The following is a 144179-nucleotide window of genomic DNA, read 5'->3' as shown; positions in this document are numbered from 1 at the left end:
GTGTAGTCCATAATTTTCATTAGTTGTATTTTCTCCATATACCACCCTATTACTAACATATTGTAATAGTGATGTACATTTGTTCTAGTTCATGTAATAATATTCTTATATTTGTACAATTATTGGTTCAGTTTTTAAGGTTGTTGGCAGATAGATTAGCACCAACATATATGCTCATGCAGGTTACCTGCTCTCTCCAGAATAGGGACAGGGATCCACAATGAGATTGCAGCCAGCTCCTCACCAGGCTGGGAATGAGGGAAAGTGGGGAAGGGGCCACCATCAGCACCAACCATGAGCTTCTCCTACCAGTTTTAAGTTGCATTGTCTTGATTCAGCACTCGCCCAGTTACTGAAAACTTTTAACTGTTTACCAGTGTTTTAAGAATGATAGCAGAACCTAAGATGGTGGCTAGGTGAAACAGGGCAAAAAAAAGACCTCCATGAAAAATACTAGATAAAAACCAGAAAGTGATCCAGAACACCACTTCCAGAGTAGCACCAGCCAGACAAGGTCTGCTAAATCCACAGGGAATGTGCATTTGGCGAAACCAGGAGTCTGCAGTCTGAAATGAGTGAGTGAGTTGGCTGAGAGTCCCTCAGCCACGCTGCGGTATGGGGAAACAGTGGGTTGGCATTTGGAGACAGACTAGTTCTTTAAAAAAAAAAGAAGTCCGGGAGCAGCTGCAGATACGAAGGGAGTGGACTGGGCTAATGCCTTGGTGTCTGGCATGGAGGATATCCCTTCCCAGACCCACTGCTGATTGTCTTGGGCCCAGGGGAGCAAAGGGAAGCCAAAAGGAGAAAAAAAATGCACAACTTGCAGCCATCTCCCTGGTGGGTGGGGCACTCATGCCCGGGGCTGAACCCACAGCACAGAGCCACACCAAGAAACCCAGTGTGACAGGGAATCTTTCCTGCAGCACCGCTCACACACCACAATATCTGCCATGGACAGTGGCCTTTAATACACCCACGGCTGATTGTCCTGGAGCTGGGAGGGTACAGCTGGGCAGAAAGGGGGAAGTTAATGCATACCATTCAACCATCTTTGAAGTGGGCTGGGAATGCCCCGGCACAGCCCAGCATCCCAGGGCTTCCCTGGAGGCCGGTGCACACTTGTGACGTGGCACAGCCTTCCCTCCCTCCCTCAGCAGAGGTCCTGGAAGAGCACAGCAGGATAGGGGGAACCACTTGGAAATCCCAGGGTACCTATGCCAATACTAAGGACTTTTGGGTCACTGGCAGAGAACAGCCTTAAATTTCCGGGAACACCTGGGAGGTTTGATTATTAAAGCTGCCCTTCCTCCCTAACTGCTCAGACACACACCCCTCATTCAGGGCAGACAGCACCAAAAACACACCCAAATTAAGTGCACCAACTGGACCCCACAAGAGTCAGATCCCCACACAACACAAAGTTGGGGAGAACTGACTTGAGGGGAATAGGTGACTCATATACACCATCTGCTACAATTCTGACAAATTAAAGATCAAGTAAAGCAAAAGCCAAGAGGCCAAAAACAACAGAAAATCTTAAAGCATATGATAAAACCAGGAAATATGGAGAACCCAAACCCAAACACCCAAATCAAAAGATCAGAAGACACACAGTACTTGGCACAATTAATCAAAGAACTACAGACAGGCAATGAGAGCATGGCATGGGATATAAAGGACATGAAGAAGAGCATGGCACAGGATATAAAACACATAAAGAAGACCCTAGAAGAGCATAAAGAAGAAATTGCAAGAGTAAATGAAAAAAGAAGATCTTATGGAAATTAAAGAAACTGTAGGCCAAATTAAAAAGAGTCTGGATACTCATAATACAAGATTAGAGGAAGTTGAACAACAACTCAGCCTCCTCGAGGACCACAGAACAGAAAATGAAAGAACAAAAGAAAGAATGGGGAAAAAAATTGAAATGGATCTCAGGGATACGATAGATAAAATAAAACATCCAAATTTAAGACTCACTGGTGTCCCAGAAGGGGTAGAGAAGGGTAAAGGTCTAGAAAGTGTATTCAGAGAAATTGTTGGGGAAAACTTCCCAAACCTTCTACACAATATAAATACACAAAGCATCAATGCCCAGTGAACTCCAAATAGAATAAATCCAAATAAACCCAATCCAAGATATATTCTGATCAGACTGTCAAATACTGAAGAGAAGGAGCAAGTTCTGAAAGCAGCAAGGGAAAAGCAATCCACCACATACAAAGGAAACAACATAAGACTAAGTAGGGACTACTCAGCGGCCACCATGGAGGCAAGAAGGCAGTGGCATGACATATTTAAAATTCTGAGAGAGAAAAATTTCCAACCAAGAATACTTTATCCAGCAAAACTTTCCTTCAAATTTGAGGGAGAGCTTAAATTTTTCACAGACAAACAAATGCTGAGAGATTTTGTTAATGAAAGACCTGCCCTACTGCAGATACTAAAGGAAGCCCTACTGACAAAAAAAAAAACAAAGAAAGGAGAGAGAGATATAGAAAATTTTAACAGACATTTATAGAATATTACATTCCAGGTCACTGGGACACACATTCTTCTCTAGTGATCACGGATTTTTCTCCAGAATGGACCATATGCTGGGACATAAAAACAAGCCTCAATAAAATAAAATTTAAAAAAAATGAATTTGTTCAAAGCACATTCTCTGACCACAATGGAATACAAATAGAAGTCAATAACCATCAGAGACTTGGAGAATTCACAAACACCTGGAGGATAAAAATGAGGGGGAGATGAAAACATTCCTGGATAATCAAAAGCTGAGGGACTTCATCACCAGTAATCAGTCCTATGAGAAATGCTAAAGGGAGTTGAGCAGGGTGAAAGGAAGGGACACTAAATAATTGACTGAAACTACATGAAGAAATAAAGATTTCCAGTAAAGATCACATGGTAAATATAAATACCAATACTACTGTATTGTTGATTTATAACTCCACTATTTACTTCCTACAGGATCTAAAATACATAAACTGCAATGATAAATCAGTGGCTTTGGACTCAGTGTAAAATATGTAATTTTTGACAAGAACTACATAAAGGTGGGGGAATGATGGAGTATAGGAACTTAGTTTATGTGTCATATTGAATTTAAGTTGGTATCAAAGAAAAACAAGACTGTTATAGATTTAAGATGTTAAATTTAAGCCCCACGATAAACACAAAGAAAGTATCAGAGAATATGACCATAGAGATGAAAAGTAGAGTAGGGGTTCCAAGAAGTGGGGGAAAGGGGCAATGGGGAGTTAAGAAATGAGAGTAGGGTTTCTGTTTGGGGTGAAGGGAAACTTCTAGAAATGGATGGTGGGAAGGTGATAGCATTACAACATTCTAAATGTGATTAATCCCACTAATGGAATGCTAGGGAGGGTGTGGAATGGGAAGATTTAGACTATACATTTGTTTCCACAATTGAAAAAAAAAAAAAAGACAGTCTAAATAGATGACAATTAAATGCCAAAGATGATCCTGGATGGGATCTGAGGATGGAGGAGAGGAGGCTCAAAGGGACACAGATGGGACACAAGAAATAAAAAAGGAAATAAAGAATGTAAGCTTTATATCAATGTTGAATTTCTTGAACTTCTTAGCTGTGCTTAATGAGATTGCATAAAAGAATGTTCCTGTCCATGGGAAAGGTATATGTGAATTATATTGTTTTTTCAAAGATACGTGCAGCTTGCTCTCATATGTTCAAAGGACAGAGTAATAGATGATGGATGATTGATAGGGAGGGAGGGAGGGAAAGAAAGAGACGGTGGTGTGACAGGATCTTAAAGGTGATGGATCGGGGTATCGGAGGAGGGGGGTCAGGGTATGATGGAGTACTATGTATGGGGCTAGTACTGTTTTTGCAACTGTTCCTGAAAAATTGAATTTATTTCAAAATAACATTTATTAAATTAAAAAAAAAAGAAGTACAAGAAAAAAAGAATGATAGCTCTGCTAGCTTTTGCTAGTTGTTCAGAGGTTCTGAGGGAGCTAACAGAACCCTGGAGTATCTTATGCATCAATCTTGATTGACCAAAATAAAGAATTCCTAGATAATACTTTTTGAGTATCTTTAAATAACATGGAAGATAGGATGGGAAAGCCTACTTGCACGTCTGCCTGGTTCAAATCTAATAACTTACTTTAAAAGGGATATTTTCTGGATATCAATTGCTACAAATAGCATTATTTATCAGAAAATAAAGGAAAAAATTTACTATTAAATATCAGAAGTAAAAAAAGATAGAAGAAAGTAGACAACATTTTGAAGTAAAAACAGCCAACAAGCTTCAAAATTAATGTTGGATATCACATCTTATAACAGGAAGCTCAGAACACATTATACAAGATAAACACACATACACACACAAATATACACATAGGCATACCATATTCTAACTACAGAAAACAAAAGACAAAGCAAAAATCTTGAAGAAAGCCAAAAGAAAAAACACCTTACATATCAAGAAACAAGGACAAAAATCATATCAAACTTCCCGTTAGAAACCATGCAATCAAAAACAGAGTAGAAGAGAATATTTAAAACCTAGGGGAAAAAACAAAGCACCAATCTAGAATTTTAGAGTGCTATACTCTGGTAAATTATCCCTCAAAAGTGAAGGAGAGATACAGATTTTCTCAGAGAATCTAAAACTAGGGGAATGCATCACCAGAAGTTCTGCCAGAAAGAAGTTCTTCAAGAAGAAGAAAAATTTACATGGTTCTGAAACTTGGATCTTTATCAACAAAGAAGAAATGTTGCAGAAGGAATAAATACAGATAAAATAAAACTTTGATTTTATTCTCATTTTTTATTTAATACATACCATATACACACATACATATATATATACATATATACGTATGTGTGTGTATAAATGTACATGTAGATGAATTTATGTGCTAAACTCCATTTTTGCCTCAATAACTCAGTGCATATTATCAATTCCATTATTAGTGGACTACCATTACTTTAGCAATGTTACTTCTCAGGCCATATGTATTTTAGCCTAGGACAACAGGTATCATAGCATGGGACATTGCTTTAAATTACATAAAAATAGAGAAATTAAATGAAATTAAAATTACATATACTAGCAATTAATTTGGTTTTTGACTCATAAATAATTATATTAGCAGTCTTGCAATTTGGAATTCATATCAAGTGATTGCAGTTATCATCATTAAGAGAATGGTATTTTCTGGGTCCTGCTATCTTCCACATCATTTGACCTAACACCTAGAATTCTTAAGAAAGAGAAAGAGAATCCATAGAAATCCGTGAAAGAAATGGAAGAGATTATTAAACAGCAACCAATTTTTGAGGGAGAGAATTTACCCAAGCCTGATTCAATTTGGATCAAATTGCCCTTTTTCTCTTGAAACTCTTACTCCTGTAGTAAATCAAGTATATAGCTAATATTAAGCCTAAAATACATTGCAAACACAGATCTATATGACATAAATATATTACCTCCTTTAATAGAACAAACTTATGAAGCAAATAATTATAATGCCCTCTTTATATAGATTAAGAAATCGAAGCAAAAGAGATAAAGTGATTTACCCAGAGGTACATAACTAAGAAGAAAATCATAGAGAAAGTTTACATTTAAAACTTTGCATTTAACCCTATTTTCGGGAAGTTAATACAACTTGTTATCTGTATCTTCTCAACAACTATTCAATATTTTTCCTACACACTGTCCCCAACACACAATATCAACTACCATAGCCTGAGTTTAGGGCTCATTACTTTTCATTCAGAGTTTGCAGTAGTCTGTCACCACCCTTCTGAACTCATTTCAACCCCCTTAAAATAAATTATTTGAGTTTATAAGGATGATAAAAAATAATCATGTGAATATTTTTATTCTTGATATATCAAAGGTAATGGTCCTCATAATTTATTTCATTTCAACAATAATTCTTTAAAGAATAAACTATAACTCAGTTTTAATAGTTTAATATTCAGTTAGCTTGGTTATTGGCTCACATTAAAATTCTAATGAGTTCGTGTAGTGCAAAAGGAACACAAAGCTAATTGACTAATGACCACACTTATTCATGTGAACATAACTATTTGTTCTACAAAATGTCCAAATTTTGGTTTTCTGCTTTATAAATTATAGCTTTACATGAGGATCCTTCCTTTTGAAAGAAGTGCAGTAGAAGAGAATATCACTATCATATTTCATTAGCCAATTTGGCAATATTTATCCTGTGGTGATTTTTTTTTTTTTTTGGTTTATTATAGGTATTGTCATAGTTTATCACATCTCTCCAAAAAATGCTGGCTAGTCATTGAATAACACCTCACTGAAGTCACCTAGCTACCAAGGTATCAATTTTCTGATAAAGTAAATTGAAAATGCACAGAGTATAAGAAACGCTGTTTTTTGAACAGTGTATTTTAAAAAGAATACCCATATGAGAATAGACACATTAAATGATATGTAAGTTTTCCTTTTGTGTGAATTAAGAGCATTAAAATAGATTGCTTTTCTTAAATAAGGAAGAGCAAAAACAAAATACAACATTTCTATCATTCTTTATAGTTTATAGTTAAATGACTAATGATATCCTACCTACTCTTTACAATAAACTGTCATTGTGCAATTTTTTTTAGATAAGCTGAAGTTTATAGTACATAAATTGCTCAGATCACACTGCTAGTAATGACAAGCATCTAGAACACCAGACTTACTAAACAGAAATTGCATCTAAGTGGTTAAGTTATGTTGTGAAAAACATCAGTTATTTCTAGTTCAACATTTAAAAAGAATACTTAAAAATAGTCCTCAGAGTAATGGTTGTGGAGTCTACCTAGGGAGCATAAAAATTAATTATTACTGGAATTAAAGTATTTGTAGATAGTGGAATAACAACAAACAAAAAACATCTGCCTAATATACATACTTAGCCTCTTTCACCTTTAAAGTAAAATACTTCGCAAGGTATAGAAAAAGACAAAATCACAAAATTTTACCAGAAAGTAAGACTGATAGGTAATTTTCAGAATGTTGGAGATTCCTCACTGATAAGTCAATGGATTTGAAATTTAAAAAAGAAAGGAAAGTGCATAAGTTTTCCATGCTTAACTTCATAAAGGAGATGAAATATGGGAAAGAATTTGGTGCCTTGCCTCAGGACTCAGAAATCCAAGTAATTCTCAAATGGAAAACTGAACAGTCATCCTTTTAATTTTTCTAAGGATGGTTAGCTATGCTCCCATTCGCACACCAACTCCAGTCTTTCCCTTCTACAACTGCATACAAAGCGAAGGACCCTGAAAATTCTTGGGCTGGCTGTAATATGGGGATGGATTCAGAGACAGTCCTGACAGTGGCACAAAGCAACTGGTGGTTTCTAGTCATGACACAGGCAGTGAAGGGAACAGGAACAGGCTTAGTAATAGTGAGCATCAAGGGCTTCACTATCTCATAGATTGTATCCTCTTGGTTCACAGAGTCAGGAAATCTGGCAATGAGAAGAGGAGAACAATTCTGCATCTAGAAGAAAAGGCCTTCCAAGGAGAACAACTGCTAAACCTACAAGATGAGTTTAAAAGTAAATCCATCAACCTTCCTTCCAGGACAGGTATCATGAAAGGGAGTCAACAGCAAACATGGAAGTACTAGGAGAGAAAAAAAATTCAATTCTTGCCAAAGCACTTTATAAATTAAACACAAATACAATCCAACAGAAATTGATTGCTTTATTCTAAAATGGATCTGAAAAAATAGCATTGTGAGTATAGCTACGGATATTTTGTAAGGAAGGAAAAATTAGAAGAAAATATGCTAGGAGATATTTATAAGCACAATAATTTAGACAGTGTGGTATTTATATAGGCAGATATTTATATAGACAGATAAATGGAAGAAAGTTAATAACTCTGAAACACATATAAGATCACATAAGGCTTGAATATATAATGAGAGACTAATCAGTGTTTGTAAAAAATATATAATACACTAACAGAAGAAAAGTATAATATAATGGATAGTAAAACATGTTTAAATTTAGATTTAGATAAAGATCAAACCAATTACAAAATGTCTCCATATGAAAATGAATTCAATGTAAAAACTGAAATCACAAAATATCTAGAGAAAAATATGTGTTAATATGTACTTAAACTCTGAGTATAAAACAAAATTTCTACACTTTAAATGGGTGGGAAAAATTCCCAAAGTGAAGATCAGTAAATTGGACTATATTTGAATTCAGAAAAGCAAATGATTAACTGGGAAATACTTTAAATAACCACCATGGCAGAAAAAGGATTCATATTCGTCATATGTAAAGTAGTTGTAAAGCACAAATGTCTCTGAGGATTTGAATTTCTTTCTATATTCTTAGGTTCTTGAGAATTAAAATAAACCCTTAAAAAATTGAAAATAGAGAAGGCTGTCCCATTAAAACATGGGGAGTTTTTTACAAGAGAAGGATGAGGATGAGGACAAGGAGGAGGAGAAGTTGACAATGACAAGGGATATAGATTATAATCACCAGGCAGCACTTAGGGCCAACTTAAGGGGAAAAAAAAATTGATGAAACTTGACAGTGTGATTGTGTATTTTTCTCCAGCATTATTCAGAAAGCATGGAGTAAACATGAAGGCTGAGAGTTAGATTTAAACAATATTGAGATTTTTCATGTAAATTTAACAAAGTGAGAAGTGACTAGAAAGTCACTATATTAGGAATGTGGAAATTTAGGTGTTTAGTTTTTTAAAAAACAAGAAATTTACTTATAGTGAAATGCACACATCTTACATGATAGGTCAATGGGTTTTGACAAACATGTGTACCTGAGAAACAGACTATCCAATCAAAATACAGGACATGTTCATGACACCAGAAAATGTCCTCATGCTGCCTCCCTTTTAGTGCCCCCATCCTGGAGGCCATAGCTCTTCTTATTTCTGCCATGATGTATTAGTTTTGCCTGCTTTTGAACTTTTTATGTGGTATCATGGATACACACCCTTCTGCATCTGGCTCCTTACAATCATTATGTTTCTGAAATTCATCCACGCTGGTGTGTGTATCACTACTTTTTTTTTTTTTTTTTTTTTTTTTTGCCGAGTAGTATTCTATCACGTGAATATACCACAATTAGTTCATTCTTCCATTAAAGAGCATTTGGTAGTTTCCAGTTTGAGGCTGTTATGAATAAAGCTTACATAAATTATTTGACAGGTCTTTTTGTGGACATATTTTGGGTAAATATCTAAGAGTAGAATCCATGGGTCTTAGGGTAAGTTTGTATTTACAAGAAACTGCCAGCCTTTCCCACAGCAATTTTACCATTTTCCACTCTCACCAGCAATATACAAGAATACCAGTATACAAGAGTACATCCTCACCAACACTAGCATTGTCATATTTTAAAAATTGTTTCCATTCTGATGTGTGAAGGGGCATATCACTGTGATTTTTAATTCCCATTTCCCTGACGATTGACAATATTGAGCACCTTTTGATGTCAGTATTGGGAATTCAAACATCTTATTTTGTGAAGAGTCTATTTAAGTCCTTTGTCTTTTAAAAAATTTTTCTTCTTTTTATTGAGTTAAAAAAGTCCTCTATATGTTTTTGAAAAGAGTCATGTGTCAGATGTATGTTTTGTGACTATTTCCTCCAAGTCTGGTTTGTCTTTTCAATTTCTTAAAGTGAACTTGAAGAGAAGTTTTTAATAGTAATTCAATCTTTATACACACACACACTATACAGTATACAGTGTATGTATACATACATATACATATATATCTGCATATACACATATGTACATGTTCTAGTTTGCTAATGCTGCCAGAATGCAAAACACCAGAGATGGATTGGCTTTTATAAAAGGGGGTTTATTTGGTAACACAGTTACAGTCTTAAGGCCATAAAATGTCCAAGGTAACACATCAGCAATTGGGTACCTTCATTGGAGGATGGCCAATGGTGTCCAGAAAACCTACTCCAAAGTTCTGGTTTCAAAATGGCTTTCTCCCAGGATGTTCTTCTCTAGGCTGCAGTTCCTCAAAAATGTCACTCTTAGTTGCACTTGGGATATTTGTCCTCTCTCAGCTTCTCTGGGACAAGAGTCTGCTTTCGACGGCCGTCTTCAAACTGTCTCTCATCTGCAGCTCCTGTGCTTTCTTCAAAGTGTCCTTCTTGGTTGTAGCTCCTCTTCAAAACATCACTCACAGCTGCACTGAGTTCCTCTGCCCGGCAGCTCATTCGTATGGCGACACGGATCAAGGCCCACCCTGAATGGGTGGGGCCACACCTCCATGGGATTTATCCAATTAGAGTCATCACCCACAGTTGGGTGGGGCACATCTCCATGGAAACACTCAAAGAGTCACAATCTAATCAAAACTGATACATCTGCCCACACCAGATTACATCAAAGATAATGGCGTCTGGGGGGACATAATACATTGAAACCAGCACAGTACATTTAAAGATATCTGTGTGTTTGTATATTTTTTTCCACAGAGCCATTTAAAGTAAGTCATAGCCTATCATATTTCACTCCCAATACTTCAGTATGTGTCTCCTAAGAAACAGGGTATTTGCCTAAAAATCTACAAAACTGCTATGTCACCTAAGGAATTTAATGTTAACATTATTTAATGTTAATAATATTGATAGTATCTAATACATAATCCATATTCAAATTTCCACAACTGTCCCAATGATATCCATTATGTTTTTCTTTTATCCTGGATGCAAGTTAGCCTTATTTTCCAGGTCTCTAGTTCTCTATAATCTTAAACAATCACTTCATCATAATTTTTACTACCTAAAGTTGAATCTTTTTGGAGAGTCAGGCCACTTATCTTGTAGAATGCCTCATAATCTGAAATTGTCTGATTATTTCCTTTTGATTAGATACAATTTAAATAGTTTTTGGCAAGAACACTATTAATGTGATACTGTGTGATTCCTATTGCATTTAAATGGGAAACAAAAAAAAATGTCAATTTGAACTGTCATTGGTAATGCTGTGATTCATATTTGGTTAACATGGTGCCTGCCACATTTCTTCATAATAAAGGTATGTTTTTTCTCTTTGTAACTAGTAAAAAGTAACACATGGGGATATTACTTTGAAACTATGTGAATATCCTATTCCCCAACAACCTTCCGTCCATTGGTTTCAGCATCAATTGATTATCAAACACTACATTGGAGCTACGAAATGGTGATATTATAATCACACCATTCCTTATATACATATTAGTTGGCATTTTTTTCTTGTAGAGAAAAGTCTTCTATCCCTCACCATGTTTTTTAATATTAAAATGGACTCATGATTTCATTGTATTCCCTACATTATTCATCACTATCATTATGTGTTATGCTAAATTGTCCCAATTTGACCAGTGGGTTCCCCTTTAAGCTGACTTGCTGTCCTTTTGCTGTGACCCCATCAATTTTTGACTACTTCCTTGCTTTCACCATAATAAGATATAACAGTTTCACCTTGTGCTTTCTCTGCCTTGGGTTTGAAAGCTGGTAATTCTCTATTAATTTCTGGATTCTTTTAGTGGAGAACGGTATTTAGAAACCAAGATTTGGCCTTTAGGTGTGTGCTTATTGATAATGAGTTGTTAATTGCTCCTAGGCCCTTTCATTGAGCAGAGCTAAAAAATTAAACCATAGGTTCGTATTGATACCAACTCAAATCCAAATTCTGAGTCCTTCCTAATTTTCCAGCATTCAGTATTTGTACCTCCCATCTCCCACAGAGAGAACTTACTTCCAAATATATTCAATATACTTATGCATTTTCTCCATCTTAGAATTCTATTAAAATAGTTTTACAATTACACATCTGTCCTAGTTTGCTAATGCTGCAGAATGCAAAACACCAGAGAGGGATTGGCTTTTATAAAAAGGGGGTTTATTTGGCTACACAGTTACAGTCTTAAGGCCATAAAGTGTCCAAGGTAACACATCAGTAATCGGGTATCTTCACTGGAGGATGGCCAATGGCATCTGGAAAACCTCTGTTAGCTGGGAAGGCACGTGGCTGGTGTCTGCTCCAAAGTTCTGGTTTCAAAATGGCTTTCTCCCAGGACTTTCCTCTCTAGCAAGCTTGCTCCTCTTCCAAATGTCACTCACAGCTGCACTGAGTTCCCACTCTTTAAGTCATCTCGTTTATATGGCTCCACTGATCAAGGCCCACCCTGAATGGGTGGGGCCATGTCTCCATGGGAATATCTCATCAGAGTCATCACCCACAGCTGGGTGGGGCAAATTCCAAGCAAATCTAATCAGCACCAAAACGTCTGCCCCACAAGACTACATCAAAGAATATGGCTTTTTCTGGGGGACATAATACATTCAAACAGGCACATTCCACCCCCTGGACCCCAAAAAAACATATTCTTTCCAAATACAAAATACATTTATTCCATCACAATATCACAAAAACTTAAATCATTTCAGTAACAAAAGTTAAGTACAAGATCCCATCAAAATCAATTATAGGTGTGGCCAGTCCTAAGTCATAATTTTCCTTTAGCTGTTGATCTGTGGACTTAAACAAGTTATGTGCTCTCAATATACAAAGGAGAGACATTCATAGGATAAACATTTCCATTGTCATAAGGAGAAACAGTAAGGAAAACAGGGTTAACAGGACCAAAACAGTTCCTAAAACCTGCAGGACAAACTCCATTAGATTTCAAAGTCCGAGAGTCATTTATAGAACAACATTGCATCCTTGGGGCTTGAGAGAGCGGGAGTCTAACCCTTCCTAAGGGCTTTTATGGCAGCCCTTTTCTCTCCAAATGCTTAGGTGAGTGCTCCAACATATCCACACATTGGGGAGACCACCTTCTCGGCCCCACCCTCCTCAAACATTGGGGCAGCTCCCCGATTCCCTTCCATCTCTGGGGCACATGCTCAACCCCTTCAGAACAGTGTGGTGGCAGCCAGGCTCTCCCAATTCCCTGGAAATGTGCTCCACCTTCTTTGGGACCTGAGGTGGCAAAACTCTTCCAGAGCATCAAGGTGGAAAGCCCACCCTCAACCTCCAGGGCAAACTCACCCTTTCCATGCATGTGGGCTGCTCCGCTCTCCCAGCCCAAGACCTCTTGACTCCAGACCTCAACCTCCATGGCTCTGTCTTTGAAGAAATTTTTCCTTCAGTTTGTTCCTTGTCTGTTTCCTCCAGTCTAGACTGGCAACAGCTCTGTCTGTAAAGATCTCACAAAAATTCTGTTGGCTTCACGTGAAGGATGCAGGGGTCAAAGCCATCAGACAATAGGACTTTCCACAAATTCTTTCCGGATAATTCCATCTCCAATCTTGGCTTGTAGTGAAATGGTGGCTGGGTTCCATGTTTGGTTACATCCTCACGTTGGGCTGTAGCTTCTGGGATTCCACCCCCTGGAAGCCTGTAATTTTCCAAGCCATCAGCTTCTGGTTTCTTTGAATCCAAGAGTTCAGTTTTAAGTTTATCTCTCTCCACTCACATTTTACTATAAGCTGCAAGGAGAAGCCAGGGTACGTCCTCCACACGTAGTCTGGAGATCTCCTCAGCTAAGTATTCCAGGTTGTCACTTTCAAATTCTTCCTTCCATCTGACACCAGGACTCAATTTTGCCAAATTCTCTGCCACTTTAAAACAAGGATCGCCTTTCTTCCAATTTGCATAACTTGTTCCAAGTTCACAGATCCACAACTAAAGGAAAATTATGCCTTAGGACTGACCACACCTATAATTGATTTTGATGGGATCTTGTACTTAACTATTGTTACTGAAATGATTTAAGTTTTTGTGATATTGTTGTGGGATGAATGTATTTTCTAAATGGAAAGATAATGTCATTTTGGGGTCCAGGGGGTGGAATGTGCCGGTTTGAATGTATTATGTCCCCCAAACGCCATTATCTTTGATGTAATCTTTTGTGGGCAGACGTTATCAGTTTTGATTAGATTTCTTTCAGTGTTTCTTTGGAGATGTGCCCCACCCAGCTGTGGGTGATGACTCTGATTGGATATTTCCATGGAGGTGTGGCCCCGCCCATTTAGGGTGGGCCTTGATCATTGGAGCCATATAAATGAGTTGACATAACAGAAGGAACTCAGTGCAGCTGTGAGTGATGTTTTGAAGAGGAGCTACAGCCAAGAGGGACACTTTGAAGAAAGCACAGGAGCTGGGACAAGAGACAGTTTGAAGACAGCTGTTGAAAGCAGACTCTTGCTCCGGAGAAGCTGAGAGAAGACAAATATCCCAGTGCAACTAAGAGTGACATTTTTGAGGAACTGCAGCCTAGAGAGGAACGTCCTGGGAGAAAGCCATTTTGAAACCAGAACTTTGGAGCAGACACCAGCCACATGCCTTCCCAGCTAACAGAGGTTTTCCAAACACCATTGGCCATCCTCCAATGAAACATTAGCAAACTAGAACAGTGTGACCCATGAAGAGGTACACTATACTCCAAAGGAACTGTATGAGTTTTCAACTTATACAGACAAAAACCAGGGGAATATGTGTGGGAATGGATATTAAGAGTGTGGGATAATGGTGGAAGGAATATAAGGTTGGATCAGGCTGAATTTACTGATATGGGCCCACTAAGCAGAGATTCTGCATTCAATGTTGTAGCTCGAGGGGTTAGAAAGGGTGTTAACAGTTTGTTTGGGTGGCTGGCTGAAACATGGATCAAAAGGTGGCCAGCATTACCAGAAGTTGAAATGCCAGAACTGCCGTGGTACAATGTGGAGAAGGGGATTCAAAGGCTTAGAGAGACTGGAATGTTAGATTGGATTTATCATGGAAGACCTGCTCACACAGCCCTGGAATGTCCAGGGACACACCTTTTACCATGACTGTAAGGAATAAATTTGCAAGACTAGCTCCATCATCCCTGAAGAGCTCTGTAGTCGCCCTTCTCTGTAGGTCAGATATTACTGTAGGAACTGCTGTCACTGAGCTGGAATCCTTAAACACAATGGGGATAATCGGGTCCCGAGTCGGTAGAAGCCAAGTGGCTGCAGTTAATTGCCACAGACAAGGTGGGCATGGCTACCATAATGGAAAACAGGCTCAAAGCAGCAATCAAAATAATATGACTAGCAGAGACTTATGGCATTGGCTAGTGGATCATGGAGTACCAAGTAGTAAAATAGATGGGCAATGGACTAAATTCTTGTTTGAACTATATAGGCAGAAGAATTCTAGGTCACGTGAACAAAAGTCTCCCCTGAATTACAAAAACAGAGAGTCACGGCCCCTTAATCAATTCCCAGACTTGAGACAGTTTACAGATCCAGAGCTCCTTGAATGAACGGAAGGCCAGGTACCCTTGGGGAAGGACCCTTTTACATTGCCAAAAATTTATACTGTTAATCTTCCTCCCAGCCTTCCCCAGGGGGACCTACGGCCTTTTACCAGGGTGACTGTGCATTGGGGAAAATGAAATGATCAGATATTTCATGGATTATTAGACACTGGTTCAGAAGTGACATTAATTCCCAGAGACCCAAAACGTCACTCTGGTCCACCAGTCAGAGTTGGGGCTTATGAAGGTCAGGTGATTGATAGAGTTTTAGCTCAGGTCCATCTCACAGTGGGTCCAGTGGGTCCCCAGACCCATTCTGTGGTTATTTCCCCAGTGCTGGAATGCATAATTGGAATAGACATACTCAGCAACTGGCAGAATCCTCACATTGGCTCCCTGACTCATGAAGTGAGGGCTACTATGGTGGGAAAGGCCAAGTGGAAGCCACTAGAACTGCCCCTGCCTAGCAAAATAGTGAACCAGAAGCAATACTGGATTCCTGGAGGGATTGCAGAGATTAATGCCACTCTTAAGGACTTGAAGGATTCAGGGGTGGTGATTCTCACCACATCCCCATTCAACTCTCCTATTTGGCCTATGCAGAAAACAGATGGGTCTTGGAGGATGACTGTGGATTATTGTAAGCTTAACCAGGTGGTGACTCCAATTGCAGCTGCTGTTCCAGATGTGGTATCATTGCTTGAGCAAATCAATACATCCCCTGGTACCTGGTATGCAGCTATTGATCTGGAAAATGCTTTTTTCTCAATTGCTGTCAGCAAGGACCACCAAAAACAGTTCACATTCAGCTGGCAAGGCCAGCAGTTTACATTCACTGTGCTACCTCAGGGTTATATCAACTCTCCAGCCCTATGTCATAATATTGTCCGCAGGGATCTTGATCGTTTCTCCCTCCCACAAAACATCACACTGGTTCATTATATTGATGATATCATGTTGATTGGACCTAGTGAGCAAGAAGTAGCAACTACTGTAGATTTGTTGGTAAGGTATTTGCATGGCAGAGGATGGGAGATAAATCCAACAAAAATACAGGGGCCTTCCACCTCAGTAAAATTTCTAGGTGTCCAGTGGTGTGGGGCCTGTCGAGATATTCTTTCTAAGGTAAAGGATAAGCTGCTGCATCTGGCCCCTCCTACAACCAAAAAAGAGGCACAACACTTAGTTGGCCTTTTTGGGTTTTGGAGACAACACATTCCTCATTTAGGTGTGCTACTCCAGCCCATTTACCAAGTGACTAGAAAAGCTTCTAGTTTTGAGTGGGGACTGGAACAAGATGAGGCTCTGCAACAGGTCCAGGCTGCTGTGCAAGCTGCTCTGCCACTTGGACCATATGATCCAGCAGACCCAATGGTGCTGGAAGATGCTGTTTGGAGCCTTTGGCAGGCTCCTATAGGAGAATCACAATGCAGGCCCTTAGGATTTTGGAGTAAAGCTTTACCATCCTCTGCAGATAACTACTCTCCATTTGAGAAACAGCTGTTGGCCTGCTACTGGGCCTTAGTAGAGAAAGAACGCTTAACCATGGGCCACCAAGTTACCATGAGACCCGAGTTACCTATCATGAGCTGGGTGTTGTCTGACCCACCAAGCCATAAAGTTGGGCGTGCACAGCAGCACTCCATCATAAAATGGAAATGTTATATACAAGATAGAGCTCAAGCAGGTCCTGAAGGTACAAGTAAGTTACATGAGGAAGTGGCCCAAATGCCCATGGCCCCCACTCCTTCCACTTTACCTTCTCTTTCCCAGCGCATAGCTATGGCATCTTGGGGAGTTCCTTACAGTCAGTTGACTGAGGAAGAGAAGACTCGGGCCTGGTTTACAGATGGTTCTGCACGATATGCAGGCACCACCCGAAAGTGGACAGCTGCAGCACTGCAGCCCCTTTCTGGGATGTCCCTGAAGGACAGTGGTGAGGGGAAATCCTCCCAGTGGGCAGAACTTCGAGCAGTGCACCTGGTTGTTCACTTTGCTTGGAAGGAGAATTGGCCAGAGGTGCGTCTGTATACTGATTCCTGGGCTGTTGCTAATGGTTTGGCTGGATGGTCAGGGACTTGGAAGGAACATGATTGGAAGATTGGTGACAAAGAAGTCTGGGGAAGGGGTATGTGGATAGACTTTTCTGAGTGGGCAAACAACGTGAAGACATTTGTGTCCCATGTGAATGCTCACCAGAGGGTGACTTCAGCAGAAGAAGGTTTTAATAACTAAGAGGATAAAATGACCCGTTTGGTGGATACCAATCAGCCTCTTTCCCCAGCAACTCCTGTCATTGCCCAATGGGCTCATGAACCAAGTGGTCATGGTGGTAGGGATGGAGATTATGCATGGGCTCAGCAACATGGACTTCCACTCACCAAGGCTGACCTGGCCACAGCCACTGCTGAGTGTCCAATCTGCCAGCAGCAGAGACCCACACGCAGTCCCCGATATGGCACCTTTCCCTGAGGTGATCAGCCTGCTACCTGGTGGCAGGTTGATTACATTGGACCACTTCCATCATGGAAGGGGCAGCGATTTGTTCTTACTGGAATAGACACATACTCTGGATATGGGTTTGCCTTCCCTGCACGACATGCTTCTGCCAAAACTATGATCCGTAGACTTACAGAATGCCTTATCCACCGTCATGGTATTCCACACAGCATTGCTTCAGACCAAGGAACCCACTTCACAGCAAATGAAGTGAGGGAATGGGCACATGCTCATGGAATTCTGTGGTCTTACCATGTTCCCCATCATCCAGAAGCAGCTGGGTTGATAGAACAGTGGAATGGCCTGTTGAAGACTCAATTACAGCACCAACTAGGTGGCAATACCTTGCAGGGTTGGGGCAGTGTTCTCCAGGAGGCTGTGTATGCTCTGAATCAGCGTCCACTCTATGGTGCTGTTTCTCCCATAGCCAGGATTAATGGGTCCAGGAATCAAAGGGTAGAAACAGGAGTGGCACCACTCACTATCACTCCTAGTGATCCACTAGGGAAATTTTTGCTTCCTGTCCCTGCAAGCTTAATCTCTGCTGGTCTACAGGTCTTGGTTCCAAAAGGAGGAGTGCTTCCACCAGGAAACACAACAATAATCCCATTGAACTGGAAGTTAAGACTGCCACCTGGCCATTTTGGGCTTCTTATGCCTCTGAATCAACAGGCAAGGAAGGGGATTACTGTACTGGCTGGGGTGATTAATCCTGACTATCAAGGGAAAATAGCACTGCAAGTACACAATGGAAGTAAGGAAGAGTTTTCCTGGAATACAGGAGATCCCCTAGAGTGTCTCTTAGTACTACCATGCCTTGTGATTAAAGTCAATGGAAAACTGCAACATCCCAATCCAGGCAGGACTACCAATGGTCAAGAAACTTCAGGAATGAAGGTTTGGGTCACCCCAGCAGGCAAAGAACCATGGCCAGCTGAAGTGCTTGCTGAGGGTAAAGGGAACATGGAATGGGTAGTGGAAGAAGGTCATGATAAATATGAACTACGGCCACGTGACCAGTTACAGAAACGAGGACTATGATGACATGAATATTTCCTCCTCATTTTGTTATGATTATGTTTGTATTTGTCTGTAAAGCAAATATCTTTGCTTTCTTCTCTGTCTTATGCCCTTATCATATGGCATAATCTGTAATGTTCATTTTGAAGGTATGGTTTCAGGTGCTGTGTATAACTACCAAGTTGACAAGGGGTGGACTGCGATGATTGGGTTCATGTGTCAACTTGGCCAGGTGACCCAGCTTTCTGGTCAAGCAAACACTGGCCTAACAATTGCTGTGAGGACGTTTGAGGCTGGTTTATTAAATCATCAGTCAATTGACTGCAGCTGTGACTGATGACTCACCAAAGGGCGTGCCTTCCACAATGAGAGAATGCAATTGGCTGGATTTGATCCAATTAATCAGTTGAAGACTTATAAGCAAGACAGATAGAGGACCTTCACTTCTTCTTTGGCTGCCCAGTGAAGCATTTCCTGAGGAGTTCATCAAAGTTGCTAGTTCATTTCCTGAGGACTTCATCGAAGTTGCCGGTTCGTTTCCTGAGGAGTTCATTGGACATCTTCCTTGGAGTTGACAGTTTGTTGATGGCTCTACAGAATTTGGACTCGTGCATACCCACAGTTGCTTAAGTCACTTTTACAATTTGATAATCTGAGACACCTCTCATTGATTCTGTTGCCCTAGAGAACCCGAACTAATACAACATCCAATACCACTAACGAGGAGCAAACTTGCAATATAAAATGCAAATTTTATTTGCGGTTCTTTTAGCCCTTACAGTTTATCGCACTAAGTGTTTACAGTCAAAGTCCAATGCTCTGTATCTTTATTGAGTGATGCAAGGAAAGAAAACTTGGTGGCACTTATTCACTAGTGAAGCTTCCCTGATTGCTGCTCATTTCTGAATCTCTTTCTCAAGCATTTCTTTTAACATTCTGAATAATCCAATATCCTTGCCAAGAAAAATAAACAAAAACCTTACTTGTTAGCAAGAGTTGGTTTTGTTGCCTGCAACCAAAGAACTTGGGTCAATATAACCATATCTCCATGGCAGGGCCATTTAATATTCCTTAAATACATACATGGCTTTCTTACTCCTTCATGTTGTTTCCTCAATTATAAATTTCTTCTAATACCCAGAGACAGCAGTTAAATGTAGTGGTCACTGGAGCCGGACTGCTGGTTTTGAATCCCTACCCATCCTCTTAAATTGCTGTAAGTTATGTCACTTAACCTATTTTAGCCTGAACTTCCTAAACTTTCAAATGATGATAATAAAAGTACCTAACTTACAAGGTTGCTATGTTAATAAGTTAATGGATATAAAGCCTTACAATAGTACCTAACACATAGAAAGCACTAGATGAATGTCACAAAGCCTAAAAACACATTTGACTTTTTCTTCCTCTGATTGCTACCAGGATATCTCTTGACACTTAATACTTTTGGTCTTTTAATGTTACATTTTCTAAGTCCTAGTAGAGTATGCAATGTAGATGCTCCAGAAATATGCATTGTAAAAAATGAATTAATTATGCATTTGTTCAGATAGTATTTCATGTTACACCCCTTAAAGACAGATTCTGTGTAATGTGCATGTCTTCAATAACACCTGTTAAATATATTATTAAATATAATTAATCATTGGAGAGTCAAAATGCCTATATGTTTCTGTGGTGTTAGTCAGTAACACTTTGATTCCATGCAGACAAATAGGTTCTCATTTTAACCAAATTCTGGAAGTAAATTGCTCACTTCATTTTGCCCATGCCTGGCCTGAGCAAGATACGCTTCATTCATCCAGTTCAATACCAGAAAGTCTTCTTTTATGGAGGGAATTAAAAACAAATACAATATTTGTTGAAATTGAATCAAATTCTAGTGTTTGGGTTATGTACAGTTTCTTATGAGTACACGTAAAATTAATCATCAGCCAGTTCTGATGTATCCTTTTCCCATTCTCACAGAGAAACAGATAATAAGCCTTAATATGCCCAGATAATTAACAGATAATTAACCCAATATGTCCAAACCATTATCATTTCTACATGTAACAATACCAAATTATTCATTATATATTTTATTTTCTTTTTTTCATGTTAAGATTTGATGTCCAGTATGTATGTTTCCATGTGCTTTGGAAAGAAATGGATTAAATCACTTTCAACAGAAAATATAATGGCTTAGCCCTATTATATTTCTTCAAAGCATTTCTAAAGGATACTATAAAATGGCCTCTTGCAAGAAAGAGTTAATTAGCATTATCTTGTAATTACTTCACCCAAAAAATCAATCTCATCCAAGTTGAGCTTATTCATCTCTCTAAAATGCAAATTAATACTTTAGCTCTTTAATATTTTCAGAACAAATGATGTATACTTCTGACCAGTGGTTTCTGCTACTTACTCAACCCAATCTGTGCAGTCTCTTACTGGAATTTGTCATTGTGAGCTCTTTCATGTGAGACTACCAGGTCCTCCAGAGCAGTTGTTCTCAAACTTATGCATGATGGATTTCTGTTCCTCAAACAAAACCTTCAAAGATAAAATCTAATTTTACTTAAAGGGAAAAGCAGGGCCTCAATTTACTCTCTCCTCCTTTATCCCTCTGAAGTTTCAGGTAAACTCTCTATGACATCCCTGTGGTGGTGAGGAACACAGTGAGAAAACCAGTGGCTTAGAGCAATTAAGAGTATAACCACACCCAAATTCTGAAAAAGGTTTCTGTCTTACATCTTCAAACTTAGAAACTCATGTACACAAACAGAATCTCCATCTTACCCCAAATTGCTCAATAGCAGTTGTAACTGCATATGATATTTAAAATCAGATCCTGGACAATTAAATATAAGAATATACTATAAAGCTTTACTTAGAGTTTATCAGGTTATATTTACACAAAAATCCATACTGAAAATTCTGAGTCTTTATAGAAACAGAGGAGGTTCTCGAGCTTCTTTCTTCTTTCTCTTGCTATATTGCTTCTTGAGGCATAGCTCTTGTTATATTGCTTCTCTGTATTCAGACTCTTCATTGGATACTAACTATAAGAAGAGCCAACACACAAAAATATTCTTTAAAGTACTGTACAAAGTGGAGAGATAAAGTTGGCAATAACAATGCCAGGGACAACACGCCCTCTGAGACCATAGACTCAAACTTTGAGAACATTTATTGCTGTTTCTTTTCTTCCCAATTTAACAGATGGCTCCCTTCAGCAAAGCTATTCTAGTACTTCAGTGGACATATAGTTCTGTTCAAAATATTATTTAGTCCCAACTCTATGGATCAAAAAATTTTTTTTAAAAATCTGAAGTTCTAAGAATAAAAAGAAGATCATTATCCAAGTTCACAGATTTTTAAAAAAATATTAATTCAAATTAATGAGTATTTTCTATATTATACTCATTTTCCTAAGAAAATATGGGGGACTATTTCTGTTTCTTCACATTATGGACTAAATTTAAAGATTCAAAATACATTTAAATCAATTTTTTCATGTATTGTTCTGTTGTGCTTTGAAGCAAAAATGCCATAATATAAATATCCTTCATAAACAATTGTTTATATGTACAGAAGTCTTTAAAATTGCTCAACCTCTCATCAAAATAGAAAAAAAATGGAATGCAACCTGTGAGGCTTCAAGATGGAGAAAGAGGAAGAGGAAATGAAATAGTGAGAAATTAATAATTTTTCATTTTATATAAAACTAGGTCAAAATATTCATGATAGATGAAATATGTATTAAAATTGCTAAATTAGTTTTCTAGAAATGAAGAGCTATACTGCAGAGGATATCAAAAATAAAATTAAATATCTAAAATTACCAAACTATTTCAGAAAGAAAGGAAGTTGGAGTGATGTTGGGGAGGGAAGAGAACAAAACATTATAAATAGTCTGGTATTAATGATAGAGAGAAAAGGGTGGAGAGAGAGAAATTAAGTCATATCCACTGCCCTAGCTAGATAGCCAGCTAGCTCCTAAAGAACTTACTAGCTGACTGACAGATGGAAGGGTAGACAATATTTTAATATATTATAAAATATGAAATAAATAATGCACACATATATATTATACAAAATATAATGTTATATATAATGTATCATATGACCTATAACATATATACATGTATCAACATACATATTATGCTTGGGGTTTTGTATTCACAAATACATTATACATGAAGAATTACTTCTTGGTAGGGATAAATAACTTCTTTCTATCATAGATATGTTTAAATAATGCAATAATCACAATATTAATAGACACCTGCCTCTGAATAGACACAGTGTGATACCAAAGCCTAATTTATTTAACCTATTTTATCTTACTGCCATTCCATAAGCACCATCATTCGAAATTACAAAGTAGACACTACTTTTACTTATGTAAAAAGATGTGGTCTGTTGAACTGTGAAACAATCTCACATTTAAGGAGAAAATAGGTATTATTAAATGAACATTTTTGGTTATTTAAGATAGTCAAGCCACACTAAGTATCTAGTTCTCTAAATATTTGCTAGCTTTGTACTGAATTCAGAGTGATGGTCACTGCCTTTATCAATACTTTTGTTCTCCAAAACAATGAGAACAAAAATTCTCCTGTGAATCTTATTGCCTTACCTATTGTATAAAAACTCCTAGAATTACTGAAGAATGAATATTGTGGGAAAACATTCTCTTGTGAGGCCAAATTAATGTTTGAAGCTTTTATAATAAGGTGTGAGCTAAATGAAAATGTCAAAGGAGATATCTTTCAGAAAGTTACAATACTGTCTCTTGTATGGTAATGCATAAGTAAACAATATTTATAAATATTTACTTTCCCTTTATAAAAGAATGGAATACCTTTTGATGATTTTTATTTATTTAAATAGATGGATATTTTTTCCATATTGTGATCAAATTTAGGAATCTTCTCTTCAAAGATACAATCTCTGAAATGATATAAAATAAACAGAATCAGAAATGAGAAGGGGATAATTACTACAGATCCCAAAGAAATAGAAAAAAAAAAATCGTAAGAGGATACTATGAACAACTTTATGCCAACAAGCTAGACAATTTAGAGGAAATGGACAGTTTCCCGGAAACACAAGAACAACCTAGACTGTATTACTGGGGTCCTTTATAAGCAGAAAAAATTCAGAAATAGTAAAACAAAGCCACAAGTAGAAGCTGGAAGCTGAAAGTCAGTGGAACCTAGATGGGAAAGAAGAGCACATTACATGTGACAGGCAAACCGAGGAAGCCAAGACTGTCAGCCAGCCTTAACACTAACAACCTGTAAGGAAGCAAGTCTTCTAGCCTCTGAAACCATGAGCCAATAAATTCTGGATGCTTAAGTCAAACCATTATATACTGTTTGCCATAGCAGCCTGGAAATTAAGATACAACTCATTTCCACAAACTCAGAGGTGATATTCAAAATATCTCATAATGGGTATGGTGATATAAATTAAATATAAATCAAAACATAAATTAATTTAAGAATAATTACACTTTCATTTTCCCTTTTATATTGTCGACATTTTAGAAAGTCTTGGCATATTTATTTTTTTCCCATTTTACTCTGTGTGATGATTTGACATAGAAAATTCTTAAGCCCCTTCCAATGACTTTCCCATTAAAGAGGCCATGGAATTTAACAATAAAAACTGTGGGCTTGGTGTTGAACCACCTGGCTGTTTCCTCATCACAGAAGATATGATAATAATTATGGCATAGGCATTTCTGCTCTAATAAGGTTATATTCTTGAAAAACTTTCTTCCTGGGGAGGAAACGCTATATTTTTTTTTCTCACTTTATTGTTTTATTAACATGCCCCCTTTATTCACTCTTTTATAGATCACTACAGGGAATCCAGGTAGCCCTGAATTTGTTTTTTGGCATGAGTATTTTGGTCAGTGGCTTTTGTCTCCTAACAGTATATGAAAGAACCTCCAAAGCAAAGCATATCCAGTTTGTGAGTGGGGTCTATGCCTTTAATTTCTGGGTCTCTACTCTGCTGTGGGATTTCGCCATCTTCTTCATTTCCTGCTGCTTACTCCTGGTGAGTGTTAGACAAAATGTCTTGAGGGTTCAGTCCCCTTCTGTACTTGCCAGAAAAATTCTATTTGGATAATAAGAATCTAAATCTAAATCCTCAAGAAAGATGAAAATACTTTGGCTTATTATGCTAGAAAATACATTGTGAAAGCCTTAGTGAAAATTTTCTCTTCTACATTCTTTCTTTTAAAATAAAATGTTCCTATCTGCTGAAACAGAAATGTGTATCTTCAACTGGCTTTTGACTTACTTGCTCACCAATATGTACTGGTCCCAAAGATGCTATAAATGTGAAAGAGATATAACTTGTTATACTAAATGACCAGTCTCATACTAAACAAAGACACATGGTTAAAAAATATTTTTATCCTGCTCCTAGTGGAGAACGCTATATTTTTTAAAACAGGGTATGGGAAAAATAGGATTGGCAACACTGCAAAATGTATGCAATTTAGTGACAAGAGCACCGTGGTAGGTTGAATTTATGTATCTTCAAATAAAATGTTCTTAATCTTAATCCATTCCTGTGGATCTGAACCCTTTGTAAACAGGACCCTTTGTAGGTGTTATTTTTGTTAAGGTGTGGCCTGATTGAGTGAGTTTGGGCCTTAATCCCATTACTGGAGTCATTAGGAAGAGAAAACCACATGGAGGAGAAGCTGGAAGTCAACAGAACCCAGAAGAGAAAGGAGAGGCCGATGGGAGAGTGAAGAAATCCCAAGCATTGCCAGCCCACCAGATTGCTACCAACTCTGTGAGGAAATAAGCATTTCAGACTCTGAAACTGGAAACTGTGAGATAACAAATTCCTGTTATTAAGCCAACCAAATTGTGTGGTACTTGTTAGAGCAGCCAGTGAAGATACCAGTTGCTGATGTGTTACCTTGGACACTTTATGGCCTTAAGACTGTAACTGTGCAACCAAATAAACCCCCTTTATAAAAGCCAATCCATCTCTGGTGTTTTGCATTCCAGCAGCATTAGCAAACTAGAACAGGTACCGTCACTGGAGGATGGCCAATGGTGTCTGGAAAACTTGTTAGCTGGGAAGGCACGTGGCTGGCGTCTGCTCCAAAGTTCTGCTTTCTAAATGGCTTTCTCCCAGGACATTCCTCTCTAGGCTGCAGTTCCTCAAAAATCTCACTCTTAGTTGCTCTTGGGGCATTTTTCCTCTCACAGATTCTCCGGAGCAAAAGTCTGCTTTCAACAGCTGTCTCCAAACTGTCCCATCATCTGAAGCTCCTCTCTCAGTTCCTGTGCATTCTTCAGTGTCCCTCTTGGCTGTAGCTCCTCTTCAAAATGTCACTCACAGCTGCACTGAGTTCCCTCTGCCTGTCAGCTCATTTATATGGCTCCACTGATCAAGGCCCACCCAATGGGCAAGCCAACACTCCATGGAAATTATCCAATTAGAGTTATCCCCCACGGTTGGGTGGGGCACATCTCCACAGAAACACTCAAAGAATTACAATGTAATCAACACTGATAATGTCTGCCCACACAGATGGCATTTGGGGGACACAATAAATTCAAACTGGCACAACTATTATGAGCAAATGTTATTTATTTTCTGTTTAATACACTTCTATTCTTCTGGAGCTTATGCAATAATCATAATATTAAAAATGCAAATTATACCAACCATAAATGAACTGCATGTAAATAAAGATATCAGCACCTGCTGTAGACACTGGTTTCTAATTTCCCCTTCAAATGTTAGCAAATGAATGTGTAGCACAGAAATTATATAGCAAGCATGGAAACCTATAATTTTACCCATGAAATTTGATTCAATTAATAGGGAGCATCCAAGGAGTTCCTATTAGGCAGAATAAAAAGAAGCTGAAAAATCTATCCCACCCACCCATTCCCTGCCCCAAATCAGCAGTTCCTTTATTTAGAGTAATAAATACTTTAATTTTGAAAACTTAATTTTTTTCTCTTTTTATATCTCCTATGTCTCTTGAAGCAATATTGAAAATCCAGTGTTTATATAGATGTTCAACAGATGTCTGAGTTACTATTTCATATTTATTTGAATCAAATATTTTCTCTTCCTCTGCAAAAAAAGTAAACAAATCCTAACACTACTGGAATATTTTTGAGTGTATTTATCTATTTACTTATTTGTTTGTTTATTTATTTATTAAGTTATGAGTTTACAGAAAAATCATGCAAAACACAGAGTTCTCATATACCACCCTATTATTAATACTCTGCACTCATGTGGTACATTTATAAAAACATTTTTATAGTTGTTCTAACTATACAATTAATTATAGTTGATGGTTTATCTTAGGACTCACTGTTTGTGTTGTACCATCCCATGGATTTTCAAAAAAAAATTATTCTAGTTACATATAAGCAACCTAAATTTCCCCTTTTAACCACAATCAAAGTATAATTCAGTCCTGTTAATTATATTCACACTGTTGAGCTACCCTCATCACCATCCACTACCAAAACTTTTCCATCATCCCAAATAGGAATGCTATAAGATTTAAGCAGTAATTCTGTATTTCTTATTTTTTAATGAACTTGTATGAATACATTTTTGTTTGTTTGGAAAATTGTCTCCAAAATTCTTGAGAGCAGAAATAAGGTAGCAAAATAATCATGACTGTATTGTCTTATAGGAATTATATCGTATTTTTTCTTTCCTCAATAAATTGTGTTGGAATATTAGTTGAAAATCAGTTAGATTTACATTTGTGGGTTTATTTCTGGACTTTCAAGTCTATTCTGTTGATCTATATGTCTATCCTTATGTCAATGCACACTGATTTGATTACTGTAGTTTTGTATTAAGTTTTGAAATCAGTATGAGTCCTCCAAATGTGCTCTTATTTTTTCAGGAATGTTTTGACTATTTGTGCCCTTGCAAAAAAAAAAAAAATGCTGTTGGAATTTTGATAGAGATTGCATTAAATCTGTAGATCAGTTTGAGGAGTATTACCACCTTAACAACGTTAATGAAACTAGCCTAAGAGAAGGTAAGGCCAGTTAACTACAAGGAGTCAGAGCTCCCATTTGAACCCTGGCATCTCAGTTTCCAAATCATGTGCTCTTTTCACTGTCTCGTGGGGATAATATAAATAAATAAATTATAAAAGCTGAGATGTTTATTGGTTGGTCAGTTGGTTGGATACCACAACTTGGTGATCTATAGAACATTACTTTGATAATGAGTATATAGAGTCTGAATTTCCTAAAGTGTGTTTTCATATTCTTTGGAAACATCACAGTTATGATATTAATATGCCATCAAGCTCAATTAGCCAGTCTGTCAGTTAGCCAGGAACATCAAAGACTTAATATATGTAGATCTTCCTTTGGGATATTTGTTTCATGGGGCCCATTCTCTCAGTAACTGCAACAAGTCACTCAGTTTCAGAAATTATTTTTCCTTGTCTCCTTCTTTCTAACAAGGAGTCTCTAAACAATACTGTCTTTTTATTTATAATTTATATTTTTACTACTTATTTTTTCTAGAGTTTCATAAACATTATAAAATGTATAGAATACATAGGATATTTTTATCCTTTATTCAAGGATAAAAAATTAAGGTCACAAATAATCCTAAACCCAATAGTAGACACTGATATCATCAGTGAGGGTAAATATCCTTCAATCCTTTTCCTATCAGTGCTTGTGTGAATAGTTTGTGTATGCAATTGAAATCATGTGCTAAATATAGTTTTATATTTTGTTGTATTTCACTTAACACTATAACATATTATCCTGTGTCATTCACAATTAATCTTTAAAACATTCTTTTCAAACGGCAGCAAAAAACCTGATCTTTAGAGATGCCATGATTCATTTCTTAACCATGGAGAAACTTTTACATTTAGGCCTTTTACATTTTTGCTCTTATAAATATTGCTGCAATGTAGATCTTTGTACATCAGTCTTTGTCTGATTTTCTGATTACTTCCTTAGATCAAATTTCTAGAAGTGAAGCTACTGGTATCAAAGAGTTAGATTAGTATTAAATTCTTGATACATATTAGTAAATTGATTTCTAAAAATGCTGTACTAATTTCTCCAGTATTGAGGAGAAATGATAATGCTTATGCACCAGCATTGAGGCTTATCATTTTAAGAAGTCTTGCTATTTTGAAGGGGGAAGAGACTAATGTTATCCTTATTCATAGTATCTTTACTCATTACTCTCCATGATTGTGAAAACCTTGTGGCTCACACTCCCTTTATCTAGTGTATGGTCAGATGAGTAGAAAAATAGTGACAAAAAAGTAAATAAATAATGAGTTTGGGGGAGATGGGATATTTTTGGTGGTCTTTTTTACTTTTATTTTTATTTTTGCTCTTATTTTTATTTTTTTGGAGTAATGAAAATGTTCAAAAATTGATTGTGGTGATGAATGCACAACTATGTGATGATACTGTGAACAACTGGATGATTGCACGGTATGTGAATATATCTCAATAAAATTGCATTAAAAAAAGAATGTACAGAACAAGTAAAAAATAAAAATAAAAAAAGAAGCATTTCTAGCGACGTTACCCAGTAATAGAAAGAAATTGCCTTTTCTAAGTATTCCAGTTTGCTAATGCTGCTGTTATGGAAAATACTAGAAATAGATTGGCCTTTAAAAGGAGGATTTATTTGGTTATAACATTACAGTTCTAAGGCCATAAAAGTGTCAAAACTAAGGCATCAACAAGAGAATACCTTCACTGAAGAATGGCCTTCAGCTGGGAAAGCACGTGGCTGGTGTCTGCTGGTCCCTTGCTCCTGGGTTGTGTTTCAAAATGGCATTCTCCAAAATGTCTCTGGCCTTCTGTCTTCACTCCTGTCTCTCAGCTCCTGTGCGTCCTTGCTTCTTTCTCCCAGGGTGTTTTTCTCTAAGCATCTGGGGATCATCTCTTAGCTTCTCTAGGGCAAATCTGGGATTCATCTCTTAGCTTAGCATCTCCAAACATCCTTCTACCTGTATCTCTAAGGGTCTCCAAGCATCAGCAACATCTGTGTCAGCTCTTGAGTTGTCTTAAGTACTCCACTGAACCAATCAAGACATACCCTGAGTGGGCAGGGTCCATACCTCCATGGAAATAATTTAGTCAAAGCTATCACCCACAGTTGGGTGAGTCACATCTCCACAGAAACAATCAAGAGGTTCCTTCTTGGGTTAAAAGATGATGGCTCTTCTGGGGTCCATAACTGCTTCAAACCAGCACACTATGAATATACTTTATACAGAAGAGAAACAAAACATGAAGGTCTATGGGTATTGTTCTAGTTTGCCAATGCTGCCAGAATGCGAAACACCAGAAATGGATTGGCTTTTATAAAAGGGGGTTTATTTGGTTACATAGTTAGAGTCTTAAGGCCATAAAGTGTCCAAGGTAACACAGCAATCAGATAACTTCACTGAAGGATGGCCAGTGGTGTCCGGAAAACCTCGGTTAGCTGGGAAGGCATGTGGCTGGCATCTGCTCCAAAGTTCTGGTTTCAAAATGGCTTTCTCCCAGGACGTTCCTCTCTGGGCTGCAGTTCCTCAAAAATGTCACTCTTAGTTGCACTTGGGGTATTTGTCCTCTCTTAGCTTCTCCAGAGCAAGAGTCTGCTTTCAACGGCCGTCTTCAAATTATGTCTCATCTGCAGCTTCTGTGCTTTCTTCATAGTGTCCCTCTTGGCTGTAGTAGCTTGCTTCTTCTGTCTGATCTTATATGGTGCTCCAGAAATTTAATTCAGACCCATCCTGAATGGTCAGGCCAACACCTCCATGGAAATTATCCAATCAGAATCATTACCCACAGTTGGGTGGGGCACATCTCCATGGAAGCACTCAAAGAATTACAATCTAATTAACACTGACAGGTCTGCCCACACAAGATTATATCAAAGATAATGGCATTTGGGGGGACACAACACATCCAAACTGACACAGGTATTTAATATAGAATTTAATTACAAGGAATGAATGTGTGTGTATGTGTGTGCAACAATCTAAGGAATTCACAAAACTCTGCCAATCTATCAACTGCACAAGGTAATTACAAGGCTTACATCAAATTAAAAGATTATATGATCCCCTCCAAATCTAATGATAATAGTTTATGGTATTAAACCCAAGGTTTCTTGGAAAAGGGGAAAAGACCAGTAGAAGGATGCAAACAACATAAAATTATTTCTTACCAGCATGATTTAAAACACAAATTAAATTCTAAAATCTCATTTTCAATACAAACTAAAATTTGAAATTTGAAATGCTTTTCCCAATAAAATAATGTCTATTTCTGAAAATCATACTTTTGGAAATCAATGTGCAGTTAAACAGTTCAAATATCAACATTAATAGGAGTTTGGGAGAAGTTGATTCCATCCCTCAAGGGTGACTTTGACAGGTTCAAGACTTCAATAGAGGAAGAAATAGCAAGAGAACTAACTAAAATTAGAATTGGGGCCTGAAGATGTGACTGAATTGCTGCAGTCTCATGGATGACAAAGAAAGTGGTTTCTTGAGACAGAATCTACTACTGGTGAAGACACTATGAACATCGTTGAAATGACAACAAAAGATTTAGAATATTACATAAACTTAGTTGCTAAAGCAGCAGCAGGGGTTGAGAGGATTGACTCCAAATTTGAAAGAACTTCTACTGTGGGTAAAATGCTATCAAACAGCATCGTGTGCTACAGAGAAATCTTTCATGAAAGGAAGAGTCAATTGATGCAGCAAACTTCTTTGTTGCCTTATTTTAAGAAAATGTCACACCATCCCTTCCTTCAGCAACCGCCACTGTGATCCATCAGCAACCATCAACATTGAGGCAAGACTCTCCACCAGCAAAAAGATCATGACTCACTGAAGGCTCAGATGATGGTTAACATTTTTTTTAGCAATAAAGTATTTTTTTTATTTAAGGCATGTACTTTGTATTTTAGACATAATGTCATTGCACACTTGATAGACTAGAGCATAGTATTGATATAAGTTTTATATGCACTTGCAAACCAAAAAAATTGTGTGACTTGCTCTATTGCAACATCTGCTTTACTGCAGTGGTCTGGAACTGAACCTACATCATCTTCCAGGTATGCTTACATTTTGTTTGACATGCAGGTAATGGATAGGACAACATATTGACAGAAGAGGAGGCCAGTGTATTAAGGATTACACTGGGAGATAAGGAAGTAGAAATAATGAATTTAGATGTTTTATTAAAGAAGCTCGTGTAGGAAAGGAAGAAGAAAGATAAAAGTGGTAACTAAAAGAGAATATGGTCAGGAAAGGGCTATTTTAATGGGGATTCTTAGATATGTTTCCATCCTAAAGAAAAAAAGAAAGCAGAGAGTGAGATGTTCAAAAGAGAGAGGAAAGAGGAATTTTTTTAAAGAACAAGTAGCAAACATGGAAGAATGGGTGTGGTAGCAGAGAACCACTTTCACCGAGACAATAGTAAAAGAAGAAGTTCTGGCTGAGGATTTTCATTTTGTTAAAGAAATTAAAGAACACATTATTTTCTGAGAGTGAGAAGGAAGATGGAGAAGAGAATTTGGAAATGAGAACTGGCTACAGACTTAAATGGAAAAGAGTGCCTGGTAAAGAGCAATAGTTTTAAGAAGCACCAGTCCACACATTTAGGTGGAGATTTGTTTGTTTATTTGTTTGTTGCCAGCAGGATTCAGTAGCCTGATTGTAGGAATCCAAAACTCAGAAGTTGAAACTTATCCAGTGTAATTACAAAGCAAGTATGATGAAATTAAGAAAATAGAGAGTATAAAGTGAGGGTGAAAGTGTTAGATTATGAGGACCTGAAATTTATAAGAATGAAAAAAAAAACACTCAACAATGTAGGAAAAGGAGTTTATTGAAACTAATGGTGTGGGAGAGCTGTCACATAGAAGGTTGTTGTCAGAGACAAAAATGGGATTTTGACAAGCACTTCATCCCAAAAATAACTCCTTCCCTTGCCAGCAACACTACCTGAAATTCTACTGTATTATTCTAATTTTGGGGAAGACTTTTAAAAAAAATACAAACATGAAATATACCACACTGTGTTTCCTTGGATTGTAAGAAAAGAAAATAAATTTAATACATGACTAGTGTCCATTTTATAATTATAAGTTGTTAGTAAATGACAAGGGCATAGTATGTATTCTAAGCAAAAATATAGAGAACAAATAAAATGTAGAAAAAATATAATCTATTATTCATAAGATGGTCATTAGAAATAAATAGTAAGCACTCACATAAGTGATTGTAATTTGTATCACATGTATGCAGTTAAACCAGTTCTAAAACATATTGACATCACCTAAGGTACAATGCATGGTCTATTTCCTGGCATCCACACACATTTGCATAGGTGCACACTCACCTACACTCTCTGGTTTTAAATGCAAGAATATAGGATCCTACTCTTAAGTGTCTGCTTCTGCTGTGCTGCCATTTCCTCTGTTCTTCCCTTTGCTCTTTCCCCTAGTGGCCCAATTCTGAGGTTTTTGGTGTTCTTGTGGTAAAAGAAGAAGGATGAGGAAGAACTAAGAAACCAGCTGAGTGGGCTTAGATAAGAGCAGGATTCAGATTCTGGAGTTGCAATGAGCAGATTATTCATCGAATTCTCATAGGAAGCCACCTCCTTAGACATTATCACCTAAACCTTCCCATTTTTCAAGATACATGCTCTGTTCTCTCTTTCTCTTTGGTACTCTATTCCATTCTAACAAAGAAACTCTTAGAATAATGGACAGAATCCGGGGGCACAGCATCTCTCTCCTCAGTTACACACTCCCATTTTTCTCTGTGCCCTATTCTGTTACTCTAATATCTATTTTAATGTAAAAAAAAAAAAAATACTGCTAAACTGCAGGTTGTATGATGACAAGATTTATATCGGGCTGCTTCATCCCTAATACTTGTTACAACACCTGGAAGGAAGTAAATTCCATACATGCCTGAGGATTGACTGAAGCAATGAATGAACAATGACTACCTGTAGTAGATTGAATTATGTACCCCAACGAAAACACATTCTCAATCTTTATCTGCATTCCTGTGGGTGTGAACATTCATAAATATGACTTTTGAAGATGTTATTTTTGGTTAAGGTATGGCCAACTGAGTCAGGGTGGGTCTTAAGCCATATTACTGGAGGCCATATAAAGAGAAGAAACTGGAAGCTAGAAGTCAGAGAAGGCCAGAGAGGAGCCAGAAGCCAGAAGTCAGTGGAAACCTAGAAAGCAGACTCATGGAGAGAGAGAGAGCACCATGTAACAGGATGCAGAGAAGCAAGCCAAAGAACCCCCAGAACTGTGGCAAGCCAGCACCAGGATGCTACAGACTCCAGAAAAAAAGCATGCCCTGTTGAGACCTTGATTTTGGACTTCTAGCCTCTGGAACTGTAAGACAATAAACTCTTGTTTAAGTCAACTCATCGTGTGACCTTTGGCCTGACAGCCTGACAAACTAAGACACTGCCCTTCCCTTATGGGATCCAGGGAGAGTCTCTCTATGCAAGGAAAGGAAGGAAAGGAAAGTGGTTTAAACCACTTTCATTGTACTTATTTCTAATTCCATCATTATCACTTATGGTTTTTTTGTCATATTAACTCTCCTCCCTTATAAGCCCAATGAAAATAGAATCTCAGACATAATGCTCTGTATGGGCAATATGAGCAAGTAAAACAACAGTACAAACTAAGTTTATTTCTTCATAACTAAGTAATCTTACAACTTTAAATATTTGATCAAAATATGCTCAATTACCTAACATAAGCCAATTTGTAATTCTGAATAATTGGTGCCTATCATACAAAAGGATTTAAAAGAAAAAGAAAGAGGCTTTCATTTATAACTGAAGTAATTTCTAGGTGATGAATTAGCAGAAATAAGTACATTGCCTTTCAAAAAAACAGTTTAATTTAGAATTAGGAAGCAAGAAGTGTTAAGTCTTTACTAACTTTACTTAAAATTTATCACTTATTTTCACAGGCCTTTCTAGAAAGGAATAAGAAAAAAACATTTAAGAACTGTTATGTTCAGGATGGATTTATTTTGAAGCAGAGTTGTATCAATATAATTATTATCAGGTTGTCTCAAACTTATTGTATACTCTACTATTTTAGTCATAAAAACTATAACAAGGCAAACACTATTCAGCCTAGTTACCTTTTGTGCAATAATCACTGCAAGTTTTGAAAAGGGAAATTTAAGAATACATAATGTCTGCAAATCACACACTACTTTCTCAGGAAGCAAATAAAACTTGTTGCACGGATCCATTTTGCCCGAAAATCTTTAGATGAAATGCACAATAATAACCACAGGAAAGGATGCTAACATTTCTGCCTGGTTGCATTGACTGCATTCTATTGAAACTACTCATCTTCACAATTATCATGTAAATTACAATTAAAAAATCATTTTCACCTTGAAATAACAGGGTTCAAAGAGTTCAAGCATATTCTGGCACATTGCTGAAAATATGTTTAACCCTTAGTCCCTAAGCCCTTGTCTCAAGCAACAAAAAAGAGAGAGTTGCTGCTCTAGAACCCTCTGATAAATTGCCTGTAAAATCAGTTGTGGTGGTTTGAAGCTGTTATGTACCCCCAGAAAAGGCCATGTTCTTTTGATCCATTCCTCTGGGTGCAGACCTATTGTAGATGGAACCTTTTGATTAGGTTATTTCAATTTAGATGTGACCCACCCCATTCAAGTGGGCCTTAATCCCCTTACTTGGGTCCTTTATAAGAGGATAAGGACACACAGAAAAGCCCAGAGAGCTCAGAGAAGCCCCAAAGAAGCTAAGAGATGAAATTAAGAGAAGCTCACAGAGAAATGCCCCAGAGAAATTAGGCGAGGACCCGCAGAAGCTCAGAGAGAAAGCCACTGGAATCAGAAACTGACAGCAGTGAAACCTAGGAACAAAGGACCAGCAGACTCCGACCACATGCCTTCCCATATGACAGAGGTGTCCAGGATGCCAGCAGCCTGTCTTCATGGTCCAGAGATCATCCTGTTGATGCCTCGAGTTGGACATTTTTACAACCTAAGAACTGAAAACTGTAAGTTAACAAATCCTCAGTGTAAAACTCAACCCATTTCTAGTATATTGCATTTTGGCAGCTTGAGCAAACAGAAACATTGGTCTAAGCACAGGCTACTGCTTCCAGTTTGCACTCCACAGGGCATTCTAGCTCCCTGCTCTCAGCCAAAGCTCAGAAGTCAGACCTGCCAGTCTACTGGGAAACTAAGGCTACTGCCGTGATTCCTCACCTGGAAAACCAAGGCACCAAAGATCTGGAACCCCAAAGTGTATATATTTAAATTCGTTCACAGGAAACGTTCATCCCAAAGAAATGAAAAAGTCCAAGTCTCCTCATCTTGTTTTAAGAGAAACTATTCTTGGGGGGTGTAGGGTGGAGGAGGGTGCGTGGTTAGATCGAGTGAATATTTTTCTGGGGATAGAGATTAAAGGAAGAGAGAAAAAGGGTAGACTTTAGAAGTGGGAGCGAGAGGAAGACGGGTCTAAAAAATATTTAACACAGGAACAGAAAGTTGAATGAAATTGCAAAAGCTAGGGAAAAACCAAAGCCAGCGCGCAGCTCTCTGTAACTACAGCCCGCAGCTGGCTGAAGTCAGGCACGCACGCTTTTTGGAAAAAAAAAAAAAAAAAAAAAAAAAAAAAATCACCTGGTAGGTGCTTTCGCCTCACCAGTGACTAGGTTTAATTGGTGAGAAAGAGAGACCTCAGCAAATTACCCTGAAGTTAACAGAGGAAAAACAACCTTGGAAAGGTTTGAATCAAAGCTGAGAAAGCGCAGCCCTTCCTTGCACGCGTCAGTCAGCGGGCTCCACCTGCTAGGCATTGGGTAGCGAATAAATGAAATCCTAAGGGCGGGATAAAGGAAAGGAGCGTTATCACAGCGGGCTGAGGGTTTCAGCCGCTCCGTGGTCCTCCACGTCACCGAAGCTGGGGTCTTCACGGAACTATAAAGCCAGTCAGAGCTCCCAAGCCCCAGAGCTCTAGCTCTGGACATTTTCACAGCCTAAGAACTGTAAATTGTTCTTAGGGACTGCACGCCTGGACGGGGGCCCGAGTTCCCCAGGGGAGCCTACTCTAAGATCTTTCTTCCGGATCTTCTCATCCCTTCAGGCTGCCAGAGGCCGGTACCTCGCAGAGAAAGTGCCGCTCTTGCGGCATCACCTGCTGGCTCAAAGCATTTCTCAACTTGCAGGGGCTGTGGTACCTTCTGTATGTACCTCGCTTCCCGGCGGGGCTGAAGACCAACCCGCTCCCGGGGACCAGGAGGCAGAAAAGAACTTCGGGGTAGTTGGGTCCGGCTCGTGGCGGCTGAGTGGGGTGGTTGGGGATTGCAGACCCCAGGCGATGGCCTCTTTCCCAGCAGCGGAGAGCTGGACCGACAGCGCGAGAGACGTGGGTGCGGATACCGGGAACCTGAGTTCCGCGCTCGCGTTGGGAGCGGCACCGGGGCCAGCTGAGGCTCAGTGGCTGCAACTGCTGGTTCACGCTGGCAACTTATCTGCCCCCTCTTCCGCGTTGGGACTGCCTGCAGCCTCCGCAGCCCCTTCCCAGCCCCGGGCCAACCTCACCAACCAGTTCGTGCAGCCGTCCTGGCGCATAGCGCTCTGGTCCCTGGCTTACGGCGTGGTGGTGGCCGTGGCTGTCTTCGGGAACCTCATTGTCATCTGGATCATCCTGGCTCACAAGCGCATGAGGACAGTCACCAATTACTTCCTCGTGAACCTGGCTTTCTCAGACGCTTCCATGGCCGCCTTCAATACCTTGGTAAATTTCATCTACGCGCTTCACAGCGAGTGGTACTTTGGTGCCAACTACTGCCGCTTCCAGAACTTCTTTCCTATTACAGCGGTGTTTGCCAGCATCTACTCTATGACGGCCATCGCAGTGGACAGGTAAGGAGAAGACAGGGAGGAAGGAGGGAAAAGGGAGAGAAGAGCAGAGTAGTGGGGTAAGTTTACAAAAGAAGTGGGGAAGGTTTGATAAAAGTAAAGACTTCTTGGGAAACCAGGTAACTAACTCTTTTGTAGTCCTCAAAGGACTGAACGAGATTCTGCTTACCTGGCCTCACCCCTCTCCTGTTCTAACCCCCCTGAGCCTCATGAAGGTCATGGGAGAGCGGCTGAAGAAGGGATGAAGGAGATGGGGAAAATCTGTCATTTCAGATAGGAAAAAACAGCCAGAAACACTTAATATTACCAACCTTTCTCAAATGACTTGAACAATTCCTGAGAACTATGGTCTCTATAAAGTGTATGTATCACCTTCCTTCTCTCCATCCTTTACTTTTCTGGCAAATAAATGAACACTCTCTACCTTCCTCCTCTCCCTGGCATGCTGGTCCTTGTCCACCATCCATACCCATCTCCTTTTCCTTGCCCCAAAGCCAGCACCAGCTTGGCCTGGCAGCCACAGATGATCCTAGCATGGGCAGCAACCTCTGTCCAAAAGGTTGCTTTGGCTGGCAGTTTCCATAATTTCTAGGATTAGGTTTAACTTGCTGTAGTAAGTGGAGACTTTGAGCTGGATAAACCTTGTGCCTGGAGAGTTGCCAATCAAATTTTCCAGATGGTGCTCAAGATTAAGCCCAAGGAAGAAATGGGGGAGAGAGAGAGACAGAGAGAGAGAGAGAAAGAGAGGGAGGGAGAAAGGCATACACATTCCTTTACAACTGTACAGTTGTGTAAGAGTTTTTTATAATGTCTCCCCAACTACAGTGGTAATTCTGGGATACTCAAGCAATTTAGAGGCTGGATAAATCTCAAACTTTGGTTCCCATGCTCAAGTTTTTAAAAAACCCTGTGTGTATTTGCTTTCTCACATTAAATACTAAGAAATATGCATATTTGTGAAAAGACAATGGTGAATCCCTAGGTATTATTGAAAGCTGGTTTCACTTTAAATCAATGTCATACTAAAATCTACTTACACCCCTTGGTTCCACTCTGAGCTTTGTGATTGGCAGACTGCATGGGGGGATGCATGAGGTGATGTCACTTTAACTTTAAGTCTCAATGTCTTCATCTGTGAAAAGAAAAAAGCACTTATTTCTACATTCAAAAAATTGCTTCAGTATAAAATAAGGCTAAATAGTAATTCTTACTACATCCAGCTGACGTTTGAGAAAAAATAAGAAAAAGAATTCTTTCCATAGGTCCAACCTCTGTGTCTACTGTTTGAAATAGCAAGAACAGAAGCTTTGAGAACATAAATCTATAGAAATTATTTTCCTGTGCCACACCTAGATGGGTATATTGGAGGATCAATGTTTAGTTTCACTGACTATGGTGAAGAGATGAATCACCATAAAAATCACACTTTTTAAAGCCTCTTTGAAACAACCTTCCCTTCCCTTTCCTTTTATCACTGATTCTCACAAACTTATAACCTTTTCCTTCTGCTAGTGACAGAACTGAGTTAAAAGAATACACAAATCATTTCCAAGTTGAGGAATAGGTGAAATTGCCTCGAATCTTGTCCCACCAAGATAGAAGTGAATGCTTTGGTTTCAGCATCTCCTTTGTTTGTTTTATTCTATGATATTTGTTTTATTTTTGTTTTCTTGTTTTGTTTCTTGTAAGTATGTGATTTTTAATGTTATGATCGGGGCAGAATCATTAGCATATCATTTTATAAAATGTTGGAATTGTTAATGAAGTAGTATGGAATTCTATGAAAATTTTAATAACTGTGAAATTGGTGTTTCAATTCTGAGGAGAGAAAATGTTGTTTTCCAATTTACTTCCACCATCATTTATGGAAAATGTGAAATTTTCTTGAAGTTTACTTACTTACAATGCATTGCTATTTGATTACACTCCTCTGAAACTGAGTTCAACTTCTTTTCTAGCATATGTTAGTCAATCACTAAGACTAAAAAACTTAAGGAGCATACAATTTTCAATAAAATCTGAAGTATGCTCAATCCAGATACTGAAAATATCTTTTAGAACTACGATTTAAAGGAATATTCTTATTTGAGCAGACAATTGATAAAAAATAGTCAGAAATAGAGAAAAACCTATTTAAAGTATTTTAGAATTGGAGACTATACAAATTTAGCAGTTATTATAACTCTCCATAGTTTACCAGTCTGTGGAATCTTCCCCCATTGGTATCTTATCAAATATGAACTGGAAGAACTGGCTGTGTGATATCTGCAGTCATTTAGTGATTTTATACAGTAAAGTTCGCAAGGTTGACATTTCCAAGACAGTATCTTATGCATGAAGTTCCGATGAGTTGTGATGTCTTTGGTTGTGGTTGCATGGACCTCCTGCCACATAGTTAACAGAATATGTTCACAGTAATTAAATTTTCCTATACAATTAATGTTTTATTAAAATAACCATAAAGTTTAAATAAACCTTAATTAGTCCTTATTGACAAAGGAAGACATCATTTAGACTGCAACATGAACACTTCACTTATTAAATTGTTTTCTATCCTGAATTACTGAACGGTATTCTCCTAAGCTAAGTAGAAAATACATTCAAGTATTTTTGTCCCTCTGCCTAAAATCAAAAGGTCTCCTGAGCTTAGAAACAACTTCAGCTTTTGATTCAGTCACATGTGGAATTCCTCCAGCTGCAGCAAAATGTTTTCAGCCTCCTATGACAGAGATTTTAGACCTGAAAAGGATGGTAGATATTCACTTAATGAACACATATTTTATGAATGGAGAATCTGAAGTCAGTGGTCACATATCTTGCTGAGTTCACCTTGATGTGTTTGGTATTCATTGTGTATTGGGAGAACGCTTACTTTATATATTTACTTTTTTTTTTTCATAATATTAGTAACTCTAAAGATTCCAATGTGAAATCACAGGTTCCGTTCTTATCCTGAAGCAGGCTACCTTCTGTTTGTTACAAATTCTTGCAAAACTGTTTTCTTATTGGCCAAGAAGCTGTTTTTCAGTTCTACCCAGTTCTGTCTTGCCTGGAAGGCTATTTATCACCACCCCTGCACACACACACACACACACACACACACACAACACACATGCACACACATACACACATGGTAGAATTATTTTTCATTAAAGAGCTGCTTTTCTCTCCACCATCCTCCCCAAATTTGCCATTTTTAAATATAGCATTTAGATATAATATCTAAAATATGCTAAGCTTTCCGAAGACCATACAGTAGAGCCAAGATGCAAACCACTGTAGTCTGCTCCAGGACCTGGGATTCTTTTAACTCCTACATTATTGTGCATCCTAGGGAGAAATGTTGACAGTAAGGTTTAATTAAACATGGTCATTATTATCAAGCAAATTGAAATTTAGCACTTATGTGTGTATACTTGTGTGTATACATGCATATAATCTTATGCATACATTTACATTCACATCTTACATATATCACATATTACCAATATATTAATTGAGAATGTAAAATTAGAAAATCATTAATAGATTAGTTAATATATTACAAATAATGTAATTTCTATTCCATAATGAAATATACCACTTAATAGATGGTTATACTAGAAAATTGTTAAACAAATATCTCCTTTCATTATCTAATCACATTTTTGCAATTAGGTTAGAAACTCTAGGAAGTTGTATTAACATATAGTAAAGGGCAACTTTAGGGCACATGGTCTAGTATTGATCCAAATACTTAATTAAGAGTTTTACAAAATGACATTCGCTGTTTCTTACCTGAAAACCTTAAGGGAGTAATTTATTATGTTTTATCTAATAACCTAAAAGCATTAACAAAGATAGCAAAAATACTTTAGATACTTCAAACCCAGGGATATATCTAACATGAATAATTTTTAAAGAAATATTTAATCTAACTCAAGTAAATAATATAGTTAGCCAAATAGATAAAAATTTATCTTACATGCTAGTCTTTATTTTTAATTTCTTTAGGAAGATTCTAGTTTACTCATTTTCATAAAGCTAACAGTTATGCAAAATCTTTGTAAAACCTCTATGGAGGGCTTTTGAAAATTTATTATGAACAAATAAAAATATACTGTCATGAAAAATAGTGCTATCTCAATCTGGTAACAAATTATCTAAATGTATTGTGGTAAATTACACACGATTGCTGCAAATATTGTAAACATATAACACATTAATTTTTAAAAATCCTTTATCAGTCTTTAGTAATTAAAAAAAAAAATCCTTTATCAGTCTTTAATTTTACTACCCTAAGCCAACCTCCTCATTTCTCTCCACTCTAGGAAGAGTCACTGTCCATGCTACGAAACAAATTAATGTTCTTTATTAGTGTTACAGTAAGACTTGAATCGTTATTTAGTCCAGATAATGGACTAGATGTGTTCAACCTAAGATCAATCACTTTATATCATTGAATTCTTTGCAAACTATTAATTAAAACTATGTTTGGTAAAGGTTATTTTTAGGGATTTTTATTATGAATGTTTGACTCATTCTACAATTTGCAGTTCTTTCTCAAGGATTAAAAAATATCCAGTTTATATCCACGAGAATCATTATTGTAGTGACCTATGACAGTACAGTTAAAATTATAATATGCTTTTATAAAATTAACCATTAATACATTGAGAAAGCAATAAATATATTAATTAAATGAATGAAACATAAGATCATCAGAGATTAAGATGCAATCAGAGGTGGCTGTTATATAACTAGAAGAACTCTGCTTGATATTATGGTCATGTTAATAAAAGTAGTAAGGATATGTCAAAACAGAATTTGCAGCATATTTAGCAGAGTGTCAAAATTTTAATATATAAAATATTCTTACAGGCCTATTAAAAGATATAACCAACATATACTAGACAAAGGACAAACAGAAAATCCACAAAAGAAATAAACTATCTAATAAATATATAAAGATATACATTGCTTATATTTCATGTCTCCATTTCATCATCTACTATTTGATCTTTGAGCCACTCAAATCTGAATTCCTTTCCCAACACTCTATCCAAACAACCATATGGTGAACTCAGGTGGACATTTCAGTTCCCAACTTACTTGACTTTTCAGCAATATTCTGCACAGGGGGCTTGCCTGTTTCCTGAATGCCTCTCTTAGCATCCAACTCACCTGATCTCCTCCTTCCCCCTCAGCCTCTCTTCCATGTCTCCTTTTCTGACTCTTTCCCTCTACATAATGATTAAATACATAAGTTTCTCAGAGCTAAATCCTGGGCATTATTTTCTCCTTCCTTTATTTTCTACCTCCCCCCCCCCCCCAAGTAAGCTCCTCCAGACTCATGGTTTCATTTATCTATTTTGAATGAATAGCACTCACATTTTTCTATTATCTTCTGGATTTGGGGAGGCACATAAGAATCCAAACAGTAAAGCACACAAATATAAATAAATGAAAAATTAAGATTGGGGAAAATATATAGAGAAAGAAAATAAGAAGACCAGGGTAAAGTAATATAGACTTTCAGGTCATAGAGTATTAATCACTTACGGAAGTTGGACTTCATATATGTCTCTGAGCCTCTTCATAGCTATACAAAAAGGAAAATATAAATGATGATATGATTTACAAATTCTGTAAGGGCTAAAGAATTTCTGTAATTTGAGATTCAGGAAATTCTCTGATTATAAAGAGCACTGTGTCCCCATTGCCATTTATGTGAAAGCAGGTTTCCTATAGGCATTTGTTTAGCATGTCTCTGAGGAGGCCAAAGGCAAGATGCCAAAGCATAAGTCAGTGAATGAAGTTCTCAGAAGACTAAATGTCTGTCTAAACACAGTTTTCAGATGGTCTTGCTTGATACAAGGATAAAAATGCAAGAACAGATAGAGCATATATCCTCCAGAAATATTTTTGTCACCTGGACTTTGGATATAGCTTGAGAAGCTGAAAATTCAAATTTGAATTACGTTGCAAAAACTACATATCATTTTCATTCTAGCCCCCAGTCTGATACTGATCCATCCCTGCCTCCTTAATCCCAATCTTTAACTGTATTTTTTTTCTTTCTTGCTCATTGTAAGAAACACACATGCACACTGCAAAGAAAAAAAAAATCCAAAAATATAAATATTAGAAATTTAAATTGCAATACTACTCCCTAAATATATACTATTTGATCTTTGAACCACTGCGCAGGGGGCTTGCCTGTTTTCTGAATGCCTCTCTTAGCATCCACACACACTGTTCTGCATATCCATTATAAACATGCATATATACACATATGTATGTTTATAATGGATTCACACACACTGTTCTGCATATCCATTATAAACATGCATATATACACATATATTTACTTTTCTACTAAAACAACATCATTTTAAAATTGCTGGGTTATTAAACACTTATTGAAGAAATTGTGAATCTTGGATATCTTTTGATATTAGAATATAGAGATTTACCTTATTCTATAAAATTTTTACTTTAAGTTTTTGAATAGATAATATCTATATATGGTTTAAAATTTAAAAAGCATAAAATGGTATATAGAAAATGGCTTACAAATTTAAAATCCCATTCCTAACCCTCATTTGAACTCTGGTCATGGATAATCAATTGTGTATTTGATCTCTCCACTTCAGATGCCTGAAAGTTACCTTAAATGCAACCAAACCCCTTATTTGATTTCCAGACCTTTTCTTCTTCCAGTGTTCCCCATTTCAATAAATAGTACAAGTATCTATTTGGTTGTTCAAATATCTCCCAAATCTATCACCTTTATCTCTTACATCTAGTCCAAACTACCTACATCCCTATTCCAAATTACCTTCCCTAGTCCAAATTACCACCATATCTACCATGGCTTACTAGAATGACCTCCTAATTGGTCTCACCACATCCAGTCTTAACCCACTCCAATGGGTTCACATAGCAAAAAAAAAAAAAGAGTGATGTTTTCAAAGGACACATGAGAAAATGTTTCCTGCATCCTTTCTTAGAATCCTTCAATGTTTTCTCATTGTTCTAATGAGAAAAATAATATTCTTAATCTAGATGAAAAGGCTTTGTATAGCTTAATCCCTTGACCTGTCCAACTTCATCTCATACTGTTACTCAACTGGCCTAATCTCTGACCCAGCCACACAGATCCTCTTTAAAGTTGCTGAATGTATTGTGCTGTCTTTTTGTTATAGAAATTTGAACACACACTGTTCCTTCTGCATGAAATACTCTTCTTACAGTTCTTCATTAGTTGTATCTGTTCCTCTTAAGTAATAGTGAAAAATCACTTTCACAGGAAAAGCTTCCATGAGCCTCACAATTAATTTAGGTACCTCTTAGAGATTTTCACAGCGTATGTTAGCCATAGCATTTTTCATAGATTAAATTTTATAGTTATATTTAAGAATATTTGATTAATAATTACCTCTATAAGAATTGTAAACACCATGAAGGGAGGTTCAAATCTGTTCTTAGTCATCCTTGTATCCTTATGCTTATCACACTGGTTTTCACATGGTAAGCACACAATCCAATTGCTGACTAAATAAGCATTAAGAGTAAATCACCTTGGACCCCACTGCAATCAAGATCATGGCGTGACATGCTTCAGAGTTCTGTTCCTCACAGAAGCTTTCAACAACAAGCAAAACTGGCAGAAACAATTTTCTTAAAGCTCCAGAAAACAGTTAAAGGATTGCAGTAACAGAGTGAGCACTGAGTTAAGAAAAAGAAAACTTAAAAGCAGTAGCATCTCTTGGTGCCCTGACTGGCCCCTTGTTCTCCCCTCACTGACTCAGCACAGAGCTGGCCTGCATTCCTAGTACAGATCCCTGGTGCTCTTTCTGGAGAGAGCATAGTAATCCCCATGCACATCCTGGAAACATATGTGTCTGGTCCAGTCTGTGTGCTAGTGGCCTAAGAGATCCACCATCCCAGAACTTGCCGTGCTGTAGAAGGTGGTTCATAGGGCTTTCCCATAGAGCATGTGGGAGAGCAGTCAAGGCGTGCTGCCTGGGGCAAGGGATTGTGGACTGTAGGACACACAGTGCAGTGCCCAGGGCTGTGAGGAAACTGTTTTCTAAGGAAGAGGGGACATTCATATCCATGTAAACATTCACATATCCAAGACACATTCACACAAACGATCAGGGCAGTCCCTACACTTTGGCTACCGGGAAAAGTGTTTTCTTTTTTGGTTAGCTCCTCACATTCAAGAAAAGCTCTTCATAACACTAGCTTGATGTAAGCTTAAGAAACAGATGTCTCAGAGTCCAAATTCTAGGGATAATACATCAAAATATCAAAATACTCAGATTTCAAAAAAAGTTTACAGGAGGGGCAAGATGGTGGTAAAAGGAGGTGTGGAATTTAGGGCCCCTAGTAAATAACCAAGAACTGTCTGGAACAACTGTTTTGGGGACTTCCATGACCACCCACACATTGTACACCTGTCTGGAACAGGTAAAAGGGCCAAGATCACAGTGTAGAACTATAAGTAAATCTCCCAAACTGTGGAGGCTGGCGCCCCTCCCCCACTGGCACAGCAGGCTGTTTGGAGTCACTTCCTTGGAGGAAAAGAAGCAGTTTCTACTAAAAGTAAGAGAAGGAGAGCTCAAGCAGGCTCCAATTGTGGATTTAATTAACAAATTCAGACTGCTGAATACAAGCTCCAAATACAGACAAACCTGGAGCAGCCATGAAAGGAACCTGGAGGTAGCTCCTAAGCAGAGAGAAGGCAGGGTTGATGGGCGTAAAAAAGAAAAGAAAAGAAAAGCTTTTGGAGTTGGATGAACTCAGAATCCTGGAAAAGCGCTGTGCCCCAAGAAAATGGGCACATAGAGCTGGGTACCAAAAGAAAAGCAATCCATCACATAAAAGAGAAGCTTGATAAGACTGTGTGTGGATTTCTCAGCAGATATCATGGAGGTGAGAAGGCAGTGGTATGATGTATTTAAGATACTGAAAGAGAAAAACTGCAAATCAAAAATTATATGTCCTACAAAACTGTCCTTCAAAAATGAGGGAGAGTTTAAAACCTTTTCAGACAACAGACACTGAGAGAGTTTGTGAACAAGAGACCTGCTCTACAAGAAATACTAAAGGAATGCAAAGGCAGATAGAAAAACACAGGAGAGAGGTTCAGAGAAGAGTTTAGAAATAGAGATTATTAGTATGGATTAAAGAGAGAAAAAATAAAAATGACATAGAAAATCCAAAAGACAAAATGGTAGAAGAAAGTACTGCTTTTACAGTAATAACATTAAATGATAATGGATTAAACTCTTCAATCAAAAGACATAGACTGGCAGAATGGATTTTAAAACAGGACCCATCTATATGCTGTTTACAAGGGACTCACTTAAGACCCAAAGACAAAAATAGGTTGAAAATGAAAGGTTGGAAAATATATTTCATGCAAACAACAACCAGAAAAGAGCAAGGATAGCTATACTAATTTCAGACAAATTAGACTTCAAATATAAAACAATTAAAAGAGATAAAGAAGGACATTATGTATTAATAAAAGGGACAATTCATCAAGAAGACATAGCAATCATAAATATTTATGCACCAAGCCAGAGTACCTCAAATGTATAAAGCAAACACAGCATTAAAGGGATAAGTAGAACCTCTACAATAATAGTTGGAGACTTTAATACACCACTCTCATCAATGGAGATTTTGAAAATCATGATAAATGAACTACACTTGAGGCATTTATAGAACATTGCACCCCACAACACAGGATACACATTTTTCTCAACTGCTCATGGATCATTCTCTAGGATGGACCACATGTTGCGACACAAAGCAAATCTCAATAATTTAAAAAAGATTGAAATTATGCAGAACACTTTCTCAGATCATAATAGAATGAATTTGGAAATCAATAACGTGTGGAAGGCAGGAAAATTCACAGATACATGGAGGCCAAACAGCACACTCTTAACCAACCAGTGGGTCAAGGAAGAAATTACAAGAGAAATCAGTAAATATCTAGACACAAAAGAAAATGAGAATGCAACATATCAAAACTTATGGGATGCAGAAAAGGCAGTGTTGAGACGGAAATTTATTGCCATAAATGTCTATATTAAAAAAGAAGAAAGAGCAAAAATCAAGGAATTAACAGCTCACGTGGAAAAACTAGAGAAAGAATAACAAACTAACCCTGAAACAAACAGAAGGAAAGAAATAAGAAAGATTAGAGCAGAAGTAAATGAAACTGAGAACACGAAACAATAGAGAGAATCAACAAAACCAGAAGTTGGTTCTTTGAGAAAATCAATAAAATTGATGGTCTCTAGGCCAGGCTGACCAAAAAAAAAAAAAAAAAAAAAAAAAGAGAGAGAGGATGCAAATAAATAAAACCAGAAATGGAAGGGGTGATATAACTACTGACCCTGCATAAATAAAGGAGATAATGAGAGGATACTATAAGCAGCCATATGCTAACGAACTAGAAAACTTAGACAAAATTGACAACTTCTTAGAAAAGCATGAAGAACCAACACTGACTCAATAAGAACTGGAGACCTCAACAAACCAATCACAAATAAAGAGATTGAGTCAGTCATCAAAAAGCTCCCCCAAAACAAAAGTCCAGGACCAGATGGTTTCACATATGAATTCTACCAAACATTCAAGAAAGAATTAGTACCAATCCTACTCAAACTCTTCAAAAAATTGAAGAGTAGGGAAAGCTACCTAACTCATTCTATGAAGCCAGCATCACCCTAATACCACAACCGGAAAAAGATACTACAAGAAAACAAAATGACAGACCAATCTATTTACTTAATATAGATGCAAAAATCCTGAACAAAATACTTGCAAATTGAATCCGGCAGCACATTAAAAGAATTATACTCCATGACCAAATGGTATTTATTCCAAGTATGCCAGGGTGGTTCAATACAAGAAAATCAATTAATGTTATATAACACATCAATAAATGAAAGGGGAAAAAACACATGATTACATTGACTGATTCAGAAAAGGCATTTCACAAAATTCAACATACTTTCTTGATGGAAACAATTCAAGGGAGAGGAATAGGAGGAAACTTCCTCAACCTGACAAAGGGAATATATGAAAAACCCATGGCTAATATATTCAATGAGGAAAGACTGAAAGCTTTCCTGCCAAGATCAGAAAGAAGACAAGGATGCCCCTGTCACTAATGTTATTTAGCATTGTGCTGTAAGTTCTAGTTAGAGCAATTAGGTAAGAAAAAGAAATAAAAGACATTCAAATTGGAAAGGAAGAAGTAAAGTTTTCACTGTTTGCAGTTGACATGATCCTATATGTAGAAAATCCAGAAAAATCTATAGCAAAGCTATTATAGCTAATAAATGAGTACAGCAAAGTGATAGGATACAAGATCAGCATGCAAAAATCACTAGTGTTTCTATACATTAGTAAGGAGCACTCTGAGGAGGAAATCAAGAAAAAAATTCCATTTAAAATAGCAGCCAATAGAATTAATTTAACCGAAGACATGAAAGACTTATACACAGAAAACTACAAAAAAAATTGCATAAAAAAGTCATGGAAGATCTAAATAAATGGAAGGACATACTGTGTTCATGGATCAGAAGACTAAGTTTAGTGAAGATGTCAGTTATGCCCAAATTGATCTATAGATTCAATGCAATACCAATTTAAATCCCAACTAGTTACTTTGCAAAAATAGAAAAACCAATACTCAAATTTATTTGGAAGGGCTGAGTGGCCCGAATAGCTAAAAATATCATGAGAAAGAAAAATGAAGTGGGAGTTCTCACATTGCCTGACTTTAAAGCGTATTACAAAGCTACATTGGTCAAAACAGCATAGAACTATCATAAAGATAGATACGCTGCCCAATGGAATCAAACTGAGTGTTCAAAAATAAACAACTGATCTTTGATAAGACGGTCAAGTCAACTCAAATGGGACAGAGCAACCTCTTCAACAAACAGTGCTTGGAGAACTGGATATCCATATCCAGAAGAATGAAAGATGACCCATATCTCACACCTTATACAAAAAATTGACTCAAGATCAAAGACCTAAACATTAGAGTTAAGACCATGAAACTATTATAAGAAAATATGGGGAAATATCTTAAATATTTTGTGATAGGAGGTGGTTTTCTAGACAATACACCCAAAGTATGAGCAAGAAGAAATAGAAAAATGGATCTCCTCAAATTGAACACTTTTGCACATCAAAGGATTTTGTCAGGAAAGTAGAAAGGTAGCCTAAATAATGGGAGATAATATTTGGAAACCACAAATCTGATAAAGGTTTAATATCTAGAACATAAAAAGAGATCCTAGAACTCAACAACAAAACTCAAAGGACCCAATTTAAAAAAAAAAATGGTCAAAAGAGATGGACAGACACTCTTCCAAAGAGGAAATACAAATGGCTCAAAAACATATGAAAAGTGGATGGATGAGTAGAAAAATGGGGGAAGGAAAAAAAAAAGGTACCCAGTGTTCTTTTTTACTTTAATTGCTCTTTTTCACTTTAATTTTTATTCTTATTATTTTTGTGTGTGGTAATGAAAATGTCAAAAATTAATTTTGGTGATGAATGCACAACTGTATAATGGCACTGTAAACAATTGAATATATGCTTTGTTTTGTATGACTGCATGGTATGTGAATATATCTCAATAAAATGAATAAAAAATATGAAAAGATACTCAACTTCACTGGCTATTAGGGAAATGCAAATCAAAACCACAATGAGATATCATCTCACACCTACTAGAATGTCCATTATCAAATAAACAGAAAACTACAAGTGCTGGAGAGGATGTGGAGAAAGAGCTACTCTTATTCACTGTTGGTGGGAACATAGAATGCTGCAATTGCTCTGGAATACAGTTTGGCGATTCTATGGGAAGCTGAGTGTGGAATTGCCGTATGACCCAGCAATCCCATTACTAGGTATATACTCAGAGGAACTGAAGGTAGGGACACGAATGGCTATTTTACACCAATGTTTATAGCAGCATTATTCATGACTGCCATTATTCACATTGAAATGTCCATCAGTGGACAAGTGGATAAACAAACTGTGGTATATACATACAATGGAATATTACACAGCTGTAATACAGAGTGAAGGCACAGAAAATATAACAGCAGGGTGAACCTTGAGGGTATTATGTTGAGCCAAATTAGCCAGAAACAAAAGGACAACTACAGTACGGTCTCACTAATATTAACTAACTACAATGACTTATAAAGTTTGGAACATGGGTTATCAGGAGATAGAAAGAGGATGGTGATTAGGCATTTGATGCTGAAGGAGTACAGAATGTTCAACAGGATTAATTGTAAAGCTTCATAAATGGATAGCACAATACTATATGATGGTACCACAATACTGTAGGTATAATGAACAAAGCTGAATGTCACTTTAGTAAAAAGAGGAATCCTAGGGGCATGGATGACACCAGAAGAATAGATAGAGGATAAAAACTGGGACTGCATTACTTAGCAAAACCTAGAGTGGACAATGATGGTGATTAAATGTTCAAATATAAGAAAGTTTTTACATTAGGAGGAGCAAATTAATGTCACCATTGCAAGGTATTGAAAATGGGATTGTATATTGAAAAATATAATCAATGCAAACTAGGGTCTATAGTTAACAGTAACAGTGTAATATTCTCCCATTAATTATAACAAAGGCAATACACCAAAGCTAAATGTCAATAAGAGAATAAGAGGGGGATATAAGGGAGGGGTATAGAATTCTTGTGGTGGTAGTTGTCTCTTCTTTTTATTTTTTTATTCTTTACTTTTTTATTTTTTTCTCTTCTTCATTGTGGAAGAAATTGAAATGTTCTCATATAGATTTCGGTGGTGAATGCATAATTATGTGATGATACCAGGAGCCATTGAGAGTTCACATAGGATAGTGTTCCTGTTTGCTAATGCTGCCACTTTGCAAAACACCAGAAATGGATTGGCTTTTATAAAGGGGGTTTATTTGATTACAGAGTCACACTCTTAAGGCCATAAAGTGTCCAAGGTAAGGCATCAACAATAGGGTACCATCACTGAAGGATGGCCATTGACTTCCAGAAAACCTCTGTTAGCTTGGAAGGCACATGGCTGGTGTCTGCTTGCTCCCAGGTTTCCTTCAAAATGGCTTTCTCCAAAATGTTGCTCTTGGGGCATTTTGTCCTCTAGTAGCTGCAGCTCCTCTTCTAATTGTCACTCTCAGTTGCTCTGAGCTCCTTCTGTCTGTGAACTCCTTTATATGACTCCAGTGATCCAGTTAGCATTATGGATTGAGAATACCTTCTTGACCAAAAGGGGGAAAAGAAATGAAACAAAATAAAGTTTCAGTGGCTAAGAGATTTCAAATAGAGTCAAAAATTCATTCTTATGCTTTATATAGATATTCCTTTAAGTTTCTTGTGTATTAGAATAGATAGAAGGTAATACCTGAATCTGTTGAACTTTAATCCAGTAGCCTTGATTCTTGATGATGATTGTATAACTAGAAAGCTTTTACCATGAGACAGTGTGATTGTGAAAACCTTGTGACTGACAGTCCCTGGATCCAGTGTATGGGCAGATGAGTAATAAAATAAAGGCAAAATAAATAAATGAATAAATAAATAATAGGGGTGGATAAGGGGCATGGGAGGTCTGGGGTGTTCTTTTTTATTTTTTTAATTTTTTTATTGTCTTTATTATTTATTTATTTATTTATTTTTGAGTAATGAAAATGTTCTAAAATTTATTGTGGTGATGAATGCACAGCTATATGATACTGTGAGCCACTAATTATATACTTTGGATTATATGGTGTGTGAATATGTCTCAATAAAATTGCATTTATAAAAAGTAATCGATTACAAAGCATAACAGTAAATAGGAAGTGGTGGCCCAGGCACAGTAGAAGTTTAAAGCATTAGAAACCATCAATGAGGAGGACCAGACCTGGGACATAGCATAAAAAGATGTAAATAAAATGGTCCTAAATATGCTCAAAGAAAACATGGACAAAGAACTAAAAGAAATCAGGAAAACAATAGATGAACACAAGAATATCAATAGAGAGATGGTGTGGGTGTGGTGGTTTGGAGTGTTGTACCCTAGAAAAACATGTTCTTAAACTTAATCCACTCCTGTAGGTGTGAATCCTTGTAAATAGGACCTTATGATGAGGTTACTTCGGATAAGGTGTGGCTCAACTGAATCAGGTTGGGTCTTAATCCTATTACTGAATGCTTTATAGGGAAAGTCACAGACATAGAGAAAGCCAGAGGGAGCCAACAGAAGCTGAAAATCAGTGGAACCCTGAAGAGAAGGGAAAAGGCAGGAGAGGTTGCCTTGTGTATTGCCACGTGGAAGAAAAGCCAAGGACCAGGGATAGCTGGCAGTGAGCCCCAGAATGCCTCAGTTTTCTGAGAGAAAGCATTGCCTTGCTGATGCCTCAATTTTGGACTTCTCCTACCCTCAAAACCATGAGCCAATATATTCCCATTGTTTAAGCCAACCCATTGCATGGTATTTGCTTTGGCAGCCAGGAAACTAAAACAGATGGAAATAATGAAAAGGAACCAAACAGAGCTGAAGAACACAGTAACAAAAATTAGAAATTCCATAGAGGGATTCAACAGCAGATTGGAGCTGAAAAAAAAATCAGTGAACTTGAAATAAGATCATTGAAATCATCTAGCCTGAGGAGCAGAAGGGAAAAAGAGTGAAGAAAAGCAAACAGAGTGAACAGAGACTAAGAAATCTGTGGGATACCATTAAGCATACAAATATACATATTGTGGGAATCCCAGAGGGAGAAGAAAGAGAAAAAGGGACAGAGAGAATATTCAAAGAAATAATGGATTAAAACTTTCCAAATTTAATGAAAGTCATGAATATACACATCAAAGATGCTCAACAAACTCCAAACAGGATAAGCCCAAATAACCCATACTACAGCATATTGTAATAAAACTGTTGAATACCAAAAATAAACAGAAAATTCTTGAAAGCCATGAGAGAAGCAACAAGTCACATGTAAGAGAGCCTCAATAAGAATAAGTGCCAATTTCTCATCTGAAACCATGAAGGCAGTAGAAAGACAAGTTTAAAGTGCTGAAAGCAAAAACTCCTAGAAGAATCCTATGCCCAGCAAAGCTGTCCTTCAAAAATGAGGGAAAGATTAAAAAAATATTTCCTGATGAACAAAAGCTAATGGAGCTCATCACCACTAGATCAGCCCTACAAGAGATGCTAAGAGAGTTTTGCAGGTTGAAAGGAAAGGACAAAAGACAATAGATCAAAGCTGCATAAAGAAATAAAGATCTCCAGGGAGACATGAGTAAATACAAATGCCAGTACTATTGCATTTTTGGTTTGTGACTTCACTGCTTACTTCCTATGGGATCAAAAAGGCAAATGCATAAAATGTAATGATAAATGAATGGTTTTGGACTCATTATGTATAAACATGTAACTTATGACAAGAACTACATAAAGGTGGGGGGAAGGAGGAGTATAGAAAGGGTCTAGTTTATGTGTATTATTGATGTTAAGTTGGTGTCAAAGCAAACAAGATTGTTACAGATTTATGGTATTAAATGTAGGCCCCAGGGAACTACAAATAAAATACTGAAAAATATTCAAGCTCAAAGAGACACAAATTATAGTACAGATTACAGGGGTTAGGAGGCAGGGGAAATGGGAATTTAATGCAAAATAAGTTAATGCAAAATAAGGCTTATGTTTTGGGGGACAGGAAATTTTTAGCAATGGAAGGTGGTGAAGGTACCACAACATAGTGAAATGTGATTAATCCCACTGAAGGATATGCTTGGGAGTGGTTGAGATGGAAAAGTTTATATTGTATGTCTGTTCCCACAATAACAAAAACAATAAAAAAGGAAATAAAGAAAGAACATCTAAAGAGACTATGCTAATTAAGGGCAATATATGATCCTGGACAGGATCTAACAAGGGAGGAGAGAAGGTTCAAAAGGACATTATTGGGAAATTTGAAAAAATTAGAATATAGACTGCAAGCTGTATATCAATGTTAAATTTCTTGAACTTGATAACTGTACTTAAGGTGGAAACATAAGAATATTCTTGTTCTGAGGAAATGTGCTTGGAAATATTAAGTGTTAAAAGAGCATGATGTATACAATCTAAACCCAAGTGTTTAGAAAATAGATGGATAAATATATAGACAGATAGATGTGTAGATAGTTGGACTGATAGATTGATGGATAGATTTACATAGAATTATAAGTCAAATGTGGCAAAGTGTTAAAATTGGTATGTTGCTGTATGGGGACTGTATTACTTATGTGACTGTCCTGTAAGTTTGGAGTATTTTGAAATAAAAAGTTTAAAATTTGAAAAAAGAGTAAACAACTAAATGAAAAGTAGAGCAATGAGATTCCATTTGTTACCTATTAAAACTGAAAGAGATTGGTAGGGGTTGGGGATTGAACCACAAAGACATGTTCAAGTGCTAACCCCTGGTCTTGTGGAGATGAACTTGTTTGTGAAGAAGATCTTCAAAGGTCCTATTTAGAGGAGAGCACACTGAATCAGCATGCACCTTAATCCATATGACTAAAATCCTTATAATCAAAGGAAATTGGACACAGAAGTAGAACCCAGAAATCAGTAGAAAACAGAGGAGCCAACCCAGGTAGAAAGAGATTGTCATGTGATGGAAGAGTGCCAGAATGCTACAGACTGGGAGAAAGCAAGCCCTGCCAATGCCTCCATGTAAGACTTGTAGCTTTCCAATCCACAAGACAATAAATTACTAAAGTGTAAGGCAATCCATTGTGTTATCTATCATAGCAGCCCTGACAAACTAAAATTGTAGGTATGCACAGGAAAGGGCATTTTTACATATACTTTTGGATCGAACAATATGAAATTCCATTTTCATAGTTTGAAATTGTAAAAAACTGTTTCATAAAGTTTAATCTAGTAGTTTTGTATAAATTCACAAAAAATTTTCAGGAGTGCAGTTTGGCAACACAAATTTTTTCTAAATTAATTCTTCAGAATTAACCCTAAGAAATCACAAGAGATTTTAATGACATTTAAGTTCAAGGATGTTTTTCAAACCAAAAGTCAAAGCATGAAAAAAAAAAAAACTGAAATCCCAACAAAAGAAAATGATCAAATAAATGACGGTGCATCTATAAAATGCAATTTTATGTAGAAAAAAAAGTCACATATCTGAATGCCTCAAATTCTCCCAAGTCTCCAGGCCCATGGGTATAAATGACATAACATTAGCATGAACATCCCAACTTCTTAGGTCCATAACCTCTACCTTTAAACCTCTCCCTGCTGTAGTCTCCCAATTATTTCAGAGTCCCCAGAGTATTCCTGCAAGAATTCATCTACAGTCCCTTTAAGCACTTCCATCCTCCCCAACTCAACACCAACAAAACAAAACAAAACAGCACAGTCAACACTTGGATGCAGAAACTCGGCAATTTCTCTGGAGGAAGAAGTCACATCCTTCTCCAGGATGCTGATTTTTAGTATATAGCATCCAAATCTACAAAACTCATAAGTTATAAACACTGTTCTCTGCCTGAAATTTTTGTGATGTCTATTTGTGTCCCAAAGAGAACTTGGAAAAAATGGTCTTTTCCCTAATCTTTTACTCCATGTGTTACCAATTTCTTAATAACCATGGTTCTTCAGCTTCTGCTCACAAACTCCATCTCCACTGGGTTCAGTTCTAAACCATATGTTCAGGTTGAGGACTTGTCCATAACTCCCCTTCCCTATGCCTCATCACTCTGAGCATCAGTCATTTTTATTCAGGCTTCCCCACTGGTACAAAAAATAAATGCTACAAAATAGACAACTGGGGTTTGCAGCCCTACCACTTCATTAGGTGCAGTTAGAGTCTGAATCCCATTTTATACTCGGCAGGATCCCTAACACATGAGGAATTTTTAGACCATGGATTTAATAATCTGACATATTTATATACATGCAATATGGTAGATATATATTTGATTTTCTCTTAAAAATGAGGTTATGGGTAATTTTATTTTTGTACTGTTCAAAATTATCTACAACAAAATTGCATTTCATTACATGCAGCAAAATAATTTTAAAAATTGATTATTTAGCAGTATTTATTTTAATTAATCAATAATGACTTTGATATAAGTGAAGAACAGTTTTGACTCCAGATACTTTGTGGTGGATGCTCTATGGGAACATTTTTACACATTATCTAGGCTGACTTAGAAATCAAAAAGATAGTTCTGACAAGAAAGTACTGTTCACATTATAGTAGGTTATTTTGTGTGCTATGAAATCTCTTTTCCAGAAATTGTATAAAAATAGCTCACCTGTGTGAAATAATTTAGAAGCCTGCCTAAAGGTACAGCGATAAATTAGCTCATTATTTCTATTATTAAGTTTGATACATGACAGGTTTTTAAATATTGGCCTAAGTTCCTTATTTCAGTCTTATAGTATGATCTATGAGAAGCCATTTTGTTTTTTCCTTCACACCTGCCCAAGTATCAAGGTTACTTAAACTTTTCTTTTATGTACTCCTCTAAGTAAGGGAAAATATTTAAGTGGCTCAATAGTACACAATGGTAGGCTTCAATTGTGTTCTGGAGCCAGTTTGTACTGGCCAGGGAGAACTAAATGTGCAGTTTCTTCCCACTCCGAGTTCAGCAATGTTACTTTGGTGGCTCTAAATCATGGAAATCTGCAACCTTTACAAATCAGAACATTTTTTTTTCCTCAGAGAGCCTGTTGTTATACATTTACCAGCACACAGCTCACCAGTTTGTAATAATTCACTCAAAAGCTATATCTTGAGCACCTTTTAAGTACTAGACATTATATAGGTACAGGCCACACAGAAACAACAACAACAACAAAAAAGATATAGCCCACACTCTCATGAAACTGTACTTTATATCTTTAGGTTGAACTGCTCAGCTGAATTCCAGAGTCATAAATTCAACAACTCACTTGACTTCTCCATTTGAATGTCTAATAGGCATTTCTGACTTTGTATGTCCAAAACTGAATTCCTGGCATTCCCCCAAAATGTTGTTCTCCTGCAGTCTTCTGAGGTCAAAATCTAAGCCTCAGTTCAAAAATCTTGGAAGTATTCTTGACTCCTGGTACCAAAATCTGTTCCGGTTTTCTAATGCTGCTGTTGTGCAAAATATCAGAAATGGATCGGCTTTTATAAAGGGGGTTTATTCAGTTACAAAGTTACAGTCCTAAGGCTGTAAAAGTGTCCAAACTAAGGCATCAACCAATGTTACCTTCACTGAAGGATGAGTGGTAGCATCCAGAAAATCTCTGTCAGCTGGGAAAGCACACAGCTGGCATCTGCTGATCCTTTGCTCCTGGGTTGTGTTTCAAAATGGCTTTCTCCAAAATGTCTCTCTCAGCTGCTCTGAGTTCCTTCTGTCTGTGAGCCCTTTTATAGGACCCCAATGATTTAGTTAAGATCCACCCTGAATTGGTGAGGTCCACATCTCCATGGAAAAATAATTTGATGAAGCATTTCTACCCTAATCAACAGACTAATCAGTCTGCCCCCACAAGATTGCATTAAAGAATATGGTTTTTGGGGTGACATAATATATCCAGATCAGTACACCTATATTGTAGTTGATCAAGAATTCTGTTGGGAATGAGTATTGAGTTATCTTGGATGCATTTTCAGAATCCTCTTAGATGATCAAATGCTTATTTTTTTAAGTATTAAAAAGTTACAGTATTTATCCATCCATACTTTTCTGGATTATCTTTACAAGTAGCTTTTCTTTTCACCCATTTTTCCTTTCCTTTCTATTTGTAAGGCTATATAATTCATATTTCTGATAAATATATTTTCAATAACAATTATATTTGATGAGTAGAATGGTCTTCCATATATAAAAGAGATGTGTTTAATAATCAGGAGAAAAAGCAAAAAGGCAACTTTTCTGTAAAGCAGGACCAATTATTCTTCTACAATTTCATTTTCCACAAAGACCCAAAAGGTTCCTATGGTTTCTCATTGTTCTGTTATTCTGTTACTGATTTGCTCATAGAAGCCTGGACAATGACTCTGTCTTTGCATAACCAGTTCCTTAGAACCCACATACAAGTTCATTACATTTATCTGTTCCTGCAAGTCTCTGGAGTTATGTAACAGAGGATTATCTAGTGACACTTTGCAAAATGTTTTCCATTCATTTGCTATTTTCACATGGTTCCATTATTTAATTTGTTAAACTTTAGGAGAAAATACTCCAAAGGATTTAGAAAACAAAAAATTCTTGCTAACAACTGATTTATAACATATCAAAATAACTGGAGAGAATTGTTGGAGTTGCCAGACATAAAGAACATTTTCATCAAATATGTTGTTCGAATCTTCTGGGTTTTGTTGTTGTTTGTCCTCTCATTCTATCAGTAACTGAGAGAGATGTGTTAGAGTTCATTTATGCTTGGGGATTTGTTTACTTCTCATTTTGGTTTTGTTAACTTTGCTTTGCATATTTTGAAGTAATGTTCATAGAAACCTAGGATTGTTCTGCCTTTCTACTGAAATGTCCCTCTTTATGTTTAGTAGTGCTTCATGCCTTAAAGTATAATTTTTGTAATATTTGTATAATCACGTGAAATTTGTTTTACAAAATCCCTTACACACGTCTTAATCCCAAGAATGTCTAATGTGACAAGAAATCATAAGTATGATTTAATTGAATAAGAATTATACAATTTAATTTATTTTTATATTTTATATTAACATACAGTAAAATTGATTTGGGATTGTGTATCAGTCTAGAAATTTTAACACATGCATAGATTCATGTAACATCCACCACAATTAGGATGCAGAACAGTTCCATTACCACCACAAATGAACTTCTTCATTCTATCCCTTTTACTCACACCCTCCCCTCACTAAAAACTGGGAACCACAGATCTAGTCTCTACTACAGTAGTCTTTTTTTTTTTTTAATGCCATATTAATGTAATCATACAATAAGTAACCTTTAAGACTGGCTCACCACAAGGTCTTTGAGATTTAACTAAGCTATTGAGTGTATAGATAGTTCATTACTTTTATAGCTGAGGGTTTTCCATTGTATGGACATATCATAGTTTGTCCATTCATCCCTTGAAGGTCATTTGGGTCGGTTCCACTTTGGGGCAATTATGAATAGAGATGCTATAAACATTCATGTACAGGTTTTTCTGTGAAGATAAGTTTTCATTTCTTTAGGCTAAATAACTAGGAGTGGTATTGCTGAGTCATATGCTAAATGTATGTTTAAATTTATAAGAAACTATCAAAATGTTTTCCATTGTGGCTGCACCATTTTGCATTAATACCACAGTGTATGAGCATCCCACTTGTTCCAGAGCCTTACCAGCAATTGCTATTGTCAGGTTTTTTTGTTGTTTTTTTTTTTAGTTTTAGTTGTATCTCAGTATGTGTTTAATTCACATTTCACTAATGGCTAATGATGCTGAATATCGTTTCATGTGCACATTTGCCATTCTGTCAGGATTTACCTCAGGTATATTGGAGCTCCCTTGTTAGGAGAATATATGTTTGCAATTGTTATATCATCCCAATAAAGTGATATTACCTATTTTATTCCAGATATTTGAAATTCTTGTTAGAGGATTATTAATTTTATATAGCAAATATGATATGATGTCACTCCAGTGATTATGTTATGTTATACAAAGTTCCATTTTGCCAGAAGACAGTTCTAGACTCTTTCTCTTCATTGCAGGCTCTAAGGAATCTAGAAGCTGTGATTCCTATTTTGCTATTGTTTGGTGAAGTGTTCTATAAATGCCTGTTAGATCCAGTTTGTTGGTAGAGTCTTTCAATTCTTACTGAGTTTTACTTACTACTTCTATCAACTACTGAGAAAGAATTGTTGAAATCTCCAGAGGAAATGGTAGCTTTGTCTAGTTATCCTTTCAGTTTTTTCAGTTTTTTTGCTTATGTATTTTGAAGCTCTATTATTAGGCACATTTTAGGATTATTATGTCTTCTTGGTGAATTGACCCTTTTACCATTATGCAATCACCCTTTCTATCCCTGGTAATTTTCTTTGCTCTGAAGTCTACTTTGATATCAATATATGTACCTCAGCTTCTTTTTTTTTTTTTTTTTTTAATACCTATATGGTATCTCTTTTTCCATCCTTTTACTTTTAATCTACTAATCTACTTATGATGTAATATAAGGTTCCTTTCAGCTCAAAATTTTATGATCCATGACTCCTAATGAATTATAAATGAAGGATGATGTCAGGGAAAAAGAATGATATATTTAATAGATTTCTGTAAATATATTTTAGGGCATGAGGGATACACTACATCTTGGGAGGCAATCCCTAGCAGAATAAAGTGAGCAGAATCGAGAGCTCTTTCATAAAGTGTGAGAATGTAAATTTGTTTTATTTTGGGGGTGGGGCATTGTATGGAATACTGTATATGGTTTTATCTTCTCTGAAGTTGTTTCATCCTGAATTTGGTAAACAGATATAAAAATGTCCTATAGCAGCAGTCTAAACAAGCAGGAGAAACTGCTGGCTGCAACTTAGAAGGTGTAATATTTCATGAGTTAACAGTATATCACCATCTGTTTTGAATAAAGTAGTTTATCATTAAAAAAGAGAAAACTAACTCATTAAAAATAGAAAATTTAAGGGGGAAATAAGGGATAAGTTTAAAGAAAACTTTAATTCAAGCAGAGAGAAAACTACTTAGTATCGGTGTTTTCTTTTGAAAATTGTTCTGTTAAAGTAATAGCATTTACTAATCTCTGAATGCTGGCAACAAACAGGTGGATATACAGTCACATCTATCAGAATCATTTCCAAATGCCTAATAGCCCTATTAAGTGGGGACATAAACAAGGATTCTTATTTTAGAATGCAAAAAAGATCCTCAAATGGTGAGGAAACAAAAACAGAAAATCTATATTTGCCATCAATGATTTCAAGTAATGGATGAGCTAGGTAAAAAAAATACTCATAAATTAGAAAACGGCTGCATGAACAGATGTCCATTCTTAGCTATATACTAAGGTTAAAATGAAAAGCTAGTCTATATATAGCTGTTATTAAGTTTCCACTTGGTAATGATGGGAAAGATACATGTCTTTTAAATTAATCTGGCAACCATCTAAAGGACTGTGTCCAGAGCAAATTTCCAGAGCAGATGGTTCCTATTATGATACATGTTCCTTCATTTCTACTAGGCATGCTTCCATTTTTCCTCTCCTTATCTGGCTTACATATTTATATTCCAATAGAATAAAAAATCCTGTAAATTACGTACCATTTTCTTTGTTATGTTTGGGGTGGGCGTGATTGCTGCTTCAATTGGTTAGCTCAAAATGCTAACAATAGCAAAAGTATCCAGGCTCAAATGGGCTAATTAACTTCCTTTGTTTCCATAAATTCACCTTCACCCCTAAATCCAGTGACACTAGAAATAAGGAAAATGGAGCAGAAGATGCATTAGCACGAAATTTTTTCCCACTTTAGAAAAATAACTCAAAGTATAACTGTATTAATTAACATGGAGCCAGTAAAACCGTTTGCCTGTTCTTCAAGGAACAGATTGTAAGATCCTTGTGGGCACTCATCATGTAGTTTTAGCAGCAGTGAGTACTTGACTGGCAGTAAGCATCTAATGCTTCTTGATGCAATGTTAAGAATTTGACACAATATTCTATGTTCTAGAAGATGTAAATATGGTAGAAGTAAGGACCATGATTTTAAGGTGAGGTACTCAAGATTTAGTAATTGTTGCATGACAATAAATAGTATCTATAGCTTTCTGTATAACATCAGCATGTGTACATATGGATCAGTTACTGACTTTACCCATTGTTAAGTCTGAGTTATACACCATTTTTACCCAGCCTACTCTCTCTTGCTCTCCTGTGTGGCTAATTGGCTAACTGAAGGTTGTCAAATGGCTGAGCATCACACATATTTTATACACTAGAATGGGTAATGCAAATTTATAAAGCATGACTTAGAGTCTAGGCTTAGATATTTTTGAGACAGATTTTAGTTTCTTCAAATTTTTATTAATAAATATGAACTTAATGAATAGAGATAAAATGGTAAAATAGGCATTATATTTCAAAGTTACTAACCATTTAGTCATAGAAATGACTTTTCTTAACACTATAACCCTCACTAATACCATGGGGAACACCCTACTTTTATTCGTTTGCAAGTACTGCATGCTGCCTGGAAACAGTATGACAGTCTAATTTGAGGCATAATACGACAGGAAGTAAAGAGTAGTTTCAATTAAAGGATTTAAGGGTATTAAAAGGAAACATAATTGCTTGGTAAAATAATGTGGCTTATTGTTGAATGGCATTGAAGATATTACAAGTCTTTTTTTTTTTTTTTTATCACACCCAACTACTTCATATTGTGAGTGTTAATTTCTCCCAAATCCTGCATTCTATGGAGTTCCGCTGAGCCTTTTGTTAGAGAACATTGCTATTCAATCTTTCACTTCTCTGGCACTGGGGACTTTCCATTACAATCCATCATTCTACTTGCTTTTCCTCACAGTTCTCAAAAGTCACCATTACATTCTAAATATGATGACATAAATTTAAATTTGCATCCTCAAACTAAAGTTTTAAAAAGGGTTATTGTGTGCTTGTAAGATAGTTGAGCTCCACATCTTCCCATCTCACTCAACTTCCAACAGTCAGCAATACACCCACACTAGGGTAGTTAAGGGTCATTTTAGTGCATTTTAAAGCCTAATTAAAACAGAGCATTTGGTGAGGAAAACTTGTGCACCCATTTCATGCAAACCAAAATTACTATTATTCTATCCAACAGTTATTTGGAGTTCTGGCTTTTAAAATCCAGATATAATGATACCCACCTTCAACAATATTGTTGCCATTCAGCAATAAGGTTTGGAATATACTGCTATTAAGGTAATAGTAACAACCATTATTTGCCACCCTGTAATAGCAAAGACACAAGCATAGTTCTACCATAGAAAATATGAATTTATTTTTCTATATTAGAACAGGGGAAAACCAATGCAAGAGTCAGATGAGTTTTTAAGTGACAGAAAGCAATGCAGCAGGGCAGAGTTAGGGCCTACAGAAATAAATTTTACTTTCTGGACATAGTAATGCATTGTAGATGTCATTTACCACTTCATGAGGATTATAAAGAGAGTGTAATAACGTCCTAAATTTAATGGACCTGAAATCCATTGTTTGGGAAATTAATTCAATATTGAAATGCTTTTTCAAATTAAATGAACTGTCTAGCAACTTTGATTTGCTTCAGTGGTGAGACAGATGAAAATGATAGACCTGGAAAATACTTATTCTTTGAAGTCAGATTATATGGCTATTACAGCATTTGTCTACCATGAACTCGGGAAGACTTGGGAGACTAATGGTCCACAAAGAGCAAAGACTATTAAATAAAATCATCTTTTATTTGTATGTGTGGCATGAGTGAGAGGACAGAGAAGCAGTTCTTACAAAGAAATGAACAGTTAACTTCTCATTTTTTCCATGTGTCTCATATATGAACTGACCACCCTCTAAAAGAGCAGTGTCCTGTCATTTTCCCTCTGCTTAGTTTACTTTTTTCTTCAGAATATTTACTACTATTTCTTTTGTTTATTGCTATATGGTCACAGCATCTAGACTAATACATGCACATATTTGGTATCCAATACATATTTATTGAATGAATGAATGAATGAAAATGACTTTTTAAACTTGTTTTCCTATCACCGATTAATGTGTGCTCAAATTAACTTTACAGGATATATGAAAATATAATTAAAAAGAAAAACCAGCTGTAGAAAAAGCCTCCATTTTACGTCTTTACTATATGGCTTTTGAAATTATCTATGCCATGCTTGTTGTATTCCATTTGCGCAATTAACTCAGAATTTACCTCACCACAACCTAAATACTCTTAAGATTTAGAAGTTCTCCTGCTTGATGGGCACCATCAGCATAATATACTGGAACTGTTATAGGCTACTGTTTACACCAGAAAGGAGTATGATATTCTGTAGATTCTTATTAGACCAATGTGAAGGGAATTAATTCCCAGGGCACCCAAAGGACTCTTGTATACTCCAAACAATTTTAAGGGGAAGCTAGTAGACAGAAGGCAAACTTTGGTTCCATACTATTTGATATGTGATTCATAAGACATGCAAATTACTTCAAACATATACAAGTTCCAGCATACCAGCTTGTCTCCACCAACCTGCTTCCTGACACAATCCTCTATATAAGGGCTGAATGATTAGCTTTCAGACAACCTTCCTTGAAGTAGAATCAGATTCTCAAAGTTGTGAGAAAGCCTATTTTCATCTATTATACCAATTCATCTGGTAGCTTACAGTCCTTTAGCTCACTCAGTAAGAGTGAATTCCTGACTACCACCACCAACCAAGCCAAAAAGAAATAACCCATTAAGCCCCTAGAGAGTTGTGAATGATCTTTCTCACATAAACCAGTAGTCTTAGTTCTACTTCCTAAAGTGATCTAACGCTGCTCTAATATATGTTCTACACCAAGTCATATATTTGACTAAAGCCAGCAAGTGTCCTGACTTTTTTCTGGGCTTAAAAGATTTCACTTGATTTAACATTAATTATATGTCATGTCCATTGCTCCAACCTGGATAGTTTTTTACTCTTATTCTCCTCCACTATTTTTGGCAAATTTTGTACCCTTCCTTCATTTAAAAACTCTTCCCCTTATAAAAAGAAATAAAACTATATTGAATGGTTTTTCTATTACCTGTAAAAATAATAAGAAAATAATCTGCCAAGAGTTCAAAAGCATTTTTATAGGGAATTAAGTTCTCAACAAAATTAAGTTTTGTGTGTGTGTGATTTCACGAAAGTTACTTCATGAATGCAGCTTCTTGGAAGTGACTTACACAAGTGGTTATATAATATATTTTCCCATTAATTTTCTGAGGCAATATAGAGATGACACAAAATTTCCACCATGCTCATGATAGTAAATTGGCCTTCAAAAAAAGTGATTTCAAATTTTATAATATCTCATGCATGAAATAGTCAACTTTAGATTTCAAAATTATACATCATCAAGAATAGCATAAGTCACAGAAAATAGTCTTTAGCAGCAAATTTTATATTGTCAATTTAGAAAACTACTTATGAATCTGTCTGAAATTTTGATAAATTTCATGTAATATTCACTACTTGTGTTAACATTTTTATACAAATTATTTTGTAATTACTAAACATAACTATAATTTAAGGATTAAATGAATTATACATAAAGCTCTGAGAACAGTGTCTGGTGCATAGTAAGCATTTAATAATGTTAGCAATTATTACTTTTATTGTTAATGAGGAAAATCTAAACTTACCAGTCAGGTCATACTTAATACCTCTGCCCAAAACCTACATCTCTAGCTTATCTGACACCACTGTTTTCCCCCCCTTTTTGTTGCAGTAAAACTGGTCTTCTTTTAGTTCCCCAAATACCTCATGGTTTCTCAGACCTCTATATTCTGCTGCTCTACTTTCTCCATTCAACCGCAACTTCCTTCTCATTATCCCCCATTTATCCTTCTTATCACAAGGTTGCTTCCTCAGGGAAGATGTATCTAACACCTTTACCGCCATCTCAACCTATATCCCAGAGTAGGTCAAATTCCCCTATGTTTTGCTTCATAATTACTAGCACATCTTCATTACACAACAATGTACGTGATGGGGACAATTTTATTCACCAGGATTCCCAAAAGACTGGACTTGATGGACTGGCCTAATGAGGGAATAAGGGACTAAATAAGGGTTAAACCTCTCAAGAGGTTGTAAATAGCTGGGTCACCAATGGTGCGTGTCAAGTTTTAGAAAATTGCAGAACTTGAGGTGAGCAGCACAAAGATAACAAAGTCAAGTCTGGAACCATCAGGATGAAGAATGGCAGTGCAAATAAAATTTTGAAATCTGCCACAGTTAATATAATTGGATTTCTTGTGGAAATCATAAGATGGGACAATTTTCAAACCAGGTGCATACTCCATGGCACAAATGTATTTTATATAGAATTAAGAATGGAGACAAAGTGTGAAATATGTGTAAGGTTAAAAGTTTAAGAAAAGTTTAACCAAATATCCAAGAGGCACTGTTGCTCCAGGAGATACATAGATAATAATCACATATTTTGTAACTATTTGAATAATATATTTCTTCTGCATTAGACTCTGAACTTCAAAAGAACAGGAATCACATCTATTTTATTCATCAACGTGGCCAAAGAATATAACATAATCCTGGGAAATAGCTGGCTCTCAAGAAATAGTTGACAATAAATAGTTGATAATAAATAAATAAATGAATAGATAAATATAATTGTTAAATTTAAAATATCTATAATGTAACTCAAATACCTTCACTATTTTTGAAACTTTTTATTTTGCATATATAATTTCCCCCCAAATATCAGTGTTTTAATTTTACTTATAAAAATCAAAGAATTTGAGGAAATGAACAGTGATTTTTGGATAATATTTTGAAGTTCTTATTATATGTGTTTGTTTTAATAAATGCTTGTTCACTTTGAAATTCATTAAGACAATATTTATGATTAGTTCTTATTTAAGAATCTATGGCAATCTGTTTGGTGAGGGAAGAATTTACGGTGGGAAGCTTAGCCAAAAAACAAGCTATTGCAATCACATAAAGGTCTTATATTTCTTTAAAGTACTGACAATTATTTGGGTGATATTATATCTCAGGATCATTTCTTCTCAAGGTCCAGATGATATTCACCTGGATAGCCTAATGATTCATTTTCTCCACTCCCACCGTGAGAGATTGACTGCTGCTGGAAAACGTCACAGAGTAGGAAAGATTGGTGCTACAACGAATTCCTAATCCATCCATTTCAAATTAGTCTTCACTATAGCCTCTCAATTCTGCCTACTTCTTCAGGCAACTGACTCTTACTTTCTACAACATTCTGAATTTTTTTTTTTATTACTTTCCTCAAACCATTCACTTATTTCAATGTCCCTTACCACTCTATTCCAATCAGCAATCACCTCTCACTCGAAGCAAAACAAAAGCCATGTAATTTAACTCCCTTATCTTCCATACTTTCCCTCCTCCAGACCATTCTGCTAACTGCAACTAGATGCAATATCTAAAATCGGGTTATTAATCTATTATCTGATTATCAATTTATTATGATTATTCCCCTATTATCTGATTATTAATCTAATTTCTGACTAATCAGAGAAATCTGATTATTCTGTTCCCCTGATGAAATCACCATAAAGCAAAATCTTTAACCTGCACTATAGCTTCATCTTGAGCCATTTCCCTCTTTACTTTTTTTTATTTCAATTGTGTTTCAAAAATCCAACATAGGATTTTTGCACATCCTGTTTGTTCTCTCAGAAATCTTTGCAACTTTTGCCCTTCTGCTACCTTCCATAGTCGCCCTTCTAAGTTTCAAGCCAGAATTACTCTTCTTAGGAAAGACTATCCTGATGCACAATCTAAATGGGGTGTTCCTAGGAAATGCATTCATATGTCTGTATATTGTACCTTTGTAACACTTTTCACAGTTGTATTATACATCTACCGGTGAGATTATATGATTAGTATCAGTCTACCCACTCCACTGTGAGCTCTGTGAAGGCCAATTTTGCTCACTGTTGCTATCACTACAGTCTTTGGAACATTCAGTAAATGTTTTGTTAAATGAATGATTAATGGCTCAGACCAGAAGTGACAAAACTGCCAGCTTGTGGTTTCAACATTTCTACTCCCATTGAAGTGTTATTTATTGAGGACATCAATTGATTGTTTTCATATAATTCAAATGAAACAACATTCTACCTGTCAGGAAACTATTTCTCTTATGTTAGACTAATTGGCCAAAGGAATCAATAACAATTCTGCAGTTTATTTTAAACTATCTGTGCCACAGTAGCTGTACGGGGCTCTAACCCTGCTCATGTGCTCATGTCACTCAATTTCTCTCTTTAGTTTCAAAAAAATGTCTAAGCATCCAAATTGCCTTCATAAAGTCTCATAGAAAGCAAAAAAGAAAAAGGTTATAATAGAGTTGAAGAATAATCAGTCCAGTACAACAAAATTTATTGACAGTGGTTGTGCTAGGCTCTGGAAACACACATATAATAATAATTCAATGTATTATGATAAATGCTATACTGAGATATAATAAACAACAGTGGGAACAGAAATGTCCACTTGTAATTGTTTGAGTCTTTTTTTAAAATAACACATAAATGCTTTTAGATTCACAAGGCGATATGATACTTCTGATTATTTGGGAGCCATCTACCTTATATATTTCTCTTTCTCTTCCACAGTTGCATGCTTTTGGTTGTAAACAAAAGTAAAAATCTGTATCTATACGCATTCTGAAGAATGACATAATTGGTTTTGAGTTCCAACTTGTCCTCTTCCATCTGGGTCTTTTTGGATGATTTACTTCTCTTTAAGCCTCAGTTTCCTTTTCTGTAAAATAGAGATAATAATATATTACCATTTAGTGGATTATTTTTTATCTTGAATATAGATAATGCATGCGTTAAAGTGACTGGCACATGTTTAGCAATCAATAAATGTTGCTATTATTATTCTTCACCAATAGGGTAAGCATGCAAAGGTTTGGAGTCCTTAGTCCCAAATATGTGCATTTTATTTTTCTTGTATTATTCACTTTATTTTCCTAAACCAAAGAACTGTTTTTCTAGTTATCTTTTCAAATCCAGTTTCATGTTTCCCTATTAGCTACCATATGCAATGAATTAAGAATACGTCTGCTAAGTAAATTGTTATTTAATATTAAGAATAGTATATGATGAGATCATTTATATCTACTAAAGGCCTAATTCTGATTAATAGTTACAAAAGCGAAGAGCAGTAGGTAAATTGATGAGTTATGCCTATTTTGAATTGTATTCTTAAAGATAAAATGTCTTTGGTTTAAGTAGCCCATTCTTTGATGAAAGTATTGCCTTTGAAAGTTTTTCATAAATCAAAATGTATTTAAGAAACACAGAATGATCAATGACAAAAATAAAACCATTGAATAATGTGTTTTCTTAATGACTACAAAAACAATAATTAATTTGGTGTATATTATTTTCTGCTCTGAACAGTAATGAATAAAGTTTGACTTTTATGACTATATTCAGAGAGTTCCCAGCTTCTCAAAATGTTGCACTCTAAGAGAGATGTGAAAATAGTTTTTTTGAGTCACAAGTATATTTTCACATAACAGCTGTGTTAAACATGGTTCCATAGATAGACATCATGAAGATTTTAATGACAGTATAAATTCAACTTGGTAGGTTAAAGGAAGGCATAGCATCAAACAAACTTGATTTTTCATCCTTATTGTCCCTTGCTGCTTTTAAATGGATGTGAAGATGATATTCTTCGTAGGGGTTCCTCATAATATTAATATAAGGAATTACTCATATTATTTCTCTAGCATTTTTTTTTCTTTATTAGAGAAATTGTGGGTTTGAAGAATGATCATGCAAAAAATATAGCATTTTCTTTTAAGAACTTACTCAAACATAGGGAAGAAAAAGGAAGATGAGAACAAGTATTTTTAAGCACTTATTGCATGCCTTTCTAAATCAATTCAGCAGGCCTTTATAAATTCTGATAATGTGCTAGGCACAACACCAAATAATCAAAACGTTTCACTTGTATTATTTATATTGATCCTCACTTGATCCCTACAAGGCAGGTGTTCTTATTTCTATTTTAAAAATAATGACGCTGCAGTTCAAAAAGTTTAAAGAAGTGACAGAATAGGAACTAGATATGCCTAGTTCCTAAGACTATACCACTTTTATTATTCTCGGCTGTCTCGACACAGCAAAATCCTTACCGTCCTGTTTAGCAGGAGAGCAACAACCCTGGCCATTGAAACTCCATTTTAAATCTATTAACAAGAGAATTGTCTGACAAAACGATATTGTTTTCATATAGGTATATGGCCATTATTGATCCCTTGAAACCCAGACTGTCTGCCACAGCTACCAAGATCGTCATCGGAAGTATTTGGATTCTAGCATTTTTACTTGCCTTCCCGCAGTGTCTTTACTCCAAAACCAAAGTCATGCCGGGCCGTACTCTTTGTTATGTGCAATGGCCAGAAGGTCCCAAACAACATTTCACGTAAGTTAATTTTCTCTTGTGCTTCTCAATTCAATTTATCAAACATTTAGAAAATATGTTTTTCAGTACATAGCTTTTTTTTTTTTTTTCCTGCAGATACCATATTATTGTCATTATACTGGTGTACTGTTTCCCACTGCTCATCATGGGTATTACGTACACCATCGTTGGGATTACTCTCTGGGGAGGGGAAATCCCAGGAGACACCTGTGACAAGTATCATGAGCAGCTAAAGGCTAAAAGAAAGGTACTGTTCCATATAATTTACCTAGCATTTTGTAAATTGTGTTATATCAGGAAAAAAACTACTTATGACATTTTAATAACATGTACTTTGATGCTTCACTTCTACTTTTCTTTTTTCTTTTTCTTTTTTTTTTTTTTTGTCTTTTCTTCCTCTTTAAAATTTTGGCCCTCCTTCCCTCCTTCTTTCCTCCCTCCCTCCCTCTCTTCCTTCCTTCCTTTATCCTTCCTTCCCTCCCTCCTTCCTTCCTTCCTTTTTTTTTTTTTTTTGCCTTCCATAAGCCATTGTCCACATCCAATATCTGTGATAGAATAGACACTTCCTTACAGAAGGACTTTTTATCATTTTTTGCAGAACATTCTCAATTACTCCACCTGAAACAGCTGAAATTTCACTTTAAGTGGGGTCTTGGTTGATTGTATTTCTGCAGCTCTGACTATATTTGTACTTTATTAAACAGACTCTAAGGAGCTCCCTGGGCCTCTATTGTTCTCTATAAACTGTCCAAAGCTTGCTTTACCCTGGGGATGGTGGCATCTCTTTTAATATGTGCTGCAATTACCTAGTATCTTTCTCCCCCCCCTCCCCCGTTATCTCTTCCTTATCTGGTTTCTATACAGCACCACGTATATCAGATTGAGAGATGACAGTTGCATGAATATTATTCAACAACTTATCGAGTGACATGAAACAAGCCTATATCTGACTTATTCGCATTACCCAAGAAAATCACCAAAAATTATTCTATCATGATTTTGCTAGGATGAATTTTTTCACTAAGATTTTCTATCATTATATGACTCAATGAGTGAGATTTTACATAAATTCATGGAGTTGAAAGGAATCTTAAAGTTGTCTGTCCCATCTACCTGTCTCCAGTTCTTGTGTGCTGAATAAATGAATATCAGAGGTTTTACCAAGGATGAGTGCTTTATACTGAATAGGCCAATTATTATTTATTACACTTTGGATTCATTTGTTTATGGAGAACTAGTACTAACCACATGGACACTTTTCTTAAAATACACTCAACAATCTTAAAAACACTTAACTATAAACAATCATAATGAACAGTAATGTTTTGTAAACCTAATATAGAAAATTTATTCCATTTCAATACTAATATGTTCTACTGATTTGCTATTGACAAATAATGGTAGATAAGATTTATGTCCATTTAACATTTTATCATGATCACTAGTATTTAAAAAAGACAAGGTAAGCATGATATTTTTCATATCACTTTACTTACTTTAGCCTATAATGTACATCACTGCATTTTATTTATCTTTCAAAAATATATATCTTAAAATTGATGTAGACAAGCAATAAAACTACCACTAGCATATTTTAAAAAAAGAATCCTAAAACTAGAAGAACTTCAATAACATGGTCATCTCCTCTGAACAGTTTGTATCTCTCCTTTGCAATTTCATCCCTCATTTTCTAACATCATGTTCATATTGCAAAATACTGTTTTTTGGTTATTTTCTTATAGCTATGTTTTTGGCATCATCACATTGCATACTGGCTTGATGTCTACATATTTCTGTCTTTGTGTTACCCACTCTCGCTCCTAAATAAAATTAAAACAAACCCAGTAATTTTAGATAATTGCTCTTTTTCTTCATTTATATATAATATTTTTCTAGGAAGAAATGAAAATTCTGAGTGTTCCTTTTTATTCTTCAGTTTTGAGACCCACAGTAAACAATTCCAAGAGGGAATGGTTTTGCCTATACCCCTCTCTAACTGGTGAGAGTAAGGCATAAATAATTCCTTTTAATTACTCAAAAATGTCAAAGTAAAATTATCAACTAGAACTGAGAGTGTCTCCCTTCTAGAATATTTCAAAAGAGTAAGAGACATTTTAAAATTCCAGTCCACATGTCTTTCTTTCACAGTGTGCTCTGGACTGAACCAATGCAAAATGACATTCATGCCATGGACTTCTCATAAATCACCTAGACCTTGGATTCCTTTCACATTTGTTCATTGGTGTAACCATCAGTTTCTAGGCAGTAACACTCATTTTGCCCCAAATTTTGAAATTTCGACATATATCTAGCTTTTCTCTTAATTTCTTTCTTTTCTTCTAAAATTGAAATATTGTTCTGATATGGTTGGGAATGCACTTATTTCAAGCAATCGTGTTATTTTCATATTTTTTCATATGACTAGTTCGATCACAGATATAATTTGTACCCTTATTGAACCAATTATACTCTCTCTCCTAGAAACTATGTCTTTGAAATTGCAGATTGGATTTAAGAGGTAAATTAAAAGAGTATGGCTACATTAGTGCAAATTCATCATGACTATTGGAACAAACAACTCCATAAACAACTCTGAGTCAGTATCTTAATAAACTAGCAGATGTTTATTGAACCCCCAAACAGACATGTACAAGAACAAATAAAAGCTGAAGAAATGTTACTCAAGAGAAGATCTTTGCCACCACTGAGGATCCCTGCTTCAATTTCTCTCAAGATCTTTAGGAACTGTGCTTAATTTCAATCCTTGAAGAGTAAATTCTTTGACGAGTAGCAAGCAGAATATATTACATTTTTAAGTTTTAAATGTTGAATTAATATAAAACTTTCAGATAATTTAGGATTAACCACTCCCTTTAGATCTCTATGTATTTACTGCTTAAAATACATATATAGTTTGAAAATAATACCAGTGGTTCTAGCCAGTACCAGGTTAAAAAAATAAGTAAATATTAGTCTTGAAAAATAAGTTAACATCTTTAAAAACATTTCCTCATTAAAATTAGAAGAATGAACCTGATCATCATTATTAAAATTATTTGGCTCCAAGAGGCTTAATAAAATCTAGGAGACAATCTGTAGGGATTATTTCAATATTTAAGCCATGATAGAACTGGGTCTTCCTAGGGAGAAAAACTGTTCATAAGCATAATAATAATAAACTCTTTCTTATATAATTTAGTTTACTTTATATACATTAGAAGCACTTTATATACAGTATAAGCCAACCAAAGTTGTCCTTAATTTATAGCGAATGTTCTGGGTTTTAAAAGGCTGTATGTTATGTACCCATTGGCTTTAAATATAAGCCTGTTAAATATGTATATTGAAATATTGCTTCTTTCATGTTAAAATTGATTAACTTAAGGATCCCTGCACTCTAAATAAAAGTAACTATCTCCAGGTAGTTGCAAAATATAAACTATTAATTAATATCACACAAATTCTAAAGCCTAGGCTGTTTATTTCTATTTTTTAGTGGCAATTGATTAATATTCTTGCCAAATCTCCCCTTCAGAAATGTATAATATGAAGTACATTGCCATAATATTAAAGTTGGAAGTTTGAATTATAATATTTTATAAATTTTTAAGAGAATGCTTGTTGACCATTATCCTGTTTGCCAAGCCATTATATTAATGCTTAGATTCTAGTGTGAGAAAATTCAGTGTCTAAAATTCCTTGTCTACTTTTTTCAACTTGTTTGTAAATATAGTCACAGATTTCACCTGCCTATTCAAACCTTGGCTAAAATACTAAGTATGAAAATTATTATTAAAAATTCTGTATTTAAATTCATAACAAATATACAATAAAAATTGAAGCCTTATCTCTTGGTTTAATATATCATACGTGGGCATATGACAGCTCAAATTTTAAAAATTCATTCTCCTGGCAAGGAAAAAATATATACTAAAATTATTTGTGTGAGTGAGACAGATGAATGTCTGTAGGAATCATGGCATACCTATGGAGAATACAAAAACTAAAAGACTAGTGATCAGTGGGATGGGAAGAAAATAAATTATACTAATAATTAACAGATGTATGCATTGGACAAAAAGCACAAATAATACTTCAAATTATTATAATTATCAAATGCATCTGTAAGAGAAAGCAGTGGTACCTACATAGATAATAATAAGAATAGTTATGCTAGATCAACCATATTTCATTCATTGAAAGTCATTTATTAAAAGCTCTTATTATCTGAATTCAGGGAACCTTTGTCCATATTTCTGATATACTTGTAAATCAGTAAAGGAAGATGAATTGTCATCTGTCAGTTGTATTAATACTGGCAAAATGCACAGACTCCCTCCCTATCTGGAGGGAGATTTCTGAATGCATGCCACAGAGCTTTACCATATGTCTGGTCATGTTCAAAATTCATAAATAATAAGAATACAAATGTTGCCATCATGATAATTAAATACTGAGTTAGAAACAGAATATGAGATGACTGAATCAGGAGGTAGCAAGGCCAAGAGCACAGTGCCACATGCTTGATAGATTGTATGTGCCCTGGATCTTGGTCCCACAGCCACAGGAAGCACAGGGTCTTGCAGGTTGAAGATTAGTATTCCAGTGCTCACCCTATGACCCTACGTAGGTGTGAACTTAGACACATCACTTTATCTTTGGCTGTTTACTGGAAATTGTGAAGAAGGTTATATAGAAAGGCCATTTGGAATAAAAATTGCAAAGCTTGGAAACAGGAAAAAAGATTCTAATGCCTAGTACTGTGCCTTTTACATAGCAAGCACTTAATCCATGTTAATATTTCCTTTTACTCTTGCCCTTTTGTCCCTTTTCAATATGGGGAATTTAAAATTTGCTGCAGAACTTTATAAACTTGAACTTGAAAGTTTGATCCAGGTATTGATATCTGATTCTCATTTCTTGCCTTTTAATTAATTGTGAGCTTATACTTAGGATGGGTGTAGAATTTATCAAGATTTTTGTCAAGATTAGGATAAAATGAGTTTCCATGTGTACTAAGGTTTCTTGGTTTTCTATGTATTTAATTGTAACAACGAAGATAAATGACACATTGCCTGTGACTACATTTAACCATAGGAAGACAACAGCAACACCCAGGCACAAAAAAAGCTATTTTCAGTTTTTTAGGTTAAGTCTATAAGCTGTACCTCTCACTGTTGGACAATATCATTAAAACAAGTTGAATGAAGAATTTGATAGTATATTTGCTTCCTTCTTGGTGTTTTAATATTTATATCATTTTTGACACTGTTAGCTTGAATTGCTTAACAGTAATCCACCATTAGCCACCCAGCTACAGCAAAGTAATATAATATATGTTTTAAAAAGATAAATGGCTAGTCTTATGCCTCTACTTTTCTTCCACATGATGGTTTCTGATGAAACATAATACACATGTATATTTTTCTAAAAGAGAGTTCACTATGTAATGAGCAGCAGTGGCAATGTTCAGAATAACTGAGAATCTCCTGATTTGTGAAGAGATTAGAATTGTTCTGTTTGACTCTTTACCCCATAACAAACTTATTTATTTATTTTTTTACTTCACCTCCTTTGCTGCAATTAAAAAAAAACCACTTGAAATTATCCATATGAATTAGACCAAATATCAATACCTTATATGGGTATTCAAACTCATAAATAATTATGACTTCTTATCTTTGTGTCACACTCTAATCTTCCACAATTCATTTCCACACATCTTTCCTCCAATAATATGTCATAATGATATCATTTTTATTAATCATATTACTATTAATCATAAAACCATATCTCTCTTTTAAAAACTCATGTATTCTACTTCGTTTTGAAAATAAATATTGCCATCCAGCCACAAAACCAACATTTTAACAAAAGATTTCTTAGGGAAATAAAAGCCAAGGTTTGAGAAATATCTTTCCTAAGTTTTTGTCATGTATCATAAAATATCTCTCCACTAAAGAAAATAAAAGTTATTGCAAGCATTTTTCCTTTAATCATTCATGATTTTTTGCCAACTATTTTTCATTCAGATATTGTAAGTTTTTGTTTTAACTGATGAACTAATGAACAGCATTAGAACCTATCTGCATTTTGTCTTTTCAAAATTATATATATAATAACCCAGCATGGTATGAACGAAAAATATATATATCTAATTAGATCTTTGAAAGCCTCACTATCTTAAAAGAGATGAACTAAATGCAAAACAAAACAAACAAAAAATATTACAAACCTAAAAAAGATATGACTAATATTACCATGAAATGCTTCTAAATGAAACAGAGAAGCTTAAAGAGAATTTATGATTTTGTTCACCCTATCTGACACTGGCCACCCAACCCTGTGCAATAGTCTACAATCAAGAGAGTTTTCTACACCTGAGTTATGCAGTGATTGTCAATACCACTTGCTTTAAACTTTTTGATTAAATGTTCTCCCTGTTCTTTTTGGGTGGCAGTGGATGGGAATCAGTTTGAAAAAACACTAGAAATGTTTCTATATGTTTATTTTTCCATCACCAATAGTACTTGAGAAGTAGAGGGAATTATTCCTTTTGGACTCTGGGAGGCAATATCTACTTGAGTGCCAATCACTTGAGTGCTTGCCAATCACTTGGAAAGGTTCTCTGTGGATTACTCATGAATATTTCTTGTTCTGCAATTACAGGGGCAGAGAAGATTGGGGCCAGGTTCAGGCATCATGGATTTCTGGCAGGAAAATGAAGCTTTTCATATAAAATCTATAACAATTGCTACAATTCTCATACTCCAATTGAGAATTTGTAGCAGTTATTGTAGATCTTTTAAAATCACTGTCTGTATAGATAGATCAGATTTAATCAAACTCTTCTAGGAGTTTTATGGACTGTGTATTTGTTTGTTGTTTAAAACTTAAATCCATCTGAAATTTATTTATACAAGTTATGGAATGAGGCCTCAATTTTACTTTTTCTAAATACTCTTGTTATCCCCATCACCATTTATTGAACAATTCATCCTTTCCAAACTAGTATAAAGTGTCATATTTATCATAGTCTATATTCTCAAATGTGTTTGAGACTGTCAGCATTTTCTGTTCTGTTCCTTTGAGCTATCTCTCTATACATGCATTACAACCACACCAGTTAAACTAACAAAGCTTTATAATATTTTAAAATATTTTTAATATCTGACATAGAAGCCTTCTACCCCAATTACTCTTTTCTTCCAGAATTTTATTAGCTATTCTTTCTTGCTTGTTTACTTTTATATATAAATATAAAATTTATAATCATCTTATCTAGTAAAAAATAATGTTTATTCCTAGAATTGAATTACATTTATTAACTTTGAGATAATTGAACAATAAATATTTAGTGGTAGAAATATGGAATTGATTGATGAATGGATAAGTGAATGGTGTTCTTTTATGTTACTCTTAGGCAGTGAGTTAGTCTGAGAATAGAGGCAATAGAGTCAGTGTACCGAATTCAAATGCTGGCTCTCGCACATACAGTTGGAAATATAACATATCTGAGCCTCAGAAAAGTTGCAATCCCTGTAAAATGGAAATGAAATTAATAACACATGATCATGTGTATTTGTAAAGATTAAATGAGGAAATATATGTTAAGTACTTAGAACAGTGCTTAGCACATAGAACTATTCTCAATAAATACCATATATTATTTTATGTACTTTACTGCACAAGTATTGGGGACATCAGAAACCATCATGTGGTAGAAAAGTAGAGGCATAAGACTAGCCATTTATGTTTTTAAACCTAATATGACCTACATTTTATACTGTGTCATAGTTTGTAAAGATCTCCCCTATATATTGTATAATTCTCATAATATCAATGTGAATTTTTTCCTGTTTCACAGAAAAAAAGAAAATAAGTCTCAAACTTACAGAATTAGTAAGAGGCAGAACATGGACTTGAATCCTGGAACAGGAGTTTTAGGGTTATGTTCTTTTAGAGAAGTAATTCAAAGAACCAGGTATCAGAATGATACCTTATGTCTGAATATTATTTCTAGTATACAAGGAAGTTTCTCATGTATTGTCTGTACTAATCCTCACAATAACCCTAGGAGATAGGCCTGGTAGAAAATGTCTTCCCCATTTAATAATTCAGGAAAATAATGTCATGAGAAGGTGAAAAACCAAAATTCATACAGCTAGAAATTGTGCAAGTAGAGCCAGTTCAGTCCAGCAGAACGCAAGACCGCCATTCTTTACACTACTTTAAGGTGAAAATAATTGATGGCTAACCCTAGCCAATCTCCTGTCCATTAAAATCCCCACCCTCATCATTCCATTATACATCCTGACTTACTCTCAAACAGTGCTGTTCAAGAGAAACTTCTGTTATGATGAAAATGTTCTTATGTAGACTGTCCACTATAGTAGCCATTTGCCACATGTGGCTATAGAGCACTTGAAATATGGTTATTGCAAACAAGAAATTAAATTGTTCTTATTTTATTTTAACTAATTTAAATGTAAATTTAAATAGCTGTATTGGTTGGTGCCGCTCTAAAGAGACATAAGAACAAACCAAGTCCAGGAATTATTATACAACCAGTGTTTATTCTCATTTATTTTGGTAACGTAGTAGGAATTGAAGAAAATTTCCTAAGTCTACGATTAAGTTTTGACAACAGTTAAGATACAGTTAACATTTTGCTCAGAGAATTCTGGTATTTGAGATACTTTTCTCTATTCTTGATTCTTGATTCTTATTATGTGTTATACATATTTCAACTGAGTTGTGTCACATATATTCTTATTTTTGTTATGTTTCTTGAGCCATAAGTAAAGATTTTCCTTGCAAGGATAGAGGCACCATGAATTCCTGGTATTTTGGACCTCATATCTAACACAAATGCACACACATATCTTCACAGCATTATGTACAGGGGACAAGATGAACTGTGGAGTCAGAGAGTCTGGCTTGTTTCCTGGATTTTCAGTTACTGGCTCCCCAAATTTTGATCACTCAGCCTCTATTTCTTTATTTTTGAAGTTGTGAAATAATATTTATTTTCTTACACTATTTTGGTGAGGGTTAATCAAGATAAAGTATATGTCAAAGTGTCTCAACTTAATAGATGTTCATAAATATGTGATGCCAATCTTCCCTTAGTTTGGTCTACTTGTGATACAAAAATATATCTAATTATGCTCACGAATAAAAAGAACAACGCTCATGATAATGCTATAAAAGCAAATAGCATTTAATGGTGATTATTATGTGCCAAATGCTTGACTTAGATGCTTTAGTTTAGCAAATTCAATCTGACAACCACATGAGGAAGACACTATCATTATTTTCATTTTACAGATGGATACACAGTTTTTAAATGGGTTAAGTAACTTTGCCAGTTTATTCAATGATAGAGTCAGGATTTGAATCCAGAAAGTCTGATTCTAGAGAATGTGTTCTTAACTTCTCTGTAATATTGACTTTTTTTCTGTAGTAGATTCAAGTGGAAAAAAGTAAATAATGTAAAGTAATTCTTTACATCTTTTCTGTGTGTTTAATTACTAGTAGTGCATTTGAACGGCACCATTTTATTATTTATTATTGTATTATGAGTTAAAAGGCTTTTTCTTAAAGAAAAAACCATGTGACCATCTAGGATATTGATTATTCAACTGTGATAAAATTATAGTACACAAGGTATTGCCTTATCTGGGAACATTCTTACTTGCTGTTGAATAACATACTTAACTGTGAACATCAGAGCCAAATATAAGATTTGAGAGATCTGGCATGAGTTATTGGCTTAATGTAAACCTAACATCAATAGCATCAGCAGTCATATTTTCTGCCTCATGTGCTAAGTATCTGCCACACACTCCTCCTTAACTGTAATTGAATTTGTATAACTTATTTCTCTCCTGCACAATAATTTTATAAATCTTCCCCTAAGTGCCAAGGTATCTTACCTTTACCATTCTTTTCATTTTAAAAGGTAAGTATAAGATCCAGACGTAAATTTTAAGCAAGAAGAGAGCTATCTGATTTGTCTTGAATTTGCAAGTGTTCATCAAAGCTGAATAATGTAAAACTAAGCTGAAAGTTTAACATCACATAAGGCGTTGTCTTTACCTAGAAGATACATATACAGATTTATTTGCATAATCATCTGTTAAAAAAAAAGTTGCATCAAGTTGTTAGGACATGTATGTGTTAATATATATAACAAGTTGTTTATACTTTTACAAAAATGAAAATATTTTTCCATGGTATAAACCACTACTTGTGCATTTGTAAATTATTTGTTCAGTAATACTTACAAGTTTAGCCTAATCCAGTAGACACCAATTCATTAATATTTTATTAATTTTCAGATACAGAAAATGTGCAAAAAAATTAGTATTGTTATAAAAACTGTTAATATTTTTGAGTGCTTGCATTGGGTCAGGTAGTATACTTAATGCCTTACACATATTACCTCATTTAAATCTCCCAATGATCAGTGTAAAGCAAGGGTTAAACAAGAGCAGTCTGAGCAAAGAATCCTTCCTCTTATGATTAATCCATGCTGCACCTAAGAATCTATTATGATTCTGAAATAAGTAGATTTACTTGTATTTCTTTAGCGTATATGGAGTTCATGGAGGTAAAGAAGGCTAAATGGTTTCCAGGTGGTGAGATATTTTTTGTTTTAAGTTAGGGTAGTTTGGGGGTAAGAGTTTTTTTTTATGATGGTGGCTCAGATCAAAAGCTATTGACACTTCAAATTTATTGCAATGTTGACATTACCAAGACAATAGATTCATGTTATTTCACCTATGACATAAGATGGAAAAAACAATATGAAAATTCTAGTTACAGAGGTTCCAGAGCTAGGGTTATGCCAGGCTATTGAGTACATCCTTCATTCATTCTACTGGTAGCAGTTAGCCGTAAACTGGCTCTACCCCAGACATTTTTCACCTGGAAATTCTTTCTGGTCACTGGACAATACTGTAAACTGAGACTGAAAATTAGAGGCCCAGGCCAAATTGGCCTACAGATCTGTTTTGCTGTTATTGTCCGTTTTTATTTTACACAGTGTTTTAAAGAATTTGAAATACATACTTTTTGCTAAGGTGAGCAGTCTCCAGGTTAACTCCAGATTAACCCCACCTGGCTGCCTCACACATTGTATGTCTAGTCCCTAAAGACACCTCATTTGTAACCCTTGTTCTTAAACACTAGTATTTTTTTCTTAAAATTTTTATTTTAAAATAAAATAACTACAGGACAGTTGCAAAAATAATACAAACACCATACAGAGAACTCCAACATACCCCCACCCTTCCAGATATCCAGATGCACTAACTTTAACATTCTGCCTCTTTTGCTTTATAATTCTTTCTCTCTCTTTTTCTCTCTCATCTAGCCATCATCTATCCATTGTCTCTATCTATGCATCTATCTATTTTCTGAACATTTGAGAGTAGGTTATACACATCATGCTTCTTGAATAGTAATATTTCCATGAATATTTCCTAAGAACAAGAATATTCATTACATAACCATCTTAAGTACAGTTATCAAGTTCAACAAATTTATTGTTGATATAAAATTTAGAGTGTATATTTGAATGTTTTTTATATGTCCCCATAATGTCCTTTCTTTTTCCTGGTTGACACCAGTATTACAGATGGTTTTTATTTTCTTTTATTATTTTTTAATTTTTCCACTTTTTTATAATGTTTTTATAGAATTCTGTAAATTGTCTTTGAATGTCTTTTGTAATCAGAAGAGAATATTAATTTTGATCTTGGAATTACTGTCTTTTTCTAATTAGAGAAGTTATGAGTTTACAGAAAAATTGTGCATCAAATGCAGTATTAGCATCCTATTATTAACACCCTGCTTTGGTGTGGTACATTTGTACAATTTTTTGGTGTGGTACATTTGTACAATTTTTTGTACATTTTTTGTAAATGTACAAAAATTTTTTGTAAATTTTTTGTAAATTTTTTGTAAATGTAAAAAATTTACATTTTTTATAAATTTTTTGTACATTTGTACAATTTTTTGGTGTGGTACATTTGTACAATTGATAAAAGCACATTAAAATAACATTTTAAAATGTGCTTAATACAGTTATTAAGCACATTTTAATAACTGTACTAATTAATTGTAGTCCATGATTTAACTTGGTAGTCATGTTGTGCAGTTACATGGATTTTTTTTTTAATTTTTATTCTAGTAACTACAAACAATGTAAAATTTCCCCCTTTTAACCACATTCAAATATATAATTCAATGCTGTTAATTAGATTCACAACATTGTGCTACCTACCATCACTAGCATCTATTACCAAAACATGTCCATCTTTCTAAATAGAAACTCTGTATATTTAAGCCTTTACTTGCTATTCCCTCCCCCTCTCAATCCTCTGGTAACCTACATTCTAGATTCTGACTCAATGAGTTTGCTTATTGGAATTATTTCAGATCAGTAAGATCATACCAGTAAGTTAAAATAACCAAGATTTATAACATTATTTCTAAGGAAAAATCCTTTTTTCAGTACCAGCGGTCAACTGAAAAATTAATTCTTAGAAAACAACAGGGATTGCATGTACTTACACAGTGAGGTGCATCCATTTTAGATATATAAAAATGCCTACTAATGTAAAAACTGTTTTTTTATTGTTAAAAATGTTAAATCAATTCAACACATAGTATTTTTTGTTTTCAGTTCGAATGAGTTTGTTGTTTTTTAACATTCTAAAGCTCCTTTTAATACCAACTAAATAAAAACAATACACAAACCCCTTAACAAATTCTCCTTAGTCAATATAACACCCTAAAGCATACTAGTAGTAACGGATTTGCTGAAACTAAAATGATTCCACAACAATTACATTGCCAAAACACAGTAGACGGATATAAATATAATTTGTTTCTTATTCTTTGGAGAAAATCTGTATTTGTAAACACACACACACACACACACACACACACACACACACAAAATAATGTATGTAGTGTAAGCCCAAGGGGAGGGGATGTGGGGATGGCAAAAGAGCGAAGGGTAGAGATAGAGAGATAGAAAGAGATAATGTGTTCCAAGCATTATGCACAAGTGATTTTATTTAAACCTTATAAAAATCCTACAAAATAAGGCAAGCTCATAGAGAATTTACTAACGGACTCTGTGAAGTTGATTTTGGTTAAAACCAAAGTTTTCCCTCACATTTTTGGCCCCAAAGAAGTAGCCAAAATCACCCACACTCTGTTAGCTGCAGAGAGGCTTAGAAGAATCCTTTACTGTTAGACTGTCAGTTGTCTGCAAGTGATGCATTGGGCAGGAGTAGGGATGGGAGGACCCACACTTAAGGACAGCTTGGCACAGAGCCTCCTCAATTCAAAAGTGAAAGTTTTTCTTCCAACTTGGAAGACTTTAGAACCTACGCTTCTTTTGTTCTGGGCTCAGCCACCCCTCTATCACCTTCTTCTTCTGTCCCTAGCCCTAATCTTATCTAGCTGAGGAAAAGAAAATATAAAAGTCCTTTGATTTTTACTGCAGCAAGTGTTTCATTGGAGTAATAATGGGAGAGAAAACAGGAAATAAGAGAAATCACAGGAAACATTGGCATATTAAGTATAAATTCATACTTAGAGTGCAATGTCATGTTATTTATATTTTAATTTTTTGCCCACTATATATATGCATATATATATGTATATGCATATGTGTGTATATAAATCTGTGTATGTCTACAAATGATGTGCAATATATATTTATTTATATGCACACCAGCACTGCACTTTTGGGAATAACTCTCTATAGCACACTTTATAGAATATATATTATTTTATTTGACACTCACAATAATGCTCTGGGAAAGACAGGAAAGGTATAACTTGAGAAATAAATAAATAAATAAATAAATAAATAAGAAAGTTGGAGCTGGAAAAGATAAAGGTGAAATAGAAAGAGATCAATTTGAAAAACTTTTAACATAATCATCAGTGCTTGGTGACTGATTAGATATGAAGTCTGAGGGAGAGGAAATGAAAAAATTCTATTTAAAGATTCAATTGCTGAGAAACTGAGAACACTATTGATTGAAAATAGGGAGCCTATAAGAAAATCCAGCAATTTTTGGACAAAGAAGACAACTTCACTTTAGGAATATCCAGCAAGGTGGAAATGGCACATGTGCATCCAGAGGTATGTTCCAGAAGAGGGAACACAAAGCTGCTGAATTTGGCAACTGACATTAATAGTCTAGAAGTAGTTTCACACTGCTATATCCATGAGCACAGATTCATATTAGCCCATTCTATATTCTGATTAGAAATTTTCATAACCATATCCTACAACACCCTCTGAACTACATAAAAATTGTGAGTATAGGGATTCCACTACGAAGTACCATGACAAACTCCTCTGCTCACCCTTCATGCTCCTTCCAATCTCCACACTCAACTTCCTGGAGCCCAACAGAAGAGCAAAGAAAAATCCTTTTACCAGAATGGCCAGTTTCTATTCATACTTATTTTATTATTTCTGTTTTTTATTTTTAAGCTAGTAAAAATAATATTTTCAGTGAATGCAGAAAATCCCTTAATAATATTGTTCATCAGAGATTAATAAAATATCATTTGGGGAAAAAAAATTGATAAACAACTGAGTTTCTGAAGCTATTTTTATGCTCTCAGAGATAAGAGAGTTGGTGCCTACTGTCTTTTTTTCTTCTATTCCAATTTAATTTTCCATTATAATTATATAACTGGCATTAATGCTACATAGTCTTTTAGCTGCTGACCCTTTGTCAGCAGGAGATGCATTCGTAGCTGTTTATTCAGCACTGTTGGTAGAGTGATTGGTACTGACTCATATTGCATACTCTTTTTAACTTCTATTTGTTTGAAAAAGAGCTGACCAGTTTAGGGTGATCTGTGGTTAAGAAACAGGGCAACTAACTAATTTACAGGCAAATTAAACCCTAAGACAATGAGCTCAAGAAATCATCTAGATATTTTTTAAAACGACTCAGGGCAGACTGGTGAGCTGTATGTTTTAGTTACTCCTCCAGGAAAGTAGGTAAAAAGCCAGGAACTGCGTGGACTGGACACCACAGAGCAATCTGTCTTTGGGCATACTTCATACAACACTCATGAAAACGTGGAACTGCTGAGATCAACGAAATCTGTAAGTTTTTGCGGCCAGGGGACCCGCGCCCCTCCCTGCCAGGCTCAGTCCCGGGGGAGGAGGGGCTGTCAGCTCCAGGAAGGAGAAGGGAGAATTGCAGTGGCTGCTCTTACCGGAAACTCATTCTACTGATTCAAACTCCAACCATAGATAGACTGAGGCCAGACACCAGAGACTCTGAGAGCAGCCAGCCCAGCAGAGAGGAGACAGGCATAGAAAAAAAACAACACGAAAAACTCCAAAATAAAAGCAGAGGATTTTTGGAGTTCTGGTGAACACAGAAAGGGGAAATGGCCCTGGTTGCTTTGTCTATTAGCATTTCAATAACCCATTAGATCTCTGAGGAGGGCCGTTTTTTTTTTTTTTTTTTTTTTTTTTTTTTTTTTTTTAAATCCTTTTTGCTTTTTCTAAAACAATTACTCTAAGAAGCTCAATACAGAAAGCTTCAAAGAATTGAAATTTGGGCACGTCAAGTCAAGAGCAGAACTAAGAGAGCTCTGAGACAAAAGGCAATAATCCAGTGGCTGAGAAAATTCACTAAACAACACAACTTCCCAAGAAAAGGGGGGTGTCCGCTCACAGCCACCATCCTGGTGGACAGGAAACACTCCTGCCCATCGCCAGCCCCATAGCCCAGAGCTGCCCCAGACAACCCAGTGTGACGGAAGTGCTTCAAATAACAGGCACACACCACAAAACTGGGCGTGGACATTAGCCTTCCCTGCAACCTCAGCTGAATGTCCCAGAGCTGGGAAGGGGGAGCAGTGTGAATTAACAGAGCCCCATTCAGCCATCATTTGAGCAGACTGGGAGCCTCCCAACACAGCCCAGCAGCCCAGAACTGCCCTGGGGGGACGGCACTCACCTGTGACATAGCACAGTCATCCCTCAACAGAGGACCCGGGGTGCACAGCCTGGAAGAGGGGCCCACTTGCAAGTCTCAGGAGCCATACGCCAATACCAAAGACTTGTGGGTCAGTGGCAGAGACAAACTGTGGCAGGACTGAACTGAAGGATTAGACTATTGCAGTAGCTTTAAAACTCTAGGATCATCAGGGAGATTTGATTGTTAGGGCCACCCCCCCTCCCCGACTGCCCAGAAACACGCCCCACATACAGGGCAGGCAACACCAACTACACACGCAAGCTTGGGACACCAATTGGGCCCCACAAGACTCACTCCCCCACTCACCAAAAAGGCTAAGCAGGGGAGATCTGGCTTGTGGAGAACAGGTGGCTCGTGGACGCCACCTGCTGGTTAGTTAGAGAAAGTGTACTCCACGAAGCTGTAGATCTGATAAATTAGAGATAAGGACTTCAACTGGTCTACAAACCCTAAAAGAACCCTATCAAGGTCAGCAAATGCCACGAGGCCAAAAACAACAGAAAATTATAAAGCATATGAAAAAACCAGACGATATGGATAACCCAAGCCCAAGCACCCAAATCAAAAGACCAGAAGAGACACACCTAGAGCAGCTACTCAAAGAACTAAAGATGAACAATGAGACCCTAGTACGGGATATGAAGGAAATCAAGAAGACCCTAGAAGAGCATAAAGAAGACATTGCAAGACTAAATAAAAAAATGGATGATCTTATGGAAATTAAAGAAACTGTTGACCAAATTAAAAAGATTCTGGACACTCATAGTACAAGACTAGAGGAAGTTGAACAACGAATCAGTGACCTGGAAGATGACAGAATGGAAAATGAAAACATAAAAGAAAGAATGGGGAAAAAAATTGAAAAACTCGAAATGGACCTCAGGGATATGATAGATAATATGAAACGTCCGAATATAAGACTCATTGGTGTCCCAGAAGGGGAAGAAAAGGGTAAAGGTCTAGGAAGAGTATTCAAAGAAATTGTTGGGGAAAACTTCCCAAATCTTCTAAACAACATAAATACACAAATCATAAATGCTCAGCGAACTCCAAATAGAATAAATCCAAAAAAACCCACTCCGAGACATATACTGATCACACTGTCAAACATAGAAGAGAAGGAGCAAGTTCTGAAAGCAGCAAGAGAAAAGCAATTCACCACATACAAAGGAAACAGCATAAGACTAAGTAGTGACTACTCAGCAGCCACCATGGAGGCGAGAAGGCAGTGGCACGATATATTTAAAATTCTGAGTGAGAGGAATTTCCAGCCAAGAATACTTTATCCAGCAAAGCTCTCCTTCAAATTTGAGGGAGAGCTTAAATTTTTCACAGACAAAGAAATGCTGAGAGAATTTGCTAACAAGAGACCTGCCCTACTGGAGATACTAAAGGGAGCCCTACAGACAGAGAAACAAAGACAGGACAGAGAGACTTGGAGAAAGGTTCAGTACTAAAGAGATTCGGTATGGGTACAATAAAGGATATTAATAGAGAGAGGGAAAAATATGGCAAACATAATCCAAAGGATAAGATGGCCGATTCAAGAAATGCCTTCACGGTTTTAACGTTGAATGTAAATGGATTAAACTCCCCAATTAAAAGATATAGATTCGCAGAATGGATCAAAAAAAATGAACCATCAATATGTTGCATACAAGAGACTCATCTTAGACACAGGGACACAAAGAAACTGAAAGTGAAAGGATGGAAAAAAATATTTCATGCAAGCTACAGCCAAAAGAAAGCAGGTGTAGCAATATTAATCTCAGATAAAATAGACTTCAAATGCAGGGATGTTTTGAGAGACAAAGAAGGCCACTACATACTAATAAAAGGGGCAATTCAGCAAGAAGAAATAACAATCGTAAATGTCTATGCACCCAATCAAGGTGCCACAAAATACATGAGAGAAACATTGGCAAAACTAAAGGAAGCAATTGATGTTTCCACAATAATTGTGGGAGACTTCAACACATCACTCTCTCCTATAGATAGATCAACCAGACAGAAGACCAATAAGGAAATTGAAAACCTAAACAATCTGATAAATGAATTAGATTTAACAGACATCTACAGGACATTACATCCCAAATCACCAGGATACACATACTTTTCTAGTGCTCACGGAACTTTCTCCAGAATAGATCATATGCTGGGACATAAAACAAGCCTCAATAAATTTAAAAAGATTGAAATTATTCAAAGCACATTCTCTGACCACAATGGAATACAATTAGAAGTCAATAACCATCAGAGACTTAGACAATTCACAAATACCTGGAGGTTAAACAACACACTCCTAAACAATCAGTGGGTTAAAGAAGAAATAGCAAGAGAAATTGCTAAATATATAGAGACGAATGAAAATGAGAACACAACATACCAAAACCTATGGGATGCAGCAAAAGCAGTGCTAAGGGGGAAATTTATAGCACTAAATGCATATATTAAAAAGGAAGAAAGAGCCAAAATCAAAGAACTAATGGATCAACTGAAGAAGCTAGAAAATGAACAGCAAACCAATCCTAAACCAAGTACAAGAAAAGAAATAACAAGGATTAAAGCAGAAATAAATGACATAGAGAACAAAAAAACAATAGAAAGGATAAATATCACCAAAAGTTGGTTCTTTGAGAAGATCAACAAGATTGACAAGCCCCTAGCTAGACTGACAAAATCAAAAAGAGAGAAGACCCATATAAACAAAATAATGAATGAAAAAGGTGACATAACTGCAGATCCTGAAGAAATTAAAAAAATTATAAGAGGATATTATGAACAACTGTATGGCAACAAACTGGATAATGTAGAAGAAATGGACAATTTCCTGGAAACATATGAACAACCTAGACTGACCAGAGAAGAAATAGAAGACCTCAACCAACCCATCACAAGCAAAGAGATCCAATCAGTCATCAAAAATCTTCCCACAAATAAATGCCCAGGGCCAGATGGCTTCACAGGGGAATTCTACCAAACTTTCCAGAAAGAACTGACACCAATCTTACTCAAACTCTTTCAAAACATTGAAAAAAATGGAACACTACCTAACTCATTTTATGAAGCTAACATCAATCTAATACCAAAACCAGGCAAAGATGCTACAAAAAAGGAAAACTACCGGCCAATCTCCCTAATGAATATAGATGCAAAAATCCTCAACAAAATACTTGCAAATCGAATCCAAAGACACATTAAAAAAATCATACACCATGACCAAGTGGGGTTCATTCCAGGCATGCAAGGATGGTTCAACATAAGAAAAACAATCAATGTATTACAACACATTAAAAACTCGAAAGGGAAAAATCAATTGATCATCTCAATAGATGCTGAAAAAGCATTTGACAAAATCCAACATCCGTTTTTGATAAAAACACTTCAAAAGGTAGGAATTGAAGGAAACTTCCTCAACATGATAAAGACCATATATGAAAAACCCACAGCCAGCATAGTACTCAATGGTGAGAGACTGAAAGCCTTCCCTCTAAGATCAGGAACAAGACAAGGATGCCCGCTGTCACCACTGTTATTCAACATTGTGCTGGAAGTGCTAGCCAGGGCAATCCGGCAAGACAAAGAAATAAAAGGCATCCAAATTGGAAAAGAAGAAGTAAAACTGTCATTGTTTGCAGATGATATGATCTTATATCTAGAAAACCCTGAGAAATCAACGATACACCTACTAGAGCTAATAAACAAATTTAGCAAAGTAGCGGGATACAAGATTAATGCACATAAGTCAGTAATGTTTCTATATGCTAGAAATGAACAAACTGAAGAGACACTCAAGAAAAAGATACCATTTTCAATAGCAACTAAAAAAATCAAGTACCTAGGAATAAACTTAACCAAAGATGTAAAAGACCTATACAAAGAAAACTACATAACTCTACTAAAAGAAATAGAAGGGGACCTTAAAAGATGGAAAAATATTCCATGTTCATGGATAGGAAGGCTAAATGTCATTAAGATGTCAATTCTACCCAAACTCATCTACAGATTCAATGCAATCCCAATCAAAATTCCAACAACCTACTTTGCAGACTTGGAAAAGCTAGTTATCAAATTTATTTGGAAAGGGAAGATGCCTCGAATTGCTAAAGACACTTTAAAAAAGAAAAACGAAGTGGGAGGACTTACACTCCCTGACTTTGAAGCTTATTATAAAGCCACAGTTGCCAAAACAGCATGGTACTGGCACAAAGATAGACATATAGATCAATGGAATCGAATTGAGAATTCAGAGATAGACCCTCAGATCTATGGCCGACTGATCTTTGATAAGGCCCCCAAAGTCACCGAACTGAGCCATAATGGTCTTTTCAACAAATGGGGCTGGGAGAGTTGGATATCCATATCCAAAAGAACGAAAGAGGACCCCTACCTCACCCCCTACACAAAAATTAACTCAAAATGGACCAAAGATCTCAATATAAAAGAAAGTACCATTAAACTCCTAGAAGATAATGTAGGAAAACATCTTCAAGACCTTGTATTAGGAGGCCACTTCCTAGACTTTACACCCAAAGCACAAGCAACAAAAGAGAAAATAGATAAATGGGAACTCCTCAAGCTTAGAAGTTTCTGCACCTCAAAGGAATTTCTCAAAAAGGTAAAGAGGCAGCCAACTCAATGGGAAAAAATTTTTGGAAACCATGTATCTGACAAAAGACTGATATCTTGCATATACAAAGAAATCCTACAACTCAATGACAATAGTACAGACAGCCCAATTATAAAATGGGCAAAAGATATGAAAAGACAGTTCTCTGAAGAGGAAATACAAATGGCCAAGAAACACATGAAAAAATGTTCAGCTTCACTAGCTATTAGAGAGATGCAAATTAAGACCACAATGAGATACCATCTAACACCGGTTAGAATGGCTGCCATTAAACAAACAGGAAACTACAAATGCTGGAGGGGATGTGGAGAAATTGGAACTCTTATTCATTGTTGGTGGGACTGTATAATGGTTCAGCCACTCTGGAAGTCAGTCTGGCAGTTCCTTAGAAAACTAGAGATAGAGCTACCATTCGATCCAGCGATTGCACTTCTCGGGATATACCCGGAAGATCGGAAAGCAGTGACACGAACAGATATCTGCACGCCAATGTTCATAGCAGCATTATTCACAATTGCCAAGAGATGGAAACAACCCAAATGTCCATCAACAGATGAGTGGATAAATAAAATGTGGTATATACACACGATGGAATACTACGCGGCAGTAAGAAGGAACGATCTGGTGAAACATATGACAACATGGATGAACCTTGAACACATAATGCTGAGCGAAATAAGCCAGGCACAAAAAGAGAAATATTATATGCTACCACTAATGTGAACTTTGAAAAATGTAAAACAAATGGTTTATAATGTAGAATGTAGGGGAACTAGCAGTAGAGAGCAATTAAGGAAGGGGGAACAATAATCCAAGAAGAACAGATAAGCTATTTAACGTTCTGGGGATGCCCAGAAATGACTATGGTCTGTTAATTTCTGATGGATATAGTAGGAGCAAGTTCACTGAAATGTTGCTATAGTATGTAACTTTCTTGGGGTAAAGTAGGAACATGTTGGAAGTTAAGCAGTTATCTTAGGTTAGTTGTCTTTTTCTTACTCCCTTGTTATGGTCTCTTTGAAATGTTCTTTTATTGTATGTTTGTTTTCTTTTTAACTTTTTTTTTTCATACAGTTGATTTGAAAAAAGAAGGGAAAGTTAAAAAAAAAAAAAAAGAAAAGAAAAAAGACAAACAAGGAAAAAAAAAAAAAAAAAAAAAGATGTAGTGCCCCCTTGAGGAGCCTGTGGAGAATGCAGGGGTATTCGCCTACCCCACCTCCATGATTGCTAACATGACCACAGACATAGGGGACTGGTGGTTTGATGGGTTGAGCCCTCTACCATAAGTTTTACCCTTGGGAAGACGGTTGCTGCAAAGGAGAGGCTAGGCCTCCCTGTATTTGTGCCTAAGAGTCTCCTCCTGAATGCCTCTTTGTTGCTCAGATGTGGCCCTCTCTCTCTGGCTAAGCCAACTTGAAAGGTGAAATCACTGCCCTCCCCCCTACGTGGGATCAGACACCCAGGGAAGTGAATCTCCCTGGCAACGTGGAATATGACTCCCGGGGAGGAATGTAGACCCAGCATCGTGGGATGGAGAACATCTTCTTGACCAAAAGGGGGATGTGAAAGGAAATGAAATAAGCTTCAGTGGCAGAGAGATTCCAAAACGAGCCGAGAGATCACTCTGGTGGGCACTCTTACGCACACTTTAGACAACCTTTTTTAGGTTCTAAAGAATTGGGGTAGCTGGTGGTGGATACCTGAAACTATTAAACTACAACCCAGAACCCATGAATCTCGAAGACAGTTGTATAAAAATGTAGCTTATGAGGGGTGACAGTGGGATTGGGAATGCCATAAGGACCAAACTCCACTTTGTCTAGTTTATGGATCGATGTGTAGAAAAGTAGGGGAAGCAAACAAACAGACAAAGGTACCTAGTGTTCTTTTTTACTTCAATTGCTCTTTTTCACTCTAATTATTATTCTTGTTATTTTTGTGTGTGTGCTAATGAAGGTGTCAGGGATTGATTTAGGTGATGAATGTACAACTATGTAATGGTACTGTAAACAATCGAAAGTACAATTAGTTTTGTATGACTGCGTGGTATGTGAATATATCTCAATAAAATGATGATTAAAAAAAATAAAAATAAAAAAAATAATAAAATAAAATAAAACGACTCAACCTGGGACAGAAATCATCTCACTCAAATTCATAGTAAATAAACTATCCCATGGACCTCTGTTGCTTTATTCATTTAGAAGTAGGTGACCATTTGGATTATAAAATCTAAATACATCTCCCTACAGATACTTCAATACTTCTTCATGTATGTAATTACTTTAATTATAACAAGAAAATTCCATTTTTAATATCTATATGTTTTTTAGTTATATATATTATCACATTTAGTAGCCTCAATGACACTACAAGCATTATTATCCTTATATAACTGATGATGTAACCAAGGCTTAGGGTTTAGTTTGCTTAAAGTTATCTGTCAAATAAGTAGAGGAATCTGGTTTGAATCCTGGTCTAACAAAGAAATAACCCATTGCCTTTCTATCTCCTTTTATAAAAAGTGCCTTGTAGATACTGTCAATAAAAGAGATAAAACAGGGGTAAATAATTCACAATATCACCATTCTAATACTGTCTAGTCTTTTGTGCAATGTATATTCAATACCAAGATTTTAGGAAAACAAATTCTTTCTTGTAAACAAAATTCTCTGATTCCTATTGTCCATGTAACTCGTATTATATCTTTACTTTCTTTAATTCTCTGTGAATAATTGTTACTGCATTCACAGACCATTATTAGATTTTTAAATTTAATCCTAAAATGATCTTCTACCCTTTTGTATGGAATGTCTTGTCTGAAAACAGATTGGTCCTTGTTCTTCAATGTATTATTTTCTTCTTTGTTCATAAGCTTTCATCCAGCTTTCAGTGCAGCTATTAAGCTGACAGGATTCTGTCAGAATGTGTTTTAATGTTTTCTACATCTTATCTGATGAAGTAAATCTGCACAAACATTACTGTGTCTTCCCTCCCTTAAGACAAATGTCCATTTCTAAATGTTACCCGAGTTCTCCTATTTTACTTTGTTCACAGTTTTTTTTTTATGTAAACTTAATTAGTTTTAATTAGGCTATTTGTGAATACTTGAAATATTTCTTTTTGCCAATAATGATGTATTATTTAATAATCACTTACAATTCTATGGTTTATAATTAAATCCCGTTTAAAAATAAGTTCAAGTGGCTATTAGAATAGACTAATAAATAAAGGAAGAAACAATAAGGTGGATTAAAACTAGGTTAAATTAAAATGATGTTTCATAGTATCCCTAAGACAGATGGGCCTTTTCATCACAAGTAAATTCTCAGGTCTATGGACAGGTACTGAGCAAGAGCTGTACTTACTCAACACTGTATCACCAGTGCCTAGCACAGTGTCTTCCAGATGTATGGTGGATGGATGGATGGATGGATTGATGGATGAAGGGGTTTGTGAATCAGTTACCATATCATTTTATAGATGAGGAAATGTAAAGTCACATAGTTTGACTTGCTCAAAGTCAAAATAACTAAGAAGAAAAACCATTTCTGGAATTTAGGAATTGAGTTCCAGTGTGGTTTTCTGCCCCTGGTCCCAGAAAGCATAGGAAAGATTTGAGTCTGAGTCTTCAGGACAAAGTGAATGCCTTCAGGACTGTATTCGTATCCTCAGGGCTAAAAATGAGATCTACTTATCTTATTGCTGAATGAATGAATTTGTTCTTTAAGGGTTTCTATATTTCATTAAATATTTTATTAAGTAAAAATATTTCTTACAGCCAGCTCAGCAGGTGGACTCACTGCCCTCCCCCTACATGGGACATATCCCAGGGGTGTAAATCTCCTTGGCACCATAGGGCATGACTCCCGGGGATGAGCCTGGACTGTCATTATGGATTGAGAAAGCCTTCTTGACCAAAAGAGGAAAGCAAAATGAAACAAAGTAAAGTTTCAGTGGCTGGGAGATTTCAAATGGAGTCAAGAGGTCATTCTGGAGGTTATTCTTATGCATTATATAGATATCCCTTGTTAGTCTTTAGTGTATTAAAATAGCTAGAAGTAAATACCTGAAACTGTTGGACTGCATTCTAGTAGCCTTGATTCTTGAAGATAGTTGTATAACTATGTAGCTTATATGATGTGATTGTGTGATTGTAAAAACCTTATGACTCACACTCTCTTTATCCAGTGTATGGATAGATGAGTAGAAAAATGGGGACAAAAAGTAAATGACTAATAGAAGGGGATAAGGGATAGAGGAAGTTTTCAGTGTTCTTTTTTACTTTGATTTTGATTTTTATTCTTATTTTTTTGGAAGTAATGAATGTGTTCAAGGGATGATTGTGGTGATGAATGCACAACTATATGATGATACTGTGAACAATTTATTGCACACTGTGGATGATTGTATGGTATGTGAATATATCTCAATAAAATTACAGAGGGAAAAATCATTGGGAAATCTAAAAATACATATTTCTTAGAGCTGCCACAAGTAAAATAATCTATAGGAATTTCCCTGTCATATATAAAATCCCTGTAAACCAAAACTTCCACGCAGCAAAAAGAATTTATACCATATATATATTATGCATTATAATTCCCTAACATTAAACTATACTAAAATATAGTGCCAGTTTTCTTTCATATGGAGAAAACCACTTCAGTGCTTGGCAGGATCATCTTTGTCATCATCAAACATCAATCACCTGACCAAATATAATAATTAATAGAAAGTTCCAGTTAACAGAATGACGGGTAGCAGAGGGTACTGTTAGGCTTAAGTACTCCAAATCTCCATGACACATTTTATTAGCCTCACAGAAATTTCCACAAGCCTGCTGTTTTAACACAGGCCTTCAGCTGGCAATATCAGTTATAAATATTTTTCCTAAAAACAAAAATCCTTAAAAACAAATGAAACATGGTTTTTGAGCTCTGGGAACTATTTTGCATAGGTGTGCTGATACAAATTTGAAGTTAAGTAGATGCATGGCATTATCCCGTGAATGTTGACTCTGGAGGAGGGAATACCTTTCCTGTAGAAATAGTTTCAGTTCTGGACTGGAAAGTGGGGGTTGAAACTTAATTTTGTCCTTTTATGTATAATCAGTAAAACTTGCAGACAGTGTGTCATTTTGTTGTTGACCTCAGCAGATGAACTGAACTGATAGTGATAATTCAGACTCAAGGAATTATCTGAATCTTGGTTTGTGTAGATTTGCAATCTACAGATAAATATTAGTGAAATCAGATAGCTTTTACAGTTTTACCATGTGTACATAGGCTACCCACTCCCCTTCCCCCATATGCACCCATTAGTTATTGAACTTTGTAAGCTGGCATTGAAACATTACAACAATACCTTTTTGCACCAATGTTTAAAACTTTTATGGTGCAATACATGTCATTTTTCTGTAACAAACCAAAGGTAAATTTCTCATGCTTCTTGTTGTCTGCCATTGCAGTATTTGAGGGAGAAGAGAATCTTTTATACATTTATAGTAGATGAAAAACAAACCCGATTGCAAATCCTTTCTTTCTTTTTTTTTTTTTTTTTTGTTAAATCTTAAACCATGTACCAAGTTTTTGGTTCAAATGTGTAGCATAAGTTAAATTTAAATTGCATTCTATTAGCTGATATGAGTATATTTCTGTAAGCAGAGTTATGTTGAAATAAACTTTTGGAAAAAAAATTAAAAACAAAGAGGATATGGAGAATGGGTTTTTCTTTCTTAGTATCCCTTTGGTTGATAACAAGGAAATCGGCATTCTCTGCTGGAGACAACCTGTAAAAGGTACAAGATTAAATTAGCCATTTCAGTCACAGGAGTAGCTATGTAAATTAAGTGTATATAATTACATGGCTCACTAAGGATCAACCTAGATTCACTAAGAGAATACAAAGGTCAGTCACGTTTCATGATATCTGACCTGTATGATTCAGGGGGTGAGTGAAGTGATAGAGGAGGGAAAGGTAGAAAGAAGAGTCAAGGTTATTCAAAATTTTAGAAATGTATCCCTCTGATCAAAGTCATGCCATATATTCTGGTAGGTTCCTGGCACCAAGGAGAAATTCTGTTCTAGCATCAAATAAATGTCTCTTGGCAAGTGAGAATGTTACTAAATGAAGCACGAGGTAGACAGAGTTCCTCTCCATCTCATTCTAGCAGGCTTATGCTTTAGCTTGAAGAAAATTGAGGAAATGATTTTTCTGTTTTTTTTTTGACTTGAACATTTAACTCCTTTCTCTCATTCCTAGTTGGCACAGTTTACTTTTTAGAGCCCTTCTGTGCTGGTTTGAATTTGTTATGTACCCCATAAAAGACTATGTTCTTTTAATCCACTCTTATGGGGGCAGACCTATTGTGGGTGGGATACTTTGATTAGGTTATTTCCATGGAGATGTGAACCCCATCCATTCAAGTTAGGTCTGTCTTAGTTACTGACATCCTCTGTCCTCTGTGAGACGATAAAAGGCAAAGACATTTTGAAGACAGCTCAGAGATGCTTCGAGATGATTAGACAGAAATTCCCCAGGAGAAACAAGCAAAGAGCTGAGACAAGCTAAGAGAAAATGCCCAGAGACATTTGGACACAGCCATTAAAACCAGAACCATGAGAGAACCTAAGAGATGAAATCCAGAGTTTGCCACAGAGAAGCTAAGAGAGGACCCCAGATGCTTAGAGAGAAATGCCTGGGAGAAACAAGCAAGGACATATAGGCTGAGAGAGAGAAGCTAAGACAGAAGCCAGAGACAGTTTGGAGAAAGCAATGGAAACCAGAAGCTAACCGTGGAAGAGGCCCAGCAGACTCCAGTCATGTGCCTTTGAGGAACCACAGATGCCATCGACCTTTCTTCAGAGAAAGTATCATCCTTAACTGGAACATTTTCATGGCCTTAGAATTGTAAAATTGTGAACTTATAAACCCCCATTGTAAAAGCCAATCCATTTCTGCTATTTTGCATTATGGCAGCCTTAGCAAACTGGAACACCTGCTCATGCCCCTGCTCCTCTACACCTCTTTCTCCATTCCTGCCTTGGAAGAAATGGTTCCTTTTTAAAAATTGTTTCACCTTTCCATCTTTCAATAATCATTGTAATGTGGTACAAAGTGCAATCTTTTAAAGTACCTCGCACAGCACCTACCCTAACCGAAAATAGCACTCGCTCTTTAAATGCCTCTTACTCCCTTAGTTTTTAATGTAATATCTAATTCCTAGAAATCTGATGTTTTTATTTACTGTTTACCATTACTTTTGTAACCCACATTTTACCAACTTCATATAAATCACGTATTTTTACTTTCATATGTCCTTAATGAAATATGTAGATTTTACTGAGGATTTTGTAGATTAGTCCAAAGGGAGAACTAGCCTCTCACAGCCTGAAATTCTTTTTTTTTTTCCTGAAACTCTTTTCAATGCTTCTTCCCAAGTCACCTTCCAGCCAAAGGGGTGTGGGCCTCTCCTTGTCCCTCTCCTTCCCCACTCTTACTGCCCCTCTTTGATCCATTTCTCTGCTCCAGAAATAGCATTCAGCCACAATTTTAAAAGACAAATTTAGCACTGTTTCTATTCTTCCAAACTTGCCCCATATCTGTATTCATTACCCTGCTCAGCAAACAAAATATCTTCCATATGCCCAATTTCACTCTCCTCCAAGTCAGGAGGGAATTATAAATAGAAAGATCACGTTTTGTTTTCTGTCACACTGTGTTGCACAAGCCCTTTTTATATGTGATTTCAATTACTTGTCCTAAGTCTTTTCAGATGTCTTTCTGCTCCTGTTTTCATTTTTATTTCATTTCAGAAAAGATTTCAGAGAGTCTTTTCTCTACTCTTTTGTTTAGGCAGCAGGTTCCTAACAGAACCTCTGTATTTCAATATGCTTTACTCAGTATATTTCCAAATTTATGACTTTGCCAAATCATTTGTATGCCTCCCAAACCTGTCTTCAATCTGTTTTTATTTGGAAATATTTAGAGCTGGTAGAATAATACACTGTGAATACTTTGTGCCTTCTAATTCTCTGGTATTATCCTCAGATTATTTCTGCCTCATTATTTCATCATTCTCCAACAAGATGAGATAGCACTATATAAATCTCTGAAATAGGAATTGCTAAAGCCTTTTGCCACTGCCATCTAAGTCCAGATGAGAAGAATGATTTTTACTGATACCCTAAATAACTACATGCATTTTTTTACATATTATATCTGCAAAGAATAAGAGAATCTTAATAGAATTGAAGATAATAGACAGGACAGTAGTTTCATACCAAGAAGAAATAGGAACTCTAATATTAATAAGAATAAATGACAGATCCTTCAAATGCCTTCCATGCACATTAAAAAGCAGATCAAATATGACATAATTCCCTTCATATAAACAATACCTCACCACAAATGGAAAAGTGGTGATTGGTAGCCATCAGTTTATGTGTCACAAGTGATCCAGCTTGAACAGGATACAGCGTTTTATTTTAAAACAAGGTTAAATGGTTAACTAGAAGACACTGCTCACTGCTTTCTTTCCACGACTGAATACAAACCAGGCCTCCATCATCTCAATGGCAATCTACTTTCCAGCCGTAGATTTCACAGAATACCTCATAGATCATTTCATTATCAGACCAGAGGTTTTTTTCTAGGAAGGATTCTGCATGTGAGTTCTAAAACCAGTGCTGTGAGGTGATAAATAAATCAACTTACATTTATTTAGGGATCACCTGTAATACACTGAATGGGAGACTATATCTTATAACTCAGTTTCTGTTGCCCTCCTGTCATTGTAAAAGACTTCCTAAGATGTGAGCAACTTTGAGCAAAAGATTGATAAATGAATGTTTTTACCCATACCTTCCTCACATCCCAAAGCCTAAGATGGGAAGCAGAGTTCAGGATCATTTTGCTACAGAAATTTCAAGAATTTACCAAAACTTTTATTTCTGTGTGTCTAAAAATCACATAGGAGTGAGTCTGCTCCACCTCTAACTATTTGTCTTTTTATGTAATTTTAATGATTTTAATAATTCAAATTGTTTAATACATATAAAGCACAATAATGGCTGTTCAATTATCCTCTGTAATGGAGAAAAACACCTTTACCACAAGATTAGCAATAGAAGGATTTTCTAGCACATGACATTATTAACATTTTTTTAAGTTTTGGAGGAGAGTCACAGTTTCTGACTTCAGGTGACTTAATAGCACGGATAAGATTCTCATCTCTCTGAAATGAACTATAGCTTTGGAGACAATCATTTTTTTCATATAATTAAAATACCAAGTTATTCTAGTCAATAATTTGCAATATAGGGAGAAAGGATTAATCTATTCATTTTGAGTGCTTTTTCCAAGACAGTTTCAGGTACTCCAATTTTTAGAAAGATGGATCCAGCAAATGACCTCACAGCGTTATCATTGATATCCTGCCTCCATTTCATTTTGATTGGAAATTCAATATGCATTTCATTTAGTTTTTGGAAGCATGGCTCCTCAATGTTGGTAAATGCTCTTCCTCATCCACCATGACTTTGGTCTTTTCTGGGTCTCAGTGCTCCTTGTTTCTGAGCTCCCACAGCTCTGCAGCAACACTTAAAACAATTACGAGAAATGTATTTGGATTCTCTCCTATCTGGGGCTTGGGGGTTCAAGTGGTCACAGATTTTGGTCTAGGCTTACTGTCTGCATACCTCATCAAGCTTCCATTGTCTTCCTCTGATATTTTCTTCTGGTCACTGCCTTCTCATATTCTGCATCCACATATTACCTGTGTTTTCGGTCCTGGGCACTTTCTGCTCAAGAGTCAGCCATTATCAATTAAACTATCGCTTCTCTGAACCGTAAATCTTTCCCTTCACTATTTTCCCTCCTCAAAGTGTAAACATACTTACATCTCTTCCATCTTGTGTTGTTTACATTTACTTTCTTTTCTTACTCACCAGTATTTTACTCCTCTGCTTAATGCATCATGGCTTTCAACACTCTTCTACTGAAACTGCACTTTCCAAGGTTATCTTTGACTTTATTGTAGGTAAATCCATTGGATACAGTCAGTCCTTGACCAGGTTGAAGCAAGGCACTATTTGATCTCTCCCCTTTTGAGAAGTTCATCCTGTCTGTAGTTTTTGCCTCCTCTCTCTTCTCATTTCTCTTCAGTATTGTTTTCTGGCTTTTCTTCCCCTAACTACCACTCAAATGATACTCTTTACCCCAGCGTCCCATTTCTCATATTTTATAGCTTTCACATAGAACTTTATTTGTTTAACTTCATCCACTGCCAGGTCATCAGCTACTACACCTTGAAAATTACTTCCAAATATCCGTTTATATTATGCCCATATCTATACTTAAGTCCAGGCCCCATGCTCCAAATTAAAATTCTATTAAATATTTCTCACCCCACCCCTATGTGTAATAAATACCTCAAAACCAGCTGGCCAAAACTAAAAATCATCTTCCTCTTTGAAATTAATCTTCCCATTTCATAGAATGTTACTAGTATTTATAGAGTGCCCCAGACAAAAAGAAAAAACCTGGAAATAATCTATAAATTCTCCTTTTCTTCAATCTATATCCAATCAATAGCAAAACCTTTCAGTTTATCTCTGAAAGCACTCACAGAGATTCTTTTCCTTCCTAAGTCTCTGCTCTGCTCTAGTATAAGGCTACATAATTCCTTGCCTAGACTAACACACTCATCTACTAACAGGTACTCTTTTGCCTCCAACTATACCACTCAAATGAAATCTAGTCTACACTGCCTCCATAATGATCTCCCCAAAATCTGGATTTTTTTTTAATACCCTCTTTAAGATCATTTAATGGCTCCTGTGGCCTGTAAACACATATTGGCCCTCCATATTCTCAGCTTCATCTACCTTTCCCAGTTGCTCCATCATCATACTCAATACTTCATGGCACATATCAGCCAATCAAACAATCCGTACTACTGGAATGAGGCATGAACTTCATATATTTTATTTCCTGTGAGCAGGACACTCACCCCCCACCATACTCCCTTTTGTTCCTCTATATTCCCAATCTGTATATTCCCTATTTGTCTTCCAAGGTACATCTCAGATGTTCTTCCCCTAGAAAGCACCACCTCATCCACAGTCTAGGCTTAGTGCTTTACAGCATCCTCCTATAATACTCCATAGCAAGCTCTAGCACATGATTTACAACAGAAATAAGAAATGTCCATTTGCTTAACTATCTTTCCAATAAACTTTACATAGCTTAAAGGCAAAGTGCATGTCTTATATACCTTTAGATCCTCAATAACTCAAAGGGTAGATGGCATAATTCAGAAACTCTATAAATGCTTATAAAATTAATGAATATGTCTGTTTTCTAGATTTTCCCAAATCTCTTGAAGGAAGACTAAAAACAGAAAAATTTGATTCTTCTAAATCATAAACACTGAATTTTCATCACATTACAATTCTTAGTCATTGTCCCCCCCCCCCCCTTTTTTTTTCTCCATGAAAGCTGCCTTGGTTTTCTGAGTGGTTTTTTTTTTCCACTTTTAATTACTATTTCTCCTCAATGACTGATCAATTCAGTCTCTTTAAAATTCTTCATTCCTCTATTTAAATGAGTCATTACTTTTAAAATTATTATTATATGTGAAAGCTTACATTTAAAATGGAGGGTGAAAATATATCAAAATGAATCAGTGGTTTATATTTTTAAGAGTTTGCTGTGTGTTTGCTTGCTTTTTGTCTCAAACCATGACTCAAATAAATATTAGAAAATCTTTATTTATTTTGGCTGTCCAAATCTGCTTTTCATTTTTTGGTGAGCAAGTGTACACCAATTCCAATTTATGAGTTGCTAACAAGAAGAGACTCCTGCCAGACACAGCAGCAATAAATAAGATTGATTATGCTAATGTAGAGGTTGTGAAAATATTATTTTTTTCTCTTCTATTAGTGATGTTTTTTTTTTAAAAAAATGTCTTATTCTATAGATGCAGTCTTGGAAAGAGGTTTAAAATACTGATAAAAATGAATGTTATCAAGTATTTACATAACCAGAATTGCAATGAAGCATCTAATGCCTAACACTGATGCCATATATGGTTCTAAGATTTCCATTTGGTTCTTTTTTTTTACTATTTTCCTATCTCTCCTGAAATTTTCCATCTTTTAACTCATTATAAACCACTTTTTCTTGGAAATGCTTTAATATATTTATCATAGTCTTTTAAAGTCCTAATTTGCTAGTTGAAAAATATAATGACAGTTTTTTTCTACTATGGATCACATTTTTCTGTTTTTTTTTTTTTTTGCATATTTGGTAATTCTTGGTTGTATACTGGACATTATGAATGCTACAATATAAAGACTGGATGCTTTTATCTTCCTTTGAAAAATTCTGAGTTTCCTCCTACCAGGAGGAAGCTACTGGAGAATTATCTCAAATTTATGGAGGTTTGGTTTCATATTTTGTTAGAGTAAACCTATTTTCATTTTGCAATTAGTTTTAGGGTGAAACTTTTAATTCTGGGGCATCATATTTACTACTAAGGCAATATAGTAGTAAAACTCAAGGTGCTTACCAAGATCTAGTTTGGTGGGACTCAAAGTCTCCCTTATAAGGGATAGCTGCTGAAACTTCTCTGCTCTTCCACCATTCTGGTATTGTTTTCCTCCTGCACTGCTCATAGCCCTGCCCTGTGCATGCGCAGTTCAGGGTCAGCCAAGAATTTATGAGAAGTTTTTCTAAATGTGACTCTCACCCAGGTTGAATTGCCTCAGTTTCAAACTGCTTTCAGTCACCCTTCAGAGCCTTCAATTTTTGTTGCTGTTGTTACTTTTTATATTTTTCCAGAGTTTATATTGTTAGTCCAAGACAAGCTACTTTGCCTTTACTGGGAGCCAGAACCCATGAATTCCTTGTGTTGAAAACAAACGCAAGTTCTGAATCACCTTAGATAACAATAATTTAAAATATGCTTATAAATTACTGGGATCTTGAGAATGAAGTGAAAAGGAATATAATTAGCATGCCCTTTGTATCTTTTATGACCCTGGTTCTCTTTTTCTCATTTAGTATTCACAATCCACTAAGTGGTGATTGTTCTTGTATCTGCTTTACCAATAAGACTATTGATGTTCAATAAGATAAAGTAATTTTTCCAAGGCCACAGAGCTATTTACTAGTAGGACCTAAACAAGTCTTTGGCTCTAGTGCTCTTGATACTGCAGTACACTATTATGCAATGAAAACATCAAGGTTTGCTTATAACCATTCCATAAAGAGTATGTGCTTTAACACACACATGCACTCATGCACACACTCACACACATACTAAATATTAACCATTTGATGATCTATTTGAACTCTTTGTCTCAAGACTAAATGGAACTAAAATCAGAATCTAGTTTGCAGACTACAGCATTTATTGGGTACACCAAAGTTTTTCTGTAGCAAAAGAAGCCAGATCACTTGCAAGAACAGAAGTAGTTCTCAGGTTCTAGGAATGGCAAACAATTTTTATAGACATCAAAAGGACAGGGAGTTAGCTTGGCTACTATTGATTGGATGAGGGTTTGTCCATCTTATTTGGAAAGGTTTAGGGTAGGTGCACTTTATTTTGTATTAGGTCAAATGTAATCAGTCAGGGGCTTGATTGGCTATTGAGGTCATCTGCCTTGGTGAAGATTTCAAATTTCAAAAGCTGTTAAGAGGAAACTCAAGAGGGAATTCAAAGAGGAAGTAGGGTATCAGTTTTTTGGCTCTGATGGGTCCCCAGGGCTGTAGCTATACAATTTTATAATCTGCATCTAAAAATATCATGGAAAGAACTCCTCTCAGCAGCAACCTAAATAAGTTGTGTTATGTTGTGTCTCTCCCAATTTGGAACCCAGCCTTCCCAGGCCAAACAATGAATTACAGTATATTAATAAAAATATTAAAATGAATATCAGAGGAAAAACCTTATTTTCTGACAAATATCAGTAGGTAATTAACAACTAAATAGAAAAGTGTAGAAAAGAATAGACCCAAAGCATTAATATATTTCAGAATATGTTATATATATTATTAGTTATTAAAATATAGTGCTTTTGTTTACAATTTCCCCCATGTGAGGCTGTAAAAGCACTATTTTAGATGATGTTCACCAGTCTTACGAGGTTGGCTTCATATTATATGAGGAATCTCAGGAGAGTCCATATCTCCTGGCTCATAAACCATTTTTCTATCACAATACTGAAAACAGTACTTTGCCCACATGCAGAATCATTATCAACAGCATCATCTATGACTGTTAAACATATGACTAATGTATGGACAATTTTACACAATGCAAAACTGTGCACATTTCATTAATTACTTTCTCAATATAGAGAGAATCAAAAGAGAAACTTTTAATGCCCTCCCAGAAGCTTGTGTGAGGTTACAGCTGCTTTTAATCCAGGACATCACAGTCCTATACCATGTAGGAGAATGTCACTCATCCCATTTTTGATTACCCATAACTCTTCCATTCATGTATTTATTCATTTACCTATTCAAAGGAGGGTCAACATGTGCTATGTGCCTTCTTCTAAGCCTTGGAGATCTAGGGATAAACAAAATCAAAATGTTCAAGACTCTCAAGGGATTTACATTCCAGTGAGGAAGAGAGATCCTCAAGGTAAACAAGATAGAAAAAAATAATGCTGAGAAGCTAAAGGAAATAAAAAGAGTAATGTGTAAAATGAGTAACTGCAGTGGAGATTGTCTTTATATAGGGTAGGAGGGAATGCCTGTTGGAGGAGGTGACATTTAAACTGAACTCTCTTGTCAATGAAAACAAGAAAGGTACCCACAAGGCTGGGAAAAGAGCCCATTCCAGGAGACAAGTGTGCAATGCCTGGAGCAGGAAAGGGATTAATGTGTTGAAAGAACAGAAAGAAGCACAAGTGTTGGAATGTAGAGAACCAAGGGCAGGATGTAATGTATGAGATTGGAGAACAAGGCAGGAGAAGCCAAAAACTACAGAGGCTTTGAACAAGAGTAAGAAAATTTGGTTTTATTCAGATACAATGTGGAAACTGTTTCAAAAGGTGTTTTAGTTTCCTAGGCTGCTTAAACCAAATATCATGAAACGGGTTAATGTAAATGATGGGAATTTATTAGCTTACAGTTTGAGGCTGAGAAAATGTCCAAATCAAGGCATCATCAAGGTGATACTTTCTTCCTGAAGACTAGCTGCCGAGATCCTTGGGTCCTCTGCCAGTGAAGCAAGGTGCATGGCAGTGTCTTCTGTGCTGGGTTCCATTTCAGCTTTTGCCTCTTCTGATGTTCTCGCTTTGTCTCACTTCCCTTTATAAAGGACTTCGGTAATAGGAATAAGACACATCTTGAATGAGAGGGTTCACACCTTAACTGAAGTAGCCTTATCAAAAGGTCCTATTTACAATGGGTTTACACCCAAGGAATGTGTTAACTTTAAAAACATGTTTTTCTGGGGTACATTCAACTCCAAACCAGCAGAGGATAATCTATTTATATATATTTTTAATAAGTTGTTCTGATTGCTGTTTGGAAGCAGAGTGTAATTAGGTAGCTATTGCAATTAATCCAGGGGAAAGATAATGATTCTTTCTCAGTGGTTATAGCAGAAGACATGATAAAATGAAAAAAAAAAAAATTAAGACATATTTTGGTGATTAGCAATAGGATTTGCCAAGGGATTATACGGGTAGGGATCAATGAAAATGAGTGAAAGCAAAGGAAAACATGATTTCTAAATGTCTGGCTTCAGCAACTGGATGGATGATAGTGCCATTTACTGAGAAAGGAAATTTACAGAAAGAACAGCTTTTGGGGGAAATGATAGGAAAGAAGGGAAACAGCTTTTATTATACACAAAATTTTGAGATGTCTTTGAGACAACCAGATGGATCTACCTTTCTGGGGAAAGATGATAGCCTGAAAGAGTTCCTCTGTAGTCCTACCTTCTCATATGTCACTTGGCTAATTCTCCCAAGTGATAGAAAAGTGGACAGAGCTCCTTTCATTGCAGAAAATTATCTTTTCCTCTCCCATCTCCTTCCAGCCTTCACCTTAAATCACTGCATTATAACCAACCTTTGCAAAAGAGCTGATTATACATGCTTTCTCCACTTCCCATTCACATGTTAACCCTCTCCAATTTGGATTTTATCTCCAGAACTCCACCAAAACTACTCTTGTTCAATACATCACTAGTTCCCATGGAAACTGGAATTTATCTTACTAAAACTTTGGGCATCAGTCTGCAGGATCAGTAATACTTTCTCATTATAAAGGAGAAAAAAAACCTCTTCATTGACTTCCTGACATCCCATTCTAATAGTTTTCTTGCCCAATGTCTGATTTCTCCTTCTTCATATCCTTTCCAACTCTTTGACTCTTTTTTAATACTGGAATGTCTGAGTTACTCAGGTCTTTACCTGGGCTACTTCTCACTTGTCATTCTGAGTAATTTCATTCACTATCAAGACATTGAATATCAGCTTTAGATTTCTGGCTCTGAAATGTATCTTTCACATCAATACTTCCTCTATAAGCTCTAAGTTTATATAATCAACTGTATTTTTCACTTCTTTGCTTATTTCTCAGGTATTTTAAAATTATAATATACAAAATTGAACAAAGAGTTTAAGTCTCCACTTCTGACATGTAAATCGGCTTTCCCATGGTCTTCCAAATATCAGTAAATGGCATTTCCATTCACCCAGGTAATCAATTCAGAAAAGTATCATTCTCAAAACCTCCCTGTCTCTCACCCTCTTCCAGTTCATCACTAAGCCCTAATGATTGATTCTTCTCCCTAAAAATATCTCACTTCTATCCACTTCTGTCTCCATCACAATCATTTTCCAAGATACCATCAATGATCATCAATCCACAATGACAACCTCCCCAACTGGTCTCCCCAGGCCCAAACTTCTCAAATCATTCTCCACACAAAAGTTAAAATGATGTTTTTAACTGTAAATCTTGTCATGCAGTCTGCTAATAAGTTTTTCAGTGATTCTTAATGTGTTCAAGGAAAAAAAAAAAACCCACAAGAAATTGCAAACCCTGAAATTAATTTACAAGGTTCTACATTATCCTGTTACCACTTACTCTGCCAACCTAATTCTGTACAACTTTGTCAATGACACTTTCAGTTTCTTGAACATATCAAACTTTCTCCCACTTCTGAGCCTTCACTCATACTATTATCAGGACCTGGAATGATGTCACTTTCCTACTTCTGCCTGTACATTCTCTAGATCTCAACTTAAATATTTCTTCCCCAAAGAAATCTCCCTCCCTGCACTCAATAAATCTAGACATGATTATTTTGCCCTGCAGAACTTGCCACATTTTATAACTGCATATGTGTTTGTTTTTAGTTTTTAATGACTGTCTCTTTAATAAGATGTAAGTTTTGCCAAAGTAGATAATGCAGTTTTTTATTCAGTATTGAACCCTAGAGCCTACGTCCTTGGTTTCTGTGGAAAAATAGCATTATTGGCAAGCAATTGTAATCTAAGTGTACAATAGACTAAGTAAGCAAAAATAAATGTATTTCTTTCTTAGGTTTGTGCCATCACATGAGTCAAACAGCTATTCTTTCCAAATATCCTGCTAAACACAAAGCCAAGGGCAATAAAAATGATTTTAACTTCAGTGTAAAATATTTTAAAATTATTTTTGTTTTGTTCATTTAAATAATATTTTTGGATTATTATTATGTGCAAAGTAGGGCTAAAAACTGGTAAGACAAAGATAAATAATAATTCTTTCAATTTAAGTGCTCCAAAAATTAACAGGAAAACCAGATACCCTCAGTCAACAGGTATTGATTAAATGTCAAAAACTACACTCCATTCTGGCACACAAATGTGAATAATGTGTCCTGTTCTTAATTGAAGTAAGTAAAAACATGCATGCATCTGTGTTACAAGATATAAGTATGGCATGCTGGGTTTAATTAGGAAGCATCTAACACTCTCTGTCTGGAGAAATTAAGGAAAGCTACTCAGAAAGGTGAACTGGAGGTAGCTGCCTTAAGGATGGATAGAGTATTTTATAGGAAAAGAAATGGGGGCAGGGCATTCCAAGCAGAGGGAAAATGTGCAAATCACAAAGATCTATTCCAAAGCAAATACAAATAAGGACAAAAACATTATTTATATATTACGCTTTCTTAGTTTGTCAAATATTATAAAGAGATATATTAATTTTTAGCAACTGATCTTGTTTTCTATTACATTCAGTACAGAAAGACTAATCTCAAATACTCTAGCTTTATGCAGTTTCGAAGAGCACCATCAAGAGAAAAAGACAAGAGAAAAAGCATTTTAAGACACTGCTGGCTCAACGTTTCAGGCCACAGTATATTAACAACTTTGTGAACTTTGTGTTTTTAAAAGGACAAGTTATGTCAACATATAAGAAAACATATAATCTTTTGGTCTGGCAGATCATGTCAGCCGAGAACTTCTCACCCTGCTAGCCACACTCTCATATTGGCTAGCCAGATCTCTCGTTGCAACTCCTGGAACAGAAACAGATGGCATGGCCATATGACATGTGGTCTGCAGTCTGGCTGTTGATTGCATCTTTTGATCTTTTACACCCTCTTCCCCAGAAAAGACAACTGAGAGAGAAATCTCCTTGACTCTCCCCCTCCATGAATATCAAAGGATCTTAAACTCTAGCAATATTATTTATTTGGTACCGATATAGTCTTTTCAGCAGACCTGCTTTACGGCTTCCATGTATTACGAAAGATAGGAGATTGTTAAGGATTTGTACTTTTCATCCTTTTGTCTTTAAAAGTGCTCTACCTAGATGAAGATTATGAAAGTAGGTTGCACCATATGGGCACATAAAATATTTGAAGTACTGAGTCCTTATATCGTATTTTTTGGTTTAGAGAAATCTGTACATCTTCTTGAGATAAGCCAGTCTCTAACCTCAAGTTCCCAGGCCCTCTCCACCATCCCACCTTCTTTTCTGATTCTCTCTCCAGTCTGCTTGAGGAAAGTTTGATCTAAAATGGGCTGTCCATTAGTGGAATAAGATTCTGTGACTACCTTTCCACACATGCATCTTACGAGCATAGTAAATGAGGAAGGAAGCAAGGGCTATTTCTAAGGGTCTTGAGAAGCAAAGTGAGAAGACAAAATGAGCCCTAGCTAAGGAGAGATTAAGAGACTCTCTGTTCTAGTTTTCTAGGCTGCTCAAGAAAATATCATGAAATGGGTCAGGTTAGACAATGGGAATTTATTAGCTTATGGTTTTGAGGCTAAAAGAAAATCCAAATCAAGGTGTCATCAAGGATGCTTTTATCCCAAAGATTGGTATTCCAGGGCCAAGAGATCCTTGGCTCCTCTGTCACATGGCAAGGCTCATGGCGGCCTCTTCTGGCCTCTGCGTTCTCTTTTGGGTTCTGTTTTTTTCAGCTTCTGGCTGCTCCCTCTGTGGCTTTTTTTTCCTTCTGTCTGGATTTTACTCTGCTTATAAAGGACTCCAGTAATGAGATTAAGACCCTTCCCAATTGAGGAATAACCTTATCAAAAGTGCTACTTACAATGAGTTCACACCCACAGGAATGGATTAGATTTTAAAACATGCTTTTCTTGGGGTATGTGCAGCTTCAAACCACCACACCCACTAATCCTAGTTCTGAAATTTGAGACCTTGACAAATCACTACATCCCCTTGGTTTAAAGTCTTCCATCTAAGAAAGGGTTTGTCATGAAAATTAAAAATTAAATAAGCTCATGTATTGGTGAGTATTTTAATCAATATAAAAAGAACTAAGTGTAGTTCCTTTTACTTAAATCAAAGGTAGATACAACTCCACTGACTCATCTATCACTGCTTGCCCTCAAATGGGCCCTCTACGTTTGCCCCCCTCAAAGGAAAATAAAACCAGCATTATTCATTTTGGTATTTTTCAAAGTGAGTGTTAGAACCACCTGGTGGATGTACAGAATTCTGAGTCAGGGAATATGGCACCCCAAAGCTGAGCATTGCCTTCTCCAGTACAGAAATTTGTCACAGGAATGTCACTAAGGGAAAAGACAAAGAAATAGGAGTTTGAAAGTTAGGATGAGAAAGCCTTAAGTAGAGCACAAGAAGAAAAGTTCTACCTTCTGGAATTTATGAGAGAGAAACTTGAAAAGCAGAGGTAGGCACGGGGTCTCTGTTGTCAAGTTACAACATGACAACACAGCTCATCACAGGTAACAGCAGAGAACAGTAATCAAAACATTTCAAATGTGATTCTCATTTCCAGACTGCCTTCCTACAATGCAGTATGAATTTGTGTTTTTATATGTTGTATATGTTGTGAATAGCATACTTTTATTACACTTTTGCATTAATTCACTAGATATAAACCTTTAAAAGAAACATTTTATAACCATATTTTGGCGTTCTTTCCTTTTCTAATATAACAAGAACCTCAAAATGTTGGAGTGGTCTCCTGTCTCATGTTAGGGAGGTTCTGCCAAATTATAAATTTATGTTAATAAGAATGTATGCCTTTTAATAATAATTTTAGGCCAATATTCAAATATCTAGAATTTCTTATAGAAAATTCTTGTTGAAATTAGCCTTGATTATTTGGATGCCTGATATAATGGTAAATAAATCTACTTGTATTGTTTTTATAAACCATGGAAGCTCTTCTCTAGCTATTTTCTATCTTAATTGTCTTAAAATAAACAAACCATACCAGCTCTGCTTCTTTAGTGGCAAATACCTAAGTGTGATAACAAAGAAGCCTTTTGCTTTAATCAAAAGGGACTGATCTTCAGTCTAAACTCAAGTGACTGATTAAATTGGATTTTGAGTCTTCTAAGAACCAGGAAGAATCTGTCACTTCACTCAGCAAGTAAGGTTTCCTGGTGCTTGACATTCTTTCTGCTGCAAGGGAATTAGCATGGAAAACAGTGTTTGTTAAGGAAGACCATATTTAACCTAATAGAGTCTCAGTAGATGGAAATGGAGATTATTCAGAATACATTTCTTGTCTATCTTTTACGTAGCTGAAAGCAATTCTGCAGGCAATTCAAACCATTCTGGAGATCTCCATTTTTACTAGGACCTTGAACAGTATGTTGCCTCAGACTTTACTGGAACAAAGCCATATGCGATACTATCCTCAACCTCTCAAACTCTAATTTTCCCATCATTTCCGCCCTTCTTAAATCTCAGAGGAAAAGGTGTCCTTAAGTCTCTGTAAGGTTTTATCTTTAATCGTGATTCAACATTGTCAGTCTTTATCCTTCTGCCTTAATGTACTTCCTTCTCTAATGCCATCTTGTCATTCTTTTTATGGCTGCATCCCTTGCTTTGGCTTCAGATCACTGTAGTCCTGAAACCTCACTACAACTAAATTTCCAGTGGAAAAATAAAATTACATTAAAAATAAAACATGACCAAAGAAATAGCAAGAAGTAGACTACAAATGCCACATGACATGCACAACACACACAACACTCACATATAAAAATGTTTTCCATATCTGCATGCAGAAAACTTAGACTTTTTATGTGTTTCACCTTAACATCATTTGTTCTAGGCATCATTGCAGACATTTGTTATTTGGGTGCACTGATATTATATGCCAAATTGTCATCTAAATTTGAAAACCCTGGCATAATTCAACTCACCTTCTGGGCCATTAAGCACTTCTGCCATGGTGTTATTAAGTTCTTCTTTTCTCACTTGAGAGTGAAATTCTCAAGCATAGGTTTCAAAACTGAAGCAGCAACAGCCAGATGTAAATAATCCATGAAGAGTGAGTACTTTAAGTTTTGATGCTTTTCTTTTCTTCTTTTTTTTAAGGTTGTTGTGGCAATTAAATGACTTAGTGTCCCTGCAACATGTAGGATTTCGGTTGCCTCAGGTTCCCAGAGTGGTGATTGTGGCTTGTAGGGCCTCCTATGGCTGTCAAGCTGCACTGCACACACTCATCTCCCTCAGTGGACATTTTGAGTTACAGAAACAGCCTCTCTTGATTTGTGATGCCACAGCCTTAGCTGCAGCAAATCCTAATCAACGTGTGGTGTTTTCATTTCATTTTGTTTTGTTTTGAACAGACTTTATTTTTAGGGCACTTTTAGGCTCACAGAAAAACTGTGCATATAGTAGAGAAAGGTCCTATATACCACCCCATATACATATTTCCCCTATTATTAACAGCTTGCATTAGTGTAGTACACTTGGTATGAAGAACCAATATTGATACATCAGTAGTAACTGAAGTCCATAGTTTACATTAGGATTCACTCTTCTTGTGTACAGTTCTATGGTCTTTGATAAATACATAGAGTCAGGTATTCTCCATTATGGTGTCACATGAGACAGTTTTACTACTATGAAAAAGCCCTGTGCTCCACCTATTCATCCCTTCTCTGCACCCCAACACCCCCAACCTGTGACAACCACTGATCTTTTTTTCCTTACAAACACTTCCCCTTCCCCCATCCCCTCACACCCTCCCCACCAGTAGCCTCTAACCTCCTTTCTATTTCTGCAAATTTGCTGTTTGTAGTCATCTCATAATTATAAGTGATGTTATACAAATTTTGTCCTTATGTGTCTTGCTTGTTTCACTCAGCATAACGTTTTCAAGATTCTTTCATGTTGCAGCATGTCTTATAACATCGTTTTTTCTTATTGCTGAATAATATTCCATCATGTTTATGTATAATTTTTATACTTTTAATGGAAAGGTTTTTTTTTCCATATCTTACTCTTGAGAGTATTGTTTTAATTTTCTAATGTGTGATTAGAAATAAGTGGGCCTATATTTCTTTAGTCATTTTTTTATTGTAGAATATAATATATATACATAGAAGTGATAACTTTCCAAGTGCAATTTAACAAGTAGTTAGACAGCAAATTTCAAAGAATATTATAGGTTACATTTCCACAGATTCAGTTATTTCCTTTTTTGTGAAATATAACATGTATACAAAAGGACAGTATCTTTCAAAGTAAGATGTAACAAGTAGTTATGTAGGAAATTTCCAAAGTTGTTATAAGTTACGGTGCCATAGTTTCAGATATTTCCTTATTGTGAAATATAACATATATACAAAAAGGTGATAGCTTTGTCATGTTCCATTTGAGAACAATTTTATAGAGGAAAGGTTTGGAATGTTGGTGTCCTAACCCTCTGTAAAATATTCCAGTAAAGTCACTTTGAGTAAAAGATGGTGACACTTTGGAATAATGCTTATCTTTACCAGTTGATATGCTTTACATTCTTTAAACACCACCTCAAATATGTTTGCTGATTCCCCCCTGTGCCAGTTTGAATGTATTGTGTCCCCCAAACACCATTATCTTTGATGTAGTCTTGTGGGGCAGACAAAAACCATTTTGAAACCAGAACTTTGGAGCAGACACCAGCCACGTGCCTTCCCAGCTAACAGAAGTTTTCTGGACGCCAATGGCCATCCTCCAGTGAAGGTACCCGATTACTGATGTGTTACCTTGGACACTTTATGGCCTTAAGACTGTAACTGTGTAGCCAAATAAACCCCCTTTTTATAAAAACCAATCCATCTCTGGTGTTTTGCATTCCGCAGCATTAGCAAACTGGAACAGATTTTGGTAGCAGGAGTGGGGTGCTTTTGCTGCTGAGTCTGCAAATACCAAACATGTTGGAATGGCTTTTCAAATGGATAAGGGGAAGATTCTGGAAGAATTGTGAGGAGCTTGATAGAAAAGGCCAAAACTGCTTTAAAGAGACTGTTCATGGAAATATGGAGTCTAAAGATACTTCTGATGAGGACTTAAGCAGAAATGATGAATGTGTTGTTGCAAACTAGAAGAAAAGCAATCCTTGTTTTAAAGTGGCAGAGAATTTGGCAAAATTGAGTCCTGGTGTCAGATGGAAGGAAGAATTTGAAAGTGACAACCTGGAATACTTAGCTGAGGAGATCTCCAGACTACGTGTGGAGGATGTATCCTGGCTTCTCCTTGCAGCGTATAGTAAAATGCGAGTGGAGAGAGATAAACTTAGAACTGAACTCTTGGGTTCAAAGAAACCAGAAGCTGATGGCTTGGAAAATTATGAGCTTCCAGGGGGTGGAATCCCAGAAGTTACAACCCAATGTGAGGATGCAACCAAACATGGAACCCAGCCGCCATTTCAGTACAAGCCAAGATTGGAGATGGAATTATCCAGAAAGGATTTGTGGAAAGTCCTATTGTCTGATGGCTTTGACTCCACTTCTGGTACCAAAATCTGTTCTAGTTTGTTAATGCTGCGGAATGCAAAACACCAGAGATGGATTGGCTTTTATAAAAAGGGGGTTTATTTGGCTACACAGTTACAGTCTTAAGGCCATAAAGTGTCCAAGGTAACACATCAGTAATCGGGTACCTTCACTGGAGGATGGCCAATGGCATCCAGAAAACTTCTGTTAGCTGGGAAGGCACGTGGCTGGCGTCTGCTCCAAAGTTCTGGTTTCAAAATGGCTTTCTCCCAGGACGTGCAGCTGTGAGTGACATTTTGAAGAGGAGCAAGCTTGCTAGAGAGGACGTGCAGCTGTGAGTGACATTTTGAAGAGGAGCAAGCTTGCTAGAGAGGACGTGCAGCTGTGAGTGATGTTTTGAAGAGGAGCAAGCTTGCTAGAGAGGACGTGCAGCTGTGAGTGACGTTTTGAAGAGGAGCAAGCTTGCTAGAGAGGAACGTCCTGGGAGAAAGCCATTTTGAAACCAGAACTTTGGAGCAGACACCAGCCACGTGCCTTCCCAGCTAACAGAAGTTTTCTGGACGCCATTGGCCATCCTCCAGTGAAGGTACCCAATTACTGATGTGTTACCTTGGACACTTTATGGCCTTAAGACTGTTACTGTATAGCCAAATAAATCTCCTTTTTATAAAAGCCAATCCATCTCTGGTGTTTTGCATTCTGCAGCATTAACAAACTAGAACACCCCCTCTCTCCTGAACTCCACAGCATTTTGTTCCTCTCTTATGGAAAATATATTGTCTTATATTAAAGTAATTTCAATTCTGCTGATGAATCTAGAGAGTCTGCTAAGTCTGTGGTACATTTGTTGTATGGGAAATTACTTTACTGCAAAGCTATCCTCCAAGTACACTACCAGGCAAGCTATCTGAGAAGTCATGGAACAGCAAGACCCACAGATCAAATCAAGATGCTTGAATCACACAGATTATTAAATCAATGTAAAATATATAGCAAGAATCTAAAGAAACCAGATGGAGTTTGTTAACACACTTAAAGTGCAAACAGGGTAGAAGGAGCATAGTCTGAATCCTGCAAGGTTTTTAAGTCCTTTCTCTCTCCCTCTCTCTCTCTTTCTCTCTCTCTGCCCCCTCCCTCCCTCCCTCCCTTCTCTCATCCCTCCCTCCCTCCTTCCCTCCCTTATTGACTTTCCTGGCTGGTGAGGCTATGATGACCAGAGCTAGGGTTGAGCAAGGGAGCTCAGCAGACACAGTTTTAGATTTTATCTTTGTTTTTGGTCAGAGCACAAGCAGGGTCAAAGTGGGAACATAACAAGTGTCACCAATGGGTGACTAATTTAGGGATGACAAAACTATCATCTAGAGGTAACATGAACAATATTTTATGACTTGGTCTTTCCATTCCTTTTTTTCTTTTGTCCCATCTTTCTACTTTATGATCAGCATATACATACATACATATATACATACATATATATATATATACACACATACATATATATATATATATATATATATATATATATATATATATATAACATTTATTCTATGTCTAGTGTGTCTCACATGTTACTAACATTACATATATGGAGCACATCTCATGAGTTTCATCCATCCCATTTGTTTTTCTTGTCCTACAGAGGAGAAATGAATATTCTCAGATACATACACATTATAGACATACACATCACACATGATCAGTTAGTTCAAATAATGAGAAGATGCATTGTAAGAGTACAAGGGAATCTCATGAAATGTAATTGTAAAAAGTAAACCAGACCTTACAAATACTTTTTCACTCTCTCTGGGGTCTTGTGATCTCTCACTCTGCAACTCTTTGCCTTTTCCCTACTTTTTCCTTCTTCCTCTGAAGCCCACCTATTCTCCTCTACTCCATCATAAATTTACAGCCTCACCACAGACACCAAAGTAGCCTCTTCTACCCTCAATTTCGCATAATCTCTCAGTTTATATCACTGATGCTGAATGATTCCATCTATATATCCCAAATTCCCAAGAAAGTGAAACTTATTTGCTCACCTTGGGTTGGTTATTCACCTCTAGTCCTAGCAACTATGGACAGAAGTTGGTGAGGTCATGTCATATAATTATGGCATGAGTCCATCCTGATGGTGATGTGGGAAGATGAAAATAAAAGGTAATTTTCAGGAAGAGACACATGAGCAAAGTTTTTTTTTATATTCTATATTTGCCTGAACAATCAACCCGACTTCCATCCCTACAATTCCAAAGATACCTGCTTTAGATGATCCAGCAATTCCATGTTCATCCACAAATGCACTCATGTCCTTCTCAAGTTGAGAAGATCTGAATCACTCCAAAAGGGCCACTCTTCTGAGAGTTCACTTCCAAGGCCACATGTCTTCCTCCTCTAGTTTTCTTAAGACTTTGTCTTACTCTTTGGTAAATTTAGCCATCACCGACTTACCTCAGTACCACCAGGGACCCAGGAAAGAAGGACCACCATCCTGGGTGCTGTGCTCTAGAGGTTCATATCTGATCCAACTCCAACCATAATCTTTCACATAGGGTGAAGAATCCATGGGAGGAAGGAGCAAGGGGACACACCAACTTGCAGCTGGTCCCCTTCCCACCAACATTGCTGTGAGGTTTATGAGGGCAAGAAGCAAAGAAAGATATGCAAACTGGTACATAAGTCTAAGAATGAGAAACTCCAGCCCACCCCTCCCTATTACTTCCTGAGTCCATATCTTATTGCTATATCCAGCTCCATACATTGGTGACTTATTCTGGACAAATACCACAGCCTTCAAGAGAATACCCCAACCATAGGTACATTTTCAAGACTTTATTTTTTGCATGTCCAGATCAACGTGGATGCTCTTACATAGCAATAGCTGTAAATCCAATGGACTTCAGGTCATTGCCTCATTTCTTTTACTAAAAAGCAGAATTTCTTAGTTTCTTGGCAATGTTGTATGAAATGCTAAGAAAGTATCAGGCATTCAGTGAGTCAAAGGATATGGATAATAGTGCTAGTAGATGCATGAAGGACAAGGAAAGCATATCCTTGAATCACTGAAGGCAAACTCCTCACTAATTATCTCTCTGGCAAAAACAAATTTCTACTTCCCACAAAATGGGTGGCCCAGTATATTTGACCTGCCATAAGTAGCTAGCTGCCATGCTCAAGATAGGTACAACTGAGAGTTCAGGGTACGCTGATGTTGCTTGCATATACCAACTCAGTAGAAGTGCTGCTAGATCTATGGAGTTGAACCTGTATATTGCCTTCATCCTCCCATGGTGCCTGTGTGTTCATGAACTGAAAGGAGGAGGAGTCAGGTGCAGCCAATAGGATGGTCCTTCAAAATATACACCCTGAGAAGTTTCTAATCAAAAAGGAATTTCTTGTCACACAAAGTTTACCATTTACAGTTCAGATATTTAGCAATAATAAATCCTGTCCTAAAGAAAATGACTCCTAAATTTGTTTTTATAGTTGGCAGTATTTTATTTTATTTCCTAGACTTATTTTTTTTTCTTTTATAACCTAAACCCCAAAAGCATCCATCCTACACTAATTTAATATGATAGATGAGAACAGCTGCAAGCATTCTACTCTAACCTGTACAGGATACAGAAATCAAAGGTTATTTTTTCCTTTTGATCCACAAAGAAAAGATGCCCAAAGCTTATTCTTGCTAAAATGTAACATACAAGTCAATGCTGTCTACATGGTTAAAGTGGATTCTTAACTACCAAAAAATTACCACATCACTTTGTCCCCACCTCTCTTCCTCCTCTTCTCAGTAGGTCTTGTGCCAAGGACAATGGATGGCCATAAGTTTATGTTGCCATGGAAATACATCCTTTGCTTCAAAGTAGGATGTCATTCCATTTCATGAAATACCTAACATCAATCAACCTGTATACCAAGCTACAATAAAATTGAAGACATGCTGAACGGTTTGAATCATCTCTATCCCAGCCTCGTATCTTACCTAAAAATCTCAGCAGTTTCAGGAAGTTTACCAACTGATTATCTTTCCTGCCTAGCATTCACAGCCTGCCTGTGCTACTGCCATTGTCCAGTCATGACAAGAGAGTGTAACTACTCACAGCATTTGCACATCCCCCATTGCTCAGATTTTGTGCTTCTGTGTGCTCTTTTTTTTAGCATTTTATGAGGAGGAAGATTACTATGCCATGATTTCAGCATTCCATAAGGCAAGGCATTTCTTCCACCCAAGCACTTACTTATGCATTTACACCAAACCCGGTGTCCTGAGAGTTTGATATCTGAAGTAACTCTCCAAGACTTTGTGAAATAAGGTGACAGCTAAAAGATAATTTATAGAAATAAATAAAATACATTATAGCAGGGGTTTTTTTTTTTCACTTTAAAAGAACCCAATCCTCTTAAAAATCTTCAAATAGGTTTCCAAATGTTTTGCAACAAGGTCCTAAAGACCCTATTCTATATATGGAGGTTAGATTTATCTGAAGCATGTTCCATTCTCCACATGCATTGTAATTTTTTCCATGTTTTTCTGGATTCTTCCATGTTAACAATTGGAAGTCACAGAAGAATATTCTAATAACCTTTGTAGGTCTTCAGCTGTTGTTGGAAAACAATTTCATGTGATCAGTCTGTATAAAAACATTCAAATAAGCAGGATTTTCTTTATCCACACATGTCCTTTGTAAATTTGGAGTACAAAAACAATAGCAGTAATTAATAACCATGGACATGTCTTAATAGTTTCCTTCTTTTTGTATTCAATTTCATATTTATTTTTTAAAATATATGGTCTGACTGGAATATATCAGTGAACAAAACAAGCCAAAAATTCTTGGTCTTTTTCAATCTAGCATGAGGAGACACAAAGTAAAGAATAACCATAACAAATAAACAATAAAGAGCAAGCAAAGGGGTTTGGAGAGTGCTGAAGGGATGGATTGCAATTTTTTAATAGGTTGTTCAGAAGAGGATTCGCAGGAAAAGGGACATTTGTGCAAAGGTTTGAAGGAGATGAGGGGATTAGGGGAGGCAATAACCAGAGGAAAAGTCGTCTGAGTAGAAGGAAGTGCCAGGGCAAAGTACCCAGGGCAAGAGCTTGCCAACTGTGTTCAGGGAATAGTATGAGGTTCAGATGTTCAAGAATGAAAAAGTCAAAAAAACCAACTTCATTCAGTCTAATATCCCCTGAGCCTCTAGTTAGCAGGCATTTAGTGAGTAATTCTTGCCTACAATAAACTACTACATTCTCATAACTATTATTTTCAATTTTATCTGTATTTGTTTGTACTCACCACACTATGCATTTTTATAAAGTTTTTGTACTTTCACTATTTTTCACCATATTTTAAGTTTCTTCAGGGTAAGAAATTGGTTCTCTATTCATTATTTTTCCCAATATTGTTTTCTAGACCCAATACACATTCAACAAATGTTATTAACTGAAAGCAGAAAACAAAAGTCTTAGGTGTCTAAGTTTTAAAATCTTCAACTCAGTTCTATGAATCACAGTAGTCATATCATTTGGTCTTTGACCCAGTTTCCTCAGATATAAATTAAAGACAGTTAATAAGTTATTAATTATGTGAAATAGTGCATAAGAGTAAATTAAAATAAAATATGGCTCCTGTTTTTATTCCACAAATATATGATTAAGAAATGTGAGAAACCAATGACCAAATCTGAATGAAGTTCTTTAGGAAAAGAATACAATTCAAAGAATATTGAGAAAGTCAAAAGCCTTTAGGTGGTGGCCAAACATGACATTCTGTGATCTACTGACCTGCATTTTCAGCTCTGATGCTCAATTTTCCATCAGCTCAATACTGGTCACCTGGATGGTACAGTGATTAGGCCCTTAGGGAAGCTCTGCGTCCCACATTGATCCATTTCATGCTTTGTCTATTTCTAGAATCTTATCTCTCATGACTCTTAACCTTGCCAACATTCATGTGAATACCCAACTTACATTCAAATGACAAGTTCACTACATAAATAATACATGTTCATCATTCTAAGATCCCTCATAGGCTGTGTCACACTTTCTCTGTATTGTGTTCTAATCTGACTGCAAGTAAGCCTCAAAATTATTTGTTCAACATATATTAATCTAATCTTTTAATTTTAACTAGTTCCAAATTCCCAAAAGGGGTTTGAATAAATTTCAGATGAATAATGACAAATATTAAATGAAGTAATCATAGGATATTGTTTTGATTCCCACTTGTTCACAAAGCCCAGCTCTCAGTGTTCAGGAACTTTGAGGCTATCATTCTACAGACATAGATAATGAAACAGATTTTATTTCATTTGTGGACACACAAAACACCTTCCATTCAATCTCCTGTTAAAAACTGTACTTTGTCAATCATCATGCATTCATTTTATATCCATTATTGATCTCCAGCTATGTACCAGGGATTGTGCTAGATGATGGGAATAGCAAGATAATTAAGACATTCTCCCTGCCTTTTAGGGGCTAAAAGGATAGTGGAGGAGACAGAGGGCTGATATTCTGCTTTGGCTAGGGCATCCCAGGATATTATGGTTCAAAAATGTGGAAACAGAAAAAATGATACATGTTTACCAAATGCATAAGAGTTGATTGTATAAATCAGTTGCATAATCTTATTGTCTACTTATAAATATAAAGATAATAACATTTCCCAGACTAATGTGAATATACATAATCACCATCCAGGGAAACTTTTCCCAACTATTAGATTACAGTAGAAACCAAATTAACATTCAGAAAATTGCCTAGTGAGCATGGTATCAGAGTAAAGAAATCTGAATAGGCTTCAGTCTATGATAACTACTGTGGAATCAGCCCAGTCCTTACAGAATATTATACCTCCATATTGACTCACTGTGGGTTTCTAGATACGATACCCCTATTGCAGATTGCAGGACAGCATGGCAAAATCCTAGCTCCTGCTTCTGTCTTCCCCTGACTCCTTTGGTTTTTTACTTTCTTCAGACCAGCTAAAATATATTTGCTTATGACTGGTAAAGCCAGTTTTAAGTAAGGTTAAAAAAAAAAAAAAAAAGTAGGGCTGTTTAAAGCCAAATTTGAGACCCAAAAATGTCCCAAATTCACCAGGGTTAGATAGAGAGGAAATGGTGTCAGAAGCATGCTTTCTTGAGACTTATTGTAGGCAACTGTCCTAATCACCTTACCAAGTTTTAACTTAAAAGTTGTGTTTCAATTAAAAAGTGGTGTTTTAATATATCTCTCACCAAGTTTAATATATCAACTATTTTTAAAGCCTATTCTATATTTACCTGCATTGGCAGAAAAATATGATTTGCAGTAAGTTATAGGAACTATTATGTTTAATGACCTTTAAATTTGTAAAAATTGCTTCTTTTCTTTCTTCCTAGGTTGTAAAAATGATGATTATTGTTGTGGTGACATTCGCCATCTGCTGGCTGCCCTATCATATTTATTTCATCCTCACTGCAATCTATCAACAATTAAATAGGTGGAAATACATTCAGCAGGTCTACCTGGCTAGCTTTTGGCTGGCAATGAGCTCAACCATGTACAACCCCATCATCTACTGCTGTCTGAACAAGAGGTAAAAACAAAATTACAAAATGCAAGTATCTTGTCACCCCTGCCTTCACATGGAAGCATATAATGTTCTAGCTTTTTGGTGCAAATTTAAAATACAAAAGGAAGGGAAAATTTTAAAATCCGATGCGAATTACACAGCTTTTTTATTTTTTTTAGAACTTCGCTACTTTAGGAAATATCCCACCTTAAAAATTACATCTTCTAAACAATGTTCTTAAAGATTCTAATTGGTCAATTTTTATATAGACCAAATTTTCCTGGCAAACCCTTCAAAATTTTGTCCACCAAAAAAAAAAAAAAAAAAAAAAATATATATATATCTATATATATATATATATATATATAAATTATATATATAAATTCCCTCATGAGTGAAGGAGCTGAGGCAGAAAGGTGCTTACTTCCTCAAAGAAATAAAGGCAAGTCCTAGAAAGTCATAGATAATTTCTACAAGGTGGAGAGATGAAGACATCAGTGAGTGGACGCTCTTTAAAAGGATACTTTATAAATGACTTTACAATAGAAGATGTTGCTGGGAGGGTGACAGAAGCAACAGTAAAGAGAAGCCACTCACTGCACAGTGAGGCGGGGTGAATGAGAGAGGACCCCGCCCACATGTGACAGGGTCCTGAAGAACTTGGGTATGTCAGGGGAAGGCTGGCTTTACGGTAAGTTAAAAAATAAAAGTAGTTATACTGAAAGCCGAATTTTGGACTAGGAGAAAGGTCAAATGTGGTTTCTAGATAAAAACATCTTGGCTTATGTATGGTCAGCATGTGAAGGGTTAGGATTAAACTTCGTAGTAATCCCCTTAATGAAACTAACATGTCAAGTGCAGGCATACAAATTTAACTTCATGTAATAAACTGTGTGAGCTGAAACCTAAGCTCTCTTGCCAGTTGGGCGCCCACCACTCCATGCTACAGTTTACTAAATACTTAATTAACTCTTTTTTTTTTTTTTTTTTTCATTAATTGCATAAGGCATGTCTCAATTCCAGCCATCCCACAGGCAGTACATCTGCTTTTAATCAACTTCATTTAATGGTCTACAAAGCCAAGGATTTTGTACTGTCATATATGATGAGATATAAACCACCCAGGTTAGCAATTAATTCCAACATTAAATAAGACTAATTAATAAAAGTAATTACATCTGAAAGAAGCTGTTTTGAAATGTCATTTTTAAGTGCCTTACCCTGTAAGCCAAATTCAATTATACATATGTAAATATATAAAACTATTGCAGAAATGTGCAGTTTCTTTGGCATATTTATTACCTGATGCTACACTTTTACTATTTGGTGACTTGCTTTTCATTGACAGAAAATTAAGATTCAGTTCAAACAAGAAGAACCTAAAAAGCTAATACTAACACTGTAGCATAAATTCTAAGAGTTTGATTAGAAAATCAAAGGTAAAACCTGAGCTGGCATTACTGACTTAAGTGGGATTTTCTATGACCGTTGAAAGAAATTTCCACTTGAAAAAGATGACTTTTTCTTCCTGTGGCCTATTCTCAGATTCCGAGCTGGCTTCAAGAGAGCATTTCGCTGGTGTCCTTTTATTGAGGTTTCCAGCTACGATGAGCTGGAGCTCAAGACCACCAGGTTTCGCCCGACTCGGCAAAGCAGCCTGTACACTGTGACCCGGATGGAGTCCATGACAGCGGTGTTTGACCCCAGGGACGCGGAGAACTCCAAATCCAGTCGGAAGAAGAGAGCGACGCCAAAAGACGCGAGTGTCAACGGCTGCTCCCGCAGGAATTCCAAATCTGCTTCCACCGCATCAAGTTTCAAAAGCTCGCCCTATACCTCTGTGGATGAGTATGCCTAGATCCATTTCCTGAGACAAAAGGCAGTGTGAGGGCCCCCGTTGGTTTATCATCCCGTTCCACATGCGCTCTGGAAACAAAAGGTAGTTTTTAGGCAGCTATGCTTCAATTGCGAAAGGTGACATAAAAATGTAAAAAGATACTATTAAAATATTTTCCACCACCAAAAAAGTAAAATGAATTTTAAATGTATTCATTGACAACTCTAAATAATTATATGCAACCAACTGAAAAGTATATCTTGTATCCAGTTTCCCTCATCTAAATATGGCCACATACATTTGGGTCTCCAAAATGGCATGTGGTTTTTCAAAAAATTGAAGAATCTTAAAAATATAACATTGTGACTGAATAGAAATGATACATATAACTTATTAACCTACAATACAAACTGAAAAAAAAGTTAAATGACTCATTTTCCCACGAGTGATGGATAATTAACCTCAAAAAGTAAGAAATCAAATAAAAATGTTTGTTCATGAAAATTTATTTTGTAGAATGAAAGCTTTACTAAAAAGGAAATCTAGTCAAATTATTAGACAGTTGTACATATCACTTTCTTAATTATTTTCTCAAAGAACGTGATTTCAAAAGAAAAAAATCATTTATTTTTTGACCGTTACATATTTTTAAATGCCAAGCTAAGAAATAGTTGAAGTTGGGACCTTAAAAGGACAAAGAAAATTCCTATGATCCTCTTTCTTTTATTTTTCAGAGATGTTTAAAAAAATTTTAATTGGTAAATTATGAAACACTAAAGATGCCTTCTAATGAGGAAGGGAAGAGTCCCATTTATCTCTAAAACTGGCTGCCAGTTTTTAAGCAAGAAGTAAAGATAGTAATATATAGTAATGAAGGCAGACAGGGGCATCTACCAGTGCCAAAGGAAGATGTGTTTTTCTGCCCTGGAACCCAAGGAAATATTTTAAAGTGGAATCAACTTTATCGTGTCCCTCTTCCCCTCATTGAAAAGAAATAAGGACTAGGGGGAACTATCAGAACATATATTCACATGCAAATCCTTAGGGGGGAAAAAGACATACATACATGTAACAAAAGGTAATGTGGTTGAAAAATAGTCATATACATATAGGAAAAGCAGACAAGATGTGGAAAAAGGAGTCAACTGTCAGAGAAAGTTGGACAACAGTTTGGACGCATGTGAAAAAGAGTATAAAACAACCCCTTCAACAGAGACAGCTTTTTCATCCTCTTAGATAATCATAAGCCCCCCAGAAAGAAATGAGTTAATGGTCCTAAAAAGCACCGGTTTTACTACAGGAAGAAAAAAAAAAAAAAAAAAAAAAAAAAAATATATATATATATATATATATATATATATATATATATATGTAAACACATTTCTGAGAGCCATAACAAAGCAGAGTATATCTTCAAGTGTAAAATTTATCTTCCAGAATCTCAGAGCTTATAAATCATCTTTCCTTGAGTTAGAGCTACTGTCAATTCTGCTCAAGAAAACAGAACCCTTATGAGATTGTGGATGTAAATGTAGAAACATCTTTAAAACATTCAGTTAGATTTTCAAATCTATCTATCTAAAATAATTACCTCTAGCACTTTACTTATTTGTTATGACTCCATTAATAATAGGACCAACTGTTTTTAGAAGAACAATATAAAAGCAATTATTCAATAGAAAATCACAGCCTATTACAACCACACCATTTAATTCCCTAATCTTCCTCTCTATTTTGGAGCCAAAACCAGAAATACCCAATTGTCACAAAGTGGTAAGAGTCTATGTGTATGAACTGATTTTTCTCTTCTGATTATATCAGAATACACACACATACACACACACACCCCACACATATCTGTTCACGGATACATGAAATCATTTTAATGAATGTTATAACTTCAAAGGGATAACTCAAAATTGAATGCTGAAAGTAGTCATTACAAGGTTGCCACAAACAACTCAATGAAGTCTATGAAGCTTGTGTGCATGCTTTCGATCAGTAAATCTATCATTATTTAATATCTATCATTTGAATATAAAAATGTTTAAAAATGTTCATTCCTAAAATTGTAAATATTTATCATACATTGTAAGAGTGTCAAGAAAACACCTAATATATAAAAGCAGGTATTGTTTTCTTGTTAAATTTATAAATGATTATGGTACTAATGTTAATTAATGTTCTAGATATATGGGGACAATATCCAGCTATAGAATATGAACATGAAGTTTGGCCCTCAAATTTAATGTAGTCAACCACCACCAAAATACACTTGAAAAAACATTACTCCTGACCTTCACAGATATTAGGCAAATTCAGCAGAATTGCTAAGGCAATCCTAAGGAAAGATATTGCCCTAATAAGTTTGGTTTTCATTTTTTATTGTTTTTTTAAGAGATTTGTGTTGTTTTGCTTAAAGAATGTCGTCACTCCTAGTGTGACAGATATACATGAGATCTAGATAGTATTCATTTACTGCTTTTTTTTCATTCATTAGTTACTAATGGATCTTAAACCAAGGTTTGCAAAACAGACATGTTTTATCTAAAAATTTTTTTAAATAATAATAAATAAGAGTACAATATAAAAGAGATAAGATTTTAGCCTTCTGAATTTTGACATGGGAGTTACAGAATCATGGAAATCAGTTTTAGTGAGAGTCACTTTAAATAAAGCTATGCCAGTGCTTTCACCTTTGCAAGGGTTTGGAAGATTTTTGCCTCCAAAATCCACTCTACCCTCTTTGATGTTAAAGTTCATGTGAAGCTTTTTCATTCTTTGCAGGCGAATACTGCCTTCGAAAACTTGACAAATAGCTAAAACATCCTAGGTATTTTTTGAATTTAGATCAGCACCAAAAAATCCAAAATAATTGGCAGAAGTCTGAAAAAATAAATGTCTGGCATTAAGTATTTTCATTAAGAGAAAAAAAAAATAAGAAACAGTGCTTATTAATTATTATTCTTCATCTGGACAGAGTGCTTTTGAAATTACTTACATGAGTAAAAAAGAAAACATACATGATTATTGTAGAAAAAAATCTAACATCTTTTATTTTTTTAAGAAGCTCCAAATGCTGCTGCATTGTTCTGTCTCCCAACTTCATGATGCTGACATTTTTGACCCGGCATCCCAATTCTTATTCTTTTCCAGATTTTGCCAATCTTTTATTCACAGAAATTCTACCAACTTCAAAATGACCTCCATCCTTACAAAGCACACAAAAGAATTCCAAGAAACTTAGTATCAAAAACAAAAAATAAATGTGAAAAATAAATGCTGGCCAGCTCAAACTTAAGGTTCGATTTTTATTAATGCCATATTTCCTCAGAAAATCTCTAATTGGAGATTAGCAAATTGTCCCATCAAATGCAAAGGCAGGAGAATGACAACAATTTCTCACTTTTAACAGTAAAAATTTGAGTTTTCATTTGGAATTGATAGTGTGCCAAAAGATAAGGAAATGAAGCACAACTCTGGCCATGTAAAGTAATAAGATTGTAAAAAATTCCCTTAATGCTAAGCAAGAATAGAGAATGAAGTCTAATAGTGCTGTACAAGATCATTTATTGTGTATTGTAATATTTCTTGGTGAAAAAAATTTGTGTCTATGAAAAATAAATGTCTATGAAGTTTATAGCTAGTGAATAAACTCTTCTTACATTGTGTTAACTATAATAAATGTTTAATAAGTTAACACCCTTTGCATATGTGGTTATATGAGACAGATTTCATTTCTTTTTTATTTATTTTAAAACATTAAAATGGTATTTAAAATGAAAGCAACCCTAGTATGTTCCTACCAGCTAGCAAAATATAATGTTATTGAGAGACCTATCTTTACTTAAACACTCACCCAACCCTCCCTCACAAATACACTGTGCTTTCTTCTTTATTTTTCCTCATAAAAATTTGTAGTAACATTACCTTCATTCAGGAAAAGAAGCCTATGTGGAGCAAAGGGAACAAAATGTAGAAAAAAAATTTCTGTATAGAGAGGAGGAACAGGTGAATTGGAATGTGGAGCCAAAAGTACAAGTAGTTGAGTCTATAACTTAGCTATGGCATAGGGGTACATCAATGAACAAACTTAAGCTTAAATTCAAGCTCCACCAACTGCTAGCTGGGGAACCTTGGGCAAGTGACTCAGTGTTCTGAACCTCACCTAACTCACTAATTAAAACAGAAAATAATACCTTCCTTAGAGAACTGTCATGAGGATTAAATGAGCTAATGCATGAAGAGGGAAGAATCAAGCAAAAATTTAAATTGTTCAAAACCATTATTAGTATTACTGTGTGCAAGGAGGAGAATATTAGGGAAACCCTTTCTTGCCTGGATCATTCTGCGCCCATCCCCTCTTTGAGGGGCCATCAGTAGCCTCATAAACTACTATCACTTAGCCATGGGCTGTATTCAGAGTCCCCAGAAACCCCCCTGGATTGTATGAGTGTTCTGTCTGGCCCTGGGCCCTGAGTAGGGGAATGCTGTACCCATGAAGAGTTAGAAATGACCTATCAGAGAGGGAGTGGCTTTAGGGCATATGAAACTCATATCTCATCTTGGGAAAGATGCTGTTAAATGCAGCCATTTTAGGTGAAGGATAAGAATGTTAAACTTCAGGGGATAAGAGATGAAGGAGGAAAACCAGGAAATTTTCTTTTGAGCGTGTTTCAGTTTGCTAAAGATGCCAGACTGCAATATACCAGAAATGGGTTGGCTTTTTCAGTGGGGATTTATTAGGTTGCAAATGTAAAGTTCTAAGGCCATGAAAGTGTCCAAATTCAGGCATCAAGAGGAAGATACCTTATCTGAGGAAAGGCAGCTGGTATTTGGGGTCCCGCTGTTACATAGGAAGGTGCACAGGGATGTCTGCTGATCCCCAGCTTCTGGTTTCAAAAATGGCTCTCTCAACTCCTGTGGGTCCTAATTGCTTCTCCCTGGGAGCAAACTGGTTTACATCTCTTAGCTTCTCTCTTACCTCCTCTCTTCTCTCCAAAATGTCTCTGCCTTGTATCCTCTCCAGCAAGGGGATTATGACCCACCTTGAATGGGTGGGGTCACATCTCCATGGAAACAACCTAATCAAAAGTTCCCACCAACAGTAGATCTGCCCCCACAAGATTGAATTAAAAGAACATAGTCTTTTCTGGGGTAAAAGATCCAAACCAGCACAGAGGGGTTTCCACAGCAGCTCCACTGACTGTTCTCTCTATTCCTCATCCCCCTTCCTCAGAGGAAGAGTGTCCGGCAGCACTTCCATGTCAGGCGGCAGCAATGACCCACCCTGCCCATCCATTTCCTACAGTCACAAGGGCATCTGCTCTCATCCAGCCCCTCAGCCCCACTCAGATACAAGCCAATCCCCCTTTTCCCTATTCCAACACATCATAGAGGGCTTGGGAAAGAGAGAAAGCAGTAGGTCATCTTGACCAGCACACCACACACCCAAAGCATCAGAAAATCCTCCAGGCTCATCAAAATATATCTAATATCCTGCCCCTTTATATTACATCAACTTCTACAACCCTGGTCCAAGCTACCATCCTCTCCTGATGGGATTATCATAAAAGCCTCCACCTTTCCTCAATAAAACAACCAAAGTAATTCTTTTAAAATAGCACCATATCATGTCACTCCTCTACTCAAAACCCTCTCATGGCTTTCCATTTCACTAAGAATAAAAGCCAGAATCCTTATGATGCCCTAGAAGGACCTTCTTGATCTGGCCCTTCTTATCCTTCTTACTTCTGCTATTCTGTGCCATACTCCCTCAGACCAATGGATCCTTCTCATTGGCTTCTTTACTATTCTGTAGCTGTGCCAAACATGCTACCACTTCAGGACTTTCAGAGTGGCTATTCCTTCTGTCTACAATGTTGTTCACTGACATATATGCATAACAAACTCCATAATCTACTTCAAATATTTGGCCAATGAGGCCTATCCTTATTATCTTATTTAAAATGACAATTCTTCAACCCCACCCCTCAATCTTCCTCCCAATCCTCCATCATGTTCTTTAATTTTTCATAGCATTTATTACCTTCCAGAATACTAAATAATTTACTCATTCATTATATTTATTGTTTATCTCCCAACTGAAATGTAACCTTTACTAGACAAGGACTCATTAAATAATTATTGAATGAATAAATGAATGAATTTTGATGCAAGGTATAGTGGATATTAAACTTCTTCAGATATTCAATAATTTTTCAGTGTCAGAGTATGCCCGATGATTATTTTCTGATTTTCTCTCGCCACCAAGCTCAGCTATGAGTACTCTTCTCTGTTATAAGGGCTGGGATTTTGTCCAGGCTCCCTTGTTGCATGGCTGTCTGCTAGGTTCTGTAATGGGAAGCACTACAGGGAAAATTACTACAGAAGGAGAGACAGTCTAGTCAGTGACATTCCAACAGCAGCAAACAGTTGACTCCTATCTTTAGTTTCTTTCAACAACCCTGGAACTAGCTCTGCCATGCACCAGTAGCAACTATGTTGTACTCCTTTTAACAATCAGCTTATAACACACTCCCTCACCTGAAGTGCTATGACACCTTCTCAGATGCCCAAGCACCTGTTCACTGAGTTCCCTCATCTGAGCTCCCAGAGTCTAACAAAAGCTCCTCTTCCCTTTTGTTACTGGCTGGTTTGGATGTATTATGTCCCCCAAAACACCATGTTCTTTGATGCAATCTTGTGGGGGCAGATGTATTAGTGTTGATTAGGTTGGAATCCTTTGATTGAGTGTTTCCATGGAAATGTGACTCAATCAACTGTGGGTGAAATCTTTGATTGGATAATTTCCATAGAGGTGTTACCCCACCTATTCAGAGTGGGTCTTAATTGAATCACTGGAGTCCTATAAAAGAGTTCACAGACAGAAGGAGGTGCTGCAGCCAAGAAAGACAATTTGAAGAATGCACAGGAACTGAGAATGGAACACAAACTGGGATCAGCAGATGCCAGCCACGTGCCTTCCCAGCTAACAGAGGTTTTCTAGACATTATTGGCCTTCCTTCAGTGAAGGTATACTTGTGTTGATGCCTTCGTTTGGCCATTTTCATGGCCTTGAGACTGTAACTTTGTAACCAAATAAATCCCCTTTATAAAAGCCAATCCATTTCTGGTATTTTGCATAATGACAGCGTTATCAAACTGTAACAGTTACCCCAGCTCTAAGATTGCAACTGCTTCCCATGGGTATTAATCTCTGAATTACCTCAACACCAGATTTTAGCTCTATCAGACTCCTAACACCTATGCAACCAAAATCTCTTCTGCTTGAAATATCTAGTACAGCTAATATTTTCCTAAGTCAACATCCTGTTACAGAATATTTAGTGCCAAGAATGGTCATAGGAGATTCTAGTTTGATTTGATTATATCTTTGGTCTTGAATACCATCTGAATTCCTAGATAATGGAAAATTGGGTATTAGTAATCACTGGCATGCAGTGTCATCATGATTAGTTAAATTATGATCTATGTTTACTTGTGATGAAGCCAAATTGAAGGTAAGTCTTTGGGAGGTCAGGTGGCTGCAACATGTATCCACTGGGGGACTATTAATTGTTACAAAGATGGGGTATGGGTGGCATTCCTGCTGATGACTACACTGGAGAATTTGCAGAATGAAAATGAAAATCTTAGGGCTTTAAATTTTTAGTTGAAGTAATAATCAGAGCACAATGGAGGTTACAAGATGGTCTTAAAACACTCTTTTTGGTAACTGCAGAGTAGGTATGGCTAAAAATTATTCCTAAAATTTACCTGTGTTAGTTGCATAATTACAACATATTCAGTGTACTTTTTGTCAGTAGAGAACAGTTCTCCTTGAGCAAGAACCCTGCACACTGCCATAAGAATACAGTGTAAAACTTCCTGCAAGTAAAAAGTGACATTTTATTAAGGAGAATGTGCACTAGCAAAAAGGAAAACCCAAAAATTCTAAGGATTATAGTATACTGAATTGATGCTAACCCACGGAAACCCAAAATACCATGGTATTACATTGGTTAGAGTGAAGGCTTATGGAGGTCAGGAGATAAATTAAGACCTGGTACAACCCTGCCACACAATGATCTCAGTGGGACCACGGACATAACTGATGGTTATTTTTTTAATTCTTAATTGTATAAATGGAATAGGTATACTCAGCATTTGGCAGAATCCCCCGACTGGTTCCCTGGCCTAAGAACTAAGGTTTATTATGAGAGGCAGAGCAAAAAGGAAACCACAAACAGATAATATAAAAAAAGAGGTAGCAATTATAAGCAAAACGGAAATGCAAGAGTTGAAAAGTACAATAACTGAAATGAAAAATTTCACTAGAGGGGCTCAGCTGGCAGATTTCAGTTGTCAGAAGAAAGAAGCAGTGACCCTGAGGAGAGATCAATAGAGATGATGCAATATAAACAACAAAGAGAAAAAGAATGAAGAAAAATGAACAGAGCCTCAGAGCCATTAAGTACATCAACACACAAAATGAAAGTGCCAGAGGAGAGAATAGAGAAAGGGAAAAAATGGAAAAAGTAATAGCTAAAAGTTCCTAAATTCAATGAAAAAATTAATTAACATGCAGAAGATAAATGAATTCTAAGTTCAATAATCACAGACACAGCATACGCAAAATGTTGAAAGCCAAAGATAAAGAGAAAATCCTGAAAGCTGCAAGAAATGAAATTAAAACAAAATTAACAACTGACTTCTCATCAAAAACAATGAAGGGGGAAAAAACAAATCAACCATCAATCTTATACCCAACAAAACTATATTTCAAAAATAAAGGCAAAATAAAGACATTTCCAGATAAACAAAAACTAAGAGAAATTTCTTCTAGAAAACCTAAAAAAAAAATGCCAAAGGAAGTTCTTCAGGCAGAAAGGTGGTAGCATGAAAAGGTAATCTGAATCCGTGAAAAAACACAGAGCACAAGCAAGGGTAATTATGGATATAATTATAAATGAGAGTATAGCTCTATATTTTCTCCTTTATTCTCTTAATTGATTCAAAAAGCAATTGCATAAAGCATTGATTATAAAATTGTATTGTTGAGGGGTGGGGCAAGATGGCAGACTGGTGAGCTGTATGTTTTAGTTACTCCTCCAGGGAAGTGTAGAAAGCCAGGAACTGCGTGGACTGGACACCACAGAGCAATCTGACTTTGGGAATACTTCATACAACACTCATGAAAATGTGGAACTGCTGAGATGAGTGAAATCTGTAAGTTTTTGCAGCCAGGGGACCTGCGCCCCACCCTGCCAGGCTCAGTGCCATGGGAGGAGGGGCTGTCAGCGCTGGGAAGGAGAAGGGAGAACTGCAGTGGCAGCTCTTATCAGAAACTCATTCTACTGATCCAAACTCCAACCACAGATAGACTGAGACCAGAAACCAGCGAATCTGAGAGCAGCCAGCCCAGCAGAGAGGAGACAGGCATAGCAAAAAAACAGCAAGACAAACTCAAAAATAAAAGCGGATGCTTTTTGGAGTTCTGGTGAACATAGAAAGGGGAAGGGCAGAGCTCAGGGCCCCGCAGGCTCATTTGCAAAACCCAAAGAAAAACTGATCTCTCTGCCCCCTGGATCTTTCCTTAATAGCCCTAATTGCTTTGTCTCTTAGCATTTCAATAACATATTAGATCTGCCTAGAGGGCCCTTTTTTTTTTTTTCTTTTTTTTTATCTTTTTTTTCATTTTCTAAAACAATTACTCTAAGAAGCCCAATACAGAAAGCTTCAAAGACTTGCAATTTGGGCAGGTCAGGACAAGAGCAGAACTGAGAGCTTTGAGACAAAAGGCAATAATCCAGTGGCTGAGAAAATTCACTAAACAACACAACTTCCCAAGAAAAGGGGGGTGTCCGCTCACAGCCATCATCCTGGTGGACAGGAAACACTCCTGCCTGTCACCGGCCCCATAGCCCAGAGCTGCCCCAGACAACCCAGTGTGACGGAAGTGCTTCAAATAACACGCATACACCACAAAATTGGGTGTGGACATTAGCCTTCCCTGCACCCTCAGCTGGTTGTCACAGACTTGGGAAGGTGGAACAGTGGGAATTAACAAGCCCCATTCAGCCATCATTTCAGTAGACTGGGAGCCTCCCTACAAAGACCGGCAGCCCAGAGCCACCCTGGGGGAACGGCACTCACTTGTGACATAGCACAGTCATCCCTCAACAGAGGACCAGGGGGTGAAAGGCCTGGAAGAGGGACCCATTCACAAGTCTCAGGGGCCACACGCCAATACCAAGGACTTGTGGGTCAGTGGCAGAGACAAACTGTGGCAGGACTGAACTGAAGGATTAGACTATTGCAGGAGATTTAAAACTCTAGGATCACCAGGGAGATTTGCTTGTTAGGGCCACCCCCCCTCCCTGACTGCCCAGAAACACGCCCCATATACAGGGCAGGCAACACCAACTACACACGCAAGCTTGGTACACCAATTGGACCCCACAAGACTTACTCCCCCACTCACCACAGAGGCAAAGCAGGGGAGAACTGGCTTGAGGGGAACAGTTGGCTCACGGACGCCACCTGCTGGTTAGTCACAGGAAGTGTACTCCACGAAGCTGTAGACCTGACAAATTAGAGATAAGGATTTCAGTTGGTCTACAAATCCTAAAAGAACCCTACCAAGTTAAGCAAATGCCAAGAGGCCAAAAACAACAGAAAATTTTAAAGCATATGAAAAAAACAGAAGATATGGATAACCCAAGCCCAAGCACCCAAATCAAAAGATCAGAAGAAATACAGTACTTTGAGCAACTAATTAAAGAACTAAAGATGAACAATGAGACCATGGCACGGGATATAAAGGACATCAAGAAGAGCATGGAACAGGATATAAAGGACATCAAGAAGACACTAGAAGAGCATAAAGAAGACATTACAAGACTAAATAAAAAAATAGATGATCTTATGGAAATTAAAGAAACTGTTGACCAAATTAAAAAGATTCTGGATACTCATCGTACAAGACTAGAGGAAGTTGAACAATGAATCAGTGACCTGGAAGATGAAAGAATGGAAAATGAAAGCACAAAAAAAAGAATGGGGAAAAAAATCGAAAAAATTGAAATTGACCTCAGGGATTTGATAGATAATATAAAACATCCAAATATAAGACTCATTGGTGTTCCAGAAGGAGAAGAAAAGGGTAAAGGTCTAGAAAGAGTATTGAAAGAAATTGTGGGGGAAAACTTCCCAAATCTTCGAAACACCATAAATACACAAATCATAAATGCCCAGCGAACTCCAAATAGAATAAATCCAAATAAGACCACTCCGAGACATATTCTGATCACACTGTCAAATACGGAAGAGAAGGAGCAAGTTCTGAAAGCAGCAAGAGAAAAGCAATTCACCACATACAAAGGAAACAGCATAAGACTAAGTAGTGACTACTCAGCAGCCACCATGGAAGCGAGAAGGCACTGGCACAACATATTTAAATTTCTGAGTGAGAAAAATTTCCAACCAAGAATACTTTATCCAGAAAACCTCTCCTTCAAATTTGAGGGAGAGCTTAAATTTTTCCCAGACAAACAAATGCTGAGAGAATTTGCTAACAAGAGGCTTCCCCTACTGGAGATACCAAAGGGAGCCCTACAGACAGAGAAACAAAGAAAGAAGAGAGAGACATGGAGAAAGGTTCCGTACTAAAGAGATTCGGTATGGGTACATTAAAGGATATTAATAGAGAGGGAAAAATATATATGACAAACATAAACCAAAGGATAAGATGGCTAATTCAAGAAATGCCGTCACAGTTATAACGTTGAATGTAAATGGATTAAACTTACCAATTAAAAGTTATAGATTTGCAGAATGGATCAAAAAAAAATGAACCATCAATATGCTGCATACAAGAGACTCATCTTAGACACAGGGACACAAAGAAATTGAAAGTGAAAAGATGGAAAAAATATTTCATGCCAGCTACAACCAAAAGAAGCAGGAGTAGCAATATTAATCTCAGATAAAATAGACCTTAAATGCAGGGATGTTTTGAGAGAAAAAGAAGGCCACTACATACTAATGAAAGGGGCAATTCAACAAGAAGAAATAACAATCATAAATGTTGATGCAGCCAATCAAGGTGCCACAAAATACATGAAAGAATCACTGGCAAAACTAAAGGAAGCAATTGATGTTTCCACAATAATTGTGTGAGACTTCAACACATCACTCTCATCTATAGATAGATCAACCAGACAGAAGACCAATACGGAAATTGAAAACCTAAACAATCTGATAAATGAATTGGATTTAACAGACATATATAGAACATTACATCCCAAATCACCAGGATACACATACTTCTCTAGTGCTTACAGGACTTTCTCCAGAATAGATCATATGCTGGGACATAAAACAAGGCTCAATAAATTTAAAAAGATTGAAATTATTCAAAGCACATTCTCTGACCACAATGGAAGACAATTAGAAGTCAATAATCCTAAGAGACTTAGAAAATTCACAAACACGTGGAGGTTAAACAACACACTCCTAAACAATCAGTGGGTTAAAGAAGAAATAGTAAGAGAAATTGCTAAATATAGAGAGACGAATGAAAATGAGAACACAACATACCAAAACCTATGGGATGCAGCAAAAGTGGTACTGAGGGGGAAATTTATAGCACTAAATGCATACATTAAAAAGGAAGAAAGAGCCAAAACCAAAGAACTAATGGATCAACTGAAAAAGCTAGAAAATGAACAGTAAACCAATCCTAAACCAAGTAGAAGAAAAGAAATAACAAGGATTAAAGCCGAAACAAATGACATAGAGAACAAAAAAACAACAGAGAGGATAAATAATACCAAAAGTTGGTTCTTTGAGAAGATAAACAAGATTGACAATCCCCTAGCTAGACTGACAAAATCAAAAAGAGAGAAGACCCATATAAACAAAATAATGAATGAGAAAGGTGACATTACTGCAGATCCTGAGGAAATTAAAAAAATTATAAGAGGATACTATGAACAACTGTATGGCAACAAACTGGATAATGTAGAGGAAATGAACAATTTCCTGGAAACATATGAACAACCTAGACTGACCAGAGAAGAAACAGAAGACCTCAACCAACCAATCACAATCAAAGAGATCCAATCAGTCATCAAAAAGCTTCCCACAAATAAAGGCCCAGGGCCAGATGGCTTCACAGGGGAATTCTACCAAACTTTCCAGAAAGAACTGACACCAACCTTACTTAAACTCTTTCAAAACATTGAAGAAAATGGAACACTACCTAACTCATTTTATGAAGCTAACATCAATCTAATAGCAAAACCAAAGATGCTACAAAAAAGGAAAACTACCGGCCAATCTCCCTAATGAATATAGATGCAAAAATCCTCAACAAAATACTTGCAAATCGAATCCAAAGACACATTAAAAAAAATCATACACCATGACCAAGTGGGGTTCATTCCAGGCATGCAAGGATGGTTCAACATAAGAAAAACAATCAATGTATTACAACACATTAACAAATCAAAAGGGAAAAATCAAATGATCATCTCAATAGATGCTGAAAAAGCATTTGACAAAATCCAACATCTGTTTTTGATAAAAACACTTCAAAAGGTAGGAATTGAAGGAAACTTCCTCAATGTGATAAAGAGCATATATGAAAAACCCACAGCCAGCATAGTACTCAATGGTGAGAGACTGAGAGCCTTCCCCCTAAGATCAGGAACAAGCCAAGGATGCCCGCTATCACCACTGTTATTCAACATTGTGCTGGAAGTGCTAGCCAGGGCAATCCAGCAAGACAAAGAAATAAAAGGCATCCAAATTGGAAAGGAAGAAGTAAAACTGTCATTGTTTGCAGATGATATGATCTTATATCTGGAAAACTCCGAGAAATCAACATTACAGCTACTAGAGCTAATAAACAAATTTAGCAAAGTAGCAGGATACAAGATTAATGCACACAAGTCAGTAATATTTCTATATGCTAGAAATGAACAAACTGAAGAGACACTCAAGAAAAAGATACCATTTTCAATAGCAACTAAAAAAATCAAGTACCTAGGAATCAACTTAACCAAAGATGTAAAAGACCTATACAAAGAAAACTACATAACTCTATTAAAAGAAATAGAAGGGGACCTTAAAAGATGGAAAAATATTCCATGTTCATGGATAGGAAGGCTAAATGTCATTAAGATATCAATTCTACCCAAACTCATCTACAGATTCAATACAATCCCAATCAAAATTCCAACAACCTACTTTGCAGACTTGGAAAGGCTAGTAATCAAATTTATTTGGAAAGAGAAGATGCCTCGAATTGCTAAAGACACTCTAAAAAAGAAAAACCAAGTGGGAGGACTTACACTCCCTGACTTTGAAGCTTATTATAAAGCCACAGTTGTCAATGCAGCATGGTACTGGCACAAAGACAGACATATAGATCAATGGAATCAAATTGAGAATTCGGAGGTAGACCCCCAGATCTATGGCCAACTGATCTTTGATAAGGCCCCCAAAGTCACTGAACTGGGTAATAATGGTCTTTTCAACAAATGGGGCTGGGAGAGTTGGATATCCATATCTAAAAGAATGAAAGAGGACCCCTACCTCACACCCTACACAAAAATTAACTCAAAATGGACCAAAGATCTCAATATAAAAGAAAGCACCATAAAACTCCTAGAAGATAATGTAGGAAAACATCTTCAAGACCTTGTATTAGGTGGCCACTTCCTAGACTTTATACCCAAAGCACAAGCTACAAAAGAAAAAATTGATAAATGGGAACTCCTCAAGCTTAGAAGTTTCTGTACCTCAAAGGAATTTCTCAAAAAAGTAAAGAGGCAGCCAACTCAATGGGAAAAAATTTTTGGAAACCATGTATCTGACAAAAGACTGACATCTTGCATATATAAAGAAATCCTACAACTCAATGACAATAGTACAGACAGCCCAATTTAAAAATGGGCAAAAGGTATGAAAAGACAGTTCTCTGAAGAGGAAATACAAATGGCCAAGAAGCACATGAAAAAATGTTCAGCTTCACTAGCTATTAGAGAGATGCAAATTAAGACCACAGTGAGATACCATCTCACACCAATTAGAATGGCTGCCATTAAACAAACAGGAAACTACAAATGCTGGAGGGGATGTGAAGAATTTGGAACTGTTATTCATTGTTGGTGGGACTGTATAATGGTTCAGCCACTCTGGAAGTAAGTCTGGCAGTTCCTTAGAATACTAGATATAGAGATACTCTTCAATCCAGCGATTGCACTTCTCGGTATAAACCCGGAAGATCGGAGAGCAGTGACACGAACAGATATCTGCACACGAATGTTCATAGCAGCATTATTCACAATTGCCAAGAGATGGAAACAACCCAAATGTCCTTCAACAGATGAGTGGATAAATAAAATGTGGTATATACACACGATGGAATACTACATGGCAGTAAGAAGGAATGATGTTGTGAAACATATGACAACATGGATGAACCTTGAAGACATAATGCTGAGCGAAATAAGCCAGGCACAAAAAGAGAAATACTATATGCTACCACTAATGTGAACTTAGAAAAATGCAAAACGAATGGTTTATAATGTAGAATGTAGGGTAACTAGCAATAGAGAGCAATTAAGGAAGGGGGAACAATAATCCAAGAAGAACAGATAAGCTATTGTGGGTAAATTTAATGTTCTGGGAATGCCCAGGAATGACTATGGTCTGTTAATTTCTGATGGGTATAGTAGGACCAAGTTCACAGAAATGTTGCTATATTAGGTTACTTTCTTGGGATAGAGTAAGAAAACATTGGAAGTAAAGTAGTTATCTTAGGTTAGTTGTCTTTTTCTAACTCCCTTGTTATGGTCTCTTTCAAATATTCTTTTATTGTATGTTTTTTGTTTTTGTTTTATTTTTCATACAGTTGATTTAGAGAAAAAAAAAGTTTAAAAAAAAAAAAAAAAACAAGGAAAAAATATGCAGAGCCCCCTTGAGGAGCTGGTGGAGAATGCAGGGGTATTGGCCTGCCCTACCTCGATGGTTGCTAACATGCCCACAGACCTAGGGGATTGGTGGCTTGATGGATTGAGCCCTCTACCACGGAATTTGCCCTTGGGAAGACTGTTGCTGCAAAGGAGAGGCTAGGCCTCCCTATATTTGTGCCTAAGAGTCTCTTCCTGAATGCCTCTTTGTTGCTCAGATGTGGCCCTCTCTCTCTAGCTAAGCCAACTTGAAAGGTGAAATCACTGCCCTCCCCCCTACGTGGGATCAGACACCCAGGGGAGTGAATCTCCCTGGCAACGTGGAATATGACTCCTGGGGAGGAATAGAGACCCGGCATCGTGGGATGGAGAACATCTTCTTGACCAAAAGGGGGATGTGAAAGGAAATGAAATAAGCTTCAGTGGCAGAGAGATTCCAAAAGGAGCCGAGAGGTCACTCTGGTGGGCACTCTTACACACAATATAGACGACCCTTTTTAGGTTCTAATGAATTGGGGTAGCTGGTGGTGGATACCTGAAACTATCAAACTACAACCCAGAACCCATGAATCTTGAAGACAATTGTATAAAAATGTGGCTTATGAGGGGGGACAGTGGGATTGGGGGGGGGGGCATAAGGATCACATTCCTGTTTGTCTAGTTTGTGGATGGATGAGTGGAAAGGTGGGGGAAGGAAACAAACAAACAAACAAACAGACAAGGGCACCCAGTGTTCTTTTTTACTTTAGTTGCTCCTTTTCACTTTAATTATTATTCTGGTTATTTTTGTGTGTGTGGTAATGAGGGTGTCGGGGATTGATTTTGGTAATGAATGTACAACTACGTAAAGGTACTGTGAACAATCAAATGTATGATTTGTTTTGCATGACTGTGTGGTATGTGAATATATCTCAATAAAATGAATAATAAAAAAATTGTATTGTTGAACCTATAACATATAGAAATGCAATATATCTGCCAATTATAACACTGAAGAGAGGGTGGGAATGAAGTTATGTTGGAGTAAAGAAATGACACAAGATGGTAAAAAGAATGTACAGGAAGAAATACAGAAATTAAGAAGGTTGATTGGACACATACATGACAGATAGATAGATGATAAAAATGAAAAAAGAGTCTATTAATATACATTTTCTCTCCTTTCTTCTCTTAGCTTCTTTAAAGGTGTATTTAAAGCAACAGTTGTAGCACTGTACTATTGGTTGTGTAACATATAGAGATATAATATGTATAAAAATAATAACAACCAAAGGGGAAGGAATGGAGCTACATGGGAGAAAAGTATAAATCTAAAGTAGATTCTGATAAATTAACATATATGTTGTAAGCCATAGAGAAATCACCAAGAAAATAACTGAAAAAATATAACTAAAATATCACCAAAGGAATTAAAATGGTCATTTTAGTTTCTTCATAGATAAAACAAATACCATGCATTGGGTTGGCCTCAATAATGGGAATCTATTGGTTCATGGTTTGAGGCTGGGAGAAGCCCAAAACTGAGGCATCAGCAAGGTGATGCTTTCTTCCTGAATACTGGTATTCTGGGGCTCCTCTATGGTGCTCTTCAGTACTTGGCTTTTCTGTCAAATGGCAATGGACATGTTGGCATTTTTCTCCTTTCTCTTCGAGGCCTTGTTGACTTTCAATTTATTGCTTCCTGTGGCTTTCTCTCCCTCTATTCGAACCACTTATAAAGGACTCCAGTAATAGGAGTTAGATCCATCCTGATTGAGTTGGGCTGCACCTTAACTGAAGTAAGCTCATCAAAAGATTCTACTTACAATAGATTCACAGTCAGAGGAAAGGATTATGTCTAAGAACATGTTTTTCTGGGTTATATAGCTCCAGACCACCACAATGGTACACTAGAAAATATCCACTACATACAAAAGAGGAAGAATAGAGGGAAAAAAAATAGTCATGAGAGATATAGGAAAAAATAATTTGAGAATGACAGATGTAAAACTGTATTATTTATAACTGTATAACATTAAATGTGGATAAAATATAACAAGATCCAGTGATATGCCATTTAAAAGGGACACATTTTCAATTCAAGATACAAATAGCTTGAAGGTAAAAAGATGGAAAAAGATTTACCATGTAAATTGCAGTCGTAAAAGAGCTGAAGTGGCTAAACTAGTATCAGACCAAATAGACTTTAAAACAAAACCTGTTACCACAGATAAAGAAAGACATTTTATAATGATCAAAGTATCAATCATCAGAGAATATATAACTTTTGTAAATTTGCACCTATCAAGAGAGCCCCAAACAAATGAAATGAAAATTGACTGATTTGAGTGGATAAATGGGCAATTAAACAATAATAGGTGAAGACTTCAATACACCACTTTCAACAATGAATAGAATAACTAAATAGAAGATCAACAAGGATATAGAAGACTTCAACAATACTGTAAACCAACTAGATCTAACAGACCTCTATACAACACTCCACCCAACAACAGCAGAATACAGATTCTTCTCAAGAGCAACACACAGTGCCTTCTCCAAGACAGACCACATTCTAGGCCATAAGGAAACTCTCAGTAGATTTAAAAGGACTCAAATTATACAGTGTGGCTTTCTGACACAATGGATTTAAATTAGAAATCAATGGCACAGAGTATTTGGGAAATACACAAATAAGTGGAAATAAAACAACATGCTCCTAAATAACCAAAGGATCAAAGAATAAATCACAGGGGAAATTAGAAAATACTTTGAGTTCAATAAAAATTAAAAACAGTATACTGAAACTTATAGGATACAAATAAAGCATACTTAAAGAGATCAATCATATTCTGATTTTATTTTTAAAAAAGATCACAAATCAATAAACTAACT

At 36.3% G+C, this 144179-nt stretch overlaps 1 protein-coding gene across 1 annotated transcript; it reads left to right on the top strand.

The window, feature by feature from the left end:
• The first annotated feature begins 36944 nt into the window (after window positions 1–36944).
• TACR3 (tachykinin receptor 3) lies at window positions 36945–125862 on the top strand. Its single transcript, XM_037830375.1, has 5 exons — window positions 36945–37790; window positions 70838–71026; window positions 71123–71273; window positions 123313–123509; window positions 125031–125862. The coding sequence occupies exons 1-5, from the start codon at window positions 37243–37245 to the stop codon at window positions 125341–125343; spliced, it is 1398 nt and encodes a 465-aa protein (XP_037686303.1). The 5' UTR covers window positions 36945–37242; the 3' UTR covers window positions 125344–125862.
• The last annotated feature ends 18317 nt before the right edge of the window (window positions 125863–144179 follow it).

This window comes from Choloepus didactylus, chromosome 3 (assembly GCF_015220235.1).
Source record: "Choloepus didactylus isolate mChoDid1 chromosome 3, mChoDid1.pri, whole genome shotgun sequence".
Lineage (NCBI taxonomy): Eukaryota > Metazoa > Chordata > Mammalia > Pilosa > Megalonychidae > Choloepus > Choloepus didactylus.
The sequence above is the reverse complement of the archived record's forward strand: the minus strand, read 5'-3'. Positions and strand labels throughout refer to the sequence as shown.

What these genes read in the sequence shown, in the direction of transcription:
- TACR3 (XM_037830375.1), top strand. Translation starts at nt 37,243, where the DNA reads ATGGCCTCTTTCCCAGCAGCGGAGAGCTGGACCGACAGCGCGAGAGAC. An exon ending in AGCTAAAGGCTAAAAGAAAG is followed by an intron (nt 71,274 to 123,312) that starts GTACTGTTCCAT and finishes CTTTCTTCCTAG; the next exon opens with GTTGTAAAAATGATGATTAT. An exon ending in TACTGCTGTCTGAACAAGAG is followed by an intron (nt 123,510 to 125,030) that starts GTAAAAACAAAA and finishes GCCTATTCTCAG; the next exon opens with ATTCCGAGCTGGCTTCAAGA.